The sequence below is a fragment of the Mustela lutreola genome, chromosome 14, assembly GCF_030435805.1.
Source record: "Mustela lutreola isolate mMusLut2 chromosome 14, mMusLut2.pri, whole genome shotgun sequence".
NCBI lineage: Eukaryota > Metazoa > Chordata > Mammalia > Carnivora > Mustelidae > Mustela > Mustela lutreola.
In genome coordinates, this window is record NC_081303.1 from 13,022,498 (window position 1) to 13,139,045 (window position 116,548).

Genomic DNA, 116,548 nt, shown 5'->3' on the forward strand with positions numbered 1-116,548 from the left:
CTCATTTTGAACTGCAGTGTTACTTATCTTTTTACAGGTAAGACATCTCTCCGACTAGATTGTAACCTTTGAATTTTTATTATTTTCATGCCCCCAACAAATGCTTTGAATGTAGGAGACAGTTGGTTGCCAGGCGTATCTAAGATGGGAGCTGCAAAGATGATATATCAGTTAGCTTTTCATAATGAACTACCCCAAAACCTAGTGATGTAAAATAACAAATATTTATTATAGTTCACGATTCTGTGGGTTGTTAGGGTGGTTCTTCTGGTCCGGGCTGGTTTGGTTGGGGCTAGATGGTCTGAGATGGCCTCACTTATATATCCGGGGCCCTCAAGTGGAATGCTGGACCAAGGGTGTGGCCAGAGCTTCTTTTCTTATAGTCCCTCTCATCCTCAGTGTGGCAGGAACAGGCTTGCTCACACGCTTATCCAGAGTTCCAGCAAGAGCTTCTTCTTTGTCAAATTTGCTTGTGTCCCATTTGTCCAATAAGGTCATACAGCCAAGCCCAGATTCAACAGATAGAGAAACAGATTCTGCCACTTGTGGGAAAGGAACACATTGCAGAGACATGAATGCAGGGAGACGAGAACAAAGGGGAGGTTATTACGCAATAATCTACTTCACATGATCATAAGAACCCAGTTCCAATGTGCTTAAGAATTCATCTCAACTCCAGAAGCACGCTTATGTTCAATCTTGGTCTCTGCGTATCAGTAAAACTTCTAGAACGCCAGACTCCTCCCCCACCCCCAGGGGCCTCCCCTATGCTGTTTCCTCTGCCTGGAATGCTCCTCCCCACCTCCTCGCCAGGCTAATTACTACATTTCCTTCAAGTCCTTTCTTATAGTCACTTCCTTATGGGGGAACCCCCCTGACTCTTCAAACCAGCCAGGTCCCCGGTTCGGCATACTCAGAGCACCGTGGGCGCTGCCTTCACGGCACTCACCACCACTGTCAGGAACTACTTTGTCGTGAACTTAATTAATGTCTTCTCACCTTGAACAGAAAGCACTGCTGGGCAGAGACCGGATCTATCTTGTTCAGTGTCAAATCCCCAGCATCTAGCACCATGCCTAGCACATAGTAGCTGCTCAGTGGTTGGAGAATGAGTGAATAAACATACACACAAACGCTGTCCTGTTGTCTCAGTGCGGAATAGAGCTGTTCAGACCACCCTGAACGTTGCCGGGCTAGAAGGCAGGGGAGAGAAGAATGGGTTGCGCAAAATTATCCAAGAACAGCTCGGGACAAAATAGATGAGTTAAATGCTAGATGCTGGACTGTAATTGCTGTGGGAGATGAGGACAGGGAGATCAGGCCAGGCCGGGTGGTTACAGAAGGCTTCACACTGGAGGTGGCATGGGAACGAGGCCCGGGGAAGGAATAGGATTTGGATGTGATGAAATGAGGGAAGGAGGCTAGTAAGTCAAGGTCACAAGTTTGAGCCTCTGTAGCTCCAGCTATACTAGTATCCTCATAAGCTCTTACTCACGAGAGGGAACAGGCAGGAGAAGGAGGGAGGATGGTGAGCAGAGCCAGTCCCACTGTCACGGATCCGGCTCTAGAAGGTGAGGTTCCGGAGGACATTGTCAAGTTGAGAGTCATCTACACACATGAAAAACAGCTCATTCAGAGATCAGACTCCCCTGAGCCAGGAAAAGAGAACAACAGTAAACATCTGCTTCTGCTCTTCTGGGCACACTGTGGTCGAGATGCGCTCTCTCTCACTCTTCCTCTCTTTCATGTTTAACTATTTATTAGGACAACTTCCAAATATAAACAAAGACAAGAGTACAAGAAACCCCATCTGCAACTTCAACAAGCTTCAGTGCTTTCCAGAGCTCTTTCATCTCCCTCCCTCTCCAAACCTTCTTTCCTCTAAAGCATCTTAAAGCAAACCCCAGATACCATGTCACAACCCTCCTAAATAATTCACTTTGCATCTCGAAAAGAAATAAGGGCATTTTCTTACATAGCCACAATGCCTTTTGCATACTAGCAAAAAAAGCATGATTCCTCAGTATCCTTTAATACCCTGTCCATATTCAGTGTTTCTTGGTCATCTAAGACAGATCTTCTTACAATCGGTTTGTTTGAATCAGAACCTAAACGAAGTGCACACATTAGTTTGGTCAGTGTGTCTCTAAAATCTCTTTAAATCTAGACTACTCTCAAATTAATTAAGCAAGGAGGCCAGCAGACTTCTGTGGCTCTAATGCCCCTGCAGCCTGTGAAAGCAAACCAGAATCTAAGCCTGTAAATGCCTCAAGGTGATGAAATCAAAACCTTAAGGACAAGCAGTTACAAGCAGCCCACTCGGCTTTAAGCTACGGCCAATCCAAAATTTCTCTCTCTTTGTTTCTGTACTTTTCGCCATAAATATCTTTCCTCCCGTTGGTGGTGCACTCCTAACCACTTCTGGTTTGGTGCTGCCTAATCCAAATTGATCTTTACGTTAAACTCCTGAACAGTTTACTATGCCTCCATTTATCTTGTAACACTGTGGACGGTCCCTTTGAATCAGGGTGTCTCTTTCCTGACAGCCCACCTCTGCTCACTCCTTTATCTCTCTCCTGGGTGGGCAGGGAGCTATAAGATTAAGATCTCAGTTTGAGGAGAGGGTGGGAGGGATGGGGGAAGGATCAGCGTCAAAGATCTTATGAGAGAAAAATTCAAATTGGCTTCAGGAGAAGCAGATTAAGATAAGAGACTCTTAAAAACTGGAGTTGATCTGCATGCTCTCTTAACACCTAACAATGAGAGGAATTTACAGATGTATTTTTTTAAGATTTAATTTATTAATTTATTTAGAGAGTGTGTGAGCAGGGGGAGAGACAGAGAACTAAGGAGAGAGAGAGAATCTCAGGCATGTTCCAAACACAGCACAGAGCCCAACAGGTGGCTTCATCCCAGCACTCCAAGATCATGACCTGAGCCGAAATCAATAGTCGGACACTCAACTGACTGAGCCACCCAGGAGCCCTGAATTTATGCGTAAGAGTCTGATTCCTGCAAGCAAAAAAAGGAGGGTGAGTGAAAAGAAATCTGGTTGAATCTGATGGACACATAAAAACACAAGCAGGACCAGCTGCATCATTTGTAGAGCTCAGTGCCAAGTAATGATCTCAGAACCCTTGTTCAAAAATTGTAAGGAATTCCAAGATGGCGACAGAAGAGCGTTACACCAAGCAGGTCCTTCTGAGCGGCGAGACCTGTGTGAGTGTACAGCCTCCAGCCAGGTGAAGCTGGCCCTGACATAGAGTCCAGGCCCAGAGCAGGGAGGAGTTCTACTAGGCAATGCTTTCCCAAGCTGTGTCTCATTTGCATTTCAGAGACATGCTACAGCAGTGGGAAGCATTTCCACATCTGGTAGCCACTGCCACCAGCTCAGACTTACCAGGATATTTAACAGGAGTAGTGAATGGCTTCTGGAAGTTCACAGAGGTCGGCACTACCTAAATGTCAAATCATGGATAGTGATGGGTCTGGATCCCCTAAAGGCTAGTCTACATGAGCACAGGCTCTAGAGCCAAAATGCCTGGTTTCATTACCAGACCCCATTATTTGACCAAGAAACCTTGGTCAAGTTACTTGACTTCTCTGTGCTTCTGTCTCCTATAAAATGGGGCTAATAAAAGAACCTACCTCTTAGAGTTGAGAATTAAGTCAGTTGACTTTGCTGGACTGAGACAAGCGTTACAGTGTTTGTTAAAGTAAGTCCAGAGGCTACAAATGGATAAGGAAGATGTGGTCCATATACACTATGGAGTATTATGCCTTCATCAGAAAGGATTAATACCCAACTTTTGTAGCAACATGGACAGGACTGGAAGAGATTATGCTGAGCGAAATAAGTCAAGCAGAAAGAGTCAAATATCATATGGTTTCACTTACTTGTGGAGCATAACAAATAATATGGAGGACATAGGGAGATGGAGAGGAGATGGGAGTTGAAGGAAATTGGAAGGGGAGTTGAACCATGAGAGACTATGGACTCTGAAAAACAATCTGAGGGTTTTGAAGGGGCGGGGGCGGGGGAGGTTGGGGGAGCCAGGTGGTGGGTATTAAGGAGGGCACGTATTGCATGGAGCACAGGATGTGGTGCAAAAAACAATGAATTCTGTTATGCAGAAAAGAAATAAAAAAAAAATAATAAGTCCAGAGGCTAGAGTTGGAAGGGTCCAGACAAAGCTCTGGTAACGGTGCTCCCTGCAGGTTAGGGACTAACTCTGCTTTTCTGATTGAAGAAGGCTGTGCTAGCATCATCATTGTTCTCCCCAACAACCTACACAAGGGTCATCCACTCAATGAGTGTTTAGTTAGCACCTGCTATGTGCCAGGCACTTACTGACTGGAGAGTGAGTCACACGTGGTCCTTGTCCTTAGGGTGCTGGTCATCTGGAATAGGGAGGACTCTACCTGCAAACTCAAGTCTTGCCCAGGTCTGGCATCAGGCCTGGCTCTAGTCTCTCTACTTGCTGCCCACCACCACGGACGGCAGCTCTGCAGCTGGTGAGCAAGATTTAACTTCAGTATCTTGATTCCTCGTTATCAATCTGCTTTGTAATAGTCTATTTGAACCACGCCCCTGCCTGATCATTCAGCATTCCCTTTATAAGATCCAACAGCTTATTTCCTGCCCCAGGACCTAGGCCCCCAGCTTGAGGTCCCATACCTGTCAAAACCCCAAGATGCTATTAGCCTTCTGGCTGACTGCCTAGGAGAAGCTCCTGGATTCTTGGAGACTAGGTTGAGCCCATCTTTGCTTAATGGTAATTATGTCACGTTGGCCTTCCTAGACTGGCCTGGACCCACGTGTGTCCATCTATCCAGCAAGTAGTCCCAGACCTTGCCGTCTTATTCTCAATGCCTCATCACTGCTTGACTCTGAACAGCGGTGTGGTTTTGGATTCCTATCCCACCCACCATCCATTGTGAAGAGTATGGGCAAGAGGGATGGTGGGAGGGAGCCTATACCAAAGTCTGACATGGAAACCAGACTCCTTCCTATCAACTAACAAATACTTGGCCCTCCGCCAAAGTCTTTGAGGGGTACTTTATGTCAGGATGGCTACAGAGGATAAGCCAGGGTCGTAGAGTTGGAGAGAGAGTGGTGGTAGAGACACCAGCTGCTTTCCCATTGGTCTGATTCAACTCTGAGGCCACTCTGAGGTTGTGCCAGTGCAGCCCAGGAACACTGTCTAGCAAACCACTGTCCTTCGCCAAAGGCTTCCAGGCAACTGGTCTCTTCAGGGAGCTGGTGATACAGAGAAGTGGAAGGTGGAGGCTATGTAAGAGTTCTTCTACATAGCTTTCTCCTTCCCCAGATCTGCCTTTTAGAATTTCTGAAATAGTGAGACCAAAAAAAAAAAAAAAAAAAAAAAAATTATCCAAGGTCACTTTGAAAGAAGCCATATCTATGAATTTCCTCACTTAGGGTCATAGGGCCATGGTAAGGTAGAGAGCTATCAGCCTTGTTGATGAAACATCATTGGGACAGCAGAGAACCAGACACTGAAAGGATTATCCCCAGAAAAATCAGAGGACTTCAATGTGTAAACCTGAATCCTTTGGCCCTGGGAAGGGAAACAGCCCAGCCTGGGAAGGCGCCCAGCAGAAGGACAGACAATGGAGAAGGTGGCCAGGGCCCAGGGTCAGGCCTTTTTATTCTATTAGCCCATGGCTTCCCTGCAACCTCCGAATACAGAATATTCAGCTTGCGGAAACGCTGGGCTTCTTAACGGGGGATAAATGAAGTCAGTCTTTCGGCTACATTTTCTCTATGAACGAAGAGACATTAATGAAACAATTGGTGTTGATGTCCTAAAGGACCACTGACAAATTAATTAATCAACAATATTTCCTAAACAAAACCAAAGACGGATCGGGGAAGAAAGGGAGTACTGAGAGCCTAGTATAGTTTCAAAGGACAAATATTTTCAATCCTACCAAATACTAAATATATATATATATATTCATATATATGAATATATATATAGGATTATATATTCCTATTATATATTCATATATATTCATATATATGAATATATATATAGGATTATATATTCCTATTATATATTCATATATATATTCCTATATATTCCTATTATATATTCCGATATATATATTCCTATATATAGGAATGAATATATATATGAGAGAAGTAACAATTTACAGACAATATAGGATACAGGGTTCTGAGGAGGCAGGAATGTTTCCTGTCGGGTGTCTGGAAAGACTGAAGAAAGGCATAATTTGAGCCTGGACTTGCTGGCTGGGGAGGATCTAGAGTCTAGATTCCTTCCACATGATGAAGTCCTTACTGGGCAGCTGACACTGTGCTAAGAACCAAACACAAAGAAGAGCACGGTGTGGACCCCGTCCTCAAGGAAGGGCTCACGGCCTGTGTGGGCAGCAGGTGTGTGAACAGAGGACAGAGCCGAGCCTTGGAAAGAGGTGAGATGTTTGGGTGGCTGGGGAAGGAACCTGGGGACATGGAGAGAAAGTGTGTGTGTGTGTGTGTGTGTGTGTGTGTGTGTACAGCATCTGGGGTCTGGAAAGAGAGAAAGAGAGAGAAAGAAGGTAGTTCTGGGCAGAGTCCATTGAGGATGGAACCTTGGAGCAGAGTTTTGAAGTTTCAGTGTTGTCTGTGGACTGAGGAATGACATTCTGGATGGGGGGGATGGTGAGTGAGAGGTTATGAACAGAGACAACCTATTAAAGACTGGGTGAGAATTTAGGGAAGTCTGTGTAACTGGAACAAAAGATGCATGCTGGGTGGGATAGAAGGTGAGTCTAGGAGAAGGGGCAGGGGACAGATCCGGAAGGCCTTCCGTGCCAGATTGTGTGGGATTTCTTCATGTAGGGGATCTGGGGCCAGCCACAAGTTTGAAGCAGGAGAGGAAGGGGCTCATGCGTACTTTTAGAAAGATCGCTGAGAAAATGGAGTCTTGGAGCTCAGAGAAGCCGGAGGATGGGGACCGGCGCTGGGGGTTGGTGGGTAGGTTGGGGGGGGGGGCACTGAGGCTTATAGGCAAGGAAGAAAGAGCAACAGTGGGATGCTTGCAGCTGGGGGAGGGGGTGCAAGCTGGGTTCAAGGCAAGAGAATTAGGTGAATTGAGGGAGACCTTGAGGGGGCAATGCCCCATGGAAACCATTTATTTCAACAAATACTTTTCCATTGTTCCATTTCTCCCCTTAGGAGCACCTTTCATTTGCGAATTGTTAAATTAGCTGTCCTTTCTGCAGCCTTCTGCCTTTGGGGAAATGATTTCCTTTTTGCCTCAGTTGAAATGGATTCTGCTTCACAGGAATCATCAGAGTTGACCTCACCTCTGTCTTCCGAGGGCTGCTTCGGTGTGGGCTGCCCTTGTTCCGGGGCTGAGGGAAGCTCTGTGATTGTCACAACACTGTGAAGCTTCTAGAAACAGGCACTGAAATCATTTGGCACAATCATGTGTGTTTAAAAAAAATAAATTTCCCCGAGGCAGCCCCCAAGTTCTGTCCAAGGAGACCCTTTGCCCCCTACATAAACAGTTGGTCCTGAGTTACTCGAAACACCCTCCAGACAGAGGTGTTCTGAGGTACCTCTGTCCTCACGGGAAAAGCCTGGCTGTATGAAAAGGGCACAGAAGGAAGTAACTTTTGTTCCAATGCCAAATCCCTGGGAGACCAGTGTTTGCAAAGTTGACATCCTTTTGACTTTTTACATGATTTCTCTAACTCTTACATTTCTTACACCAAGAGCAAAATAGAACTTGACCCGGGTTTCCTCCATGGTGGGTCTTCCAGGCTAGCGTGGAGCTGTGGCTTTGCTCTGTGCACGGGCTAGTCAGGAGACTGGAGCAGAGGGCAAGTAAGGTGAAGGCATGGCTGAAATTCCTATAGACGCCAATAGGCTGGGCACAGCCTGCCCTCCACTCTTTCTGGCTCTGGTCATAAGGGGGTGAGAGGGTAAAGATGACTCAACACGGCCCAGCCTCACTCTCAGAAATCACAGTGCATGTCCCGGATGGTGGGTCAGCAGTAGGAACTTTAGACATAATGACACCTTGATTAAGAAACTGTTAGTGGGGTGCCTGGGTGAAGCATCTGCCTTGGGCTCAGGTCATGATCCCGGAGTCCTAGGATCGAGGCCCACATCGGACTCCCTGCTAAGTGGGGAGTCTGCTTCTCTCTCTGCCTCCTCCCCTCTGTCTGTTCATGTTCTCTGTTGCTCTCCCTCAAATAAAATCTTAAAAAAAGAAAAAAAGAAACCATTAGGGAAGAAGACATCATTTTATGTCTCAGTTCTGATTTTTTTCCAGCCTTCAGTAGTAATGTGCAGCGGCCTTGACTGCAGCGACTTTTCTACTACACAGGAAATACTTTGTTGCTCCAGACAGAAATATCTGCCTAACAGCTTTAATCTGCCCCCAAACCGCTGTGGGTCCGTAGGGTTAGCCATGCTTCTGTTCCCCACTTCCCTCTTTCTCCGCCCTGTGCTCCCTCACCAATGGGCTCTCCTACCCTGGCAGCCCCTGGAGGGGGTTTGTAGAGCAACCACAATGGTTGTTTGTACTCACAGGTTGAGAGATGGCCCTTCACGGTACTGATTTCTGTCACCATTACCTCACCCAGACATTGCATGTCAAGGTGTTTCCCAGAAGGCCGTGGGTGGAGAGTAGCAGTTAAGAGTGGGTAGTCTGGACCCAGATCAAAGCCAAGCTGGGATCTGGCACTGAGAGTTACCAGCTGTGGGTCGTGGGATAGGCAGCAAGCGGTTCCTCCCGCCAAGCTTCGGTTGCCTGCTCCATCCGTAGAGAAAAGCCCGTCATGCAATGTCGCTGTGTGGCCTCAAGGAGAAAACCCATGTTAACTCCGAATTTCCTGGTACATGGTAAATGTGACCTGTGGTGATTTATTGGCTAAGTGACACACAAATGACTTTATTCTACTGAAATCCTTAGTGAAACAGCCAACCAGAGGTGAGAATCCTCTCATCGTTTTTGCCATGGAAAGATTCAAATGTGTAGAAAAGTTGAAAGAACAGCACAGTTGGCACTCACATTGTCTCCTTAATTCCACAATTGTTTATTCTACAGCTGTTTACATTTTGCCACAAAAATATATTTTTCTCTTAACCATTTCAAAGTAAGATGTAGACATGACTTCTGAATACTCCAATACCTATCTCTCGAAAAATAAGGATGTTCTCCTACATATTCACAATCGTCTTTATTATACTTAAGAAAATTAATGATAACCACCTAAATCACCTAATTCCCCATCTACATAAAATTTTCCAAAATGTTCTTCTTTTTTTTTTTTTTAAGATTTTATTTATTTATTTGACAGACGGCGATCACAAGTAGGCAGAGAGACAGGGAGAGAGAGAGGAGGAAGCAGGCTCCCCGCCAAGCAGAAAGCCCAATGCGGGGCCAATCCTAGGACCCTGGGACCATGACCTGGGCCAAAGGCAGAGGCTTTAACCCATGAGCCACCCAGGCACCCCTCTTCTTTTTTTTTTTTTTTTTTAAAGATTTTATTTATTTATTTGACAGACAGAGATCACAAGTAGGCAGAGAGGCAGGCAGAGAGAGAGGATGAGGCAGGCTCCCCACCGGCTGAGCAGAGAGCCCAATGCGGGGCTCAATCCTAGGACCCTGGGACCATGACCTAAGCCTAGCCGAAGGCAGAGGCTTTAACCCACTGAGCCACCCAGCCATCCCCAGGCCCTCTGTTCTATGTCTTCTAATGGATTTTTTCCCCCAACAAGATCCAATCAACATGCTTACATTGAGTTTAGTTGAAATGTCTCGTTCTCTTTTCATCTAGAGCTGTAGGTGTGCAGAAGTTTGAGAAGCTCATTGTTCCTGAAGACAGCTACATGGAGGGCTGCCTTGGGTTCAGGTGGGAAGGGCCACAGCTTCCAGCAAGGCCCCACTGGCGCTGGGATGTGACTGCGTTGTTGATTTGTCAAATGCGTTGGTTACTAGTCTTTCTACTCAATAACTCGAGGTTAGGAACTTTTGTTTCCTTCATTTTCCCATGACCTGCATTGTACCTCATGGGCAGACAGTTAATTAAAGTGGATGGAAGGAAGAGTCAGGGAGGGAAGGAGGAAAAAAGAGAGGAGTGGCAAGGAGGTGGGCCCAGGTAGCCATCTGCATCCAGACCTGGTAGGTGCCTGAGGGAGGACCACCTGATCTCATGGACACCCCCATTCTCCTTGGATTTGGGGAGGACAGTTCTCTGCTGTGGCATGTGCCTTCTTCCTTCTCAGGTCCCTTTCTCCCATTTCCTGCCTTCCTCGCCCGAGTGCTAGGTTGGCTCACGTCAGACTTGCTGCTAACTCTACTTTAATCTCTCCCCCTCTCTCTCTCCAGGGACTAGATTAACACGCGACAGTATTTAAAAAGTAATCTATAGTTATTTACCTCTTTCTACAACTACACTCATTTTTCCAATTCTCCCAACCCACATGATTTCCACCCTGATGAAATGAAATTCCTGACCGCAAAGTGAATGATACACACTCTTTGTACCCAGAGATTTCATGATGTTGATTAGGAGCCATGCTCTGAGGAAAGGAGAGAACACATGAATTAGCTCCCAAAGCCAAGAGGAGTTGTCCTCCAAACACAACCAGCAGAGTGTAGCTCAGGCTTCAGGGTCCAACTATTATTTCTGTTCAGTCGAGAGAGAACAATGACCCAATTGACAGGGATAAGCCAAGGTTTGTAGAGCAAACTTTCTCCAGATCTCATACCTAATCCATCTTTAAAATTCTAAATTAGACAAAGGCAGACAAGATATCAAAAGTTAATGCAAGAAACTCAAGATTATCTGCCCGGTGGACTGCCTAATCTGCATTCCAGGTTGATTCTGTTGATACGCTTCTCTGTCACCTCCCTTGGCTGAGCAGTTGGCTTCTATTCAAGGTACACAGGGCCATTTAATGATTAATTTCAGCAAAACTGTATCAGGAAAGTTAAACTCCCTTGAGTGTGTCTGTGTGTGTACACATGTGGACACTTTTATGATTATCTGGCTGTTTTTTTGTTTTGCTGTTTACCTCTCTGGGCTCCTGCTTCTCTCCATTTGTGGAGACATCTATAAGGTTATTATGACCGGCAGGGAATTCCTAAGAGCTTGTTGGTCCTTCTCCCCTCTCCCTGGATGTATGGGGAAATGTTTGTCAGCTGTAGAGGCCTCACGTACACAAGTGACTGACCTTGACCTTTGAATGGATTGTGTGCCTGTAACCAGGAAAAAGGACAGTGTTTGTGTTTGATGACGCTTTTATGCCCTGCTATCAGCTGGAGTCCTTTATAGGGCTTGCTGATGGCCAAGGACTCCAGGAACCATCATGATTATTTAGCCAACTATTTTAATGAGTGTATATAAACTCATTCTATTTTTATATTAACAGGGAGGGAAAAGTTGGAAGATTTAATATGGAGGAGGAGGGGTTTTAGCGTCAATGCTCAGGGCCACTGGGAATTCCACAGATTTCAGTCCAGCTTCCTCCCACTCTTTTCTCCACCCTATGCCTCTCATCCTTTCTCATCCTTTCTTTCTTCTTCTTTCTTGCTTCTTACCTTTTTCTTCCCTCCTTTTTCTTTCTTCAACATTTATTGCATGCTTACTCTGTTTTAAACACAATGTTAAGTGCTGGGGATACCGAGATGAATATCACATGCCCCAGCCTTCTGGGAACTTGGCTCCATGGGGGAGGAAGATAGGGACACAAATCAGTCCAGTGCAGTGGGTAATGATAGAGGTAAATTCAGGCGCCCTTGGCTTGGGGAAGAAGGCAGAAAGCTTTCCAAAAGACATAATGGGCAATCAGCCCAGGGAGGAGGAGGGTCCAGGGCCAAGACGTACAACAGATTTTGATGCCACTCAGTATGGTTAGGATGATGAGGGCAGGGGAGGAATGACACCTGCTTCTACTCTGGTAATATACAGGTGACACATCCATGAGGTACTGGGTATGTTCTAAGATGCCTGCTCGGATGGCAGACCCCAGGGCATCCTGGCAGAAATGAAAGCTGAAATGAAGGAAAGATCACCCTTGAAGGCCAGTGTGTGAAGTGGGCTCAGGGGTGAGGTGTCATGTACGAGGAAGCAGGCAGGTCGGGGTGAAGAGGTATAGATGAAGATCTGTGCTCACCGGAGTGGAACGGGGGGTTGGAGAGGGGAAGATCTCCTGGCCTCCTAGCAAACAAGGCCAGCCTTGTGCTGCAAGTTTTACCAGGAGTTCAGGATTCTGGAAGAATCCTTCTACCCAGTCGTCAGAACATTAGTTCTTAGGCTGTCCAAGGGCAGAACCCTACATTGGCTGCTCCATGAGCTACAGGAAGCAGGAGACCTTTTATAAACTCAGGAAGGTAAGAGGGAGTCTATTGGGGGAAACTTAACTCTTGCTTCCTGGATGTCTCAACCTAATGGTAGAAAGAACACATATGAGCCAGAAAGACCTAAGTATCGTGTCCAAGAATAACAACCGCAGCAAAATAGTAATCGCTATTATATATTTAGTGTCTGCTCTGCAGCAGGGCATTTCATGTATTATTTAATTTAACCCTCACATGCCTGTAAAACTGTACATAATGATAGAAGTTATTATCATTCCCTCCATCTTATAGATGAGGAAATCAAAGCTTGGAGAGGTCATAGGTAGGAAGCCCTAGAATCACAATGAACCCAGATCATTCTCACTCTAGAGCCCCTGATCTTAATTGCTTTCCTTACCATGAATAAATAGTGCAGGTCCTCTTTGACCAGCAATGGTGGAGGGGAGAGACCCTAGGGACTGAAGAATTACATTTCTACAGCTCTGCTAGTTGTTATGAAGATATTTAATTTTTTTTATTTCTCTAATTAGTTTAGTCTTAGTATACTTAAAAAATATTAGTATTGGCCAAGAGTGTATCATTCAAGGGGGGGAAAATACAGATTTGGAAAGAGGCTCTCTGAAGTCTGTTACATTGGTAGTTGTTATGGACTGAATGTCTGTGTCCCACACCAAATTCATATGCTGAAGTCCTAATCCAGCAGTGTGATGGTATTTGGAGGTGGGGCCTTTGGGAGGTCATTAGGTTAGATGAGGACATGATGGTGGGGCCCCATGATGGGACCGGTGCCTTTAGAAGAAGAGGAGAGAGACACCAAAGCTCTTTCTTGACATACACACTCTGAAGAGTGGCCATGGGAGGACATGGTGAGAAAGTGGCCATCTATAAATTAGGAAGAATGACCTCACCAAGAACTGAGTAGGCCATCACCTTGATCTTGGACTTTCTAGCCTCCAGAACTGTTTGGGAGTGTCATGGGGCTACTCACGGAGTCCGTGTGTCTTCACACACCCAGATAATACACACTCTTGGCTCTCTATAAGAAAGAGGATGGCAGAATTTATGAAAGTTCATATTGGAAGAGAAAATGAAAATCTCTAACTTTTAGCCTCACCGTTTACCAGAACTTGATCCGAGTATTGTTCACAGGTAACAAGTGATAGAGTTTAGCCAAAGACCTTTTCTCGGGTGCTTGGGTGGCTCAGTGGGTTAAGCCTCTGCCTTCGGCTCAGGTCATGGTTTCAGGGTCCTGGGATCGAGCCCTGCATCGGACTCTCTGCTCGGCCGGGAGCCTGCTTCCCCCTCTCTCTCTGCCTGCCTCCCTGCCCACTTGTGATCTCTGTCTGTCAAATAAATAAATGAAATCTTAAAAAAAAAAAAAAAAAAAAAGACCTTTTCTCTTTTCTCTCTGGCTTTATATTTCTCCCCCTGAGAGACCTGGAGGCAAGGAGTCAGTCATCTACCCCAGCCACACAATGGAGCCTGAAAAACCCACAATGTGAATGCGAGTCAGTATATCAATTTTTTAAAATATTTAATTTATTTGTATAAGGGGTGGGGGCAGACTCCCTACTGAGCAGGAAGCTCAACACGGGACTCGAACCCAGGACTCAGAGGTTATGACCTGAGCCGAAGGCAGAAGATTGAGGCCGATGGAGCCCCCCAGGCGCCCCAGATTGTATTTTAAGTACCCAACAGTCTCTGATGCCAAACCTCTCCTGCCCTGGTTTTAATTCCCCCCCAATTCTGTCTTCTTTCTGTCCCAGAAGGGCCTGCCATCAGCTTTTTGCAACTTTGTGTGACTTGAATCAATGTGTTTCCTCTCCCGGGGGCACTTATATTTTTAAATTCCTCTCTGAGTAAGGAATGAGGAAATGTGTCCTTTGTTACAGAGGCTAACTGTCTCCTGGCGGCAGGTTATATGCACCTGCCTGGAATGGCCTAGCGGAGCTCCCGCAGATACTGCCTACGATAAAGATACCACAGCCATTTAGAGGGTCACGCTGATATCCTAGGGGGAGGACAGACTCTTCCAGTGGAATGTGAGGCTTCCAACAGAGCTTGTGCAATTTCAGGTTTCCAGAGAGCAAGAATATCGCAAAGTCTACTGTTACCCTGACCCCGCCCTCTGCAGAACATCCTTCGTCATCTCAAGAAGGTAAAATGAGACAGGCAGAGCGGGGGACGAGATGGCAACTTCTGCTTTATTCTGACAGCCAGTGTGTAGGGTGCTCCTGTGGGGAATATGACTCACCAGCCTTGGTCATGACTCTGGGCCCAGGATTCACAAGCATTCCCAAATTAGCAACCAACCTTGCACACCCCCAGAGTAGTAAGACACTTCCCACAGAAGACAATCAATGGCAAATGCACGGAGCCAGGTTAAAAGAGCTGCGGGTTATTACAGTTCTTTCAGTCAGCCTGGAAAACCTTTCTGTAAAATACAGTCTTCTCTGCTTCACCATTTATTCCCTATTCATCCACCCATTCAAAAACTTCTTCCTAAACATCGTCTCGACGCCTAGCACTGTTCTGGGAGGCAGCAATAATAAAGCAGGCTTTTCTCTTGCGGAGATCACAATACAACGGGACAACCTTGGCACAATGACTTCACCTCTGCTGGTTTCCTCATCTACAAAATGGGGATAACTATGTACTGATTCACTGGGGAAGGCGTGTGTAGCAGTCATCGGAGTGCCTGACGCTTAGCAGACATTTATCTAATGCTAGCTGTTAGCCTCCATGAAGAGACAACTGGCGTGTAATGAAGGTCATCGGTGTCCTGAAGTGCCCGTTGGTGCCGTGGCTCTTTCTCTCCACTGGGAGCCTAGGGCCTCAGCAGTGTCATAGCCGGGAACCCAGCCCCACAGTGAATAGGACCAGAGACGCTGAGGTCAACGTAAGCCTCCGTTCCATTGGACCTGTCCTCCTCCTCGCCATCTGAAAGGGGCTGGGGCAGCAGTTAAGGCTTGGTGCTGATAAGGTGACAAGGAGATAAGAATCTGTAAAGTATAACTTTACAAAATATAACTCATTCATTTCCTCTTCAGTGTGGGGACCCACCCAATCACACAGCTGCCTGGTGAGAACAAAGTCTGAGAATGCCAAGGTGCATCACAGGTTATGTTCTCCCAGGTAGAAAGGGGAAAGTTGAATTGCAAAACCCATGTCACCTGCCTTCAGCTAATAAACCCTCCTGCCTCCAGGCCTGCAGTTTCTCTAGGCCTTGCTTCTTTTCCTGGGTTCCTTCCTCGGTGAGGTCTCTGGACGCTTTGTGCTTGTATAAAGCTATGTACGGGTATCCATGAGTACAATCTCACGGTATTACCATTATGGAGCTGTGGATTTTTTTTTTTTTAAGAATTTTATTTATTTATTTATTTGAGAGAGAGAGAGAGAGCACTAGCAGGGGGAGCAGTAGAGGGAGAGGGAGAAGCAGGCTCCCTGAGCAGGAAGCCCGACATGGTGCTCCATCCCAGGACCGTGGGACCACGACTGGAGCCAAAGGCAGACGTTTTAACTGACTGAGCCCCCCAGTCACCCCAAGGATCTGTGAATTTCTTAATAGAGCCTATGATTTCTGTGTTCCTGGTGATCTTCCCTGACCTCCTTGTGATTTGGAAAAGGAGGGTTCAACCCTGTAATCCTCCCTGGTGAGGACCTGGCTGCCGCTGCTGGCTATAGTAAGGAGCTGGCAGGTAAAGCCATCTCTCTAGAGGCAGCCGAAGCAGCTTCGGCATCAGCCTCCATTGCACGATTCCAGGCAAGTGGCTGAAGGAGCTCCACCACTAACCAGGTCCTCAGTCCCATTAACAAGGGGCAAGTCTTCTCCCTAAGGAAGAAATGGTTTAAACGTACAATGAGAAGCAACGGTTGCCTTGAGAAGCCTTGACGAAGGACATTAGATCACTGCTAAGGTTCCCTACAGTTCTGTGATTCTAGAATCTTAATGATCTTGAGCCAGAGATCGTTTGAAGGGGGACTGAAAAAACTCAGCGGGGAGAGAAAAACAGAAAAAAAAAAAAATTAGATGGCTTAGAGAGTGAGCATGAAGAGTGAGAAAAGCTTCGAGATTCTTCCATTTGGAGATGTGGCTTTGTTCAGAGCCAGTTTTCGGCTCCGCTGGGTTCACCTTTCTAAAAGGGATGTGCTATGGGACTTCGGGTCGCTCTCCCAGCAAGCTCGTTGGTAGGGCCTAAAGCAGCAAAGAGCCAGGACTCAGAGGGCCGGCTCCTTTGCTCTGCCTGATGCTACTTCCAGCAGACCCGACCACCACATCTCCAGTTCTTTCAGTCTTCAGTGGCCTCCTTCCCCAAGGCCACGGAGCATTCTCCTGTCCTTTTACGTGGTCTTCTCTGTGTCGAGGCGTCATGCAGCCAGACAGACCTGGGGTGAAATCTACCCCTTATTGCTTGTGTGACCTGAACATGTTTCACCTCTCTGGGCTTCAGTTTTCTTCTCCATAAAATGGGTCCACATTAACCTATGAGCTATTACGAGCTCCTCTGAGATTTGAATGTGCGCGTGCATACACGATCGTACTTAACAGTTAATCAAAAAGCTTTAAGAGCAGGATGGAGTACGAGTCCGGGTGTGCCACTGAATAATAGCTGTGGGAACTTAAGGAAGTTTCTTCTCTGTGCCTCTGTTTCCTCGCGTGTAAAATGGAATTAATCGTGCTACCTACTCCAATGACTCGGAAGAATGGTTAAATGAGCTAATATGTGTGAGATGCTTAGAATGGTAGCTGGCAGGTGCTATGTGTGTGTTAGCTGTTAATGTTATTGTTATTAATACTACACAACACACCCAGCCTAATGCTGGCACAGGGAAACGCTGAATAATCCCTAACACCTTTGTACTAAACTTGCTGCCTGTCCTCCAGAATTCCTGCCTTTCTAGTTGCCCTGCTCAGCTAAGCCTCTCTCCAGCTAACAGGAAACCAGGGCTCCAGGAGCTGCTCAGCATCAGACATTAAACGTCCACATTTGGTGGCCTGTGTCGGTGCCTTCATTCCATTATTTGTCCAGGGCTCTAGCCTCAGAGACACCCCCCAACTAGAAACAAGCAGGTGTCCCTGGAGGGAGGAACCCCCCAAACGGATTGTAACCCCGTATTTTGTCAGCGCTGGCACATGGCAAGGAGGCTCTGGGTCACTTTGGCAGGGATGTTTTTTCTAAGTCTGCAAACTGAATCAGATACAACTTCTGGTCTTGAGATTGCAGCTCTGCACTGAGCACCAAGATTCTACTTGCCACTGGGGCTGCTGGTGGCTGCTTGGGACAGCGGCTCTGGGTAGGCTGCGGTGGGGGAGGGCTGGCTGGCCAGCTGGCCCGGCTGACCACTACGCTGGTCCAAGCTGGCTGTGCTGGGGCTGCCTGGAAAACGCTCTCACACTTAATGGCAGAACTGATCATGTACTGGGCACTCACCCTGCACAAGGCACTGTGGGGGGAGTGGGGGAAACTAAGGCAGAGCCCAAGCCCTTAAGGAGGTTAGGAAACTGGTGGAAGGAACAGAAGTACTTCCAGAGTAAACTCATGATAGCAGGATATCTGAAGTCATCATTGTGTCTTTGCAGATATCAGTGACCTGTAAACTCCTAAGATTCCTGAGAGTCTAGGTAGAGTAAACGTACCAGCAGAGCCGGAGTCATAACCGTTCCCGTTGTGGACTGGGCACTCTTCGCACGGCTTTGACATACATTAACTCATTTCATTTTCACAGGCACCTTTTGTAGGTGACCTTATTGGCCTTATTTTTACATGTGGAAGCTCAGAAACAGGGAGGCTAAGAGAGGAGCCCAAGACCACACAGTAAGAAGTACATGTTCGTCCTCCTCCGTAAGCTACCTGGAGCCGGAGAAGGTGAACCCTGGCCATCACACGGGAAGAGATTCCTTCTTCTCCCAGGTGGTAGGAAATGAATGCACTAGTGACTTCAGTGCATGGGGCTTACCCCACAGATCTGTCCCGGAGCCTGCCCCTCCTACAGAGGTCACCCAACCATCAAGCATGCGATGCCCTGAGGGAGAATCTGCTCAGCTTGGCCAGCAGCACCCAGGAAAGGACTCCCTCTCAGCGCGCAGGACTCCTGCCAGGCCCCTCGTAGGCCTTTGGCCAGCCTCCAGGTGGCTGCTTTTGGGGAGGAGAGAATGCCAGTCCAATCGGTTGTGACCAGGGTGGTGGGAGGTCATGTGGGACAGAGGAGTCAAATGCTTCCCTGAAGCCCAAAAGAACTTGACTAACACATGAGCCCACAAGGAAGGATGTCGCTGTTCTGAAACCCAAATCATATTCATTTGTATTGTCTGTTCACTCAGAACTCTTAAAAAAATATATACATACACACACGCACACACACAAAGTGTATATATGCATGAAGTGTATATATATATATATATGATTGCTTTTGGTGGGAAGCAAATAGTATTCATTGATTCATAGATTCCAGGCCAGGAACTTACCTTTGAATAATGACTTATGAGAACGAGAAGGGAGTTTAGAGATGATCTAACCCAATTTCTTATTTAGCAGATGAGGAAATTGGACCCATGGACTTAGCTAGTTTTCTAAGTGCCTGGTAGCACAAACACAGCTGGAATGCAGGTCTTTGATGCCCAGCCCAGGACACATTCTACCCCGTCACGCCAGGTCATCACACCTGCTCTGTTGATGCAGAAAGGACTGCAGTCATTTACGGTGGAGGTGACAGCTCTAAGCATAGGAAGGGCCATTATGCTGACCATGATCAGTCACTATTCTTTGGCTCTATGAACAGGCAGGCATGGAAGTTGGATTTAACTACTGTAGTAGACCCCAGAGTGGGAGCTGAAACATTGTGGTGGGTGATAGGAAGATAATTCTGCTACTCTTTTCTGAAAACCTCCTCTCTGGAAAGCTTAGGCATGATGACACATGAAGACAGAGGCCCCGACACAAGTCCGGTCCCCAGATTCCTTCATCTTCTTCAGCAGCTGGGTCATGAATGCTGCTTGGAGTATTGTTGCTCTTTTTCCCAAGACTCATCTTTCTGGGAAATAGTGACAGTAAGTCAAAGTCAGCATGGTATAAACGCTGTTCTCAGCTCTTCACAAAACCAGTTTTTAGGAGCTGCACGGATAATATTGGTTTGTCACCTTCCCTGGAGAATTCTTGGCATTGCTGTTATCATATTGGTTAAGAGTTTTGGTTGCACACATCAAAAACCCCACTTAAACTGGTTGAGGCAAAAGAGGGAATGTATTAATTCACAGAATTCAAGGAAAGGTTGAGTATCTAAACTATGCGAAGATCAGGGATACATGGAACTAGGCCTTAGGAACCATGAGAACCAAAGACTTCAGTAGAGGACAGGCCTTCGTCTCTGCCTCTGGACCCTGTTTCTTCATTGTCTTTCACTGCAACAGGATGACTCCACTTTCCATGGCCATATTTCTACTTGACAGTCTCTATCACCAGGCAGGAACTTTCCTGGTGATCTCTTACTTGTCCCAAGTTAAGAGATCTTTGTGGGAGGGCCTGCATGGGTAAGCCGGGACCAGGGTGCTGGGCCCTGTAAGAACATGACAAGTCCAATGGGAATACAGTGTTTGTCTGGGAGGAAAATCCAGAAGAGTAGGAGGTATTTGCTGAAATAAGGATATCCTCTTGCCCCTGAACAATCAGATGGTGAGTGAGAATCCTTAAAAAGTCTACCTAAAACTCCTAAGAGGGGAATGCATCTGGCAAGAGACATCTGCTCTTACAATGATGGACAACCAGTGAGAAAAAACCTGTAGCAAACCTCTCCTTGACAAGGCCCCTGGAAGAGTGCGTGTGGGTAGCTTAGGCTCTGAGACAGGTTTCGAGAACCATGCCCTCCTTTCCCAGCCCACTCTTGCAGAACTAGACGGGGGTGGGGGTGGTGGGGGGCTGTGGGTAACAATCCTATCATTTTAACTGTATTTATAAATCCCTGATCCTTTACGTAGGGCTTTTGTCTATTCTGCGCTTAGTCCGAACGTTGCTATTTTCACAGAGGAAATCGGAGGAAAGAGGCTGTAATTATAGGTCAGAAACCAGTTCCGGAAGCAGCGAAGGCAGCGGAGAGCCCATGGCTCCTGCCCTCTTCCGGCCTACACCCTGGACATCTCCCCCTCTTCCCTCAGGCCTAGGTCAGCGCTTGTGTCTTTGTCCCCTTCTTGTTTCTCCCTTTGTTTGCCAGCTCCATATATCACGAGACAGAAAGGGAAAGTTAGAAATAAAAGCCAGGGAATTAAATCAACACGGTGCTTGGGCAGACCTGTCTTTTGGAGATAATTCAAATGGAAAAGAAAAGGAAAACACACACACACACACACACACACACACACACACACATTTCAGGTCACTGGCCTTTTTAAACAGACTGCCGGCAATATTTACTCCTCCTGAAATAGCACAGTCACATGAAGTTAAACCGTGTTCAGTAAAGCCTGTGAAACAAAAGGACAATTTACAGGCTGGCACACTCACTGAGGGCCCTCTGTTTGCCGGCCCAGATCAGGCCTTCAGCTTCCTGACTCTCCTGGCCACCTTCTGCCCAAAGCCTGCAGGACGAGTGGGGTGGGGTGGGGCGGGGGGTCAAGGTCATACTGCCTTGGAGACCCTCCTGGACTTCTTCCTCCTCACATGATGTGGGAAGGTAGTCAGAGGGTGAAGGCAGGACTGTGACAAGGATGTGGAGAATGTGGCCTCCATCATGGAGCCAGCACCTGGAAGTGCAGGCTGCAGACATCCGGGGAGCAGCCACGGAGGGTGCCCACCCCCCTCCAGCATGGCCACCTCTGCCTCCTGTCTCTCCTTTGCCCCTGACTTCTTTGCTTCCTACTCCTTCCCTCTCTTGTTAACTTTCCTTCATTTCCCCCACATCCTATCTTAGAGTCTTTCTTTGCCTTCTCTCCTTACATCTTTGTGCTGCTGGGGCCCCTGGTGGACTTCTTCTGAGCGGTCGTGCTATAGCCTGACAGGTCAGTGAGTGGGCGGGCACAGGCCAGGTCTGGTCTCCTGGTGACCTCCCACTGAGATTCAGACCTCCCCAAGGTCTCAAGGGAAGCTTCTCGACTTCACTCCTTGAAACTCTTCTCAGTTGCCCAAGATTCCTTTTACAAAGCCAAAAGGCATTCAAAGAAACAATCCATTACCTTAGTGAGTCTGTTTCCCAAAGCCCTTTCACTTCCACTGATGTAATCTTTACCTTGACCTTGGGACTTTGGTAAAGCAGCAGAGAAAGCAGAACAATAATGAGGTTCAGTAACATGCCTAAGTCAGTCAGAGACCCTGGTCGCTGCTCCCTCGGCTTCTGTGCACATAGACAACGAGGAAGATGATGCCCATTCCAGATGCCAGAGAGGGACTCTTCTAGAACCCAGGCTGGGAGTTACAACATGAGCCTGAATCCTTGGCTTATCAAACTTGGAACACTTGGTTGACAGTGGAGTTCCTCACCTAGAACCTCATGAAGCTGAGTTCGCTGAACGTCCGAATCTAGTTGACATCTGATGGACTTACATCCCAGCCCAGCAGCTGTCGCCTTCATCTGCGTTCATTCCCAAAATCTGTGCTGGAAGCAGCAAAGGGTTAGCCAGAGATGTGTGTAATATCCTCTATTTTTTTCAAGGGTTTTGTGGTTGTAAAGAAAATTACTTTGAGGGCTCTAATGAAGTTCATCTGCCGGCTGATCGACGAGCCATCAACCGAGCTATCATCCAGCTGTTAACTAACAGCTGCTGAGTCTCAGCATGGTGCTCTGTGATGGCCTGTGCGTGGCGCTGATGTGTGGGGGACAAGGAGTTGTCAAGAATGGGAGGGAAGGGGGCGCCTGGTTGGCTCAGTGGGTTAAAGCCTCTGCCTTCGGCTCAGGTCATGATCTTCAGGGTCCTGGGATGGAGCGCTGCATCGGGCTCTCTGCTCTGCAGGGAGCCTGCTTCCCTTCCTCTCTCTCTGCCTGTCTCTCTGCCTGTCTCTCTGCCTACCTGTGATCTCTGTCTGTCAAATAAATAAAATCTTTAAAAAAAAAAAAAAAAAGAAAAAAGAATAGGAGGGTAGCTGAGCCTGTGTGCTTTCACTTCTAAGAGCCAGCCCTTGGGTCTCCACCACAGAGGGCTGCCCTCAGGCTGTCAGGACATCCTTTGCCAGGGGAACCTCTGCAAGCTCAGGGCCCGGGAGGTACACAGCGCCCCCACAAGTGACTGACAGGGGCAAGGGACCAACACCTGCACCAAGGTCTGCCTGCACCCTTGATCCCCAGCAGGACCGAGCTCCACTTGCCCTCTGTGGGACCTCCCTGGATTTCCCTCCCTTTTTGGCTTCCACGTATACCCCAGGCTACTTTCCCATACCCCTGCTGGGTTTTCCCAGAAACACATCCATAAAGATCACTTTCACCTCCATTCTTGTTTTAGGGTGTGTTTGTTTCATCTTGGGCCCCTTTCCGCCCTGGTCTTGAGGATCCGAGTGAACTAGAGAGAGATGAGGGAACAGGCCAGGCCCTCCTTCAGGCAGGAGAGGAGACTGTCATTACAAGCTGAAAGTGGGGTCTTCCTACAGGCCCGGGGAACAGGGGCAGCCCCTAGGCAGGGCGGGAGACCAGGTTCCCGAAATCGCACACAGTATAGCCCCGGTGCAGAGAGGGAAGGACTGATAGGAACTGAAGATCATTTAACACCAAACAGTTTCCAGTTTGAAGAACACTAGGAGATAATACCACTACCGAGAGGAGAGAAGGACATCTGCTGAGTGGCCAGAGGTGGCCTCTGTGAGGCACTTCTCCCGAGTGACTTCCCGGCAGAAGTTCCCGAGCAAACTTGGGCTTGAGCACATTGGAACAACCATCTGGGATGCCCAGAAAGAACTGAGAAAAGGAATAAAGTATTGAGACATCGATACCAACGGATGAGCCCTGAAAACACAACTGAAAGAAGCCAGGTCCAAAAGGCCACGTAGTGTATGATTCTATTTACAGGAAAGGTGCAGGACAGGCAAATCCAGGGAGATGGAAAGTAGAATTAGTGGTTGCCGGGGGCTGCAGCAAGAGAGGAAGAAGAGGGACTGCTTCGTGGACAGAGTTCCTTTTTCAGTGATGGCGACATTCTGGAATTAGTGGTGATGATTGCAAAACCTTGTGAATATACTAAAATCCACTAAACGGTGCACTTTAAAATGGTAGATTTTGTGGTGTGTAAATGATATCTTAATAAAAGGAAGGAAAGAAGGAAAAAACGAACTTTGGGGCTGTGAAAGGAGGGGCTGGAGTCCTCACTCACCAGGGCTGCAAGTTAGTAAAATTTTGGACATTCATGTTATACTCCTTCTTTTAGTCGGTGATGAATGGGATCCTTAGCATAAGTGTTGAAGGAGGTGGGACATCTGTGGCTGCACATGGTGGTGGCCCTGGTCAGTGACATATTTCTGTAAACTTCTCAGAACCCAGGGTCTACCCTGCCCGAGATAGAAGGTTAAAGGAAATAGGAGACTTTTTTCTAATTATTTCCTAAGTGCCCTTTTCATTTCGCCAAGTACAATGTGAATATCTGAGGGTGGAGGTCATGTCTTTTTAGGGAACTGGGGATTCCCTCTTCTTTTCCTTGACCTGTGACCTCCCCACACTGACTCTAACCCTGAATGCAGTCCTGGGGCCAGACACTGGAGCTGCCCTGGGTAAGACTTCCATCCTTCCATTGGCTGCTGATCTCACAGGTCCAGAAATTTCCCTCATTTCTGTCCTAATACTTGGCATCACTTGCTCCCTTCCACGGGAAAGTAAGTTTGATTTCTGAAGGGCATGGGACACCTGGTTTTTCTTGGTCACGACACAAGTCAACATGGAGCAGGCTGAAGGGGGTAATACCTCTGTTATCAGACTCCAGCAAGACTGAGGCTTGAGCATCAAAGCCAGTTCAAAAATCATTGCAAGTTTTCTCTTTCGGTGGAAAAATAAAGAACTTCCAATTAAACTGTGGGATGGAGCTCCTTCTATCCAGTTCCTCCTGTATTTCCTGAACTTTGGGGAATAAAAATAAATCATTTTCTGACTGCAGTTAGTTGGTTCCTTTCTACCCTGGAAACTTCCTGACTGTCCTTTGTGCATTGTGCCGCCGTGGGCTTGAGGTCTCCACTCCTCACCCCTCTGCTCCACCCTGAGAAACAGACTCATGCAGCGGGGCTGTGCCTCCAAGGGGCCACATTTCATAAAGGGGGTCGGGGGTCCTCTCTCCAGACGCCCAGGTTGGGTGTTTACTTGGAGGCTTGGATGAACTGGAATGTCACTTCCTGGTTCCACAGTTGGCAGAGGGCCCGCCCCTCCCTCCTGGCTGAGAGCCAGAGATGGCCTGAGCTCTGCACGTCCTCTCCACAGGCACCTTCTCCACGGGCCCGACGCCTGGTCACTTCTGGACTCAGAGTTTCTGTCTCCTGAGGAAGTATTTGGGTTTGTGTGTTTAATGTGTGTGTTTGTGGGGTTTGTATATGCGTATTATAGGTTAGAGTGTGTGTGTGTGTGTGTGTGTGTGTGTGTCTGTATTTGGAGAGTTGAAGTGGCTAAGTGTATAAATCAATATTTATTGTAAAACAGTCTAACAATAAATAAGAATGTAAGTGGAAAAAACCCACTCAATGTCACCTTAGCAAGCATTCTTCCATATCTCTCTCTTTATATATATAGATACAGATATCTATATATTCTCTCTCTCTCTACACACACACACACATATGCATATATTTACATATATGTAAATATATGTATATGTATGTATATACATACATATACACACGTGCACACATATAGTTGTAATTTTCATAAGTGGTATCAAACGATATACTAGAAAGCTGTTTTCTAAGCAAATAATAATAATGGACATTACTGAGTGCTATGGACTAATCTCATTGAACCCTTAGAGCCATTCTGCGAGGCAGGGACCATCAAAATGCCCATTTCAGAGATGAAGAGACTAACCTTAAAGGGGGGATAAAGTTAGCCTCTAGGGAGTGGCTGACCAACTAGTCAAGGGGCAGAACCTGGATTTGGTCTCAACTGACTCAAAGACTCTGCTCTTGACCATACAGCCCAACAACAGGAGGCAGCTTACACCACAAGAGTCTTGAAGTTGGTTCATTCATTCATTCATTCATTCAGCATTTACTGAGTGCCTAACACAGGCTAGATCATGCAGGTAAACATGAGCAAGACAAAGCTCTTCTAGAGACTCAAAGTCTTTTGAAAGAGACAAGGGTGTAAATAAATCATTGCAGCTCAGAGTAATGAGGCAAATTACAAAGAGAACAAAGGATAAGCCATTAACACTACCCCGGGGAAGTTGTAGAGATGACATTTTAAATGTGACGGCAAAGAAAAAAAAGAAATGCTCTTTGCTAGAGAGTTAAGCTGGGGGGGAGAAAAGCAGGAAAGGCCACTTCAGGCTGAGCAAACAGCACGTGCGAAGTCCTAGAAGTCTCAAGTGTGCGGTGTGGCTGCAAGTAGAGAGTAAGGGAAGGGAGCTCACAGATGAGAATTCAGACCGTGGAGGTCTGGATGCGCCACTGAGATGTATCTGCTTCATTGCACCAGCACAGGGGAGCCCCTGGGGTAGCATGATCCTGTGGGATTTTGAAAGGACAGCTAGAGAGCATTCTGGAGGAAGCTTTGAAGTGGGGCAGGATGGAGGGCAGGGTAAGTAGTTATGCATAGGGGCAGTCAAGCAGTGTTTCTCAACCCCCACTGCCCAGGAGCATCACCTGAGGAAGGAGCCTGGAGCTCAAGAAATAAGTCTGGGCTGGGGATATTTTGGGGGAGAGACATGAACATTTGGGTTGAAAGTGGTAGAAGTAGCTGGTGTTTTGATTCAATTGGTCTGGGATGTGGATGGGATAAAGAGTAGGCTTTAAAATCTCCCCAGTTGTTTCCAATATGCACCTGACACTCCCCCACATCAGTACAGGACACTTACCAGTAAGCAGGGGACCTTGGGCAAGTTTCTCAGTATCTTTAAGCCTTTTGATTTTCTTGTTTTGTAAAACGGGGATGGCACTTGTACTTAAATAAGAGAAGGTAGCTAAGTGTTTGAGCACTGCTCCTGGCACATAGTAAGAATGTGGTGCCTCGTTAGCAAGGAGGCACCTCGTTAGCAAAGAGGCGATGAGGACTGAGAAACTAAGTCAAAGGCAGGGGAGATTGCAAGGAGGATCTAAAACTTAAAAAACATTGCAGGAGTGAAAATACAGGGCTTGATGAATGATTAGATAGAGGGCAAGTGAGGAAAAGAGAAGATTTGAAGAGAACTCCCTGATCTCAAGCTTGAACAACTTAAGAGGTGGTGACCCCATCTTAGACGATGGGGGTTCCAAGGCCAGTGGAAGGGATAAATGGTGAGATGGAAAAAACAAATTAGATTGGACATACTGAGCATCTACCTGGAGGCATCTAGCAGGAAGCTGGAGTTACAGTCTGGAGCTCAAGAGAAAGGTCTAGGCTGTAGATATTTGGGGGAGAGCCATGAACATATGGGTGGAAAGTTGAAGCTAAAGAAGTAGCTAATGTTTCTCTGGGAGAGGATGTATAGTGGGAAGTGGTGAGGGCCAAGTCTAGAACAGGGTGAATGCCCACATTTAAGAGGTAGATAAGGGAGTCTGTCCCTGAAGAATGAGGTAAGGGATACAAAAAGAAATAACACAAATTATTCTGTTATTGAGTGAGATAAAGAAAACACTACTATCTTCGGGAAAAGACATAAGTCTGGAATAGGGAAAGTAACAAGGTTTTTTTATTTAATGATTTTGATTCCAGGATGTTCTTAAAAGACTTTCAAGTTTGGGGCGCCTGGGTGGCTCAGTCAGTTAAGCATCCGACTCTTGATTTCAGCTCCGGTCATGAGCTCAGGATCACTAGATCGAACCCTGCATGGGGCTCTGTGCTTAGTGGGGAATCTGTTTGGGATTCTCTCTCCTCTCCCTCTGTCTCTCCCCTCACTCTCTCTTGTTCTCTCTTTAAAATAAATAAATCTTTAAAAAAACAAAAACAAAAACAAAAAAACTTTGAGTTTTCTCATTTTTCCCCACTCCTTCCAAAGGGCATCTTTTCCATCCATATCTGGATGCACCACTGGAAAAAGAGCAGGAGCAAAAAGCTTCAGCCCCATCCTGCCTGTGACAGTCCTGTACAGGACAAAGTTGCATGCATACATTTTATATGCAGAGCCCCTGGCTTGAGGTTTTTAGGGTCCAGACCCCTGCTGCCTGCTCCTCTCAAACTTCCTGTGACTCACAGGACCTAGTGGATCCTTCCCTCCATGTGAGCAAGGCACTCCTCTATCCACAGTCCACTCTCTTATCTCACCCCTCTCCACCAGAAAATGTATCTTCAAAGTAGCTCCTCCCCACTGAAAGGTTTAGAAAACCCAAGTCACCGACCATGTCGCAGAAGTAGGCAGCCTTGGGAATCAAAACTGCATCATGGGACCCAGGAACTGTAGAAGATTTTCTGAAGCTCACATCTGATATTAGTGGTTCTCAATGTTCCCTGGTCCAGCAGCATCATCTGGGAGTCTGTTAGAAATGCAAATTCTCAGGGCCAATCCCAGACTCACTGAATCAGGAACTCTGGGACTAGAGTGCAGCAATCCTGGTTTTTGACAAGCCCTCAGTTGATGCTGATGCTTGTTCAAGTTGGAGAACCACTGTCTTATGTAATTAACAACACAGGAAACACAAGGCTAGGAATCTCTTTCTTTCTGTATGTCTCTCTACAGTACACAATTCTGCAGACAGTAGAGCTTAATAAAAGCTATTTTAGCAAGTATTTATTTGAGGATCTGATATGTGAACTACTCTTCATAACACTGAAACCAAAACGCACAGATACATACACACACACACACACACACACACACAAACACACTTTTTCTTTGGGAGCTTGTACTTGCGCCGGAAGTAGCAGTGATACTCACACAAAAGTTAGGTTAAAGACGGTGTAAGGCAACGTATAAGGGTAGAAATGAGTGGTCTGTAAATGATACCACAAGGAGAAAATCAGCCAAATCTAGACTGTTGGGCATTGTACAGGACAGTGAACTTGGTCTGTTGATTTTTTTTAGTCAATGGCATGGAGGAAAAAGTTCAAAAGGTGTTGAAAGAGAACTCACAGACACCAGCCAGTGCAACGAGAGAGTACACTGCTGTTTGAAACCTGATTAAATACACTCAGCTCTGAAAGTGATTTTTTTAGACAATCTGGGAAACTTGAATATAGACTGAGAGGTAGATGGTAGGAAGGAATTAGCAATTTTATTGGGTGCGAGAATGGCATTGCGGCTGTGTTTAAAAAAAAAAAAAGGTATTCGGGAATAAATTGACATAATGTCTGGAATTTGCTTTAAAATGGTTCCCTCCAATCCCGCCCCTACAAATATGGAAGGAGGATCCATGAAATAAAATATGGCAAAAACTGATGGCTATAGAAGCTGGCAAATGGGTTCACAAGGGTTTTTTTAATGTAAGTTTGGAAATTTCCATGATAAAAGCATTGGGATTTTCTTGTTTGTTTTTTAAAGAGTGGCCAGACACAGATGGAGTGGTTCCCAGGAGGGTGCTCATGGTAAGGGCTAGAAGGGTGGGTGGAGGAGCTGGTGCTGAATACTTCCCCCTCTTTGCCTCCCGCCATCTCTCCCTTCCCATGAGTTAGCATCTGTCCCCCACCAAGCAGAGCGCCCTATTAAAGCAGCCTGGTGGGAGCAGTGGGTGTCTTTTGGGGAGTGAGGAGATTGTCTGGGGAAGTTGGCAGCCGGACCACAGAGGAATGTGGGTTATGCCAGGCTGGATGTGTGGCTGGACTTGGCACCACAGGCCACGAAGGGGCTTCGTGATGGGAGTGATGAAATCTCTGCTCTGGGTGAATTAATTTTGACATACTGGGCAGCACGGAGTGAGCTGAGAAGCCCGCAAGGGGTTGTTATTGAGCCCAGGCATGAGGAAGTGATAAAGGCTGCCACTCTACAGGGGTGACTGCGACGAGGAGCCCGTGGAGTGACATTTCAGACGAACCAAGAATCCGCCCACCCTGTCGGTGCCTACTTATGAAGCTGGCAGGTGTGGGTCAAAGCTTGAACAGCTGGGTGGATGGTGGTACCTTTTAAGAGAGAGGAGGAACCCAGATTGATTTTGAAGATGAAGATGAAGGGTTGGTTTGGAATGTACAAAAGGTGAGGTGAGGACGAACCGCTGAGCTCTGATATTTCAAAGAATAAACTATTCCAAACGATAGGCCGTTTCGTGGGGGAAAAGAGGACTTAGAGTCATATATGTTGACTGGTGAAATCTTTTATTTCTCCTTCCCTCCTCCCCAACAAAAAGCCTGATTCAAGTTTGGAAACTGAAGTCCAGTCCGAGAAAGATCTAGAACAGTGAGTCATTGAGCAGAGATAAGAGGGGAAACTGAGGGGCAGTGGGCAGGCAAGTGGGTGTTTCCAAGGTGCTGAAGAAATCCTGCTTTTGAAATCCTGCTCTCCTGTGACTTTTGCTTCCTGTTATGATAGGAGAACCTTCTCGGGGTTCCCTCGGGCACAGCTCCAGTGGGTCATTCCGTCTGCACCAACATGCATCTTGCTTGGTTAACTGAAGGCTGGGGAAGGGCATTAGACCAGGTGCTCCCTGAGGGTGGGGACCAGCTCTATGACTCCAGCCCCCAGCACCCGGACACAGGACTTGTTCTGGAAATGCGTGGTAGCTGCTGATGACCGCCCAGGTCCGTGCCCCACGAAACTGGGGAACTGTTCTGCCATGATTATTTAATCACTGAGCTAACAAACAAGAAAAAAAATAGAGTCACTGAGGGCAGGATTTCAAGAGCAGAATTACTTCAGCTGCCTGTGGAAATAACACTGGGTTGTGCAACCAGAGTTTTTGGGCTAAAAAGGCACATTAGCCCTTGGTCTGACAGTCTGACCACTTTTTAAAACACAGCCCATTTTTTCCTTCTTTGGAACTGGGGATAGGACATTAGTGAGACACCCCCTGTGGTTCCCCCCAAAAACATCAGAGAGAAAGGCCTGATATTTTGAGACACCCCAGAAGCCTTGTGTTGGTTTCCTTCTGATTCTTCATTTCCAGAAAACGATAACAAGGGGCCAATAAGACACAAGGTAGATTATTTTTTTTTCTCAACTGCCTTCCTTCCTGCTGAACCTTCTCAAACTCTGCCCTTCCCCTCTCCTTAACCCCGCCCTCACCCCACCGCAAACCCACTTCCTCGCCAGAGTCCTGCCAGCCTACTAACTCCCCGCTTCTCCCCTGCCCCTTGTGCTCCTCCTCCCGCAGCTGGAGCTGCGGGGTCAGGCTCAGGCAGCCTGATCCTGGCCGAATTTCTTACCTCACTCAGCAGCCCTGAGCCGAGCCGGCTGTGCCAAGCTGGGTCACCTTGGAAGAAGGCAGGCAGGAGCCACCGGGGCGGGACGGGGGGGGTGGGGTGGGTGGGTGACCTGAGGGTACAGCTGACCTGGGCCCTGACTTGCCTTCGTCATTTTAAATATGACTTCTTATCATTACTGTTCTTAATGTCACTAACATAGGAAGAAGAGCTGCCATTCAGGGAGTACAACCATTCGCCCAGCACAGGGCTCAGCACCCACATGGCTTTTCTCATTTAATCCCCCAGCACACACATGAAGTAGGTGCTGTCACCATCCCCTTTGTAAACATGAGCGAATAAGGTTTAGAGATACTAAGCTACCTGCCTGAGACCAGATAGCAACCAGGTGGCTGCACTGGGAGGCAGGCTAGATATGCCTCATTCTCTGTCCCCTGCTCTTAACCATCATGACACACTGCTTGAAAGGCATTTAGCTTCCCACTTGCCGAAGTGGGGAAGACCATTTCAAATAGGAAACTATTTTGGGGAGGAAGCCAGTGACCAGGGATCTGGGGTCAGACTGCCCCAGAAGCCACAGGGACTTGTAACTGGTCATTCACAGGGTCCACTCTTTCACAAGTTCGTGGTCATCAGGCTCCAACGTTGCCAGGCCAAGCTCCTCTAGGCCCATTTCCTACTTGGGTGAGTGGTAATAGGGCCAAGGTCACATTTCTGATTCCTTCGTGGACCAGTTCACTCCCATTCCATCCTGTGGTCACAGATGGTAGTCCTAACTTTGGTCAGCATTTCTCAAGTGGACACCACTGCACAAGAACAAAAGTGGTTTAACATAGTCTTCTCTTTTAAGAAAGAAAATTTAAGAAGTAAGCCATAAAAGCATATACCCCACAGATAGATGGTCAAGAGTTACCACCTTATATAAAGATAGTTTTCTAGTAGTAGTAGAGACCTAGCATTTTGGTGAATCCCAATCCCTAAAAGGTCAAACTTCAATATTTACTCCTTCTCCCCCAAAAGGTATATTGAGTCATGGTTAGAGGTGTTTTTCACTCCAGTTGAAATATCATGTTTTGTGTCATTGTTCTAAGCTTGTTGAAGTCATGACATATCACCTCACCAAACATCCCTGAGCAAAAGTGAAATCTTGAAAGTGCTCAGCAGCTCAGTGTGGATCTAGTACAGAGATCAGTATATTTCATTTCACTGGAAATGAAGAGCTAGGGGGAAAGCTGTACAAATTGGCCTCTTGCAGTGATGGTGACAGACCATAGGGGTTGTGAATTGTCCCAGGTGTTGGAGCATTGAAGGAGGAAACTTGCACTCTGCACGCAGCGTTGCAGAGGGCTTGGTGGAGAGCCATGGTCATCTGTCAAACTTTGACCTGAGTGGATGAGGCAGGGAACATACGTACGCAAGCAGAAGTAGACTCAGAAACATGCACCCAAAATACAGCAGCACACGTAATGATGAGGAGGGCAAAGAGATGAGGGGAAAGAACCAGGTGGGTTTAAGCAGGAAACAGATTTCCAAAAGAGTCTCCCTCAAAGCTGATAAGTCCAAGTCTAGATGGAGAAAAGAGTGTGAGTCTGTGTTGACACAGGGCCCAGGTCAGAGTGTGCCCAAAGAGCTTAAGGTTGTGCCAAGGAGAGAACTGGAGACAAAACCAACTGAATTCTATGGCACTGGTTGTTTGGGATAGTTCTATCCCCAACTGATACCTAATCAACTAGTTGAACACGTACTGATCTTCTGTAAATGAATGGAATTGGGCAAGACACCAGAAATACAATGATGGTTCATGCATAGTCTTCCCTTCAAAGAGTTTATGGTCCAATCTAGTCAGGGACATGGTAAAGTGAAGAAGTCATTACAGAACCCTGTAATGAAGACCATGATGGAGATTTCCCTGGGTGCTCAGAGCTAACAGAGGAGGAAGACCAAGCTCAAGGGGGTATCCAGAATGGTGACACCTGACTTCTCTTTAAGAACAAGCATTAGATGGAAGGCGAAGAAGGTGGGAAAGAGCATCCTGAGAGGGAATTCAGGATGGCAGAAGCACTGAAAGGAGAGAGCCACAAGGTGGGGCAGGGAGTGTTGAGAAATGAGTTTAAAGACGCAGGCAGGACGGACTTTGAACTGGCAAGTCAAGGATACAGCAGTGAATGACCTGCGGATGAAAGATTTTAAGTAGGGAAGTAATAGTGTTAGAGTTTAATCCTTCAGTGGTTGGTAGTCACGGATATAGGGTGAGAAAAGAGAAGAGCTTATGGAGAAAAACTCCAACACCCTCGCAAATGTCCACCATTTTTCCCAACACCCTTACTCTTACAACCTTTCTCTCTCTTTTCCTTTTGTACTATTCAGTGTGCACACCGAAAGACTGAGAAGGGCAACCTGATTCTACTTCCACCAAGGAACATGAGTGGGCCTGGTGTAGAGCTAGAAGGCCTCTACATGAATTTCTAGAATTCATCCCAAGGTGGTCTCCAAAGGTACTCAGGAGACTGAGAAGTGATTTGTTGGGAAATTGCCTTCAAAGTTCTTACAGTTATTTCTTAGGTGCCACTCCAAAATCCCATAAAAAAGCAGGCTCTAAGAGTCACCATATGCATGATCTTTTTGGCATTAACCTAGAACAAACTAAGAATAGGAAGAATCAACTAGAGAGTGAGAGAGACCGACAGACTGGTACTAGTTTTTTTTTTTTTTTTTTCCATCGCAATGCTGTCCTGCTACCAGCTTTTCTGTTTTTAACAGCTACCATCTCTTTTGTGAGAACTTTAACCTATTTACATATGATTATTTTTACTCTAAACCGATGGTTAAAATGCCTATTTGGTTTCTAAGAAGCAGTGGGTATTGGGGGCACAGACTAGCTTTTTAAATGGGTTTGTGTCTTTCAAAACAGGAAGCAGAATTGGCCAACTTCATTAAAAATCAGCATTGGAGAACACTTACTGAGTGCTTAATTACGTAATCAGATTTCAGCTTGGGGGCTGGGAATAGTTAGAAAGAAAGAGAGGGAAAGAGACTGGTTGTATCTGGGTGGATGGAGAAAGCATGAAGAAGTGATGAAGACAGTTTGATGCCTCCTCCTGTGAGCTGGCCTCTGTTAGTCATGAGTCCCTGAGCCTGGTAGCCAGGTCTGAGATGTTCTACTTACCCAAGTCCAGTGACTACTGGCCCTTTTCCCCAGGGAGGGTCCATCCCCATCTAGGTATGATTGTCATTAATGCATCATACCTAATGACAACAGTATAACCCTAGAATAACAGAATTTTGACATGGGACAGCACCTCTGTATTTTGCAAATCCAAATGAGTTGGTCCCCAAACTCACACTAAAGTTAGTGTTAAGGCCTGAATCATACCTTTCCTGACTCCCACCATGCTGCCTCCCTTTCTCCTTTCCAGTTCACGCTCACCTTGGAGCAACAAGAATGCAAAATAAACTTGAACCTTGTGTTGAGAGTTAAATCCATGAGTCATGGTTGAACAACAGCTTTTTTCTCTCCACATTAACGGTGTTTTTCCTCCACAGTGGCCCAAACAGGAATCAATCATGTGACATTAGTTCATGCCGTGGTTATGGGCCACCTGCTAACAGACACTGTATTTGGACTTTACAATGACCCAGGCAGAAGGGTGTCTTCTCCTGAAAGAGTGCCTCAGGGGAATTGTGAGTGCCCGGACGATAGGAGAGGAGGATACGTGAACTCATTCACTTTCAGGTGGTCAGCAAAACTCATGCAGAGGGAAGGATTTCCAAACATCTTAAATACCCGGCTGTGGGGAACGCTCCCAGGGCAAGAGGAAGGAAGGTCTGGGAATAAACCATCTGAATCGGCAAGAGAACTGATTGGGATGAGACCTTGTATCACTTTCTAAATTCGGATGTGGTTAGAGATAGCTTTCCGAGGGACTGTGGGAAGAAGGAGCTGTGTCCTGAGTTCTAGGACTGTCCTTCAGGGTGGAGGTCCACTTTGCTCCCTGACCTTTGCTGTGTCCTACACCCTCTGCCCTTCTCACTTCCCATATCAGCTCTGTCTGGCTCTTTCATGCTTATCTCAAAGTTTTGCTTTAAACTTCCTCTCTTCATTGTACTCTTTGTACAGGATACGGGGATCTCTCTCCCATCAGAACTCTTTATTCCCCATAATTTTTCCAATAGTTCCCACTCATTGACCAAATATTTCTTGAAAAAATTATCATGTGTTATTGGGGGAATGCACAAATTATAAAACGTACACTCTAACCTAATCAGAGAGACATACCCATGATTACTTTAAACAACAATACAAGATAGGATATGATTAAATGCCAAAAGTACACAATGGGTGGGAAATAGTTCAGGAATTTAGAGGAGAGAGAGATCATAATGGGACTGGAGTCCACATTAAGGGCCTCATGGAGGAATGGGCCTTCAGTCTAGATGATAAAAGGCAGAATTAAGGAGGCCCCAAGAAAGGCTAGTTTAGGGACCAAATACTCACACAAGGAGTTTCATGGTAAAGAATAATAAAAATAATGTTTTATTTTTTATTTTTTAAAAAGATTTTATTTATTTATTTGCTAGAGATCACAAGTAGGAGGAGCGGGAGAAGCAGGCTTCTCACTGAGCAGCGAGCCCAATGTGGGGCTTGATCTTCGGACTCTGGGATCATGACCTGAGCTGAAGGCAGAGGCTTAACCGACTAAGCCACCCAGACACCCCAATAAAAATAATATTTAACAACTCAAGGGCACTTGATGGTTTGCACCTGCTTTCACACCCACTATTGAATTTAAGAATGGTGAGCTGAGCCAGATTACAGAGCCTTCTGAATGCCAGCTAAGATCTAGAAGATTCCACCAAACACTCGGTGGTCACCTACCTCCTGTCAAGCAATTTTGCATACGTTATCTCATTAGTTCAGGAAGATATGTTGTGATGCAGATCCTGTGGTCACTATTTTAGATATTAGTATGTTGTGGCTAAGGAGCTTTCAAGGTCACAGAGTTAATAGATAATCATGACAACAGCAGCTGCTATTCCACATGGGCCAAACACAGTTAAGTATTCTTGTAACCACCCCCACGAGGTAAGAACTCTTATTATCCTCATTTTTGGTAAGATTTTATTTATTTGTTTGAGAGAGAGAGAGTACTCTAGCGCACAGGTAGAGGGAGCAGCAGAGGCAGAGGGAGAAGCAGGCTCCCCCGCTCTGCAGGGAGCCCAATGTGGGACTCGATCCTAGGACCCTGGGATCATGACTTGAACCGAAGGCAGAGGCTTAACCCACTGAGCCACCCAGGCGCCCCTAGATCATTATATTTTTATGGGCAACTCTGCATTAGAGTAGAGGCTTCATAACCTGTGCTTTGAAACCAGGCAGCCTGAATTTCAGTCTAGTCGCTGGCAATACTGGTTATGTACCTTGGGCAAGTTGTCTAACAGCTCCACACTTTGGTTTTTTCCATCTAAAATTAGGATAATTTTCTCTGCTCAATGGGGAGCCCGCTTCTCCCTCTCTCTCTCTCTCTCTGCCTGCTGCTCTGCCTACTTACGATCTCTGTCTGTCAAATAAATAAGTAAAAATCTTTAAATAAAAAATTTTTTTAAATGACCCAAAGTTGTTCATGAACTTTATCTCAATAAAACTGGAAAGTAAAAAAATACATACAATACACACCACAGATGTGAGCCATATGCATAAGTTTAAATGTTCTGGTAGTCATGTGAAAAGGTAAAAAGAAAGAGGTAAAATTAAGTTTAATAATGCATATATTTAACCAAATACCTCTAAAATATTAGTGTTTCAACAGTGCGATCAATAGCAGTTAATTATATGTTTCACATTTTTATGTGAAATCCCTAAATCTAGCATGTATTTTTCAATTCAGAGCACATTTCAGTTCAAATGCTAAATTTGCAGCAGAAATGTTTGATCTGTATTTGTATTTCACATAACTTATAGCTGAAAAAGTAGGCTGACATTACCAAGTTTTTCCAAACTTAAAAGTTTTCTGAGAACTGAGTCAAGTTCCAAAAATCATTTTTAAATATTTGCATCCATATTGTCAAAACTGGTTCCTGTATTTTAGAAGAAATGATCTGGCTTTGAAGCAAATTCTGTGTTTCCAAAATTGTCCATATTAAATAATTCACTAACTCCGTGTCAACTTAGTTGTATTAACACTGAAATCAAAGAGTAGTGCATAAATTAAGAGTAACTATAAATTCATCAATATCAGTGAAAGGTTCACAATACTTTAGTTTTTACAACTAATTTACATAATCCTCTTGCTTACAATGAAAACCTTTTGTATATTCATTCATGTTAGAAAAATGGGTTAAATTATTATTATTATGAAAAATTTCCATTTCATCATAAATTCTTGTACATTCTAGCAAATACATTTTCCTTCCTTGGAACTTCAAATTTAGCTCATTCAAATGCAACGTGATATTCAGAAATGAAATATAAATCACGCTACTATCTTTTTGTCTTTCACTATTGAATTTTTAGCTGGTATTCCTTTCATTTCAAGAAAATTTTCAATTTGAGTTAAGAGTATGATAAATCTTGGTAAAAGTCCTCCCCTACTCAAACCAATGGGCTTTGGAAAAGAACAAGATCATTACATTCATTTTCTATTTCTACAATTCCACAAGTTGATAATTCATAGCATTTTTACATTAAGAATAATTTTAACTACTATATCCATGACACTGTCCAGAAAACTGGACACAAATGTCTCCAATATTTATCAGATAAAAAGAATGAAGCAATAGAAGAAAGATCAGTTTCTTATTTTACCATTTCAGTAAATCCAGACTTTTGACCTTACATAGTTAGAGGACCCTTTGCTGAGATAGAAAATATGTTTTCATATCTCGATGAAGTTTTTCTTTGCGAGATGCTAATAACTCAACCAAATCTACACCAACATGTTCAGTTTTTAAGATATGAAATAAGACTTTTTTTCCCAAGTAAATTGGAAAACCTTTTAAGATGAAACACATCCCAAGTATTAAGAGGACAGGATCTCTTGTATTGCATGATTTCCCCAACACCGAAGAAAGCTCTTGCCATGCTTCACACTTTGAATCAATTAGAGTTTGATATAGTTAGAAAGATTTTATATCCAGTGGGCAGTGGTTTATAGGATTAATTGATGAGCTTTTATTTTTTTGAAGTGTCTTTTTAAGCTTTTTTCCTCATAATTTTCTAACAAAATTTTCTTAACTGAAATAACAATTTCTTTTATCATCTCCTCATGTAAAAAGGACTTTCTTTTGTGTGCAAGAATCTAAGTCACCTTATAGCTACCAAAGTTAGAAGTTCTAACTAACTAAAAGTAGTTTTTTTTTTTTTTTTTTAAAGATTTTATTTATTTATTTGACAGACAGAGATCACAAGTAGGCAGAGAGGCCGGCAGAAAGAGAGAGAGGAGGAAGCAGGCTCTCCGCAGAGCGGACAGCCCGATGCGGGGCTCGATCCCAGGGTCCTGGGATCATGACCTGAGCCAAAGGCAGAGGCCCTAACCCACTGAGCCACCCAGGCGCCCCTAACTAAAAGTAGTTTAAAAAATATCTATTTGGACATTGAATTCTAATTTCAGGCAACTAATATTGATTCTCTTTTGACTATTAAAAGGAAACTTTTTGGGAGGCCTGGGTGGCTCAGTGGGTTAAAGCCTCTGCCTTCGGCTCAGGTCTCCCAGGGTCTTGGGATCGAGCCCCACATTGAGCCCCGCATCGGGCTCTCTGCTCAGCAGGGAACCTGCTTCCCTTCCTCTCACTCTGCCTGCCTTTCTGCCTACTTGTGATCTCTGTCTTTCAAATAAATAAATAAAATCTTAAAAAAAAAAAAAAGGAAACTTCTTAGCAAATTCACTATGTGTTGGCTGAAACTATCTCCTAATATTGTCTACTTTATTGTCTTTACAAACAAACAGCTTTTTCATTTTGCTTTGCTGCAGCAAATTGCAATTGCTTTTTTAATTTTGGAAATTTACAACATGCCTTCTTCCGGTTTCTTTTGTCTTTACTGATTTAGAGTACCTACTAACTCTTGCATCTCTATTCAATTCTGCATCAGTAGTATGCCTGTGCTTTAAGTACTAAAATTTTTCTGTACTTACTTGTTTAAACTAGAAACACAATTTATTATAATTAAAATGAAGTATTTCAATTTTTTTTAAAGATTTTATTTATTTATTTGACAGAGAGAGATCACAAGTAGGCAGAGAGGCAGGCAGAGAGAGAGAGAGAGAGGAGGAAGCAGGCTCCCTGCTGAGCAGAGAGCCCGACACGGGACTCGATCCCAGGACCCTGAGATCATGACCTGAGCCGAAGGCAGCGGCTTAACCCACTGAGCCTCCCAGGCGCCCGAGTATTTCAATTTTATTACCAATTATGATTTATACAGGGATCACCATAACTTGTATTGTCTGCATAAAATATTCAAAAAACATATTATAATAGTACACTGGTGTGTAAAAAAATTCATTCAAACCATTCAATGCACTGATATCAGTTAGATCAGAGGTGTGTTTATATGTATGCACGTACCTGACACATACACAACAATATAACAATATTTTCTACAATGTGTTTAATGGCAAAATGATTTGGAGTGTTTCAGGTTTTGGATTAAAATTAAATTAAATAAAAATTTAAATTCAGTTCCTCAGTCACACAGAGTTCAAGAGCTACTTGTGGCTAGTGGCTACCATATTGGACAACATAGTCTTGACTCTCTCTTAGCACAATCAGAGCTATAATCCAAACCCTGATTCTAAGTCCAGTATGCCTTTTTCAACCCCTCCTTGCCAGGAGCTCTGGCTCCAGAGAGATATCCTGGTGTCCTCCCAGTGTCAAGGCCTACAGACTGGGGTTAAGAGTGTCAACATACTTCTTGAACAACTCTAGGCATGGAAGAGGCTAAAAGGAGAGGTATGGGTCCACTTAGAAGGAAAAGGAGAGACATGAAGCATAAAGCACTTCTAATAGTTATAGTTTAAAAACTCACAGAGACTTTGGCTCAATAAAACCAAGACAAAGTAGAGAACAAAGTGAAGCCCTAAAGATAGGAACTTGGGAAAACTGAGGGCCAAATCCTATCTGTTTAATTGAAGGGGGACAATGACCCATCCATGTGGTAGTCTTATACGAGAACTACTGAGGGTCCTACTTTCTCTAAATATGTCTGGCAGAGGAATGATGTAATTCTTTAGGTTACGAATGCCACCCTGCTGTGAACTGCAGGATAGATTGGATAGGGAAAAGAATGGAGCTTCAAGTCTAGTTCTAAGATAACTATTGTCCAGAAATAAAGAATAGTGACAAGGAGATCAAAAGAAAGACAGGAAGGAAGGATGGAAAGATGGAAGGGAGGGAGGGAGGAAGGACAAGAAAGAAAAGAAAAGAAAAAGGGAGGAAACCTAGAGATCCCATTCCACCCTCCTTTGCTCTCGGGAGTTTTTCTCCTGGCTCTGCAATGTGTTGGCGCCACCCATATTTGGTTTCTCCAGATTGCCCATCTCTTCTTCTTTATTATCCTCCTGTGTTATCTTCTAGTCTGGTTTCTACTTTCCCACATCATAAGTTGTACAGCTGCCTCCAGTTTACAGATCTTTCCCTCACCTCCCTGAACTGGCACCTTTAATTTGGTCCATTCAGAAAATCACTCCATTGTTGAAAAAATTCATTGTTGAATTGTTGAAAAAATTCAGAGTAAAATTCCTACCTATATTGATTTTTATCCTAGTTGGTATTTGTTGGAGTTCTTAAATTGATGGGTTTATAGTTTTTACCAAATTTGGAAAATGTTCTGCTGCTATTTCTTCAAATATTACTTCTTGCTCTCCCCACCCTTCTTTGGAATTTCAATTACACTATTTTTGACGATTTTCTAATATCTCATCAAGGGTCTATTCCTTTTTCCTCCCTGGCCCTCTTCTTTTCTGTAGTGTGAATAATTTCTTTTGCTATATTTTCAAGTCTGCTGATAATTTCTTTGGCATGATTTAAGCTGCTGTTAAGCCCATTTTATGGATTTTTTGTACTTTTCAACTCTAGAAGTTGCACTAGATTCCTTTTTATAGTTTCCATTTCACTCCTCATTATTTTCATGTTTTTCTTTAAATTCCTGAGCATATTTATAATAACTCTTTTATATTACAGATACAGTTAAAGCCCTCAGTGTACTGCTCCCAATTGTATTCCTCTTCCTACCCTCCTCTTAGGAAGTAACAAGATCTCTGAATTTGGTGTTTTTAATTCCTATGAATTTTTCATATATAAAATGTTACTTATTATTTAGGAATATAGATATATACACATATGTATACATATATATACACACACATATGTATATTTATATAAAGTTTTAGGTGCATGTGTGTGTACATATATAACTCTATATAAATATACTCTCAATTAAAAGCCTTCAGGACAAACAAAAACTAGAATAATTTGCAAGCACTAAAGCAGCCCTACAGGAAATATTTTTCTTTCTATTTTCAATGACAGCTTAGCTGGATATAGTATTCTTGGCTGCAAATATACTCTCTCTAGATATCCTTGAATAATAAATACTGTTTTCCATGTTTTTAAGCTTCATTCATTCATCCATCCAGAATTATAGTTTTTTCTGAGCTTCTCTCTCTGGATACAGCAGACAAAACAAAGAGACCCTCAATAGAATGCTATTTACCAGGGGCTGAGAAGTCTCTTAGAATTACCTTAGAGGACCAAGTAGACAATACAACTGCTTGACCCAATATACAGCCTTGGTCATCTTGGAAAAGGAGCAATTCTGGCTGAAGCAAGGGTTTGCTCTTTGGTTCTATTCCTGAACACATAGCAGAATTTGGGGGAGAAAAGAAGCTTAAAAGGAAGAACTAACTGTACAACAGCTACTGATGTGACTTCCACCACAACTGCCATCATCAGATCTGCCCCACATGCCATTATCAGCACTGTGGTGTTTTCATTGCATTCTTTCTCAAAGTAAACATACTTGTTCCTGATTTTTAGATGAAGAAACTAAGGCTATAAAGACCTTAACCATGCCTTTCTACTGAACACCAACCCATATTCCAAGTGTAAATGAGCATCTTCACTTGGAGAGTCCACAGTCATGTTAAACCCAACAAGTCTGATATTTCTCTTTGCTTATAGCCTCTCCTCCCTTCATTCCTCTGAGTTGACAACTGGGGGTTAAACATATATCCAGGTCTGGCCAATCACTCCCCTACTCCAAAATCTTTCAACAGCTTCTCACTACCTAAAGAATACAAACTCCTTACCCTGGCAGTCAAAGTCTCCTATAATGGGACCCCAAAACTGTGCTCCACTTTATCTCCTGTTACTTTGTTATACCCCAGCCAAATTAATCTGTTTTCTGTTGTTCAAATATGCCACACATATTCCCATCTTAGCAGCCTTGTTCATGCTGACCCCCACTGGACTGTTCTCCACTTTTCCTCTACATATCTACCCATTGAAATTGTATGCATTCTTCAAGGTTAATTTTAAATGGCCCGTTTCTCCTTCTTACCTGTTCTTCATTCCCTATCAGAATATTATCTTCCCTCCTTTAGTTCTTTCTTTCTTTTTTTTTTTTTATGATTTATTTATTTATTTTAGAGAGATTGTGAGAGCCAGTGTGGGGGGCAAAGGGAAAGAATCGTCTTCTTATAGACGCCTCACTGAGTGCGGAGTCCTATGTGGGGCTCGATCCCTTGTCCATGAGATCATGACTTGAGCCAAAACCAAGAGTTGGACACTTAACCGACTGTGCCACCCATGCTTCCTTCCCTCTTTTAGTTCTCATTGAATTTTGTTGTACATTTCTTATCTTAACTTATACTGTGACTGTGTGTTTAACTTTTCTTCTTCCTGAAACTGTAAATCCCAAGAGAACAAAAGCTTTGCCCTCATCACCTTAATTTTTCTATCACATGGCATATACTTCTTAGCATCTATAAGGAAATAGTGCTATAAATAATTGAATTGATGTAGTACTTTCTCTCTTTTGAAGATTAATACTCAAATAATTCATGTTGAAATATGGAGTCTAACATGGGCAAGGACTAGAATTGTATCTTACACAGGTTATGGTTATTCTCCAGTCCTATTCCATATCCTTGATCCAAAGTAAGCTGGGAAATACAATCAGTGTAATTCAGAGTGAGGGAGTTAGTCTTAGCTATGGAGGGCAAGAAAAGGCCTTAGCCAGTCAGGAAGTGGGGAAAGCTTACACAGGACTTGCTTGAAACTGGGAGGAAATCCTCAGTTAGTTGATAGATTTTTGCTTCCTCCATAAAGGCACTGTGAAGAGATTATGTCACAGTTTCTGTGAAAGATGGTTAGGATTAAGGACACTGGTGAGCAGGTGAGTGTGTGCAGAAGAGGGCATGTGTGTGCACATATGGTATGTTCAGAGGGGGTCATCGAGCCCAGTTTGTGAATGGTGAGAGATGCCTTGTTCCTGATCTTTGGCCCACTGTCATAGCAGTTACAAGAGGTAGCACTGGGCCCTTGTTCTCTCCTGTTCAGTCCTACTGACCATTTGGCACTGGAATCTAGAGACAATTGATGGCAATACATCTTTTACCCATTTGTTTCTGTCATTAAATTTTTTTCTTACAGAGGAAAAAGAAGCTCATGTTATTTGTGTAATTTCTTTCTTTGCTCTGGCCTACTCCAGGATGTCAGCCCAGGCTAATCTTCATCTTTTCCTAAATTAATATATAACATGTCATCACCTCTTTTAAAAAATAAAGATCCAGCTCCCTAGCCTTGATGATATGAAAAAACTCCATTAATTCAACATACGCAGCTGCAGATTCATCTTCGTTTCCTCTTTCCTGACTTCCTCTGACACTCTTTTCTTCCCCCTCCCACAAAAGAAAACTGGCTCAGCCTTTGGACTTTTTGTTTAAGGTCCCCAGTTCCTCTGGTGACCCAATTCAAAACTTTGCCATCATTCGTAATTCTTCCCTTTGACTTGCCAACTCCCTTTAATCAACTCTTTCTAATGTTTCTTTTGTAAGGTCTCTCACATCTATTCCCAAGGCCATTTTTAGTCTAAGCCAGTGATCATCAGGGAATGGAAGATAGGTAAGAACAGGGTTGGGGGGAGGGTTGTATTGGGAATTTGGGGGGAATTTTTTCAAAATTCAGTATAGTTTGAGTAAGCTTCCCAGGTGATGTTGACAGATTGCTTAGTACCAACCAGGCAAATCTTTATCACCTGGACACCTGTGCTTACCTCCAACTGATCTCTTTGGCTTCTTCCCCCACCCAGTGTTCTGGGTGAAAACATTATTTTCAACATGGTATCTATTCTTCAACCATTCTTCATTTTCCCCACTGACCTCAGGATCAAGTCCAGACTTGTTGATATGCCGTCATCAGATGCCACCTTCTTTCTCTGCAGCTTTCTCAAATATGGGTACCTTGGGGTGTTTTTCATTTTCTTTCCTTCTCATTCTACACACTCTGCCCAGAACAAGATTATTACTGATGACTCTCAGATCTCTATGTTCAGCTAGATCTCTTTCCTTCCAGACGGCACTAACTGCTCACTATATGTCTCTCAAAATCAAAGTCCAACTTCTTATGTCCATTATATTCCTCCCCTCTTTGTCTCACTAAATGGCCTGAGTGTCCGTGAGTCACTCAATCTAGATACTCATGAGGCATTCTTTTCTCCTCTGTCCCTTACCTTCCCCCCTCCCCCAATAGATCACCATGTTCTTTTCTTTATTTATAATATCTCCCAAGTCTTAGCTTTCCATTCTACCTCAGAAGCCTTCTTCAGGTTCTCATTATTCCTCTTCTGGCCACTGGTCTACCTATCTCTGGCCTTGCCTTCTGTAATCAGTTCATCTCCACACTGCCAAAAATGTAATTTTACTAGAATGCAAATGTGATCATTTCACTCACCTTTTAAATGTCCTTCAGTGTATCTCTACTGACTTGAGAACAGACCCAATAACTGCATACAAAGCCCTTCATGACCTGTCCTGCCCCCATCTTCTGCCTACTGTATAAGGCTCATACCAAATTCTCTTCAGCTTCCTGATGCATCCCCTTCTCTCAGGGCTTTGCACTTTACATATTCTATTCCCATTTTTTGTAACAGTTTCCCCTTTGTTTCTTTTCCTAACTAACTCCTTAGAGTTCTTCAGTTCTCAAATCTAGAACTTCGTACTCTAGAAAGCTTTCTTGCTCCCAATCCCATACATTCTGCACTTCTCTATGCTTATCTCTGTCACAATATTTATTATATTATCTATGCTAATTTGTGTTTTATTTTTTTGTTTGTTTTTGTTTTTGGTTCTTATTCTCTTTCCAGAATCTCTGAAGAAAAAAGCCTGTATTGTGTTTTTTTCCCCTTTCTATTCCCATAACCTAGACCAGAAAATAGTCCAAAATAAGCGCTGAGCGTGTGTCAAGTATGTGAATCAATGTAGCTTTTCCAGCATTCTCTTCCACCACACCGCCAGAAATCAGCTTCTCCAGCCAACACATCCAACCTCCCGTGTACCTGCCTATGCTCCTCCCTGCCTGCCTTCATACCAGTCCTCCCTTGGGCACTGGTGGACGGTGATACCGAGTAGTGACAGAGAGGGGAGGCGAGCTGGGAAACGTCCAATGGAGGTTGGACATTTTGAGTTGAGAGACACGCAGTAAGCATTTGAATAGTGCTCTACTTTCCTACTTCCCTGTTTATTTAAGTAATTATGCCCAATCTTCCAAGTCCAGCTTAAATCCCAACTCCTCAACCTCAGCACAAATACCACCTGGGAGCTCCTTCAAGTTTATTCTCAGCTTTCATCAAATATTGTCCTCAATGAGAAGTCACTCTTCCTGGAGAGATGCCTCATCTTGTCCCCTAAGAGCTCATGCTCCCTTAGGGGTGATAGCACAATATTTAGCTATGGGCATTGTTCATAATAGGCCTGATAAATAGATGTCATTTCTTATTTGGTTTATAGGGTGACCAACTGTCCTGGTTTACCCAGAACCTAGGGGCTCCTGGGACAAGGGATTTTCAGCTCTAGAACTTGGAAAGTCCCTAGTAAACGAGGACCAGTTGGTCACCCTGTTCGTTAGCTAAACAGCTGTGTACTTCTGTGTGTGCAATTCCATGGTGTTTCTTCTGCTGCATATTCCCTGCTCTGTTTTCATCATTTAACATTAATTAGTATGAGTTCTCCCCACTGACAGTGAGCTTCATGCAGACAGACTTTGTCTCATTCACGGCTATTCTCTAAGCACCTGGAGCAGACACACATTATAGGAAGTTAATGGGTATTATTTGAACTAATGAATAGGAAGTATTAAGCACCATTATATCTCTTAATAACCCCATTTTCATTCTTGGTAATGGGATTTTGTAGTTCCATAGATACTAAATTGTTACAGGGCTTGGCAATCTTATGGTAGTGATAGTCCAATCCATTTGGTATAATTTGTGTGTGTGTGTGAATGGCTTTGTATAGAGTAAATAAAGAGAGCTTGAATTTCCAGTGATTTTTACAAAAGAATAGAGGCCCCCAGAGATGGTAGAATACAAAAAGTTGTTCCTGAACATGACAAGAACCACTAGGACCAAATTCTCAGGGGATCAGAGAGGAGTGTCACACAGATAAGAGAGACTTTAAGAGAGGATCTTGTTTGATCTCTTTCTGCTGAGTTCTTCAAATGAATAGTGCCTACTACATAGTAGGTGTTAAATTTATGGTGGTGTTTACATTAATACACAGCTACAGATATTCATATTTTTTTTAAAAGCAATATCCTTAGGTGTAGAACTCAAAGCTTAGGATCTGAAAACATTGGAGCATTTTCAGTTTAATAGTAACTGAAAATCCCATACTACTCATATTGCTTCTTCAAATCATAGATACCACCTGACATTGAAGAAATAATTGGTCGTTCAATTTTTTTCAAATTGGTTGTTTTTGCAGGTGGGAGCCCAAACAGCAAGCCAATAAGAGAAAACACATTGCTGACATGTAGGAGCTAGATAAGGACTTTTATTTTAAGATAGGGACTGCCTCAACACCTTGATGCTTCTTGCAGGTAGATAGAAAGACTTCTAGTTATTTACAATCTTTTAAAGTAATATCCAGAGAATAGTAGTTTCAAACATTTGTGTGCATAAGACCACTCAGAGATTTATATAAAATCCACATATGAGTGGAACAATAAGAAAACATACAGTATTTTTATAAGCACTGCTTTGTGAAATATATCCAGAGGAAAGTCATATGTTGAATTTAATCTCTGCTTTTTCTTTAACTATCCACCTCCAGGTCAAATTCTGACACAAGGTGTGGGATAGTTGATTCTGTTGCAATGGAATGTTTTCTTGGTAACATATTGTTTGAAATAAGTAAATTCATTAACTGAGATATGAAAAACTTCTTAGTGATACATGTGGGGAAACTAATTTCTTGAATGGCAAGTATTCTTTTTTGTTTGTTTTTGGTCTTATCCATGAAAACTGTTTCGTTTAAAGACTCACTTTAAGCATGACTTTTTATGTTAAATTCTCTCTGGTTTACCCCTCCCAAACCAAACTCTGATCTTCATTCCACTGTTTTCACACAAAACCATGAAGAACATATATGATGTAGTCTTTGATCGTTTGTTTGTGTTGCCCCTCCTCACTAAATTGTAAGGTCCATGCTTTATTTATCTTCCCATTCCTAGTGTCTGGCATATTGCCTGGTACCTAGCAGGCACTTGAAAAATGAATTCAGGGTTGAAATAAAGTGTGGAGAGCTTGCCAACGTCAGGCTTTCTAGTCCCACTCTGCAAGGACAAGAGGATATGGCATGAGCTGAGCCTCTTGAAATTATATCCTGGTTCCTTATCCAGGTAAAGGATTGGGTACACAGGGGGTTTTCAGACACGTATAATTATACCCTGCTTAAATAAAGCAAAAGACCTTGTAGCTATAGAAGAGAGAGTCCATGGTAATCATAACATGTAAGTATACCAGCAGGTTTTGTGGGATTAATAATACCTTCTGCAAACCCTATATACTCCTCTAAGATAAATCTCCAATCTAACCCATCTCTACTGACACTGCCTTGTCTAAGCTCCTGGTTGACCAACACAGTAGCCGGTACAATAGACGACAGTGAGCTGATTTAAAAATGATAAGATCAACCAGAAACAATTTATAATTAAAAAGCAAAAGTGGTGGCAATTGAAAACCACAACAACTGATCTTGCCCTGTGAACAAAGGACCCTTCCTGAAAATTGCAGGAATTCCAATCATCTCAATGAGCACTTGTACCTGCACAAGGGCCACAAAGAGAACACAGAGTTATTAGAGTCCTTGAAAACATCTAGGAAAGTGCTAAGTTTAGTTTATGAAAACCAAATTTCAATAAACTTTGATAACTTTCTTTTTTTTTTAAATATTTTATTTATTTATTTGACAGAGAGAAATTACAAGTACACTTGAGAGGCAGGCAGAGAGAGAGAGAGAGAGAAGGAAGCAGGCTCCCTGCTGAGCAGAGAGCCTGATGCGGGACTCGATCCCAGGACCCTGAGATCATGACCTGAGCCGAAGGCAGTGGCTTAACCCACTGAGCCACCCAGGCGCCCCAAAACTTTGATAACTTTCATAGTAAATTAGTAGTCAGAAGATCTCATTGTACATGGAAACAGAAATCTCCTGTAAGATATATTTTAAAAAGGACTTTCCAGTTTGAACCAGTTTGAGGCACATGAGAAGGTCCTTCTCAGTCTACCTAGAGTCAGGTACCAACTTGACCAAACCTGTACTGGTCAGCTTTTGAGATTCCTTCAACTTTCTAGTTCTGTTGATGCAGATTATGCAAATATAAATATGTCACGTGAGTGAGTGAATTAATGAATTAATTATGCACAAACATCTAAGAACTCTAGAAGGTTCATTTAAGTCTGGAGCAATGTGAAATACCTAAAAATCATGAGCATCTGGCTGAGCTTCTTAAAATGTGAATTTATGAAATCTTAAGGAAGTAAACATATTATCTCTCTGGAAGAAGCACATGTAAGAATCTGGAAGAAGCACATGTAAGAGGAGGGGAACTGGGTATTGGGAGACAGGGATGGGAGTGAGACTTTTTCCTGACCCTTTTATTCCTTTTAAACTTTACATAATGAGTGCATTTTTATATATCTTGATTTAGGTTCTAATAAAGAGGTAGTGAGAGTCAAATTTTTAAGAAAAATATATAGGACAAATTTTACTTTTGTAAATTTGGGAACATACCACCACTATTTGATTCTGCAGATAAAGCACATTTGTCTGGGGCTCTGTTAGATCACAGTCTGGGAATCATGGCTCCTAAGGAAAGAGAATGTTGACAGCCAAAACCTCGCTTGGATATGTTCTAGAGAATTTCACAGTGATTTGGAAAGAACACTCTCTTTGAGGCACTCTTTAAAACTATTAAAGAACCATGATTTTGGCATTGTGGATGTTGTTGTTTCATGAATTGCTCATTTTCCTCAGCAAGCTAGGCATTATGAATAAAAGAATGAGATCAGTAAGTGTACTTCTGTTTATGAACTAAGGAAATCAAGTCATGTGAGGACAAACCAACCCAAAGAATTTGCCAGTGATGAAGGCTTGGCCTCTGAGTCACTGTACAGCAAGGGTCTTCACAGATGGAAAGAGGCGGGAGATCTATGACATGGAATCATCAACAGTCTTCCTGCATTGGAGGCACAAATAGATTTGTACTGCAACTTGTCTCCTGATAGAGGATTCTTAGTAACCAAGTCTGTTTAGGACACAGATACCTTATTTACTTAAGACAGTGCATAAAAAAATCATTTGTGTATAAAATTATCACGTGTATAGCTTCCACTTTCCCAAGCTTTTTCTTTCACGTGTCACATTTAAAACTTATGCTAACCCCGTAAGGAAGAATGTTCACTTTTTTCCTGATGTACACATGTAGAAACCAAGGCTCTTGAGAGAGTGAGTGACTTGGCAGGATCACAGTGCTCGTGAGTAATAAAGTCAGGCCTTTTATTCTTGGGCTATTGTTCCTCCCACCGCCCCCAAGATGTTTGGAGACTTGAATCTGGAATGTCATCCTTTTCTCTTTTCTCTTTTCAGGCTTTGACTCACTCTTTCTTTAAAATTATGTTCAAAATTCTTCCCCAAGGGGCCATTTCAGAAAGCCTAAGTAGCTTTCCTTTTCCACGTCTCTCAACAACTTGTTTCTGGTATCTATTTTCTAGTATCCATTATTATATTCTAGTATGAATGTTAGCTTTATTCCATTGGTTTGCTTTCTGCTATTTATTCCCCCCTTCTTAGCCCATTAAATCCTCTTTATTATTAATTATAGTACCTCTGACTTCTAGTTATTCACAATCTTTTAAAGTAATATCCAGAGAATAGTAGTTTCAAACATTTGTGTGCATAAGAATGATCTGAGGAGGTTATTAAAGATGGATTTCTCATTGCTTTTCCCATAGGTTCTCATTCTGTATGTCTGGGATCAGATCCAGGAATCTATATGTTATTTTATACAATTTTATTTGTTTTTTTTTTTTTTAAGATTTTATTTATTTTATTTGACAGACAGAGATCACAAGTAGGCAGAGAGGCAGGCAGAGAGAGAGAGAGAGGAGGAAGCAGGCTCCCCGCTAAGCAGAGAGCCCGATGCGGGACTCGATCCCAGGACCCTGAGATCATGACCTGAGCCGAAGGCAGCGGCTTAACCCACTGAGCCACCCAGGCACCCTTATACAATTTTATTTGTGAGCGTGAGAGAGCACACCTGTGCAGCGGGAGGGACAAAGATAGATCACAGAGAGGGAAAGAGGGAGAAGAGAAGCAGATTCCCTGCTGAGTGAGGAGCCCAACAAGGAGCCTAAGATCATGACCTGAGCCAAAAGCAAGAGTTGGTTGGGATGCTTGGCAAACTGAGCCACCCAGCCATCCCAGAATCTGCATTTTAAATAAGCACCTCAGAGGATTCTGGTGACCACAGAGGATGCAGGTGACCACACTTTCAGACACCTTGCTCTGGAGAACTAAAAACTAGGTTATATACTGTATGTCTATCCTGTGCTCTGTAGGGGATATGGAGGTATAGAAAGACTAACATCTTGATCTCTTGATGTTTATAAACTTTCGGGGGGAGGAGAAGAGCATCGTGTCATCTCCAGTGGTGTGTGATGACAGGCCACGTGGGTGATGTAGACAATAAATGCTTTGGCAATGTAAAGAAGGGAGATCTCACTTCTAGCCAGATTATCATAAATGGCTTCATAAAAGATAGGGATTGAGTTGGGGCTTGAAGAAAAGATAGGTTTCAACTGGATGGAGAAAAGGGATTGTTTCAAAATGTTGGAAGAGTAAAGACAGAGGGTTAAGGGAGTACAACTACTTCTAGGGGATCAGTATATGGAATGATGTGTTTGACCTGAAAAAAGTTTACTCAGGGACATGGTGAGATTTATGCCTTGAAAGATAGGTAGGAGTTAGCTTGAGGAAGAGTCTTGAATTTGGACTCTACTTGCAGATATTGGGTAGTTCTTCAAACATGTGAATAATATAATATACCAATGGAGTTTTTAAAAGACTAATCTGGTAGTAAAGTTCAAAGCCCTGAAGTATGTTTAGGGTCAATTGTGCAAATTGTGAGAGGGCCTGGCCTGAACATTTTCGAAACTAGATTCAATAGAGTCTAGAACTTGACTGGATTGTTAAAGCTGCTGTTGAGATTTGAACCTTCCTGAGTGGGAGAACTGCACACAGCTTCACCACTTTTGAATGTGAGGAAGGAGATGTTTTGAGGTAAGTGGTTTGGTTCTGGATCTAGATAGAATCCAACTTCCTACCCAAAGTTGGAATCTTCTGTACATATGCACAGGTACTTTTGCATAAACATATGAAACCTACTTTTATCAAGTGGAAAGCAAAATGTCTGGAGCTCCTGGGAGAAGGCATGGAGATTTGGGCCCACCCGCGCAAAACCCACTAAGCCAAAGGGAGACACCGTTGTGCTTATTCAATTTTTAAAATTTTCTAGGCTTAAATTTACGCTTAAAATTTTTTTATGCTGCTACTCTGCAAAGGTTTATCAATTTTTATGAAAGTGACAAATGAATTTATGAATTTCGCTTAGCATGAATACTCTGGGTAGTGAGAGTCTTATAATAGTTTGGAGAGGGAACATTTGGTTCCTTTTGCGCACTCCTCAAACAACTCACTTATTTTTATTAAACATGACACGCAAAGCCTGCGCGCGCGCACCCACACCCACCCGATAACCAGTCCTTGTCCTTCAGAAGTCTGTAATCTCCGAGGAAGAGATCACTATGAGTAAACGGCAACCCCCGAATCCACAAGCCACTGATCAGCAAATCTGTACTCGTTCTGCTGCAGAAGCGAAGGCCTCTGGCTGAAGAACGGGTGGGGCTTAGTGGGATGCTAACTTGGGCACGAGAAACCTCTTCCAGCATGGTGCGGCCACGGAGAACTCTTTGAAGCAGTAGGTGCTCGACTGCCCACACTAGGCGCGAGAAGTTCTCCAAACCACGGTGCCTGAACCACTCAAGAACTACAAACTCATTCCGCAACGACTAATTGCGCGGTTTAGTACCAGTGGAGGTGCCAAGGCCCGCCCAGGAATCCAGCGCCCAACTCCAAACCCACGGACTCCCCTCCTCGCCTTCCCCAGGGTCCCTCCGCCCGTGCATGCAACCGCTCTTTTCCCAGCCCCGACTCCTGCTCCACCCATTTTAGTGATGTAACACCTGGCGCTCTTTCCCGCCCCAGACCTTCAGCCCCATCAGTCGCTGCAGTTCCTCATTGGCCAAGAGATGGGACAAGAACGGGAAAGGGTCCTCGCTCTGCTAACTGTCCCCTCTAGGTTCTAGCTCTTCTCATAGGCGGTCAGGAGAGCAAACACAGCCTGCCCCGTGGCGCAGGCGTGCAACTGCGATTCCTGGAGGCGGGGCACTTCCCTTCTCTACCAGAAGAATTCATCGCGCTGTTGTGACGTAGCGGCGCACCGCTCACCGTCCTCACTCACGATTGGCTGTGGCAGAAGTCCGTCACACAACCTCGCCCCATTTCTCAGCCTAACCTCTCCCCTTAACAGACCGTGAAGGAGGCCACGCCTCACCCCGTTCCTGCCGCTTAGCTCTGCGATTGGCTGAGAGAATAGGCATGTTTTCCCACCTCTTACTCCCTCCCGAACGTCCGAGAGGCTGGCGGGACCCTGCGGAAGTTGTCAGTCAATCTCCTCTTTCCCCACCCCTCGCGCGGCCCCTCCTCTGGGCCGCGCGCTTTAGCGCGCGCGCACACGCGCACACACACACTATCCCCCCTCCCTGCGTGCACCCTCCACCTTCTCAAGTTGTAGCGGTCGCCCGCTGGGGTTCTCCGTGGGCGGCGGAAGGGCGCGCGGGGGAGGGGGCTCGGACAGCTCGGCGGTGTGAGGAGCGAGGGTGTGCGCGCCCAGAGCCGGGGCGGCGGGTTACCGCCCCGGGATATGAGGGTCCGGCGCTGACAGGGAAGAGCGGGCACCGCGGCGGCGGCTCGGAAGGGACCCGCGATGGCAGCGCCTCGGGAGGAGGCTCCAAGCAGGGCGGGTTGTGCTGGCAGCGGACAGTGAGGGGCCGGCCGGCCGGCTCGCGAACTGGGCTGAAGAGAAGAGAGGCGCGCTCGGCGTCCGCACCCCCGCGCCCTCGCCTCAGTTGTCCAAACTTCAGGCTCTCTTCCACCCGCCCTCCGCGCCCGAAGTCAACAACTTCTTCACCCCCCTCCGCCCCCGCCCTTGCCTCCGTCAGCCCCGGGAGGTGGCCGCGCGGCGGGGACCAGGAACCCCCGGCCCTGAGATGTGGCCGTGAGGCGGCGGCGGGCGGCGAGGAGAAGCTCGGCGGCGCCCGGGAGCCGGAGGGCGGCGCGGCCGGGGGGACGGGGCGAAGGGGCGCGAGCTCTCCGCGCCTCTCCCCCCCCACCTCCTCCTCCTGCGGCTGCCCGTTCCGTGCACGCAGCAGCCGGAGCTGCCAAGCGCCAGGGCCGCGGCGATGTCGTCGTCGTCGCCGCCGGTGGGGGCTGCCAGCGCCGCCATCTCGGCCTCGGAGAAAGTGGACGGCTTCACCCGGAAATCGGTGCGCAAGGCGCAGAGGCAGAAGCGCTCCCAGGGCTCGTCGCAGTTCCGCAGCCAGGGCAGCCAGGCGGAGCTGCACCCCTTGCCCCAGCTCAAAGGTAACCTCCGAGGGTGCGGCCCCGGGAGGGAGCGCAGGGGCTCGCCCCCGCGCCTCCAGAGCCATTTCCTCCAGGGGGTTCCTTCTGCCGCGCTGGGGCTTGCAGTGGGAGTCGTGTTTCCCACGTTGCTTCCCCCCGCCCCCGCCCGAATCAAACAGGTTTGCTCTTCAGAGTTTCGCTGCTTTTCTTTTCCCCGATTCACCTGAACTCTTCCCATCCTAGAAGATGCCAGCACTCCTCCCCACCTGCGCGCTCGCTCACCTGCCCTCGATGATGGCAGCTCTCCTCCTGCTCCCCGCCAGGTAGTTCTTCCCTCCTGCTCTGGGCTGGTCTTTCCCGGTTTGGCTTGAACAACCTGCCCTGCCTTCCGACCCGTGCCTGCCCGAGACCCTCTTCCACTTTGCACACACTTCGAGCTCTTCCTTTACTTTCCCAGTTACCCAGCGTCAGCTCTCCCCCTCTCCTCGCCCCCCGCTTCCCACGGATTGTTCCCAGGGGTCGCGCAGACCGGGGTCTGTTTGCGAGCCTCACGCAGGCAGTGCTTAGGAGTTAGCTTGTCTTCAGATTTATTTATAAAGGAACAAGCGTAGCTTAGTTACTGGGTCGTTAGGCTTAAATGGTATAGTTGACTTAAAGAATAGGATGACTTCAAGTACTTTATTGCCAGAGCAGCTACACACGGTAAATTTGGAGAAGTGTAAGAGAGTTAGTATTGCTTTGCAGTGGCCTGGGAACTTAGTTCGCGAAGCAGGGGTTCCAGGGGCTGTGTAGGTTGTACAGTAATTCAGATTCGTCTCCGTGCCTAATGCCGTGCAGGAGAACTTGGCTCACTTACTTTTCCCACAAGGTTTCGAGGATTTTTAATAAAATGTTTCCTGGTGGTCTAGTTTATTCTTTGTGCATTACTCTTTTAATTTTACAATTTTCATATCTTCGCTTTTGAGGAGATAGAAATCGTCTTAGAGCAAGGTGATAATGCTTCTAGACATTTAAAACAATTCTTACACCCAAGAAACCTGATGGAAATCAGATCATCTGTTTTACAAGGCATGGAAATTAAAGATCCCATACTAAAATAGGTAAATGTTGAGATTTTTTCAATCCATTTCATCTCCTTCAAGATTAATCTGGTTCCTGTTTGTCTTTGGACCTATGCATCCAGCCTTAGTTTGGCTAGGAGTCTAAAGAAAACCCCAGATCAAATCACAGTTGACCTACAATGGATCTGGAACCCCATTCAGACCCTATACTGCCCTGCCTCTTGGGGTGCTTCTAAATCCAGGACCTCCCACAGCCAGAATCCAGCTCGCTTTTGAAAGGTTTTAAGATATGTGTAGCTTGTGTTGCTGCATTTATCATTTGTTGTTCAGCATGCAAAAATGGTTAAAATTTACGTATCAGGGTCAATGGTAAACCACAATGATAGGCATTGCCAAGATTTGAATTCTTGAGTGATGTCATAGCTATAAAAGAATATCATCTTACCTGTTAGGATGTTGGATTGCTATTCATGGATTTCAAAGTGTAAATTTAATTAAAAACGTTTTTATGTCATTGATTTTTTTCCATTAAATTGTGAAATTGTTTATAATTGAAGGTTTGCTGCTAGCATTTTTCATATTTGCTTTTTAGTAAGGTATCGTGGATCCTTAGTACTGTTTTCCTTATTAATATATTTTCTTTTATTTAATAAAAATAATTGCATATTAAATATGGTTAGTAGATCAAGCTAGGAGATGCAGCTTTAACACAGTTTTTAAAAGCTTGACAAAAATATGCCGAGTCAGTAATCCTCTAAATTATATGGTGCATAGTTCAACAAGTTGAAGGTGCCATTGAATGTTTTATTTGTAATATTTGGTCACTAGTATAGAAAAAATAAAACTGGAACTTTAGATTCATTCTGTATATTTAACATTAAAATACAGTATTCTTTAAAAGGAAGATTAGGTATTCAAGATAATTTATGCAAATTGGTAAGACCCTTACTTGGATTGCCCACTAATAAGAGCTACTTTTACTGCAAATGCCAAAGTGCTTGAAAAGTGCTTTTTTAAAAAATTCAGTTGCTTCACATGCTACTTTGGCAGTGTACTTGATACCACAGAGTTGTGTGCTTCTTCTGTCTGTAGTAGTTTTTTCCATTTGTGGTCTTAACAAAAACCAGTGGAAAGCCCTTTAGTGTGTGTATGAAAGAGAATTTTTCTTCCTGCTCTGAAATACAATCCTCCTGTGGAGAGATTCAGATATTTGTGGGCAACCAAGATCTTTCAAGTGTTTATACTAACCTGCTTATGTTACACTTTGTCCACATGGATCTAAACTGGAAAGGTGCCAGCTATTTTCCTCAAAGCATACTATGGGTAAGGATTAACAAAATAATCCAACTTTTTCATCTGTAAGAAGTTTATTTGTGCAAAATCATTTAGTAAGTAGGTTTCAGGATTTTAATAGGTAAAATGTTCAGAGAAAACTATTTTGTTATAGAAAATATTTAATAAAAATAAGACTTGTTAAAAGAATTTTTTAAAAACAAACATATCATGTGGGTCCTGAAAATTAAACTGCCTCATTGTATAGCTTAAAATTTTTCTTTCAAAGCACCTTTAAATTTTCTTGTTATGTGAATTTTATAAGCTCCCCCTGAGAGTGAAGTACTAGAAAATAAAAGTAGAAGCATTTGATAAACCATTTTTTTCTGTTTTTAAATTTAAGCTAGTATAGGACTTAATTTTTCTACCTTAAATTTTTCCTCTAGTATCCAACAGTTAGGAAATGTCCAACATTAAAAAAAAAATCCGTTATTCACAGTAGAAGTTTTTCAGCCTGTTTTAACCTATTTTGTTTAAGTCTCTGGAAGGATTTATTTGGTAAAGTAGTAGATGCCTTACATTTATATAATTCTTAGCATTTATAAATTGGTTCATACTTTCTTTAATTATAAAACAGTATTGTGTATAGTAAGTGAAATAGTCCAAAGAGGTGTAACTCCTAATCCCCGATATCCCTTGCTTTTTCACACCTACTAAGTAATGCTGTTGCATGACATGCCATAGCTTGGTGTGTTTTTACAAACATTTTATTTCATTGGGGCATCCCAGCAACTTTGCAAAACCAGTATCGTTCATATTTTATTGATGAGAAAGTTGAGGCTTAAACAATGTAGTTTCAGGCCTGTGGTTATTTATCTGGTGTTGCAACTCTTAGGGGTACTCAGGTCAACTGATTTCAGTATTTTTGCTGTTAACCTATTTTATAAAAATTTGAATCAATATGATAGAGTTGGGTCATTGGGGTCAGTCCTGGGTCAAAGGTAAATTTTTACTCTTTTCTGGCTTCTCCTTATCTGTAAAATGGGGATAATACCTTCTATCTCCCTAGGATTGTGGGGATTAAGTGAAATAATGTAATTAAAGTATCTAAAAATAGGCAAAGAATGTTAGCTTCCATTCTCTTTTATATTTGAGAGTCCGGATTAAAAATATTTTTTTAATGAAGGATTCACATAAATGGTAAACTTTCCTAGTGAACTTAAAGATTTTATTTATAACCAGTTTTAAGATTTGATTTATGTGAAATAAGGTGAAGCTATATCATTTTTCAGCATAAGTATGGAAGTGGAAATAGGGTAGAGTGAAGAATGTTTAAAATAAAAGCTGTAGTTAGACGATTTTTAGCAAGCAAAGTAATTGAGTTAACCAATAGAAATGTATAGATGTGCATTTTTCCTGAGAAACAGCCAGTAAATAGCAAAAAACAGAATGAAATCTGCTTTGAGATGAAGTGAAGAACCGCCTGCTAAGTATCACTCAGATTCTTTGTTGGTATATTCTTAGAAACTGGGTCCCACTGGAGGAATCCAGGCCAGTAATAGAGATGCTGATTTGAAGTGCCTTGCTTACCTTTAGGAAAAAAATGTTTTTCCCTTGAGATATGTGGTCTTTTAGGGTAACTGGAACAGGAACACTGACATGATCTGAAGTTTCTTAACTATTTTAACTTTCTTGTGGTGGAGGAAATATTTACTCAACTTTTAAGGTTTATGGGTCTTCTCAAAGTTAATACCATTTTCTCTAAATCCCAGATCCCTATTTGTAGTTGGATTGGCATTAAAGGAGAGTTGAAATTCCTCTGAATATATCAAGAAAAATGTTCGCAAAGGGATATAACACATTTTTGTCATTTTAGGGCTACTTTCTGAAAGTAATGCCAAATTTCCTCTGGAATATTATTTTTTAATAGAAAAATTTTTTAGGATATACTTCCTAGAGAAATTGATAACATAATATCCATTGCTGGCCTCTAGAAGGAAAAATTTTCTAATTAAGTGTAACATCTTCAGAATTCCTATTTAGGGTCAGATTTCTTTTTCCACCAATTTTATTACCTCCTCTGATCCTTAATTGAATTTTGGATTATTTTATGAAGTGTCTAATTGAATAAAGTGATATTGCAGTAAAATGTATTTAGTTAAAATAGTGTGATCTTTGGAGTAGAGTGCTATCCTGTAAGTAGTAAACTTGAATTGTTTTTCTACATCAGCTTAATCATTTGTAAGAGTCACATTTTGTCTTGATAAAATCACAAAGATGAATTAGTTCTTAATGAGTTTTTGTCTCTCTTTGGCTGACAAAGGCAAGTTTATCAACAAAAATAATATATTTGGAAATAGATTTTTGTGCTTTGTTTTTGAAATTCAACTTTTTTAAACTGTAAGAAGCTGGTAATGGAGACTAGCTTATTTTTATTTTTGTGTTTAGCACTCAGGTTCTCAATTGTGGCTGTACACTTGGAGAACTTTAAAAAATATCAGTGCCAAGGCCCACCCTCAAGAGAGTCTAAATTAATTGGCCTAAGATAGGATAGAGGCATTTGTATTTTTAAAAGCTCCCAGGGTGATTCTAACGTGCAGCCAGGGTTGAGAATCACTAATTTAGGATTATCTGTCTATTGATTTAATTCATTAATTGAGACTTTGTCCTTTTCTCTCTGATACTCATGGCTCATTACCCAGCCTATTAACATTTCCTGCCCTCACTTCACCTCCTGCTATTTACTTTTCACTCTCTTAACTTTGCTGCCCCCTGTGGCTAATCAGATGCTTTCCTGAAGGGATGTTAGTTATATTCTGGAGTTTTAGGTATGAGATGATGATTCTATAGGATTTTTCTGTAGTTAAAATAATTAAAACTCAACTGTTAATCATTTTATACTAGGTCTATTTTTCTTTTCTCTGATTTTAGAGCTGGGGCTGAGTAAAATAAAAGTGAGAACATATCATAGAGGGTTTTTAATTCCATCATTCAGGGTAACATGGTTCCAGCCATTTTGGAGTACAGAACTGGTATTTGCTATACACTAAAGGCATTCTTATGCTTCTTTAAAATTTAGAACTAATATTACTGGTGTATACGTTGAATATTAGGTATTAAACAAATGAACTATTGTTCTTGAATTTAACTTTTTTTGGTCGTGCCTTGTCCTTGTTTGGCAGCAAGAAATTTTTTTGCACAGTATTTTTACTTCTATCATCTTAATCTTGATTACAGCTTTTTGTTGAAGGTAAAGCATCAAGCACCTGGTACCACTTATAGTTCATGTTCCTATTTTGTTTTTGGTCTTTCTGCTATCCAATTTGAATAAGACTGGTATTTATTGATGTATTGTTTTGAGTCTGTGTTCAGTTGTTATGGAGTAATGTTCTCTGTCCAGAATGAAAGACTTTGAAAGCAGAATTCATCTGTGTTTTCATATCCCATTGTGGTACCAGATACAGTATTTTGTGCATAGTAAATGTAGTTATGTAGTTAGAACAACTGTTTTGTTGGAGAGAGATTACCTGTTAGCTGTCTTTTGACTGTCTTCCCTTAACACCCCTTCCTCCACCTAATTACTGATGGTCTTCTTTCAGCAACGTTTGTTCAGTGATGTTTGATGCTATCTATCAGCAGATTGGTTCTCTTCTATTTTGTTTTTTATTTTAATGTATTTGTGCCTAAGTCTAGTTCAGGCTTTTAAGTAAATAAATTCTGGGCTTTTGATACCATGACAGTAAATAGTAAATGTAGAATTAAAATGAAGGATTGTTTGCTCTTGTATTTTACGGTTTGCAAATGACTGGTTTGTGACATGTAATGTTATTGATAGGTTTTTGCTAGGAAACGTGTTGTGTAAGGTTTGTGTGGAAAAGCAGTACTGGGTTGACTCACAACCTGGACATGTGTATACAAACATTAAATGAACTCAAATAATTAGTTTGCAGTAATTTCTAAAATTGAGTTGCAGTCTTTTATAAGGATGTCCTTGAAGGAGATTAAAGGAACAGATTTTAAATATGTAATTACTTTTAATGCATTATTGTGTAACAAGGAACCTAAATGCTTTGCTGAAAGACTTTTACATGAACAGAGTAGGTTTATACAAAATAAACTCTACGTGTCTGAGCAGGATATTGACTAATAAGCAGTTTCAGACTTACTTTTTAATATATATATTTGAAGTCTTCCCTGAAGGAGTTTATGTGGGCTTTTTGAATGACCCGAGCCAAAGGCAGATGTGAATTTTAGAAATCCTGCAATTTTGATCAGAACTTCTAAAGAAATATATAATGATTTTTGGAGGACTAATTTGCTGAATATGATAGGCTCACATGATAAAATTCAGAAAACCTGTTTCTAACTTGGACACTGAAGGCAAGGGATTTCTTGGGAACACACTCCTCCTACTGGAATGGTGATGCTAATTGCAGCTACTATAACCTTACCATGATATTATATCTAGTTGAGCCTTCTAGTGGTGAATGGGACCACAGAAGTTATTGTAGTTTTAGCCTCCACTGGGAATCAGTTTTACTCTTGTTCAAAATAAATAGCTTGTCATTTCATCAGAGAAACTTTCTTTAATGTAAGAGAAAATACAGGGTTTTTAAGCTCCTAGATATTTTCTCAGGTTTTGCTTTGTTAATGAATAAACTGTATGGACAGTACCTAAAAAAGGTTAAATGTCTGAAACAGGAATTTTTTAATGACTGGACTTAAAACTCATAGTTCAGAAGTGTCAAGTTTTAAATATGGCTTCAAAAATTATACATTTTTTCTTTTAAGTGGTTTTGCCTTTGTTTCACACTCATTGGTAAAAGTTAATCTAGAATAACAGCTGTTATCACAAGTTAGTGATTATTTGAGCACATTGTTAATCCCATGCCTTTAAATTAATAAAGTGAAAAAGATACAGTTTTTATTGTAAACTCTGAATTTTGATTTGGCAAAACAGAGTGCTTCAGACAGACCTTTCTAATGATAAACATCTGCTAGAGCCATAAGTAATCATAATTTTTGTAGGAATATGTATCTGCCTTTTTTAAAAATATTATTTATTTGAGAGAGAGACAGAGGGAGAGAGAATTCCAGGCAGACTCCCTGCTGAGTGGGGAGCCTGACGCAGGGCTTGATCCCACCACCCAAGACCATGACCTGAGCCAAAACCAGGAGTCATGTTTAACCAACGGAGCCATTCAGGCACCGGTGTATCTGCTTTAAAAACAACAACAAAAAAACAAAAAAAAATTTACACATTCATTCTTTTAATTGGCCAGAGGAAAAATTTTGTTTGCCTGCTGTTAAAACTAGATACATACTTTGCCTTCAAAATTTGGTGCAGAAATATTTTTCCTCTCTTTGGTGTTCATAGAGCTTAAAATTTAGAGATTAAAGCTTTACTTAATATAGTGAATAAAATGACTTTTTGAAATTAAATGTCCCTAGGAACTTGTAGTTTGGTGGGGAATATAGACATGTAAGGCAGTTTTAATTACTGCCATGTTTTATGATAAGAGTAAGCAGTAGGCAGCTAGGGTAAAATATGGGGGACCTGATCCGGTTTTGGTATGTAAGGAGAGAGATCAGGGAAAGTTTCCTGGAGAAAGCAACAGGTACACTGGGACCTAAACACGATGTTCAGCTGAGACAGATGGGGTCTGAGAGATCCACCTAATGGGCAATATGAGTGTAGTATATTTGGGGAAGTGCCAACAGTCTTCGTGGCTGTAATAAAGGCTATTGTAATAGAGAACTGATGAGAGAAGAGACTGAAGCAACAATTAGGGTCTATACCATAGTCTTGATACCATGTGCTGTGTTTACTCCTGATGGTAGCATGAAGAATGTACTGGGAGATGCAAGTAAGGAACACTAGTTAGGATGCTGGCACAGTAATTCAGACAAGAGATGAAGGTGGCCTTGTCTAAGGCAGGACTTGGTGAGAGGGAGAAACCAATGATGGTACATTTCTAACTAGGGCAACTAGAGGCATGATAGCAATTTACTGAAAGGGAAAAAGAGAAGAAGATCAGATTTGGGTGAACTTTTTTTTTTAAGATTTTATTTATTTTATTTGACAGATAGAGATCACAAGTAGGCAGAGAGGCAGGCAGAGAGAGAGAGGAGGAGGAAGCAGGCTCCCTGCCGAGCAGAGAGCCTGATGCGGGGCTCGATCCCAGGACCCTGGGATCATGACCCGAGCCGAAAGCAGAGGCTTTAACCCACTGAGCCACCCAGGTGCCCCGAAAATGTTTTTTTTTTTTTTTTCCTTTTTGTTGGACAGGTTGAAGTGCCTGTGGGAAATCAAAGTGCATCTGTCTAGTAGGAAGTTAGATATTTGGGTCTGGAACTAAATAGACCTATGCTAAGGAGAACAATTTAGGAGTCTTTAGATTAAAGAGGGCATTTGAAATGATTCAAGTAGAAGCAACCACTGAAAATGTGTGGAAAGGAAAGAGGCCAAGGAATATCATCATTTAGATGATGATCAAAGGAAAGAGGGTAATCTCAAGGCAAGAGAGAGAGCTTGAGTGAAAGCCAAGGGAAGAGAGGTAAGAGGAGAGACAAGGCAGTCATCCGAAGAGCACCTTTAAAAATGGGGGAGGGGCATTTGGGTGGCTCAGTTGCTTAAGTGTCTGCTTCAGCTTAGGTCATGATCCCAGGGTCCTAGGATTATGTACCTCATCAGGCTCCCTGTTCAGCAGGGAATCTGCTTCTCTCTCTGCCCCCCCCCCCCCACTCCTGCTTGTGTATGCACATGTACCCTCTTTCTCCCTCACAAAAAAATAAAATATTTTTAAAAATTGGCGGAGGGGGACTAGTAACATTGAAAAGAGCTGTTGACAGTCATACAAGAGCTTAAAAGTTCCATGGGCTTGGTAGTCTAAGTAACAGTGGTGACTTAAGAGGCATTCCAGAGGATTGATAGACCTGAAATTTTTGTAAAGTAAGGAATGAATGGAAATTGTTAAAAAGTCAAGTCAGTAAGTATGGACATCTCAGGAAGCTTGGCAATTAGAAAAAAAATTCATCATTAGCTGTGAGGTGCAGAATGGATTGTATTTGGGATATATCTTAGATTGGACTTGTTAATTATTTGAGGGGAGGAGGAGAAGGAAAGGTAGGAATCAAGGGTGACTTCCAGGTGTTCTAGCTTGGACCACTGAGTGAGTAGGTCTACCACCACTGAGAAGGAACACATAAAAGAAGCAACCAGATTTAGAGGGAAAATCCAGAATTGGATTTTGGAAATTTGAAGTTTGAGATATCTCTTGGAGACCCAAGTAAGAATATCAAATAGATTTTTGGAAGCATGAATCATGGAGTGTCCATTTGGTAATTTCTGTGACTTCTAAAAATTAATTAGAAGATTTTCAAATTTGCCTGTTAGAAAATGATCATAGTTTGTGACTTTGGCTACTTGGTCTTCTGGGCAGATTGGTATTATCTGTTCACTATTCAGTGGAATGTTTGTGTACACCACATGGTGTATGTGTGAGGGAGATCACAAAATATGTTGGGACAAGTGCAAGTGCAAATAAGGTTGGAGTTACTTATTTCCTGTTTTCTGCCTTTAGAGTGTAAGTTAAGTGCTCCAAGACCTGAGATCTCTATCTTCTTCCCTAGCATTTAAGTAGTCAGTTCTTGGTCTTACTATTTATTGGATAAAATAATGAAGCAAAACCTATTAAATTGACTTAAAGAAAAACACCATTTTGTGTCATGCAGTGATTCATGATTTTATACTGACTTATAACTGAGTCACATAATGTTTGCATACAACCCTAAATTTAGCATTTTGTTGATAAAGAAACTAAAAGAGGTAGGTTATATGTTTGTTCAAGTTATATATAGCTCAGTATCTTTTCAGTTGGTTTTTTTATTCTTCTATAATATCAAACTGAAGATGTGTATTGCCTGCACTAAAGCAATAATAATACCAAATTTCTAACAGTACAAAGGAGAATTCATAGTAATTGAACCTCATCAAGATATGGATTTCTTTTAGGTCCTGGGCAAGTAGACCATTATTGAACATTTTTCTAAGAATATTCAGTGCAGAGGGTTTTTATTTCTTAAATTGTGCTGATATAAAAATACTTCATTGATCTTCTTTGGTGTCTCCCTTTTAGCACAGTTCCTCCCTTTTTTAAGTAATGTAAAATTTTCATTGGAGAACATTTAACATTTGTTTTATGAATGAGTACTGAGACAGAAGATGAAGTGAACTTTTCATCACTCAGCACTTTTGTCAGAGCTAGAGTTATATTTTGGAGTTAAAGTTATAATCTATAATTAGCAGTTTTAATGAGTTATGGAATATCAAGAATTGATCAGACTGTCTACTTATTTCTGCCTCTCTTTTGGAAATGCTGTGTATATTTCAGTTTCTCTTTACATAAGCTCTGTACACACAGTTTCAGAAAACTTGTATTTGTGGCCACATTAGCGTATTCTTTGTGATCATTATTTCCCAATTTGAGGGAGGAAATAAATTGAGGCAAAATAACTGAGACTTGGATATAAAAGTCAGTTGGACTGATTCTTCTATCACTTTACTGATTTTTTTTTTTAATCTATTTATTTGACAGAGAGAGAGAGATCACAAGTAGGCAGAGAGGCAGGCGGAGAGAGAGGAGGAAGCAGTCTCCCCACCGAGCAGAGAGCCCCAATTCCGGGCTCGATCCCAGGACCCTGAGATCATGACCTGAGCCGAAGGCAGAGGCTTTAACCCACTGAGCCACCCAGGCGCCCCTTACTTTACTGATTTTTACTCTGCTGTAAAATCTCCAGAAAAACAAATTGGACGATGTCATCTCTTTAAGTAGTTTTCCACATACATTTGTCCTTCCAGTGAATGAACTGGCCTAAATTTGAATCCAAAATGGAAACAAAATAGTAAATGTAACAGTGCACCTTTTAAGGGACATTTAGTTTTAATAGTCATATTTCCTTCAGAGGAAATTTCTATCATACACCTAGGAAACTTAAAAATAACCCAGCTTTAACCTAGCTACCAAATACCCAGGCACTGATTTTGGTATTTCATATATTTTGATATCCTGTTTTTAATTTGGACCAACATGGATGACCTTAGACATAACATTTTGATATTTTGAGAATTGCTTCTTCTTCTTCTTCTTTTTTTTTTTTTTTTTAAAGATCTAGAAAAGTTAGCTTCTCCTGTGGAATAGGAATGACTATTTTAGGATACAATACTTGCTGTGAGTCATGAGTGAGTTTCAGTTTTCATGGTTTTCTAAAATAAACTCACTTAAAGACTATGCCATAAGAAATGTCATATTCTTAACTACCCTATTTCCTTTATAATGGCTTTATTATTTTTATAAAAACTTACAGACTTCACTGTTAAAATCAAGTAAAAAAAAGAATTGTACAAGGATAGAAAATAAAAACTCCCAGAGGAAACGTTTCTTAAATTTTGAGAATCTTTCTATTTTTTTCCATTAAGTGGGATCATATAATGTATGCCGTTCTGCATGTAACCCGTTACTTACTTTAATTGAATATTATAAATAGCATACTTCTGAGAGGAAAAAATTAAAATTGATTTAGATTTGTTTCTGAGTGAAGTTTATATTTCTGGAAGTACTAAATAAAATTATTTTAAACCTTGATTAGAAAAATCCCTTATGTTAGGAGGGGGTAGGGAAAGGGTGGTTGGGTTATGGACATTGGGGAAGGTATGTGCTATGGTGAGTGCTGTGAAGTGTGTACCTCTGTACACACACAGACCTGTACCCCTGGGGCTAATAAGACGTTATATGTGAATAAAAAATAAAAAAAAAAAATTCCTCATAGTAAAAGGAGAGGAAATAATTTCTAAGAACACTGCTGTTTGATTTTAGAGAGGTTGTACATGGATCTTTTAGAAAACCTGATTAAAGAAATGCATCATCTTCTCAGAAAATATTGTATACAATATTGTGTATATAATTTTAGGGTTCTTGGATTCACCACCACCACCACCACCACCACCACCACCCTGAAGCCCATCTGTGGTCTGATGGTGGAAGGAAGTCAGTGTTTGTAGACCTTGAGGCCTGTTCTAGAGACTTGAACAACGTTGTTAAGTTGTTAATCCCTTCCCTTAACACGGTAGCAGGTGTTTCTACAGGGAAGAGTAGTTGCCAGATGGATCCTCATCACAGTCATCAAAACTGAAAATAGCTATAGAGGCATTGATCTGTAAAGATTTGCTTAATACTTCTTGTTCCCCCAAAATTCCAAATGAGAAACAAAATGCTTCTAAGAGCCTGTTTAATTTAATGAATAACAGGCTTTATATTCAAATTGAATTAATAAGCAAAAAAACAAAAAAGCAAAAAAACAATGTTTCATAATTTATCACATAGGAAAAAACAGAAACCAAAAAACAAATTGAATTAAACAGATGACATAGATATTCCTTTTATAGGCATATCTGAAAGATATTGCCTGCTTGGTTCTAACCCACCCCCACAATTAAGCAAATATCACAATAAAGTGAGTCAAATGAACTTTTTATTTCCCAGTGCATAAAAAAGTTATATTAACACTGTACTATAGTCTTTAAAGTGTGCAGTAGCATTATGTCAAATAAAAAAAGTACTTACCTTAATTTAAAAATACTTATTGCTTAAAAATGCTAGTCATCAGCCTTCAGAAAGTCGTAGTCACTGATTATAGGTTACCATAACAAATAAAATAATGAAAAAGTTTGAAATATTCCAAGAATTACCGAAGTATGACATAGAGACATGAAGTGAGCAAATGCTGTCAGAAAAATGGTGCCGGTAGACTTACTCAGTGCAGCGTTGACACAAAGCTTCAATTTGTAAAAAAAAAAAAAAAAAAAAAAAAAAAAAAATTCAGTATCTGCGAACTGCAATGAAATGAGTTAATATGCCTGTACTCTCTCAAGAGCCTGTTTTTCTGTATTCTCCTTCCAAAAGTCCAAGTTTCTACAATCCAAGGAATTCATATAATAAGCCCCATTAGCTCATCTTCATTTCTTGTTCTTTTCTACTTTATCAGAAGTTGTTTTCAAAGACAAAAAATAACAAAGTTAATTTTTTTGAGATTAAAAAACAGTGCCTATCCTTTTAAAATATAATAGTTGTGGATGTATTCACATTTGAATAGTGATGGAATAAAGCATAGAAATATTCTTTAAAGTTTGGATAGTATTTTAGCAGTTTTATTAAAACAATATTTGTATATCAGGACTCAGTATCAAATTGATAGGGTGCATGTATTCAGATTTCCTAAAAGGTTATCCCTCCACAATTCTTCTCCAACCATTTTTCAATTTTCATGAAATCATAAATCCTTAACAAAGTTTTGTTTGCATTGCTGTGAATCACTTGTTAATAAATGTTTCTATTGTTCCTTTATAATAGTTTGATCCTCTAAAGTTTCAAATAAAAGCTGATTTTAGAGTCTTAGTTATTAATGTTCTAGGAGTATTGCCAAAAAAAGCTACATGTCCTATATTCTGTGCCAGTTTCTTAAATTAGAATCTTGGATTGCATCCTCAGCGTGTCACTGTAGTGGTATTGCTGGGTTGCTATGATACAGGGCTTGTTCTATAATTTGTAGCATGAATCCTATATGAGTTCCTACTTTAGATTTCAAAAATGTGAGTACCAGTAATTGGAAATATGACACGTTTTTCCTTTAAGGAAAATTATACCTATAAAATTTATTTCTGTTACAAATTATACTTAATCCTTTATTTATTCTTAGATCTAAAATAGAGTTTTAACAATGAACATTTTGAAGTAATTTGGTTATCCTTAAGTTTAGTTTATCACATTGACTTTTATGAAAACGGGCAAGAAAAGAAAGGTTTTATGATAACGAATGTATTAAAATTTCATTCTTTTTCTATAGGGTATTTGAGGTCTTAAGAGAAATGAATAGATTTTCTGGTACCATGAATTTGAGACTATACCAAAAACTACATTACAAGGGAAAACTTCAAATTATCTTACTTTATGGAATTTATTCTTTTTTATTCAGTGAACTGTTCTTAAAACCAACCCTATGTAGCCCTATTGATAAAATATTATTCTTTTTCCTTTTATGTGGTGGTTTTTGTGTTTTCATTTATATGTTCCGTAGAAATTAGTATAGATGGCATAAAGACAAAACGGGTATCCTAGGCATGTGTTGTGTATACATTTGTGGCAGAATGAAGTTTTTATAATTATTGGTTAGTGGCATTTGACCTTTAAATCATAACTGATCTTTAAACTTTTACTTGCTTTTAATGCTTTAAACTTTGAATGTTTCACATATTTGATATGGAAGTGTTTTAGAGACCAGGACTGAACTAAAATTTGTTAAAAGCTTTATTGAGATATAATTCATAAGCCATATGATTCACCCATTTAAAGTGTACAATTCAGTGGCTTTTAGTATATGTACAGATATGTAGAACCATCACTATAGTCAATTTTAGAACATTTTCATAATCTCAAAAAGAAATGCCATACCTTTTAAGTATTACTCCTCATCTCATCCATCGCCTTCCCTAAGCAATCATTAATCTACTTTCTGTTTCTATAGAGTTCCCTGTTCTGGACATTTTATATGAATGGAATCATATGTAGTCTTTTGTAAGTTTTTTATACCACTGGCTTCTTTTCACCTAGCATAATATTTTCAGGTTTTGTTCATGTGGTAGATGTTTCAGTACTTCATTCCTGTTATGACTAAGTGATCCATTGTATGGCTGTAGCACCACATTTTATTTGTTCATTCATCAGTTGATGGACATTTGAGTTTCCAACTTTTAGTTATTATGAATAATGTTACTATAAACATTTGTGTACAAGGGTTTTTTTTTTAATATTTTATTTATTTATTTGACAGAGATCACAAGTAGGCAGAGAGGCAGGCAGAAAGAGAGAGAGAAGAGGAAGCAGGCTCCCTGCAGAGCAGAGAGCCCAACATGGGGCTCGATCCCAGGATCCTGGGATCATGACCTAAGCCGAAGGCAGAGGCTTTAACCCACTGAGCCACCCAGGCGCCCCTGTGTACAAGTTTTTATGTAGGCATACGTTTTAATTTCTCTTGAGTACATACCTAGGAGTAGAATTGCTGGGTCATATGTAATTCTTTGTTCATTCGTTTGTTTAAGATTTTATTTATTTGAGTGAGAGAATGCCATGAGCAAGTGGGAGGGATAGAGGAGAGGGAGAAGCAGAGTCCCCACTGAGCGAGGATGCAGGACTTGTTGCTAGAACCCTAGGATCATGATCTGAGCTGAAGGCAGATACTTAACCAATTGAGCCACCCAGGTACCCTGTAATTCTGTGTTTAATTGCTTGAGAACTGCCACAGTTTTCCACCATAGCCACAACATTTACATTTCTAACCAGTTTATGATCTCTGCCTACCCCCGCAACACTTGTTATTCTGACTTTTTTATTACAGTTATCTTAATGAATATGAAGTATGAACTTTTTGTGGTTATGATTTGCATTTCTCTAATGACTAAAGATGTCAAGCATCTTTTAATGTGCTTTTTGGTCTTTGGTGTATCTTCCTTGTAGAATTGGCACTTCAGATCCTTTGTCCATTTTAAATCGAATTGTCTTTTTTCAAGTTGTAATAATTTTTAATATATTTTAATACAAGTCCCTTTGTCTTCATTTTTTTAATGGTATTCTTTGAAGTGCATGTTTTTAGTTGTTTTTTTTTTCCTCATGTGAACGTTTTTAGTTTTGATAAAAAGTCCAAATTATGTTTTTTTTCTTGTTCCTCATGCTTTTGTTTTCATATCTAAGAATCTTTTCCAAATCTGAGATTAAGGTTTACTTTTATTTTTTCTTCTAAGAATTACTTAGGTTAGCCCTTGCATTTTGAGTTCATTTTGAGTTCATTTTTGTATGGGATATGATGTAACAGTTCAATTATATTCTTTTGCGTGTAACTATTCAGATGTCCTAGCACATTTGTTTAAAAGCCTGTGCTTTCTCCATTAAATGGTCTTGATACCCTTGTTGAAATCAGTTGGCACGTGGTTTTATTTCTGGGCTCCCTTTTCTGTCCCACTGACCTATATTCTCTTGTTTCATCAGGACAACACTGTTTTGATTACTGTTGCTTTGTAGTACATTTTGAAATGGAGAAGTATGAGTCTTCTTACTTTGTTCTTCTTTTTCAAGACTGTTTTGGCTATTCTAGATCATTTGAAAATGCAAAAGTTAGGTTATTTATTTGACGTTTTTATTTGTTCTTCTGTAGGTATTTACAGGTACAAATTCCCTTCTAATCCGCTTTAGCTACATCCCATTTGTTTTGGTATATTGTGTCTTCATTTTCATTTGTCCCAAAGTATTTCCTGATTTTCCTTTGATACGTTCTTTGATACATTATTTAGGAGTGTCTGTGGTTTAATTTCTACATATTTGTGAGTTTCCTAGTTTGTTTTCTGTTACTGATTTATAATTTCATTCTACCATGGTCAGAGGACACACTTTGTAGTATTTATGTTTTTAAATTTTTTGAGGTTGATTTTATGACCTGGCATATGGTCTGTCCTGGAGACTTCCATGTGCACTTGAGAATATATATTCTGCTGATGTTGGGTGGAGTATTCTATAGTAAATATAAATTCTTTGGTGTTCTATAGAATTGTGTTAGGTCTAGTTGATTTATAGTGTTAAATCTTATATTCCCTTGATCTTCTGTCTAGTTCTATCCATTATTAAAAATGAGATATTGAAGTCTCCAACTGTTATTGTTGAAGTATCCATTTCTTTCTTCACTTTTGTTTTTGCTTCATATATTTTGGAACTCTTGGTGCACATATTTTTTTAATTGTCACATCTTACTCATGAACAAACCCTTTTATCATAAAATGATTATCTCTAATAAATTTTTTTGTTGTTTTAAAATCTGTTTATCTGATAGAGGTATACCACTCTAGACTTGTGTTTGTTTGCATGATTTATCACTTCCCACATTTTACTTTCAGTCTATTTGTGTCTTTGAATCTATGGCTTATATTTTGGAGCATATAGTTAGGTCTCTTTAAATTCAGTCCTTTTGATTGGATTGTTTAACCCATTTATATTTAATGTTATTTGTTGATCTAGTGGGATTTATGCCTGCCATTTTACTTTCCTTTTTCTATGTCTCATGTCTTTGGGCTATATTTTTCCTTTTCTGCTTTCTTTAGTATTAGGTGAATATTTTTCAAAGCAGCATTTAAGTTTGTTTAATGATTTTTTTTTTTAAACTACATCTTTTTGAGTTTATTTTTTGTGGTTGTTTTTGGGCTTATCCTATACATATTAATAGAACCAACTTCAGATTTATATTAGCTTAGTGCTGGTGAGATAGAGAAACATTGCTTTTATATTCCTTTATTTCCTTTCCCCCCTTTTTAAGGCATATTGTTATTTAGTTATATTTATTAGTGTTCTATACCCAATAGTACATTGTTGTAGTTATTACTTTACCATCAGTAGTTATTTCTTTACCAACAGTAGTTATTTCTTTACCATCAGTAGTTATTTCTTTAACCCAGTACAGGTTTGCTCCCACCCACCTCCTTTGTGCTGTTATTGGCAAATGTATTACGTTTCTATATGGTAATGATCTAACATCATTTTATATTTATATTTATGCATACATATAATGTGTATATGTATATCTGTAAGTATATGTATAATATATCCATATCCATATCTATCTGTAAATATATATATAAATATATCTGTATATATATGTGTATCTGTACATGTATGTATATATTACTTTATATAATAGGGGTTTTTTTTTAATCCTTTAAGAGAAAAAAGAAAATAAATGCATTAATACTGCCTTTTACAATTACATAATTAACTTTAGTGGAGCTGTTTTTTGTGTATGGATTTGAATTACTTTTGGTGGTCACTTGCTTTCAGCCTGATGGAATTCTTTTAGTGTTTCTTGTAAGGTAACACTAGCCTCTCAGTTTTTGTTTATTGGGAATGTCTTTATTTCACCTTAATTTTTGAATGATAGCTTTGATGGATATAGGATTTTTGGTGACAAGTTTTTTTGTTTCATTTTGGGGGGTTTTTGGTTTGTTTTGAGCAGTTTGAGTATGTTAGTTTGTTTCCTAGCTTCTGCTATTTCTGCAGAGAAGTCAGCTGTTAATCTTAGCTCTTGTGAGTAATTAGTTGTTTTTCTTTTCCTGCTTTCAAGATTTTCTCCTTGTTTTTTGACTTTCAGCCCTTTTATTATGGTGTAGCTGGGAATCTCCTTGAATTTTTCTTAGAGTTTGTTGAGCTTTCTGGGTATGTAGATTAGTGTTACTCAGTAAATTTGGGAAGTTTTCAGTCTTCTCTTTTTTTCTCCTTGTCCTTTTGTACTGCTCTTATGTGCATGTGGTATGCTATATGGTATCGCACAAATCTCTGAAGTACTGTTCATTTTTCTTCACCTTTTTTACTCTAATCAGATTTCATAATCTCTTTTAGTTTATCTTCAAACTTCCCTAATTTTTTCTTCTGACATTTCACATCTACTGTTGAGTCCTAGAGAGTTTCTCATTTTGTTATTGTACTTTTTAATGCAGAATTTTCATCTTTCTCTCTGGTTTGTTGTTGTTAATTCAGTCTCTTTATCTATATCCTCTATTTGATGTGACATTATCACATCTTCTTTACTTCATTAGTTATGGTTACCTTTAGTTCTTTGAATATATATAATGGCCACTTTGAAGTCATTTTCTATTAGTTGCTCTCACAGGCAGTTTCTGTTGCCTCCTTTTTTTTTTTCCTTTGTATATGGGACATAGTTTCCTGTTTCTTTCTTTTTTTTTTTTTTTTAATTTATTTATTTTCAGAAAAACAGTATTCATTATTTTTTCACCACACCCAGTGCTCCATGCAATCCGTGCCCTCTATAATACCCACCACTTGGTACTCCAACCTCCCACCCCCCGCCACTTCAAACCCCTCAGATTGTTTTTCAGAGTCCATAGTCTCTCTTGATTCACCTCCCCTTCCAATTTACCCCAGCTCCCTTCTCTTCTCTAACTCCCCTAGTTTCCTGTTTCTTTGTGTATCTTATAATCTTTTTTGTTGTAAACCGAACATTTTAGATAATGTATTTTATTTTATTTTTTTAAAGATTTTATTTATTTATTTGACAGAGATCACAAGTAGGCAGCGAGGCAGAGAGAGAGAGAAAGAGAGAGAGAAGGAAGCAGGCTCCCTGCCGAGCAGAGAGCCCAATGTGGGACTCCATCCCAGGACCCTGAGATCATGACCTGAGCCAAAGGCAGAGGCTTAACCCACTGAGCCACCCAGGCACCCTTAGATAATGTATTTTAATGTATTATAGCAACACAATACTGGGTACTGGTCCTACCCCTCAGAGGTGGTGTTATTTGTTTGTTTAGTGATTGGTTTAATGTTGTTCTTCAGAGAGGTGCAGCTTTAGGCATGCCAGTAAGCACTCTGAAATGACAGATGCTTTGGACAGGGCTCTCTATGTTTTCCTAACTACACCCCCAACTTTAAATTCCAGTGACTTCCACCTTGTTTAATTGTTTTCAACAATGCTCTGGGGCATAAATTGTTGTTCTGATTTTTTCTGACTAATCCAGTCAAATTCAGGCTCCTTTGAAGGAATAATTCCTGAGGTCAGTGTTTGATATTTGTTCTGACACCAGGAGGGCTTCTCTAAGCTGTTTCTTTTCCTGGTAGTCTCCTGCAAATTAGCTGGTTAAAACCTGTTTCCTCATTGAATCTACACATTTTCCGATTGCCTTTCACCACAACTCCCACTTTCTTTTGAGAGCACCCTAAACTTTGAACTTCTCTGTGCTCTGTTAAAAAAGAAAAGTCAGTTCCTTTGGGAAGAGACTTAATAGCTGTTTTATGGCTTGCTTCCCCAGGCAAAATTTCTGAGTTAGGGCTCCAGAGTTGGGTGATGATAGGGATAATGGCATGTTTCTCCCTGGGTGACACCCTGCTCCAGGAGCTGAGCAGGAGATGGAAAGGCAGCGACAGCTTGAGATCTTTTTGGATCTTTTGGTTTACCTCTTCCATCATGGAACCACCACCTTTATAGATCAGGACTAAGGTAATGGCAGCCCCAGTATTCTCAGTGGTGCTGTACCAAGTAGAGCCTCTGTCCCATGAACTGGGCAAAAGAAGGGAGTCCCTCTTAACTCCACTGACCCAGAGCTTAGTCTCAGAAGTAGATCGCTGTGGGCAGGGTGAGAATGCCAAAATGATGTTCCTTACTTGAAGAAAGCTATCTGACAGGGAGCTAATGGTAAGAGGGATCCTTGTGTTCTTGGCTAGTGGAGTGGAGTTTCTGTTTAGCTAAGCTGGGAGGAGAGAGGCAGGTAGCTTTGTTCAAAAACACACATTCTTATTATTCTTAACAAATTTTCATAAGTATTCTTAGATGTTTCCTCATTTGCTGTTTGTCTTAGGACCATTTCCAGAGGCTTTCAAAGTTTGTGTTAAAAATAATTTTCATCTGGGGCGCCTGGGTGGCTCAGTGGGTTAAAGCCTCTGCCTTCCGCTCAGGTCATGGTCTCAGGGTCCTGGGATCGAGCCCCGCATCGGGCTCTCTGCTCCGCAGGGAGCCCTCTTCCCTTCCTCTCTCTGCCTGCCTCTCTGCCTACTTGTGATCTCTGTCAAATAAATAAATAAAATCTTAATAATAATAATAATTTTCATCTGTTTCCCTGGGCAGCAGTTCTGGTGGAGCTTTTTACCTTGTCTTGCTAGAAGTTGTACTTCCTGTGGTTAAAATTTTAGCTTGTTTTGTAGTAATAATTAGTACCTTACTCTTACCTAGGTATTTATAGCTTTCAAGTATATAATCATGCCAATAAATTTGAAAAAGGAATTAGGAAAATCCCTTGAAATAAATAGCTTTCTGAAACTGACACAAAAAGAACAAAAATCTGGGCAATTCCTATACCTATTTAATTAAATTATTAAAAACCCTATCAAGGACATTTTAAGAAAATGAAGTTAAAAACCAATATCCCTTAGATATAAAAATGTTATACAGAATACTGATAAATTGAATTTAGCCACATATAAATAGGATAATACATCATGATTACAAAGGATTCATGCCAGAATCCAAGGTTGATTTTATATTAAAAAATGACTTTCGGGGCACCTGGGTGGCTCAGTGGGTTAAGCCGCTACCTTTGGCTCAGGTCATGATCTCAGGGTCCTGGGATCGAGTCCCGCATCCGGCTCTCTGCTTGGCGGGGAGCCTGCTTCCCTCTCTCTCTCTCTCTGTCTGCTGTGATCTCTCTCTCTGTCAAATAAATAAATAAATAAATAAATAGACTTTCTGGGTGCTGGATGGCTCAGTCAGTTAAGCTTCTGACTCTTTGTTTTGGTTCAGGTCATGATCTTGGGGTTCTGAGATCGAGCCCCAGACTCACAGACAGCATGAAGTCTACTTGGGATTTTTCTGTCTCTTTTCCTCCCCCCATCAATGCATGTGCGTGTGTCCTCACTCACTCTCAAAAAAATTTTTTTTAAAGACTTGCTGTATAAGCAGTTTTATCATCACTTAACTTAAATAGAAAAATAGAAATTCCTTCTCTATTAATTCCTTTCTCTCTAGTACTTTAATGTTTAAATTACAGCCACCTCATTAACCCTGATCTCCACTTCTGGCTAAGGCTGTTGCATTATGCGGCTTCTCCTTATGGTACAGTTTGGAAAGTGCTAACAGAGAGCTGGTATGACTGCAGGCCTTCTCTGTTTTCCTTCTCTCAGGGATCATAGTCCCATATTGCCTGTTTTCAGGCATCTGAGAGCAGTTATTTCACATATTTTGTCCAGTTTTTAATAGTTTACAGGGGGAATACTTGTCTGCTGGAAGCATAAATGTTCCCCACACTTTCTGTCATTCTTCTGCAATAGGTATAATGTGATAGTATGGCATTTCATACATAAATTCATATATATGGTTTTTACATACTTATATTTTTCTGCTTTCCAGTGTGGTTGAATGTATTTTCATATTTATTGGTCATTTATGTTTCATGTCTCCTTTTCTATAGACTTGTCTTTTTCTTACTGATTTATAGATGTTCTTTTGTGCATTCTGGATGCCAGTCCAGAGTTGATTATAAAATGAAATATTTTATAGTTTTCCTATTCACATTTGGTCTTTTAGTTCTCTGGTTGGAATTAATTTTTATGAATGGTGTGAGGGAGGGATCTAATTTTTTTTCCTTATGAATTATCAGTGGTCCTAGCATAATTTTTTGAATGAAAATTCACTACTGACATTTTTAAAAACGCAACTCTAATATGTATTAACCTTCTGTATATGTACACCAGGATGTCGCAAGTTACCTTATTTTTTCTTTTCCAATGGTATTTTTGACTATCCCTGTCCCAAAGCATGTAGTTTTAATTAGTATATATAGTAAGATTAGTCTTTTCTTCTTCATCTTAAAAATCATCTTGACTTTTCATCTTTCCTGAAGAATTTTAAGAGCAACTCTTCAACTTCCAACAAAACACCCTCTTGATTAATTGCATCATGTTGCAATCCAAATTTCATTCCCTATATATTCATTGGAGAAGACACTGAGTCTTCTCTTTCATGAATAATGGTATATCTCTGTTATTTATATCTTTTATATATTTCATAAAGTTTTGTAACTTTTTTCATAAGAGTCTTTCTTGTCTTTTTGTTAGACCTCTCAAATTACTTAGCCTGGAACTCAGTCACCATATTTGAGAAAGCTCAGGGCACATGGAGAGGCCACATGTGGGGCTTCTAGCACTAGCCCCAGTTGGACTTTCAGTCAAAAGTCTGAATTAACTATCAGACATGAATAATTTAGCCTTCACAGGATTCCACCTCTTAGCTTTTCTTAAAGCCTCTAGCTGAGGCTTTAAGACATCATGGAGCAGAGATAAGTTGTTCTTTCTGTGTGTTCTCTGAATTTCCGACCCAAAGAAACTGTGATAATAACTATTGTTTTAAGCCACTAAATTTGGGATAATGTGTTATTAAGCATTAGAAAATTAAAACACCAAATATCATTCTGATTATGATTTGGCTGCTTCTTTAGGCCTGCCTAAGGAATACATAACTGGAATATTCTAATAAAGTAGACTGAGGAATGATTTTTCATCCTAAATTAATAAACTGGCATTTATTACTATGTCATAAACTTGGTTAATTTATACTTGTACTGTGTATGATAAAAAGAAACCATGTATTAGAGCGTATAAGACAGAGGAATGGACTCAGACATTATTTAGTGGTACAGTCTTCCTAAATAAGTTTCATAAACTGACACCAAAGAGTATAATGTAAAACTTCCTTACCACATTTTCATAAAGATTCTAAATCTTCAAAAAATTTTTCACAAAATTTGCTAATATCAGGTGAATTAGTATAATCAACCAGACTATATACTCAACTATGTAAGTATTTTCTGAAAGTTTATCCTATGAACCTTAAGGCCTCATGTGACCCTGGTTCTTTTGAGGAAGAACCAATCTTGAAAGTCACATAGCCTCACTTTTATGACCTAGAGTTGAAAGTTGGATAGCTTCACTGAGTTTGTTCCCTAGAGGCAAGTCACCAAGTCCAGCCCACATTCATAAAAGATTAAATTAAACGTTTTGAAGGGAAGAGTGTCAGATAATTGTGGACAAAATTTAAAACTAGTACACTTGCTAAGTATGAAATTAGAACCAAGGAAGTTTTACAAATAATGGTATTAGGCTAATATATCCTATTTCTCTCATAGGGGATATAGTCATGTTTACAGACCATCAATGATTCTGGTAGACTTGAAATCTCTTGGCTAAAGTTTTTTTCTCATTGGTTAGTGTTTAGGTGGGTGCTGTCTTGTGTTTGCTTCTGAAGAGGTTAAAAAATAATGAGAGAGTGCATTCCAAGCTGTGCATATAAAACAGGAAATTTCCAAATGTTAGCATAAATGGAACATGGGATATAAAAGGGAGAGTAATGGGAAATGAACTTGGAAGGGTGGTGCCTCTCAGTTTCTCTCCTCTTTTCACCTTCAGCTTTCGTTATCTTTACATTACATTTTTAAAGTTGGTAGCATTTTCTACACCACAATTAAGTTTTCTATAAATTGTGATGGTAGAAGTCAGAAGTCAGTGAGCATGGCTTATGTCGTGTGACTGTTTAGGCTTCACAACCACATAATGTATTTACATTTCCTTATATAGTCTTTCTAGTATTTTCTGGAGTTTCTAATTGTGTTTCTTTTTCTTGTGCTTTTGACGTACTCTCAAGGTTTTCTTCCATATAATAAGATATCCTATTGATTGGTCCTCCTGTTGGCATCAGAAGCCATGGAGCTTCTTTCCTCCTGTTCTAAATAGCTCAGTTGCTCTGTAGGACTTTACTGCTTTTCCCAATTGATTTCCCTATTTCTGGATCTTGTTTCTTTCTCTTTTTCCTTTATTGCTGCATGATGTCCTCAGGTAATTTCTGAAGAAAGGTTGTGAGGGTGCTAATTTTTCCAAGTATTTGCATGCCTGAAAATGCCCTTTTTGGAAGGCAGCTATGCTCACCACTATGCCACCAACGCAGGCTGAAAATGCCCTTTTTGAATCATTACATTTTATTTGATAGTTGGCTAGTTACAAAATTCTAGACTGGCATTCAAATTCAAATGTATAGCCCCATTATCTTCTGGCATCACTCTTGCTGATAAGAAATCTAATGGATATCTGCCTCTGGTTCTTTTGTGAGGTTTATTTTTTATTTAATCTGAAAGCTTTTAGTCTTTATTCCTGGGCATCTGAAATTTCGAAGTGATATGCTAAATTAACCCTTTTGGGTCTTTTTTTTTTTTTCCTGTTTATTTAGCTTTCTTTCATGTTTCAAGGTCTTCCTTTAATGCCTGTGATCCTTTACTTTCTATTAATATTAGTGACCATTCTCTTTGTTATTTTAGTGTGACACATACACACACACCTATATTCTTTCTGTTTAGTCTTATTTAGAGTGAAGGGGAAGAGATAAATTTGTCATTTCTAATAAGCATTGTGACTGTCTAAGTGGGTAAGGATTTAGAATACAGCTATTAGAGGAACAGTTGATATTTCAAAGACTATAGTCTTATACTTGTTCTTGCATTCTAAGTGATTTGAATCCCATTTTTGTTACAGATTTGTATTGTGATATTGGACATACATGGTGTGGGCTCTAATGGTACTTATTGTAAAGCAGTGGCTGTCAGACATTTTGACTGCAAACTATAATAAATGCATTTCATAAACACATTGTACTCATATAGATGCAACACATTAATTGTGTTAAAGATTTATTTGAGAGAGAGAGAGAAGAGTACATATGTGGGAGTGGAGGGAGAGGCAGTGAGAGAGAACCTTCAAGCATATTCCCCCTGCACAGGAGCCTGGGGGTGGGGGTGGGGTGCTTGATCTCAGGGACCCATGAGATCCTGATCTGAGCCAAAACTAAGAGTCAAATATTTAACCAACTGAGCCACCCAGGAGCCCCGCAACATGTTGATATTTTATATATATTTTAAAATTCTGGTCATGACCCACTAAAATGACTTACTACCCACCAGTGGATTGCAATTCCCACCTTGAGAAACAGTTCTATAGAGCAGTTCCTTAAAATGTGAGCCAGATACATATTCACACTGCGTAATGAAAAACAAATTGGAGATAAGTAGGGAAACCTAATAGGACTTTTGTGAGGTTTCTGTGGGGTTTTGTTTGTTTTAAGATTTGTTTATTTTAGAGAGCAAGAGTGAGGGAGCATGTACAGGCTGGAGGGGCAGAAGGAGGGAATGCATCTCAAGTCAACTCCCCACACAGGGTCTGACAACTCTGAGATCATGACCTGAGCTGAAACCAAGACTTGGGTGCTCAACCAGCTGCACCACCCAGGCGCCCCAGGGCTTTTGTGAGTTTAAAAGGTTGTGTTAATCTTCAAAGATGAAATGTCTCACTTTCCTAGCATTGTCTTGGTTCTCCTGCCTAAGACAATGCAGGGATTTCTACAGTAGTGAGAATTTTTTAGTGGTATCAAATTTTAGTCTTGAAAAAATAGAAGACAGTTAAGATACATTTGAAAAACTCACCTTCAAGTTTAAACCAATCATGTATTTTGCAAAGCAAGGCTGCACATCTGTTTTTTAGATAATTCTTTGTGCAGTTTTTCTTGTATTTTCCATTGTTCCCATGTTGGGGATTTAGTAATGTTTTCTAGAAGAGCACTTTAATAAATTCTTAGCTCTGATGTTGTTGAAGAGATAATGTAAATTGGTATTTCAGATCATATTTTTAAGTTGTAATCAAATTTCCTTGAGGAATTTTAAAGACTTAAGACGTTTAAAATTGTTGAATATGATACACTGTGATAATAATTACTGGTAAAAATTGCCGGTCTAAATTACTCTCAAGTAAATACTTAGGGAGGTCAAAATATACTTCTAGGTTTATGACAGGACTGGGTTTTTCTCTTCATTTAAATGGCAGTCACTAGGATTTTAAATACTCATCCTTTATTTGTTCCTGATTTATTTATACATTTTAGAAGAAATTAACAATCCATTTGATTTAGATATATGTCATCATTTCAAGAAGACCTGATTTAAACTGCTCCAGCAAAAATTTGGGGTCTCTTCTGGTAATTAATTTTAAGGTGACTAAGCAAATACTGTGTTATACTCAGGGGATGATGCAAAACAATTATACTGTGTGTATCCACCATTCCACTTGCTGTATGATGAGGTACTATAGGTGTTCTTATTTTTTTTTTAAATTTTTAATTAATTTTTTATTTTTTATAAACATATATTTTTATCCCCCGGGGTACAGGTCTGTGAATCACCAGGTTTACACACTTCACAGCACTCACCAAAGCACATACCCTCCCCAATGTCCATAATCCCACCCCCTTCTCCCAAACCCCCTCCCCCCAGCAACCCTCAGTTTGTTTTGTGAGATTAAGAGTCACTTATGGTTTGTCTCCCTCCCAATCCCATCTTGTTTCATTTATTCTTCTCCTACCCACTTAAGCCCCCATGTTGCATCACCACTTCCTCATCAGGGAGATCATATGATAGTTGTCTTTCTCTGCTTGACTTATTTCGCTAAGCATGATACGCTCTAGTTCCATCCACGTTGTCGCAAATGGCAAGATTTCTAGGTGTTCTTATTTTTTCTTGTGAACTTACATGTTTCCATGGGTGATTTTATTTTTAAACCACTAAGTGAACTTCTGGTAGAAAACACCAGTGGATATTTCAGATAGAGAATCCCTGGCAAAGAAGCTTTCACCATAGAAACTGGAAAGGACAGTATCCACATTGAAAATGGCAAATGGGGGACACCTGGGTGGCTCAGTCGGTTAAGCCTCTGCCTTTGGTTCAGGTCATGATCTTAGGGTCCTGGGATCAAGCCCCGCATCAGGCTCTCTGCTTAGGAGGGAACCTGCTTCACTGCCTGCTTGTGATCTCTCTCTGTTAAATAAATAAATAAAATCTTAAAAAAAAAAAAGAAAATGGCAAATGGATAATTAACATTAGCCCACTAAAAACGACCAAGTCAGAACAATATGTGACATTACTGCCTAAATATTAGACATGGCCAAACTGAAATATCATTGAGATTAACAGACTTCATTAGCAAGTATTCTAATAATGGTGAAGTATGAAGTGGCCAATGTAGATTTTCTCAGCCCTTTCTATATTTAACAAAGAGAATTATTATACCTTCTTTTTCTCACAAGTTGTTATTCATATTTATGAAATATAGCCAGAATATTGTCTGATCTTTTTTCAAACTATTGAAATGTATTTTTTGCCTTTTTTTTTTTTTTCTTAAGAGAAAATTCAGAATAAATTGTGTTTCAGAAAGGTACCTAAGAATTGGGACATAATAACATCTACAAGTGCAAAATACTTCATAACTTCTTGATGAAAACCATAATTGCCTTTTCTTCCTAGGATAACCATTATAGAAATGTTTTTGACCTATATAAAAATGTTGGATGTCATGAACCTAGTAGTTTCTAATCTCTTGAAGACAGGAAATTATCTCTAGCTTTCAGAACTAAGGATTGTTTTGAAAGTTAAATTAGCACATATGAAATACTTATTTTTGTGTTTGGCATGTTTGGCATGAAGGACACACTAATGTTAGCAGTGGTTTTATATTTTATTATGTAGCACAACAAACTGCTTAGTAAGAATGTATATTTATAGGAAGGGTTAGGTGGAAAAAGATTTTTCTATTCTTTAATACCTAAAAATAATTGAGGATTGGAAATGTCTATTATAGGGGCACCTGGGTGCCTCAGTTGGTTAAGTGTCTGCCTTCAGTTCAGATCCTGGTCCCAGGATCCTGGGATTGAGTCCAGAGTCATGCTCCCTACTGAGCTGGGAGCCTGCTTCTCCCTCTCCTCCCCGCTCTTGCTACCTCTCTCTCTCTCTCTCAAATAAATAAAATTTAAAAAAAAGAAAAAGAAAAGAAAGGAAAGGTCTGTTTTCACTCAGAGACAAAGGAGTTGCAATGTTAACAGATTTCTAAATATTTTTAATGTTTGGGAAGATAGGGGTGTCCTGTCCCATCTGAGCATTAGGTAATGCTAAAATAAAGTTCTGGAGGAGAAAAATTAAATCTTTAGGTTCAGAAATGAATTACTGAATAGAGAAGCTATGAAAAACATGAATTTCTTTCTAGAGAAGACTCTCAGAGTTAGGTGCCCAGAAAATGAAACTTTTTTTTCTTTGTGTGGAACATATTCCTGAATCTTCCATTTACCAATCCTAGAAATCATTTTATGTCTTCTGACATATTAGAGGCTTCTGGCCTGTGCTATAAAAGAAGAATGCCTTCCATTTGTATTCTGTTTTGAATTATATGCACTCAGTTTCATGATCATTATCTCATTAATCCATTTAAATCTACCATCAATAAAAATGGTTTTAAAAATTGTCATTGATAAAAATGGTCATTGTTATACATTCTTAAGCATGGATATGATGTAATAATTTACTATCCCTGCCACTTTCGATATCCAGCACCAAGTTGAACTTATTCTATAGCCTGTTTTTTAGTGCATAATCTTTATTCCTCAAATTTAAGAGTTTTTTTCCAAGCATCAAATGTATATTTGTTGACTCTTTATATACCTTACACTAGATGTAAAAGAAATAAAAAGGAGCCTTGTTCAGTGAATGATCCTTGCCTTTGAGGAACCTGAAATCTTTTGGTAAAAAAAGAAGTATTTGTTAAATACAAGCTTGAAGATAATGCATACTCAGCAGTATGTTTGAGACTGTGAGTACTGTCTGTAGATGTTCAGAGAAGGGAGGGATCACTGTATCCTTACTTACTGTATCCTGACTGACTGTATCCTGACTGTATCCTGGCTTACTTAAGGGAAATTTTGTGGAGAATGTGAGATTTCTTATCCTTAGAGGGTTAGTAGGATTTGGAAACAGGGGAGGAAATCTGGTAAGGTATTTCAGGTAGGGAAAAGAGTTAGAGCAAATGCATGGCCTTTGGAGAACAAGAAAAGCAGTGATTTCATGCTGAGTCGGTAGCAGGAGGAAGAAGAGAATTAGGTCTAAAACAGACTCTTGTATGAGTTTGTATTGCTTTTAGCATAAAGAAAAAATAGCTTAAAAATGTTTTTAAACTGTTAGAACTGAGTTAGTTTGTAAAGGTATGGCACTTATTTCCTCTATATTCTCCATCACTATAATGGAATCTGATTATGTATGAAAATCTAATATATGTTATAATAAAGATACAAGATTAAATAATGAGGATATAGATATCTTTATAAACAGAAAAAGGTATTACTAACAGAAAACTTGTGGGGATTTTCTGTACAGTATGAGTTGAGAAGGATTCTTATAGCTCAAATAAAATAATCATCCCTTCTCTAGTTATAACACATACCCAATCTAATAAGTTTAGCATAATTGGGAAGCTTACAAAAAGCAGAGGTATTCATCTTATGCTTCTTCAAACTAAGTATCAGTGTAGTAGATATCTACAGGACTTTTTAAAATTTAATTTCAATTGTCAATAAATTGAAATAATTGAGCTAATTTGAAGGTCCTTGTTTACAGACGTGAAAGTTCAAAATTGAAGTTGTTATTTTTCAGATGTTGGAAACAAAAGGATTTAATACATTTGTTAGAATCAAATCAATATAGTGTGCCCATATTTTTGTAATAAGTAGAGGGTAAAACAATAAACATTTACTGAATGTCTATTATGTGCCAGGCACTGTGCTAGATGTGAGGTGGTGGGGAGGGAGAGAGAGACCCAGAGATAGATATAAAGATCACACTTGTTTCTTATCTGTAGAGGCCTCATAGTTTAGGAGTGTTATACTTGTAAAACAATAATTGCCACATAATGTAGCACAATAAATGTTATAGTAGAGATACACACCTAAGATACACTTAGATAAAAGTGGATTAACCAATTAGCATCTTAGACAGAGTTTCTGAGGGGAATATGTTTCTGCTGAAATGTAATAAATGGGTAGAGTTCCCAGGGTAGGAATGTGGGGGAAAGGGCATTCCAGGCAGAAGAAACTGTAAAATATTCACAAGTTGCAGGGAATATGGTTTAACCAAGGTGAGGGTACATGCTGGAAAGTGTTAAGAGATGATTGTTGACAGTAGATAGCTGAATTTTGTATACAATCCTGAGGAGTTTGAGCTTCAATTTGTAATTTTTGGAGGATCATTATTGAGTGGGACCAGATTGATTTCTCCTTTTAGCAAGATTTTAGCTTTTAAGATTGTTTAGAAGATAAATCAGGAGTTGTAGTAGTTATGGAAACAGGCAAGAGGAGCAGTTAGGGTATCACTTTTGTATGCTAGATGATGATGAAGGGCATTAAAATGGCAGTGGGAATGACAAGAAAAGGATAGAGTGAGATATGTTAAACAGAATCAGTAACATTTAATTGTTGATTATGGGTAGTGAGAAAGGAGTAAAAGTCCATTATGTTTTCTGGTTTCTGGCATGAATGATGAGATTAGATGGATGAATTTTTCAGTAGATTTTTATTTTCCCCACTAGATTTTTGAGAGAAGCTTTATGTGTATGAACAGCTTCTAATAAATTAATAAACATATTAAAGGTAGTTTCTGAGCAGGTTATTTCTAAGTTTTTCTTTATTTTTATTTATAGATGCTACTTCCAATGAACAACAAGAGCTTTTCTGTCAGAAGTTGCAGCAGTGCTGTGTACTGTTTGATTTCATGGACTCTGTTTCAGACTTGAAGAGCAAAGAAATTAAAAGAGCAACATTGAATGAGCTGGTTGAGTATGTTTCAACTAATCGAGGTGTAATTGTTGAATCAGCATATTCTGATATAGTAAAAATGGTAAGATTTATATAAATTCAAGTAAATCTAAGGTGTAATTATGAATTACTGAGACTGATTTTTAATAAATGTGCAATAATCAGGGTACTCAAAATGTTTTAAAAATAGTCCATTTGAAAGATTATCCATTCATTCCAAAGATGCTATCATTGCTTATAATAGTTTGAAAATTCAGTAGCCACAGTGGCTTGTGGCTGCCGTATTGTATAGTGCAGATCCAGGGTTTAGGAGAAAGATGTAGGCTTAAGATTACACAGACTGATAGATAATTAATATATAGGGCTGAATTGTCACTAAAGGAGAATGTCTAAAGTGGAAAGAGAAGAACAATGAAAAACTATGGAATTCTCTACATTCCAGATGTTGGGTAAAGGAGTCAGAACTAAAAAATTATATTTAGAATATTTTAATATACTTATAATGTCTGTAACACTTGAATTTCAATAAAAACTCAGGACCTTTAAAAAGTTAAATAACATAAATAAGTATGAAATCTCTGAAAAATAAATTACTGCTAACTTCATTAAAGTAAGGTTGTTTAGGATATTATTTATTAATAATTCAACCTTATTCTCCATCAAATGGTAGAAATTTGTTTAGGATGTGATGTTTGTATTTTGGTGCATAGTAACAAAATACAAAAAATTTAGCTGGAGTAATTAGAGAGTCACTGAGTACATAATTGAAGCTCAACTGTTACCCGAGTATAGAAGGTTATAGCAAGTATAATTTGTACTTGTCTTCATTTCCTTCCCCTTGACTAATATATGTTCTGGGGGAAGAACAAAATGTAGTTAAATTTGGCCCTATTATACTAGTTGAGTTTTCTTTCATCTTCCTGAATTAGAAAATACTGGGTTTTTTAAAATTGAAAATAAAAGCCTTAAAGAATTTTTAAAAGATCAGCTCTACAGAGAACATTAATCAAAATAAAATTGGCTTCTGAAACTCTCACAGACAGTGAAAAGTGACAGTTTGAAAATGGAAATATTGAATACTGATAAACTTGGTTTTTGTTTTGTGTTTATCATTAAAATATGTTCAGGGGAAAACTATTTCCATTTTACGGATTTCAAATGGTTTATGTTCATGAATTTTGAAAATATAGGAAAAAGGTACTTTTACTTTTATCTCTGGAAAAGTACTGACATGAAGGGGCGCCTGGCTGGCTCAGTTGGTAGTGCATGCAACTCTTGATTCTGGAGTTGTGAGTTCAAGCCCCATGTTTGGTGTAGAGATTACTTGAAGTTATTGACTTGGATATTAAAATGACTTAAATATTTGCATATTGAAAATGCTCAAATATTTGACTCAAGTTATTCTGTAATTTACTATGTAATAATAAATTTTGGGATTTAATTTCTATCCCCAAGAAAAAAGATGTATATGTTTTATTTATTTATTTATTTATTTATTTATTAACTTCTGAGTACTTAATTTCTAGATAAGTGTGAAGTCAACTCACCCTGTTGGCCCTGTAAAGCTCTTAGGTATATTTGTTACATACAGTTACTTTTGTTGGTGGCTAAAAGGTTATTTTTTATTTAACCTTTATTTTATTCTACCAATAATAAATATGCTCTCAAAGGCAAATTATGCCCTTTTATGGGATATTTCTCCTTTTCAAGTTTTATCTATGACTCTCTGCCATCTTTGTGAAATTCCTATCCATCAATCTCTTGGTTCTGCCTTCATGTTGAGTTCTAGGAGATCAAATTCTAGGTTATTACTTTCTAAGTCTTATGGTTGTACTAATTGACTGTTAGCAGTTCTTTCACTAACCATAGATGCACTTCATAAGAATAGTTGGAAATTTGCTTGCACCACCAAACAGCTCTTTTCTCATCCTTTATTCCCTAAACCGTTTATTTCAGGTGACCAACTCCTTAATAGTATGGCCTTAAATGTTTACTAAACCAAGTGGTCTCTCAGTCTGTTCATCATTCTTCAAAGAATTTTGAGTTGGCACCACAGTCTAACCTTTGCTGGTGAAAAAAGATGTGAAGTTTATGTTGGTGCTGAGACAGTGTGAATGATGAAATTGTAAATATTGTATTTCATTGAATCTGAAATGAAGAATCTCACATCCTGACTTCAGAAGGATAAACCTTAAAAAAAAAAAAAAAAAAAGAAAAAAGAGTAGATGAACTATGTTAAATTAAATCCCCAGTGGGGTATTATGAACTATGTCTGTAATAGCAGTGAAAGTAATCTGCCCTCCCATCCCTCTCCTTAGTGTGGTGTGTATGTATAGGAATAGAGATCTTTTATCAGACTTTTAGATTATAAGGTAAGTAAATGGCTGGATTAGAATATGGAGGGAATTGCAGAAAACTGAAAAGGACCAAGGTTAGAGAAAGGTAGAGTTAGGAATTTTATGATTTTTTTCCTCCATAATCCTCTCCCTTCCTCTTTTTTTTTTTTTTTTTTTTTCCTGTTAAGCAAAACTTGGAAAGAACAACTTGTAATTTAAGGAAGGAGGAATCCAGAGGAAATCTTTAAATCTTTAGTAGGTTGACATCTGAAGAAGTGTCCTCGTTGTGGGATAGAGAAAAAAGAAGTGCCTACCTTCTTCATGTCTTGATGAGGTTTCTAGGTTTTGAACTAGGCTTATAGTCACAACTCTTAAAGTTATCTTTAAAATATTTCATTTACATTGTTTAATTGTACAATGAAGAATATAAAGCTGAATTTTTTTTTCTTCACAGATCAGTGCTAACATCTTTCGTACTCTTCCTCCAAGTGATAATCCAGATTTTGATCCAGAAGAGGATGAACCCACACTTGAGGCCTCTTGGCCTCACATACAAGTATGAAACTTATTATATATTGACAATTTTTGCATTTATGATATTCTGCTGAAATCATGGTGGTTCTCTTTTAGATCTATTTAAAATACTTGACTTTTAGTATGTGTTCTTACCATTTTTTTCCCCAAAATGTTTTTACTTTTTTTATTATGATAAAGTATACTTTTACCATTTAAACCATTTTAAAGTGTACTGTTCAGTGGCATTAAGTACATTCACAATGCTGTGCAACCATCACCATTTCTAGTTCTAGAATTTTTTCATCACCCCAAGTGGAAACCCCCTTCACATTAGCAGTCACTTTCCATTCCCCTAACCCCACAGTCCTTGACAACTACTAATCTACTTTCTTTCACTATGGATGTGCCTGTTATGAATATTTAATGTAAGTAAAATCCTATAGTATGTGGCCTTTTGTGTCTGGGTTCTTTTATTTAACATAATATTTTCAAGGTTCAACAATGTTGTTGCATGTGTCCATCCCTCATTCCTTTTAATGGATGAATTACATTTCATTTTCTGAATATACCACATTTTGTTTATCCATTAATCATTTGATGGATGTTTTGGGTTATTGTAACAAGAGCTATTATAACATTCACGTACCAGTCATGCACCAATTTTTGTTTTAAGGTGTTCCCCATAAATTTTGATATGTTGTGTTTTTGTTTTCATTCACCTGAAGTACTTTCTAATTTTCCCGTGATTTCTTCTTTATTTTTTAGGAATATTTCTACATATTTGTGACTACCACATTCTTTCTGTTACTGATTTCTAATTATTTCAGTGTAGTTGGAGAATATACTTTGAATGTTTTCAATCCTTTAAGTTCATTGAGGATTGTATTAGGGCCTCACAGACAGTATATTCTGGAGAATGTTTCATGTGTGCTTGAGAAGAATGCGTGTTCTGTGGTTGTTTGGTGGAATGTTCTATAGAAAACTGTCAAGTCTAATTGGTTCATAACGTTGTTCAAGTCTTCCATTTCCTTGTTGGTCTATTATTGAAAGTAAGAGATTGAAGTTTCCAGCTATTGTTGTTGAATTATATATTTCTTTCCAATTCTGTCAGGTTTTTCTTCATGTATTTTGGGACCCTGTTGTTAGCTGCTTATGTTTATAATTGTTATATTATCTATCTGGATGGTCCTTATCATTGTAACTCCAGAAAATTTCTCAAGGTTATTTGTCTGATATTAGTATAGGCACTTCACCTCTCTTTTGGTTACTGTTTGCATAATATATATTTTTCATCTTTTTACTTTTAATGTGTTTCTTTGAATCTAAATTGTGTCTCGTAAAAGTTGGATCATGTTTTTTTAATCAGTTTCAATAATCTATGCCTTTTGATTGGAGTGTTTAATCCATTTACATTTAATGTAATTACAGATAAGGTAGGATTTACATCTGCCATTTTGTTATTTTCTGTATGTTTTATGCCTTTTTATTTCTCTATTTTCTGTTACTGCTTTTTGTATTAAACAGATATTTTCTAAGGTACCATTTTAACCATTTTAATTTTTTTTTTTTTTTTTTAAAGATCCCAGGATCCTGGGATCATTACCTGAGCAAAAGGCAGATGCTTAACCAACGGAGCCACCCAGGCATCCCTACCTTTGGTTTTTCTTAACTTTATTTTTTATTTTTTTAGTAGTTAACCCAGGGATTACAGTTAGCATCTTAAAACAATCTAGTTTGGTTAATACTAACTTAATTTCAATAATATACAAAATTTTGATCCTATATACCTCCATTGCCTCCTTTGTAGTATTATTTGTGGTTTTATTGTCATACAAATTAGATCTTTTTTTAAGATTTATTTATTTAAGAGAGAGATAGAGACACAGTGGAGGGTGGGGGGCAGATGGAAAGGAGAAGCGACTCCACTGAGTAGGGATCCAGATACAGGGCTCGGTTTCACTACTCCGAGATCATGACCTGAGCTGAAACCAAGAGTCAGATGCTTAACTGACTAAGCCATACAGGTGCCCCACAAAGTAGATCTTTATACATGCCCACCATGTACCATTTTGTAATTATTGCTTTATGTGGCTGTCTTGTAGAGCAGTAGAATAAATGAGTTATAAATAAAATACATTTATAGTGTCTATTTATGTATAGTTGACCCTTGCACAACACATAACACCAGTTTAAACTGTATGGGTCTACTTAAATGCAGATTTTATTTGATAAATACAGTACAGTGCTATAAGTGTATTATCTCTCCTTTATGATTTTTTAAACAATTTTAACTCCAGTATAGTTAATATACAGTGTTATATTAGTTTCAGCTTGTATCAGGTATGTAGTATAGTGATTTACCAATTCTGTACATTCCTCAGTGATCACTGTGATAAGTATACTCTTAGTCCCCTTCATCTGTTTTCACCCATTCCACCGCCCCCCTCCCCACCCAACCTGCCCTGTGGTAACTATGGGTTTGTTCATATTGTTGCAAATGGCAAGATTTCATTCTTCCTTATGGCTGAGTAATATTCCATTTTGTATGTAGGGGGGTGGATATATAATATTCCTTTGTGTGTATATATACGCACATACCACATCTCTTTTATCCTTATTCATTTATCAGTGGACACTTGGGCTACTTCCATAATTTGGCTGTTGTAAATTATGCTGCAGTAAACATAGGGGTGCATATATCTTTTTGAATTAGTGTTTTTGTATTCTTTGTGTAAATACCCAGTAGTGTAATGACTGGATTGTAGAGTGGTTCTGTTTTTAATTTTTTGAGGAACCTCCCTACTGCGTTCCACAGTTCCTGCACTAGTTTGCATTCCCCCTTATGATGGTTTTTTTTTTTAAGACTTTATTTAGAGAACCCGATGTGGGGCTCCATCCCATGATGTATTTTTTTAATGAATTTTTTTCAGATTTTTATTTATTTGAAAAAGAGAGCACAAGCGGGGGGGTGGGGCAGAGGAAGAGGGAGAAGCAGGGATCCCCCCATCCCCCACATGGGGCTCAGTCCCAGGGTCCTGGGATCATGACCTGAGCTGAAAGCAGACTCTTGAGCAACTGAGTCCCCCACCCCCAGGCGCTCCTGGATAATCTATTGATCTACCTTTACATTTACTTATTCTTTCTTATGCCAGCTTACAGTGTTTTGGGTTGGTTTTGTGGGTCTGCAAGTTCACTGAAGTCCTCACTGTGCCATTCATTAGTGTTATCTGGAGCACTTCTATTTGGTTGAGACTGAGGGAGGGACAGTCTTTCTGACTTAATGCCATTGTGTGACAGTTCACACTTCAGATGTAATTGGAAAATTGGTAATAAGAACTTATTACAGGGGCACCTGGGTTAAAGTTAAAGTTAAAGCTTTAACTTTAAAGCTTAAACTTAGTTAAACTTTCTGCCTTCAGCTTGGGTCATGATCCCAGGGTCCTGGGATCGAGCCCCTCGTCGGGCTCTCTGCTTGGCGGGGAGCCTGCTTCCTTTCCTCTCTCTCTGCCTGACTCTCTGCCTACTTGTGATCTCTGTCAAATAAATAAGCAAAATCTTAAAAAAAAAAAATACTACATAGGTAGGACCAATTCTTCCATTAAGCCTCCCCTATTTCTGTCTGGCACTAATTGCGTCATTCAAACTTACCCTCAAATATGTGGCTTTAATATAATGTTATTTAGGGTTCACCTAGTAGAATCACACTGGCACTACTTTAGTTTATGCTTTAGTAACTAGAACTCTTTAGGCAGAATTCAGGGTAGATCATCTTATACTGCTTAGAAACTGTTACAAAGATTCCATTATAGCCATAAAATATTGTACTCACATGTGTATAGTGTTTCTTTTGCACATGTTTTTATAAATCTAGTCTTTGTGATCATTGATTTTTGTTCTCCAGTTGTCTAGGTAAGATATACTCTGAGAATATCCAAATGACACTTATTTTTAAGCAAGGCTCTGAGGGAGACAGTAAAAGTTCAAAGGACTCTTGCCTTTAATGCTTCAAATAAATTTTATATTTAAAAAATAATGTTAATGACCTGAAATCTGCAGGCAAGCACAGTATGTTTTTCTAGAGAGTTTAATGAAGGTTACACATAACCAATGGTACTCATTTATAAGACTGCTGATCATGATTAGCAAATTATATTATAGCAATACCAATAACTATTGAACACTTACATGTTTCAGAGATAGTGACAACTGCTTTATATATATTATCTCATTTAATCCTTTTGGTGACACCATAATACTCACATTTTAGGGTAGGGGGGTTGGTGAAGGGCAGTAAGGAAGGCACTTGATGTAATGAGTACTGGGTATTATTTGCAGATGATGAATCCTAAATTCTACCCCTGAAACTAATAAAACACTGTATGTTAACTAAATTGAATTTAAATAAAAATTTTTAAAAATATTTTTCATATTTTGTAGAAAAGCTAATATGAAGCTAAAAGAGATTAAGAATTCTGCCCAAGATTATGTAAGTAATAAAGAGCCAAATTAGGTTTACAACTCAATTATTACTTCAGAGTACTTGCTCTTGATTTTTAAAAGCTTTAGTGCCTCTGTTATAGTCTGGCCCTAAAGTAAATACACACCAGTTCTTAATGAGGCTTAGTTCATACCTTTTTAGCTTCATTGTAACACTAGTAAATTAGATCTTCCAAATAATTCAGCTAGCCATACTTTTTCTTTTTTAGCCCTCATAAGTGAATTTTTAATGATATGCCTTAGTTAAGTGTGACAAAAATTTACACTCTATACATTGTAATACATAACTGTAATACATTACATTATAATTTTTCATTGTATATATACAAATTCTAACAAGTATTATTACAAAGAGAATTATTACAAAGCATGGTGAAATAGAAATTATTCTGGTGATAGACCTCTACTTAAATCCAGTTTTTATACTTTTCTACCTGGGTGACCTGGTTAAGCTGCTTAACTTCTCTGCATCTCCCTTTATAAAACTGGAATAAAACAGGATTGTATAAGGATTGAATGGGATAATGTATGCACAGAAACTAGCACAGTTTTTTAAACTACACTGTTTGTTTTCTGTTCTGTTTTCTTAAAAGATAAGTACTTCTGGTATGTGGGAAGAAGTGTATTTTTTTGTTTTGAAGTGTGTTTTTATTGTTACCTTTATGCTGATACCTTTATATGATATATGATACCCTTGGTTCTTTCTCTTATTGTTAATTTATTGGTTCCCTAGCATGGACAATACTGAAATTATCAAGTAGTCTCTTCTTCCACTTCCTACTTACCTAATCTCTAATGTAAAGTAATAATCCATTTACTCTCACAGTAAATACTTATATAGCAATTCAAAGCTTCTACTTTCCATACACTCTTCTTCATTCCCTTCCTCAACTTTATATTTGTATTATTATGTAATACTTAACATGGTTAGAACATGTAATTCTTGTATACTACTATTCTGTTACCTTTATGCCCATTGCTTTTGATTAGTTCTAGAGGTAATATATTTAATTTTACCATCAATCCTTATGTCAGAATTCCTCTAATCATTTTTTGGTAATTTGGAGTTTATTATTTTTTTTTAAGTCTTTATTTATTTAAGTAATCTCTACACCCAGTGTGGGGGGTCACACTCACAAACCCTCAGAGCAAGAGTAACATGCTCTTCCAGCTTAGCCATCCAGGTACCCCTGGAGCACATTCTTTAGTAGAGGAACTCAAGAAAATATTATTCCCTGAGTTTTTGCATGTACAACAGCAGTTTGTGTGTAGCTTTAATTTTTAAAGATCAACCTGATTTGATATAAAATTGTTGATTCATATTTCCTTAGGTACCGTAAATATCTTATTCCGTTGTCTACTGATTTCAGTCTGATTTTCTGTCTCTTATATAAAGACAGGGTTTGTTTTTTTTTTTTTTTTTTTTGCTTAGATGCCTAAAGAATATTTTTCCTTTAATGGCCCAACTGCTTTACTGGCCATACATTAGTGTCAATTTTTCTAGATAAATTTTCTCAGTTGAATAGTACTCTTTTACTATAAAAACCCACTTAAAAAATTTTTTTAAAGATTTTATTTATTTATTTGATAGGCAGCGATGTGGGGCTTGATCCCAGAACCCTGGGATCATGACCTGAGATGAAGGCAGAGGCTTTAACCCACTGAGCCACCCAGGTGCCCCTAAAAACCCACTTTTATTTTTATTTTTATTTCTGAAAAGTTTTCTTCAGTAATAATTTTTAATATTTCTTTTGTTGCACTGCTTTGTTTTTCTTCTTTGGGGGTGGCAGCTATTCATGTGTTGGCTCTTCTTTGGCTCTCTGTGTTTTTTACTCTCTCTAAAAGTCTTTTTTCTTTTTTAATTTTTTTTTTCCTTGTTGGACTGTTGTTCATCTTATTTCCATTCCCTTTTTCTTTTTTCGGTTACTCTAGTTGTAAAGCACACTGACAGTGAGTATTAGAGACAGGTGAGAGGAAGGGAATGGGTATTACATTAGTCAACCAACAATGCCTGCCGCAGGCTGGGATCATTGGAGGGAAGAGTCTGTCTTGAGTAAAATGAGAAAATGATATGTTTTTATGTTTTCAATGACAACAGGATGGATAATGACCAACATAAGCTCTTTTCTACATAGTTTCTGGGAGGTAGAGAGAAACTCTGCTTTACATGTGGGTGCTAGCTGTTGCTTCCAATTACATTATTGATTTTTATTTTGCCAGGACTTGTATTTTTAGTGGTCATTGCATTTTATTTATTTATTTATTTATTTATTTATTTATAAAAGATATTTATTTATTCACTTGACAGAGGTCACAAGTAGGCAGAGAAGCAGGCTTTCTGCTGAGCAGAGAGCCCAATGCAGGGCTCGATCCTAGGACCCCGAGATCATGACCTGAGCCAAAGTCAGAGGCTTTAACCCACTGAGCCACCCAGGTGCCCCTCCATTTTATTTTAAAAGACAAAGAAAGAAATTTATATTCTACACTCTTTGGGACACTTTAAGCAATAGTCTACCTCTTTTATTTATTTATTCTGTCTAGTATATATATGTCTAAATAAAGTGAAAGAGGAATCCTGGGATTAGCAAAAGCTGATAAAATTATTAAGATTTATCAGCACATTAGAGCTTATAGAACTAAAAAATCTGAACTGGAAAACTTTTTTAATAGCATCATACACCAGTTCATGTAAAATTTGGGACCATAGTTGATATAAAATTAATGATACTATATTTAATAATGCAAAGGTTTTAAAGATGTGAAATTCTCATGAGCTGATTATATCTTTTTTAATCACATGTAGTTGAATAATCTGAAAAAGTTTCCTCAGTCTTTGAATTTCTGAAATTAGTATCTCCATTAAGATATTTTTATATGCTCATGGAAATTAACAGTGAAAATTTAGCCAAACAAACAATATGCTTTCTATTTTTCACTGGTATGATTTGAACTTTCATTTGAATTCCCTGAAACTAGCAGTTTAACATTTTAGGAGCTAGGTAGTGAGTCGCTTTCAAAATATGATTTTTAAAAAATGGTTTTCTCCCAAGACAGAATACATAGAGACACACAAATTTTTGTATATCCATGACCCCAGTGAAAAGACTCTGCCCTAGATATATATGTTTATAGTTAATCTTTCTCATAACTAAAATTTGGTGTACAGTTTTAAAAATTGGCAATTAAATGGTCTAGGGGAATCAGAAACTATTGAATCCTGAGTGAGCTGATTTATAGAATCTGTCAGAATATAGTTGCTACATCATTATTTAATCATCTTTTTTTAGGGTGGAATATTAAAGCTGCTCTGATAAATGAGATTATAGACAGTTGTAGCACTGAGGAAATTTGCTCAATGAAAGTTTTTCTTTTGTTAATGTACTTGAAATCAGTTAACCCAGAATTTTTTGTTCTATATTAAAAGTTTACATTTTACATTTAGTTGTCAGATACTTGATTTTAGAAATTGATTTGATGGGATGAAAAACAAACATTAAATTAATGAGGGGAATAATAAGCAATTTCAAAACCTTTCAAAATTTTGTTTTCCCAACCCTGTTCATGAATTTCCTAAAAATGTGCTAATTTATAGTTTTTCTTTTTACTTTTTTTCCACTCTGTAATGGAAATACTAATGAGCAATGGAAAAATGGAATAAATGAAATAAAGGAACAAAGAAAAAAGGAACAAAAAAACCTGTTCTACTGTTCTAGTAGTAGGTGACTGGTCATCTTTTAATTTACAGAATGTATTAATATATGGTAATTACTAATTAAGAGTTATAAATTATTTTTTATTTCTTTTCTAAGCATTATTGCTTTGTATTTATGGAGGACAAACAAGATTGTAATTCTCTGTATACTGACTTTTAGATAATTAGGGAGGCGTGGCTGCTGTATTAGTCTGGAATACGGGCAGATTATGTAGTATTTTAATTTTCTTTTATTAGTTATTTTCTTTAGTGGCACAGATACTTAAGATGTAATTATTTTATGTAGGGTACTGACTAAAACATAGACCTTTCTTTTTTTAGGAATAAACTGTATTTTAGGTACTAGAAACTTCTTTGTGACCTCTACAATTAGAAATTTATACTGGGAACATAAACATTTTACAGTGTACGCCTCTTCACATTCACGTAGCCCTCAGATTCAGTGTTCAGGCACTTAATATGAAATATCTCATTTAGTTCAGTGTATGTTAAGTCTTACATGAATTCTTTCATATATTAAATCAATTTTAAAACCTATTTAAATTGGGATGCTTGGGTGGCTCAGTGGATTAATAAGCCTCTGCTTTATGCTCATGCATGATCCCAGAGTCCTGGGATCGAGCCTGCATCAGGCTCCTTGCTTAGCAGGAAGCCTGCTTCTCCCTCTGCCTGCTGCTCCTCGGCTTGTGCTCTTTCTCTTTCTCTCTGACAAAAAAATAAAATCTTTAAAAAAATTTTTAATTAGTTTTCTCTTAATAGAGTTTGTAAAACATTGGACCACCATATTCCTTGAAGAGAGCCTTTTGTTTATATAGAGTTTATTAACGTTTCTTAAAAAACTTTTTGCCTCTCTGGGCCAAACATTTCCAGTTCCTTCAGCTTTTTTGTATAGATCTTATTTTCAGATACTTAAATCATCTATGTTGTTTTTGCTGTACCTTCTTCTAAAATCTTTTATTGGTGAAGATTAGAATTTCATATATTCTAACTACCTAGGAAAGACGTGGTCATTATGGAGTAGAATGGTAAGATTACCCCCCTTTAGTTATCTTTTTACATTTTGTGCTTGCCTTTTATCTTTTAGAGTATTTTTTTGGTTCACAGAAGTAGGAGGACCAGCTGTACATTGTATATTCAATTTGCCAGTTTACTAAAGAAATGAATCCATTGCTGAAAGTATCTGTTGTTCTGTGAAGCACTGTTTCTTAGATTCTTAGAGCAAAGTATTTCTTCATATAGAAGAATATAGAGAAACTTTAGTAATTACACAGAAGCAGTCCTCCACAACTATGATTTTTATTCATTCAGTAAATATTGTATTCAAGGCATTGTTCTAAATATTGGGGGTAAACTAATAAGCAAAATCTTTTATATCCTAGTGGAAAAGAATAAATAATACTACTATGTCAGGGTATGATAAATACAAGAAAAAAAGTAATGCAGGATAGAGTATAGAGAGAGTGGCAGTGGGGACACAGGGTGCCATTTTATAGACGCATAGTCTTAATTGTGCCATCTTGAAGATTTTCAGCTCTGTAGATCACTAGTGTTTGCTTCTGTTTGACATTACTCAGCATGTGTTTATTAGATAACCTTTTGTTATCTCTTCAGTGGTGCTAAGTTGGCTGCATAAAAGTGATTTGCTGCTAATCTTGACTGGTCACTTAATGTTCACTGTGTTAGGAAAATGATGAAGATGAGAACTATGTAAGAAATAATAATGTGGTATCTGTGATCGGCATATGTTTGAACTGAGTATGTGATTTAGAGGATTCAGCTTGATGATGTGCAAGTCTCCCAAAAGACATGTGATTGCTCTTAATAGTATTAAGCCTTAAGCCGTATATATCTGATGCAGATCTTCAGAGGCAGAATATATAGGCTAATGCGTGCCATACTTGACTCATGTTTAACCTGGTCCCACCTTACCACAAATCTTAACTTCCACTCAACTAGGCATCTGCATGAAGATTCTGAGCCTCTGATTCCATACCCACCAACCCATACCCTACACCATCTGCTTCTCAAGACATGTCCTGCCTTTCTTTAATAAGCCCTTTTTCTTCTTGGCTTATGCACAATCAAATCAAATATAGGGCTCAAGTTGCTGTCCTCCTTAAAACTTTTCTTACTGACTTTATTCCACAATGATAAAACCTTTTTCTAAAGGTCTCCTCCACTCAGTCTGTGCCATACATTTTTAAAGAATTAATTAATTAACCCAAACTGTGCAGAGGGACAGGGGGGGAGAGAATCTCAAGCAGACTCCCTGTTGAGTGCAGAGCCCAACACGGGAATTGATCTCATGATTCTGAGATCGTGACCTGAGCTGATATCAAGAGTGAGATGCCCAGGTGCCCCTGTGCCATAAATTTTTGTGTATATACCATTTTATATATTTCTAGTTTTGTCTTCTTTCCCTAACAAGTGAATGAGCTTTTTCAGAGCTGTACAGTGTCCAGTATCTCTTCACACTACGTAGCTATAGGGAAAACTTCTGACACCAAATGTGTCGATTTCCCACACCAAGAAATTTATCACTTCTCTGAACAACAACTGGGTGTCTTATAGTTTATTCATTTATGACACTAAATGAATTTATGAATTTAAATAAATGAATTTATTTATGACACTATTCATTTATGACACATTTATTCATTTATGACCTAGAATTACCACAAAGGCACAAGTTAAGGGCTCAGTCCCATGAGACCACGCTCTACTTCACATGGTAGTCATGAGTCTTGGTCTCTTGTACTTCTGCCAAGCTGGCTGTAAGTCTGGAGTTCCCACAGCCCACTCCTCTGGTTTGATAATTTGCCGTAGCCCACAGAACACAGGGAAACACTTCACTTATTACTACTTGCGAATTTATTATAAAGGATACAACTCAGGAACAGCCAAATGAAAGAGATGCATAGATTAAGGTATGAAAAGGGGGCTCCATGTACCACCCTCCCATCACCTTGGTGTGTTCCCCAACCCAGGAGTTCTCCAAAACCCTTTGTTGAGGATTTTGATGATGGTTCCATTAGGTGAACATGATTCATTAAGTAACTGGCCAGTGGTGATTGAACTCCATTTCCAACCTCTCTCCCCTCCCTGGAGGATGGGGAGTTGGGGCTGAAAGTTTCAACCCTCTCATCATCACATTGTTTCCTGTGATAACCAGACTTTCATCCTCCTGAAGTTATCACATTAACCTAAACTCCAGCATGTTTGAGAGGGGCTTCTTTTTTTTTTTTAATATTTTATTTATTTATCAGAGAGAGAGGGAGAGAGAGCGAGCACAGGCAGACAGAATGGCAGGCAGAGGCTGAGGGAGAATCAGGCTCCCTGCTGAGCAAGGAGCCCGATGTGGGACTCGATCCCAGGATGCTGACCTGAGCCGAAGGCAGCTGCTTAACCAACTGAGCCACCCAGGCGTCCCAGAGAGGGGCTTCTTATAAACAACAATAAAATGTATCCCTTACTCCTACTCAGGAAATTTCAAGGTTTTAGGAGCTCTGTGGCAATAACCACAGATGAAGACCAAGTATATATTTTCTCATATCAAAATCTCACAGCAGGCGAGGATTGGACATGAAAAATGGGCCCTGAGTATGTTGTGCCAGTGAAACTCTGTAGCAGCCTGTGAGACTGTACTGACTCTTCAGAGGACTCTGATCATTTTCTGTATCTTTTTGCATGTGTGCAACCCAAAGCAAAATTATTTGTGTAGTTGGTTGATTAGAAGATTATTTATAAATAAAAACTGGTATCAATTTTTGTTTCCATATTACAGTGTCATACCGAACAGCTAAAAGATAATAATTAGACCAGATGAGCATCACTCCTTTGGATAGTTGGTCAAAGATGCACTGGACAGAAACATTTATTCAACTCCCAAAACTGTTGTTAGGCTTAGAATATTATTGAATTCAGTAGTAAAAATTTGTTATTCTATGGTGAATGATAAGGCCCCGATCTGGTAGTGCTTTTTTTGTGTGTTGTAATGTCTGTAAATTAATTTCTCCCTTCTGTATGTGGCCTGATGTTTATCATTTTGTGATCAAAATGTTTATTGTATATTTCTACTTTTGGGATGTAGTCTTCCTTTTTTATTTTTAGGGCACTAGATTAATGTGTTGTTTGATAGCTAATAAATTAAGGTACATTTGGGGGCTATACTCCTACATTTTATAGCTATTAGGTTACAATAAAAGAAAAACTTTAGTGTTCTTCTTAAAAGACAGATGCAGCTGTGATGGAGGCAAGTTAACTAAACCCTACTTTTTGTGGTTTTTAAGATTTTATTTGAGAGAAGAGAGAGAGAGACCTCACTAGAGGGCAGGGTCAGGAGGAGGGACAGAGGGAGAAGGAGATGCAGGCTCCCTGTTGAGCAGGGAGCCCAATGCAGGACTCAGTTCCAGGACCCAGAGATCATGACCTGAGCCAAAGGTAGATACTTAACCAACTAAGCCACCCCTGTGCCCTAAATCTTACTTTTAATTCTTACTTGTGACCACAAATGAACATTTCCTATTACTTTTAAGATGCCTGACACTTTTATATATATATATATGTATGTATATATATTTACATATATTTAAATGTGTGTGTGTGTGTGTGTGTATATATATATATATATATATATATGTATATATATATATATTTTTTTTTTTTTAAAGAGAAGGGAGTTGGGGGGAGGTTAACAGGCTCCATACCCAGCATTGAGCTCAGTGAGGGGCTCAGTCCCACGACCCTGTGCTCATAAAGTGAGCTAAAACTAAGAGTCAGATGCTTAACTTTAGCCACCCTGGTACCCCAAGATGCTGGTGCTTAAGTAGACATCCTGCTGTGACTTCTAGTATATTCACTGTGATAAACATTCCTTCCTGAACCCTGAACTTAAATAATTTAGTTCATTACTTCTTAACCAGCTGAGCCACCCAGGCGTCCCTTAGTTCATTACTTCTTAAATGTAAATAAGGTGTGCTGGCTTTAATTCTTTCCAATATAGTTTTATAGAAAGATGTGAAGTTTTTTGCTTTTTATTTTTATTGATACACTTCCCCTTACAATTCGGTTTATTCTTATCTGGAGGTTTCTGATCCTGTATTTAAAGAACTCTGGATATTAAGTTGAGGTGGGTTGGGAATCCAATGGAGAAAGAACACATTCCCAGTGAGTATGGACTGCAAAAGTCTTTCCTAGTTAAATATTTTATAGGTGTCATTTTTATTTTCTAGCTCCCATAATTTCAGTTTCAACAAGTGATATAAAGCAGTAAATCCCCAAATGTACTAGCTTAGGAGGCCAAATTGTGAATATATATTTAGTTTTTAAAAATCTTACCAACTCATCACGATTTCCAATGAGGTTGAAAATCTCCCTCCTAGGGTGGTAGGGGAGGTATATTTGGTATGAAGGGATAAATTAGGGTAAATTTTTATAGTTATCCTCTTAGCTTCTATTTGACTTTCTTTCATAGTTGGTGTATGAATTCTTCTTAAGATTTTTGGAGAGCCCTGATTTCCAGCCTAGCATTGCAAAGCGATACATTGATCAGAAATTTGTCCAACAGGTAAGGAATTCTTAATGTCTTAAATTTTCTTATGTTCATCTTAGCAATGATTAACTTGTGATTAAAATAGTCTTTCAGAACTTAAATGGTTTATTTCACTTTAATAGCATTTAATACTCTCGCCAGACAATTAGAGTAAAGGTGAAGTAGCTTTGACAATATCAGAGTATTTTAATCAAGAGTGAGCTTCTAATGAAGTCAGTTGAATTATCTTATCCAATACTGAATTCTCAGTTACTTTTAAAGACCAGAAAGCGAGCTTTTCTGCACAGTTTGAAAAAATTTGGTATGACCATTCAATCTAAAGGCAAGAAGCCTTCTTTTAAATTGTTAAGTCTTTGACCTTGAACTTTGACATATGTTTTAAGCATTGTGACTTTGAAATGACAGAGGAAAAGTGGAAATGGAATCCTTGTTGGGAGTTTGGGATTAGGCTCCTTTCTTGCTGTTTATTACCAGTGACCTTTCCTTTTTCCTTTCCCCTTCCCACCTTAGGCATTCTAGCTACCCATTTCCTAAGCCACCGATAAATGGCATCTTTAAGAAGAAAAGGAGATAGTGAAACATAGTGTGATACCTTCTTTTTTTTTTTTTAAGATTTATTTGAGAGAGAGAGCATGCACACACAAGTAGGGGGAGGAGCAGGAGAGGGAGGCTCAGACAGACTCCCTGATGATCACTGAGCCTGACACAGGGCTCAGTCCCCTGAGATCATGGATCAGGACCTGAGCTGAAGTCAAGAATCGGCTGCTCAAATGACTGAACCACCCAGGCTCCCCCTTCTTTTATTTTATAAATTTGTCACTAGCTATTATTTTTTGGAACCTACCTACTGAAAATTAATTTCTCAGAATGTGTTCATTTTTATTTTCAAAATCTTTTCCAACAGTGTAAAAGCCTCTTTTTAATTATGGGGAATTGGCTGGACCTAGACAAGATTGTGAAGGAGACCAGATCTTTCTAGGTTCATTTTTTTCCTCTGGAAATTTATCTCAGTATGTAAGGTCTCATTAGGAATTTGATACTCTCTTCTTCGAGAGTTACTTGCATTTTCAAGAAAGAGAAGATGAGTGAAAAGGTGGTGATGAACCCAGTGCTAAGGCTGGGATTAAAATCGCTAGGACCTTTCCTGCCCTCTTAAACACCAGTGTATGATAAAGATTCTACAAACACGAGTTCCACATATTTGGAATTCACTTTTGATCAGTTATAACTACCTCGGACCTCACATAAAGTATTCTTACTAGTTGCTGTGAGTGTACTGATTAATGGAGAATATTGTCAAGATATGTCCTTCACCCATTCAAGCAGCTCCTCATAAATTACGAAGAAATATTAGGTGTGTGCTAACAGTAAAATTTACATTTCAATCACAAGTAAAGGTAAGATTAGATGGAGTTTTGTTATTTTGGTAATTGCAAATGAATACGTATTTATTTTCTCTTGTAGCTCTTGTGTGCTACAGGAGGAATATAGTATATTGAGGAACTCTATGATATATCATATTAAATTGTGTTTAAGATAGAAGGGTGAGAGGAACAATTGCCTTAGTGCTTCTTCAGTCTGGATCTTGAGGTGTTTCTGCTTCTGGATTATTCCACGGGTTTGAGGGGGAACAGGAAGAAAACTGGTAGAGTGGGACCCATTTTCTGCCTTCTCTAAATATATGAATTACCTGAGAAGCTAAAGCCCAATAATTTGTTCTTAGCAGTTTAGATGACTGTACTTTCATATAGCACTTCCTTAGTTATTCTTATTATGTTACTTTTGTATATATCTCAGGTTTTATAATTTGAAATTATTTGATTACATGGTAATTTTAAGACTTAGAAGTACAGGAAAAAAACCCTTAAATATAAATGTGGATACTCATCATTTCAAGAGAAAAAACACTTGTGTAATTCCAAGTTATATTCAAGTCACAGGATTTCAGAAGAAAAAAGGAAGCTAAGAATTAGTGAGGGCATATTTTATGTGCCAGGCACTGTTCTTATATGCTTTTATATAAAGAACTAGACCATGTCTAATTCCACACAGCTAATAGCTGGGAGAATTAGGATTAGAACTAGACTATGATATAACTTTCATTTAAATAAAAACAAGACTAGTTTTTTTTTTTTTTTTTTTAAGATTTATTGATTTATTTGATAGCACAAGTGGGCAGAGAGGCAGGCGGGGTGGGGGGGAGCGGACTCCCTGGTGAGCTGAGAGCCCAGTGTGGCCCTCCATCACAGGATCCTGAGGCCATGACCCAAGCTAGAGACAGAAGCTTAACTCACTGAGCCACCCAGGCACCCCAACAAGATTAGTTTTAACCTTCCTCATTTTATCAATGATGAAAAAACTCAGAGGTTATTAATTACCCTTAAAAGCAGTTAGATATAACAGCCAGAATGAGAAACAATTTACTGAGTACTAGGTTTGTGTGTGTTTTATTACATGAATTTACATCTATTTATATTTCTAAATAGATTATTTAATACTTCAGAATAGGTTTCTTTAAATAGATTTGAAACTCAGCTATCATCTATTCTCTAGTTTTTTTTTCCTGAGGATCAACTTATACTAGATTATATTTGTTCTTGAATTAAACATGTCAGCCTTAACAATGAAAGGCCCCTTTTATTAATTTGAAAGCTTATCTTCTAAGTAAACCCAATATCAGAAACTTGGATCTGAATGTCTCAAGTGAGTAGGTTAGCCATTTTTAATTAGAATAATTTGAACTGAAATTATTAGGTATATAAACATAACTTCTTACACTCTGGATATTTTTGGCTGGAGCCTCATTCAGGATTTTAATAACCTAGTGAACAAAGAATACAAACTGTAAACCAGACATTTGTTTAGGGGTATATAAATATGACTAAAGTCATCACCACTCTCAAAAAATACTCACTCTAGTAGAAGAGATGCATATGTAAACAATTACATATAATTCAAGACAGAATGGGAAAAGAACTTTGATGAGGTTCAGAGCTTGCCATCTCTACTATAATTAACAGTATCAAAGTACAGAACACAGAATTTCTTGATGACTTCATATACGAAATTACATTCTATAGATAGGGAGTATTTTAAAATTTTTCCTAAGAAAATCCAGTGTTTTATTTAAAATATAGTAATACCACTTTTTGATCTGCAGGCTTGATTTTTAGTGTAAAAGCTTTGGTTTGTTCAAAAAGAGCTTTGGTTTGTTCTTTCTAGTAAACCATAAATACTCATTTGCACATATGTATTTTTTAAACTTCATTTATTTATAATGACTTGCAGTTTGCAAGCTTAAGATCTTTGTATGTAGTTTTAAATTATTAGCATGAAAAATCTCAAATTTCAGCACTCTAAAATTATGAGCCAGGGTTAGTCGTCAAGAATAGGATAGAATTTTAAGATGAGTGGCAAGGAAAAAAAAAATCCCACTTTTTTGAAGTTTATATTATGTTGTTTTTGAAATGAAGTGAAAAGAAATACTCCTTAGATTTCTTTAGCCTCAATATTTATCAAGAATAAAATCAACCTAAGGCAGAATCTTTAAGAATATTTAAAAAAAATTTTTTTAAGATTTCATGGGTTATCTCTAAATCAAATTAGAATAAAGTGAAGTTTTAGCTCAATTATTTTTAAAAAGTAATTTCTCAGATTTTTTTTAAAGCTCCTGGAGCTTTTTGATAGTGAAGATCCCAGAGAACGTGACTTCCTGAAGACTGTTCTGCACCGAATTTATGGGAAATTTCTTGGATTAAGAGCATTCATCAGGAAACAAATTAACAACATTTTCCTCAGGTAAACTGGTCCTATATTCATATATAGTACTTTTTTCCCCCTCCGTGTGTTTTTATTCTAGTTCCTTTAGATTAACTTTTAGTATCTGAACTCTCTTAACCTTATTAGTATTTGAGTCATTTTGTGGGTGTCATTTGATTGCATGTAACTTTTTAGAAACTTGCAACCTACTTCTCGTGTAATGAAGACTGTTTTTAATACCTAATACCAATGTTCATATTTAAAATTTATTGAATTTGTCTAGTTACCCATTTGAGCTTTTTGTTTAAAAAAATAAGTATAAATACTGTTAAAATAATTTGATCTTGAAAGTACTTTCATTTGTTTTTCTGACAAAGCTAAATTTATATGGAGCCTGTATTTTGACTCCTTTATAAATGATACTGTGTTAAGTAGTTGCTTCTGATGAGATTTAGCTTTAATATATCCACATTTCAGGTTTGGTTGGTTTGTGTTAATGGGAAATCTGGCAAAATTAGGCTGGCATTCCTGTGTTGTAACAATTAGAAACCAGTAACAGCGGTCTCCCCTGGAGAGAGCATCTCTCTTGCAGGTCTCTGTTCTCCTCCTCGCCTCGTCTACTTTACTCATTTAACACCTCCCCTGTCCTGTAGGCATTTGAGTTTTTTACTTCCTGCTTTAACAGCAAGCCTAATCTTGGAAAGCTAGGCAGCCTGTATAGTTTAGGTTTTGCAATGCTATGAATAAAAATGTTTTTATGATACATGGGTCCTTTTCTCTTGGATTTTCCTATGGGTAGAAATTTCCTATTTTGAAAAGTATTTCCTTGAGAAAACCCATCTTTCTTTTAAATTTTTAAACAAAATAAAATATTCCAGGTGAACTAATATTCCATTATCATTATGGCTAGTTTTAGCAAAAGAAGTTACTAATTTGGGACAAAATAGTTTTACAAAGAATTCCTGAAGCATGCTTGTATGTTTCTTATAGTTGCCTTTAGGACTGATTTCTTGACCTTCCTGCCTCTTCTCTTAGTTTAGTTTACTAATATTTGAGTTTTTATTATATCTATCTTTATTTTAAATTCAGGTTTATATATGAAACAGAGCATTTCAATGGTGTTGCTGAACTCCTTGAAATATTAGGAAGGTAAGTCAGTTTTTTTTTTGTTTTTAAAGAGATAGCTTTGAATGTTTTATGTATTAGAATCCTAGCTGGGGTTGGAGAAATTATTTCGTATTTTAGAGTTTAAATATAGAGCACAAGACATAGTTTCTCAACTGAATTCTTTTTATAGCTTTTAAGCGGTCAGCATATTCAAGTACTTGCCATGCAAGACATCTGTTTTAGAATAGGCCGCCTGCTTCTGAAGCTGTGGCATGTTTTATGCCTGATCTTAGCAGACCGCCACAGAAATTCATAGGATCTGATTGGGAAGAAATGAAGTAAACTATAATGAATCTTTGATAAACTTATAAGAATTCTTGTTGAGACATTGATAGGCCATTCTTAATCTATCTGTTCTTTTCAGAGCCTTTTAGTTTACGTGAACATTTTGCCTTCCTTATTCATCACACAGCAGTATTAACTTGAGAAGATGAGGCCCTCTCTATTTATAGTTAGAGAATGATTATGGAGAAAATACTTAATTTCAGATTTTTCAGCAAAGTAGGGAAACTTCAGAGTTCAGAAAATATTGGAAGTTTAACAGCATTGTGATACTGATCTCCCTGTGGCTTTATGTAGGAGAATAAAGGCAATAATGTATGAAGTGATGGGCTTTATAGAAAATAAAGACAAATTATTTAGTGGGACTTTAATTGGCAGTCCCAGTTCTCTTTTTGGGACCATTGAATGACTTAGAGGAACCAGACAAGTTTGAAGATGGGTAAGTCATTCAATACCAGGACTGAAGCAGAACACTGTTCCTTATATACTCATGGGTATAATTTTTGGAAATGAAGTAGTAACTACTTAACCCTTCCCCCTGCCTTTTTTTCCCTCCAGTATTATCAATGGCTTTGCATTGCCACTGAAAGCAGAACATAAACAATTTCTAATGAAGGTTCTTATTCCTATGCATACTGCAAAAGGATTAGCTTTGTTTCATGCTCAGGTAAGTTTCAGACATTTCAAATCAAATGAATATTGTTTCAGACGCTGATATAAAGGCAGAGAAATGGAGGAATTGTAGGTATAATTAAGCAATTTGCTTTATAAATTGCTCAGGGCAAATTTTCATTATAACTTAAAAGTATTATGATATTTAGCTTTATTAAATAAGCTCAGTACACTTTAAGTATAAATATAGGAGAGATAATACCAAGTTTTCCTCTTTTCTGGTCTGGGCCCTGACTTTGAAACTAAAATGTTAGCTTTAGTCCTATGTTTCACTTAACTTTACATTCAGAAGGTAACTACTGAAAAAAGAACATCTTTTTTTTTAACCTAGAAGTTTCTTTCAAGGTTAAACATCACACAGTTGTGAGTATATACATGTTTATGTATTGAGATACAGAGTAAACTTTATTAAAATGAGGTAGTCATTTTTGTTAACTAAATATAAAAATCCGGTATCACTGTTGTTTCATTTAGTAGTATTTATTAACTATCCCTTTCATTTTAGCTAGCCTACTGTGTCGTACAGTTCCTGGAGAAGGATACTACACTAACAGAACCAGTAAGTGGTCTATTTCTTTGGTTTTTTTTTTTGAAGATTTTATTTATTTATTTGACAGACAGAGATCACAAGTAGGCAGAGAAACAGGCAGAGAGAGAGGAGGAAGCAGGCTCCCCGCTGAGCAGAGAGCCCGATGTGGGGCTCGATCCCAGGACCCCTGAAGACATAGGCTTTAACCCACTGAGATACACAGGCGCCTCTGGTCTATTTCTTTTTATTTCTCTAATCTACATTGTAGTATTTTGTTACAGCTTTCTTTATGTCCTTGTAAAGTTGTCACACAGTAGTAGTACTAACTTTAGAGTCATTTAGAAGGAATGTTAATCTGCATTCAAAGAACAGTGTTGGAAGGGGGAATTCTGTCAAGTTAGAAGTTGTGTCTTAAATAACTTAAATACAGATTAATGTTGAAGTGTGTGATGACAGGATCCAGTGACTACAGTGGAATTTTATATGCATATTATCTTCACTGATAATCTTTTTATTCATTCACTTTTTTAAAAGATTTATTTTTAGAGAGAGAGTGCACATATGAGCTGGGGGAGAGGGAGAGAATCCCAAGCAGATTCCCCACTGAGCACAGAGCCCTAAGTGGAGCTCAGTCCCATGCTAGAGTTGGATACCTAACCAACTGAGCCACCCAGGCACCCCCTCATTCACCTTTTTAAAATTAAAACATACTGTGAGGGTCCCTGGAGTTTTGTTTTGATTTTAGAAATAGGATTTTCCCTCTTAACAATGATAAACCATATGATAGGGGTTGAAAACATTTCCTTGCCTTTGGCGATCAAAATGTAATCTTGGGATAAAGGTTGTTTATGAATCGACAGAGCAATTCAGTCTTTGAATTCTGCTATTTGCCTGCAATGAGAAGATTCAGGAGAGAATAAAAATGTTATTATGAACACTGAAGATCCAAGGGAAAAAAAGACAGGGAGAAAATAGAAAAGTATGAAGCAGACAAAACAATCTTTTAACATTGATGTATTTTGAGTGAATATTTTCAAGGCATCCTAAATCTAAATATTTAAACTAAGAGTTCTTGAAGAATAGCAAAGGATTTGAAGGATTTAAATAAGGTTTTCTTTTTTATAAAGTTATTTAGGTTATCCCTACGCATGCTTGAAAAGTTTATGAACTTAGTATTCTTCCTCTGACTTGAACCTCCTATAAAGGAACATATTTCTTCACTCCCTAATACTTAGAGTTTTTGAACTTTTAGATTTGCAGATCTTTCTGGAAACAGCAAAAAACCCGGTTTCTAAAGACAAATCAGGAGAATTAGAAGCCTAGTACTTACATGAAACCACATAAACCTCTAAAGTGAATTAAAACTTTAATTCACTAAATTAATTCAGCTGAATTAAAACTTGAATTCACTAAAGTGAATTAAATCCATGGTGCTTCTCCTCAGAATTAAGACAAAACCCATAACATAATAAGTCATGGTTCATAACTGAATTGTAGATAGATATGATTTAAATATAAATTAATATGGGGTGGAAAAGGGAGAAGATAGGTGATTTCTTTTTAAAGAGTAGATTGGGGAGAGGGATAATGGCTAGATAAAGGTCTTTCTTAGGTGAGCTGTGTTAACGGAAATAGAAACAGGATGAGAAGGTAGGAAGGTAAATGTCCAAAGGAAAAGTTTTCAACTCCTAAAACCTGTAGATATACAGAACTCTGCAGTTTCTACCATAGACCATTCAGCACCCAAATTATGGCCATGATACTTGTTTCAGCCTTCATACTCATTCTCTAGAAACCCGGTATTCGTATAAAGCGTCTCACAAATCATAAATAAGATATAGGTACCTATATTTTGTGTGCCTATATCTTCAATTGAAATTATTTTATTTTCTAAAATGGAAAAGACTATTATTACTTCTGTTTATGAAAATAATTTGTGTTAATTTGGTTCACACAATATAAAATCATAAAGTACAAGTTGGAGGAAATTCCTTAAAATCTTGTCCCCTAAAAGATAACCATCTTCGGTGAATATATTCCTAGAAATTTTTTGTATGCATATATATGTGTGTGTAGGTTAAACAGTGGGACAGTGCTAATAAGGTTTTTCCACAATGTGGCTACCTCTCCATATTAATCTGTTTCATTGTTTTCACTGGTAACATCAAGATTCCATTATATGGCTTACCGTAACACACTGAATCTTTATTAATGAATACATGAGTAGTTAAAACATATTGCTGGGTGAGGGGATGTTTAGGATGTTGGAATTTTTCTGTGTCCTATCTATGATGCTGGTAACAAAGAAAAAATTCTATGTGTGTATAAAAGCCCTCAGGATAGCACACCCAAAAAAAAAAAAAAAATTACTGTATATGGATTTTTTTAAGTATTTAATTTTTAAAAACTTTTAGGTGATCTGAAACTCATGACCCCAAGGTTAAGAGTTGCATGCTGTACCGACTGAGCCAGCCAGGTGTCCCATGTATATAAATGTTTAAAAATCATTAAAATTAAAACCATGTTGCTGGGTCGAAAGTACATTGAAATTTTTATATACTCCAAGCTGCCTTCCAAAAAGTTTGAACAATCTAATATTCCAGTCCAGAGTCTGAAGATGCCTTTTCCCTCACCCAGGCCAATGCTCAATATTAAGCTTTAACATTTTTGCTAGTCAAGTAGGTGTGAAATATTTTTTAAAGATTTTAAAATTTTCCCTTTTAACTTAAAACTGTAATGAGTTGAACTGGAATTTCTGGAATAAGGTATAAGGGGACAAGTAGTAGTGGTCTGTTAGTATGTAGTTAACACTTGGTTTAATATAAGGTTTTACAACGTGTTCACTTAAATTTATGATCCCTTCCTTGTATTTTGGTTATCAAGATGGTGCTAGCTATGAAATAAATTGGGAAGCTCTCTGATGGTTCAGATGGTTTTAAGTAACAGGAATCCTTTGTTCCTTAGTTTCTCCCTAAAATAACTTATCTCCCCCACTCATTATCGTGTTTTTATTTTCTTACTAATGTAAGTAGCACTTACTATTAAAATTACTTCTATGTTTAATGGATAATCTGAGTTTAATGGAAAATCAGGGATCTCATCTGTCTTGTTCATCACTGTATTTCTAGCATCTGAACAGTATCTGGTACAAAGGTACTCAATAATTATGTTGGATTATTTAAAAGTATAAAGCTGAGCAGTTAGATATGAAATAATATTAATCTACTTCAGACTGAATATTGATATAATCACAATTGCTAAGAATTCCCTGGGGTTAACCAACTTCATTGCTTAATTTGTGCTGAACTTTTCCCCTTTTGCAGGTGATCAGAGGGTTGCTGAAATTTTGGCCAAAAACATGCAGTCAGAAAGAGGTAGGTTGTTCAACAACAAAAAAAAGCACAATTTTATTATAATTTTTAATCTTAGGGCTAAATTATAAATCATGCTTCTTGGGGTGCCTGGGTGGCTCAGTCGGTTAAGCATCTGTCTTGGGTTCAGGTCATGATCCCAGGTTTGAGCCTACATCAGGCTCCCTGTTCAGCAGGAAGCCTGCTTCTCTCTCACTCTGCTGCTCCCCCCTCTCAAACTCCCCCCACTGGCTTCTCTCTGTCAAATACATAAAATCCTTAAAACAAACAAAAAACATGTTTCTATGGGCTGGCTATATTGTCACTGCCACCAAGCAAGAGGTGGTGGTCTTTTGGGAATTAGACTTGGTGGGAAAGCTGAACATTATAGTAAATTGTATATATAATCAAGACCTTAATTTTGTCCACTGTGTAATTTGTAGGTTAACCTTCTCATTTGTAGTTTTGTATGTTAACATCATGTAATTTATGTTTCTTAAAAGAAAAATTTTTTTAACCTAGGTGATGTTTTTAGGAGAAATTGAAGAAATCTTAGATGTCATTGAACCCACACAGTTCAAAAAAATTGAAGAACCCCTTTTTAAGCAGATATCCAAGTGTGTATCCAGTTCCCATTTTCAGGTATGATATTTTCAGTGAAGCCATTTTTATACTATTATTTCTTTTTTCTCTTGAGTTTTGACATTTCTAAATGTCTTCTTAGGTTGCAGAAAGGGCATTGTACTTCTGGAATAATGAATATATTCTTAGTTTGATTGAGGAGAACATTGATAAAATTCTGCCAATTATGTTTGGCAGTTTGTACAAAATCTCCAAAGAACACTGGAATCCGTAAGTGTCTTTTGTGTTGATGGTGTTATTCTTGTGTTTGTGTTTTTTCTTTTGATCTAACTCATGAAACCTATACAGACTTGGAATAATATTATTCCAAGATTAACATCACAATGCTGTTCTATTGTGTACTTCATATACATACAGTTAATTATTAAGTTCTTGGTTTCAATTTAATCTCGCACTACTGTGTGGTCAAACCCAGGTGGGGAGACCAAGCCAGTTTCTGCAGAGGCGGCACAAACCTCATGGGTTAGCACTCGCAGGGAGAGAGAGGTTGGAGCGCTTAAGGTCACATCAGCAATGTTCAGATTGTGCATGTATTCTAACCTCTGTAAAACCCTTATCCTACTTTCTATTTTTCTTACAAGTTAGTCTTTTTTTCTTACAAGTTATATTCTCATCTTTTACTACTGTTAGCTTGAGACAGTAGACTATAGAACAGACATGAAAGACATTTTAAGAATTTAAGCATAATATATAAGGCAGACATGAATTTTGAAATCAGACCATCTCTGTCGCCACTGGCTGTGTGACCCTGAGCAAATTATTAAACCTCTTGCACTTTAGTTTATCATCTCTAAAATGGATTAAGTGAATCAGCCACCATTTAGGGATGATAATGTTACATTTCCTGTGACCCAACACTGCTGATTTTCATTTTAGGACCATCGTAGCACTGGTATACAATGTGCTGAAAACCCTAATGGAAATGAATGGCAAGCTTTTTGATGACCTTACTAGTTCATACAAAGCTGAAAGACAAAGGTATTTGGAATTTTTAATTACCAGGTTATCTATACATTTTAGATTAGTTGAATGTGATTCAATCCAATAAGGTTTCTTGCCCAAGTTAAAATTACAGTGTTTTGAAAGTCTAGATGTAACTGACTTAAATTGTAATGCTCAAACTCTTCTAAGTCCTTTCCAAATAAAGAGGTTTCCCTGCTGGTTGGATTGCAGTTTTGATGTGGATTATAAATCCTGTTTCTCCTTCCGAGCCTTAGAGTTCATCAGTCTGGCAGCACCTGCATCATGAAATACAATTTGACCTATGTATTTATGAAAATCATTTCTCCAGATGGGCTTCCACAGCGAGCTTTACTCCTCCGAGGCTCTCTGCACAATGTTTAATAGGGCTAAGTTGCCCATTTTAACAAAGTGGTATCTTAAAAGTTCAGCACAGTTCTTTTTTGGTCGGAGGGAGCTCACATAGTCTGCTTCTGGCTCAACTAGGACTATTTTGTTCCTTGCCACAGTCAATATTTTAGAGATGCTAACACATAGCAGCATTGACAAACCTGCCTAAGTGATCACCTCTTTGGAGAACTTCATGTATGAAATAAATGAGAAGAAAGTGATTGTTTCAAACATGAGTAACGGCTCTGCCTCCACCCACCCATCATTGGAGGATAATAGCTACCATTTACTTCTAAGATGTTTATTACCTATTGTTTAGGAATTTATAGTCAAAAGAGATCAGCTTTTCCACTCAGGGGTTTCCTGTGGCAGGTGGAACAAGAATAGCTCTTCTTCAGGGCCATCCTAGTGTCCCTCAGCGACTCTTTTTATTAAAAAAAAAAAAAAAAAAAAAAAAAACCAAGCACCTTTCAGGCAGGAAAAGAAATTAGGTATATAGTTTCAACTTCAGGAAGCAATGGGGAAAAAGATGATTAGAATCACATGAAACTTGTATATTTCACATAACTAAGAATCATCATCATATCTACAAAACCCTATCTTTATGACTATATGAACCATGTTCATATAGTCCTTCACAATAATTGGGCCCAAGTTATTCAGAAGTGTTTCTTAGATTTGAAATTAAACAGTTGAAACAAAAAATATTTTGAATTTTGTTTTCTGGACTGGTTAGTGGCTAGAGAGAGGATTCCACCCAGAAGTGGCTGCGGCCTGACCTCACAGCCACCCTTCAGTCTCCGGAAAAGGATGACCATCGCGGCTCCAGTGGTTGTAAGAGGGTTAGGTGAGAAAGTGAATGTAATGAGGCACAGATGACAGTAGCAGTCGTGGGTGAGAACATGCAGGGAAAGCAAGGAGTGACTCCGAGCTGGTACAGGAGATGCATAGAGGTGTTAGTCACGCAGGACAGTGATAGAATATTAGGTGCTCCAGGTAATTGGCCTCAAAATGCTTCAGAAAAGGGATTTAAGGGAAATGTGGGTGAATAATATGTTCCCTAGCAATCTGCCAAACAGTAAGTTCCTTAAAGGTTTCTGACTACAAAAATTTTGGTTTATCTACAGAGAGAAAAAGAAGGAATTGGAACGTGAAGAATTATGGAAAAAATTAGAGGAGCTAAAGCTAAAGAAAGCTCTGGAAAAGCAGAACAGTGCTTACAACATGCACAGTATTCTCAGCAATACAAGTGATGAATAAAAAAAGCCCACCACCTCTGTTGGATAGGCAGTTTTGTACAATTTTTTGAAATATGTAAAAATTATGAAACAAACCTCTCAGTATAATATAATTAAAAGGCCAACTTTTTTTCTGGCAACTGTAAATGAAAAATATGGACTAAACATAGCCATGTGCTCTTATCATGGCCACAGTATATTGTAACCTCTGTCTAATCATGGATTTATTGTGTCACTTCTCAAGTTTCACAGAAATGAATGAACTTTATCATCTATGATATGAGTGAGATAATTATGGGAGTGGTAAGAATTATGACTTGAATTCTTTTTTTGATTGTGTTGCACATAGAGATAGTATTCTGCTCTGTATATTTTCCCTTTTATAATGTGCTTTTCACATTGCTGCAGACCTTAGTTACATCCTGGGAAAAAGACTATTTCCTAAAACAAAACTAAGGTGTAATCCTTACCCTTCTCTTTGTTGCTCCCAGAAATATGATGGGGGGAGTTACCTGCCCTAAGCCTGCCTTCATTAGAGATATTACTGCACTCTGGAATTTGAGCAGAAACTTAAATCTCCAGACTTTTTAAAGCACAAAATATAAATAAAAACCGGGAAAGTAAACCAAATTCTTCAGGTTGTTCCTCATGAATATCCCCCTTCATCTGCAACTCCCCAGGGTGGCGAGCCCAGATTCACGGAGGCACCGCAGGTGAGCACCAGCCTGCCTCTCGGTTCATTCCTCCTCTTTCTCGCAAAGGCTGAAGGCAGGACCTTTCCAGTCCTCACACCCTGCCCTTCCTCCAGTCCCTCCTGCCCCAGGGAAGGAGGCTTTGAGTCCCACAATGTGGTGACGCAGAGCGCTCACTGTCACTGCCTGGCTTTATTTAAAGGAACCGCAGTAGGCTTCCCCTGTAGAGTTCTTGACTCTAGAAAGGTCTTGTATGTTTTCACTTGGTCAAGTATTTCTCACACCTTTTGTTATGAGTACCATTCCAATCTCTACTTGCAGTTGTGTGGAGAACTGTTTTGTAATGAAAGATCTTCACTGGGGGATTGAGCAGCATTTAATAAAGTCTATGTTTGTATTTTGCCTATGTTGTCTTTGCTTTTTCCAGCTCCAAGCTCTGAGGCATCCAGAAGCAGCCTGCTGCCCTTACGTTACGTTCATACAACACACACGGCCGCTGCAGCAACCCACCAAACTACATCGGTTTTCCAGAACACCTGCATAAAATTCTAAGTTTTAGGACATCCTTTCATCTTTTATGTCTCTGTTCAGAGAATAGGTTCAAAATACCTTAAGTGTCATTTCAATTAAAACAAGACCACAAGAATAAATCTCAAAATTTATAA

General features: G+C 39.6%; 1 protein-coding gene and 1 long non-coding RNA gene across 2 annotated transcripts; one reads left to right on the forward strand and one right to left on the reverse strand.

Moving 5' to 3' along the window:
• Positions 1-205: 205 nt before the first annotated feature.
• On the reverse strand, positions 206-54,392 carry LOC131814413 (uncharacterized). The gene is made up of 3 exons (XR_009347297.1): positions 54,227-54,392; positions 1,000-1,193; positions 206-542 (listed from the first exon to the last, which is right to left on the reverse strand). It is a non-coding gene; the product is annotated as an uncharacterized LOC131814413 (long non-coding RNA).
• Positions 53,044-116,285, forward strand: PPP2R5A (protein phosphatase 2 regulatory subunit B'alpha). Its single transcript, XM_059145301.1, has 13 exons — positions 53,044-53,965; positions 85,476-85,672; positions 88,381-88,482; positions 102,125-102,217; positions 105,870-106,000; positions 107,051-107,110; positions 107,969-108,077; positions 108,588-108,641; positions 111,935-111,985; positions 112,484-112,603; positions 112,686-112,813; positions 113,480-113,581; positions 115,081-116,285. The coding sequence occupies exons 1-13, from the start codon at positions 53,785-53,787 to the stop codon at positions 115,211-115,213; spliced, it is 1,461 nt and encodes a 486-aa protein (XP_059001284.1). The 5' UTR covers positions 53,044-53,784; the 3' UTR covers positions 115,214-116,285.
• The last annotated feature ends 263 nt before the right edge of the window (positions 116,286-116,548 follow it).

Excerpts from the sequence above, each read along its gene's own strand:
- PPP2R5A (XM_059145301.1), top strand. The coding sequence starts at position 53,785 with ATGTCGTCGTCGTCGCCGCCGGTGGGGGCTGCCAGCGCCGCCATCTCG. Across the intron at positions 88,483-102,124 it reads CCTCTTGGCCTCACATACAA|TTGGTGTATGAATTCTTCTT; the intron begins GTATGAAACTTA and ends TTTCTTTCATAG. Across the intron at positions 111,986-112,483 it reads AAACATGCAGTCAGAAAGAG|GTGATGTTTTTAGGAGAAAT; the intron begins GTAGGTTGTTCA and ends TTTTTAACCTAG.